Consider the following 144,179-nt stretch of genomic DNA (forward strand, 5'->3'; position numbering starts at 1 on the left):
TGTGGCAAAAGGTCGCAAAGTTCAAGGGGGCCGAATACTTTCGCAAGGCACTGTATGTATCAAGCGTCTCAGAATAGTCGCGCTGATATAGGATCCCGGTTCCTCTGTCCTGTAATCCTATTCGTTCTGATCTAAAAGGGAAAACTGGTCCTAAATCAGCCTACTCTGAGACGCTTGATTAAAACGACTCCAGTAGTGCCCCAGACTTCCATACGGCTCCAGTAGTGTTGACTTCCATACGGCTCCAGTAGTGTTGACTTCCATACTGCTCCAGTAGTGTTGACTTCCATACGGCTCCAGTAGTGTTGACTTCCATACGGCTCCAGTAGTGTTGACTTCCATACGGCTCTAGTAGTGTTGACTTCCATACTGCTCCAGTAGTGTTTACTTCCATAAGACTCCAGTAGTGTTGACTTCCATACTGCTCCAGTAGTGTTGACTTCCATAAGACTCCAGTAGTGTTGACTTCCATACTGCTCCAGTAGTGTTGACTTCCATACTGCTCCAGTAGTGTTGACTTCCATACGGATCCAGTAGTGTTGACTTCCATAAGACTCCAGTAGTGTTGACTTCCATACGGCTCCAGTAGTGTTGACTTCCATACGGCTCCAGTAGTGTTGACTTTCATACGGCTCCAGTAGTATTGACTTCCATTCGGCTCCAGTAGTGTTGACTTCCATACTGCTCCAGTAGTGTTGACTTCCATACGGCTCCAGTAGTGTTGACTTCCATACTTCTCCAGTAGTGTTGACTTCCATACGGCTCCAGTAGTGTTGACTTCCATTCGGCTCCAGTAGTGTTGACTTCAATATGGCTCCAGTAGTGTTGACTTCCATAAGATTCCAGTAGTGTTGACTTCCATACGGCTCCAGTAGTGTTGACTTCCATAAGACTCCAGTAGTGTTGACTTCCATACTGCTCCAGTAGTGTTGAATGTGTTTCCTGAGTTGAGTTGTGTTAGTGTGAGCTTGCATCCCCTCTGTTAGGATCCTTACCTTGTCTGATTGTCGGACGGTGTACAGGATGTGGGTGTGTGGTGTGGTGTGTGTCTTCACCTCATCTGACTGTCAGATGGTGTACAGGCAGATGTCAAATCAATCAAATCAAAATCAAATTGTATTTGAGAGATGCTTCGTAAACAGGTGTAGACTAACAGTGAAATGCTTAGTTACGGGCCCCATTCCAACGATGCAGAGAGAAACAACAGGTGTAGACTAACAGTGAAATGCTTAGTTACGGGCCCATTCCAACGATGCAGAGAGAAACAACAGATAAATAATAGAAAAGATAACATGAAGAATAAATACACAATGAGTAACGGTAACTTGGGGTACACGGGGTACCAGAGTCTATGAGTCAATGCAAATAGTGAAATAGTTACCCGAACTAATTACTTAGCAGGCTTATGGCTTGAGGGTAGACGCTGTTCACGGTCCTGTTGGTTCCAGGTGCATCGGTACCGCTTGCCGTGTGGTAGCAGAGAGAACAGTCTATGACTTCCAGGTGCATCGGTACCGCTTGCCGTGTGGTAGCAGAGAGAACAGTCTATGACTTCCAGGTGCATCGGTACCGCTTGCCGTGTGGTAGCAGAGAGAACAGTCTATGACTTCCAGGTGCATCGGTACCGCTTGCCGTGTGGTAGCAGAGAGAACAGTCTATGACTTCCAGGTGCATCGGTACCGCTTGCCGTGTGGTAGCAGAGAGAACAGTCTATGACTTCCAGGTGCATCGGTACCGCTTGCCGTGTGGTAGCAGAGAGAACAGTCTATGACTTCCAGGTGCATCGGTACCGCTGCCGTGTGGTAGCAGAGAGAACAGTCTATGACTTGGGTGGCACCGCCTGGTATAGAGGTCCTTGATGGCAGGGAGCTCGGGCCCCAGTGATGTACTGGGCCTTCCTCTGACACCGCCTGGTATAGAGGTCCCGGATGGCAGGGAGCTCGGGCCCCAGTTATGTACTGGGCCTTCCTCTGACACCGCCTGGTATAGAGGTCCTGGATGGCAGGGAGCTCGGGCCCCAGTGATGTACTGGGCCTTCCTCTGACACCGCCTGGTATAGAGGTCCTGGATGGCAGGGAGCTCGGGCCCCAGTTATGTACTGATGAGTACGCACTGCCCTCTGTAGTGCCTTGCGTTTGGAAGCCAAGCAGTTGCCATACCAAGCGGTGATGGAACCAGTCAAGATGTTCTCAATGGTGCAGCTGTAGACATTTTTGAGGATCTGAGGGCACATTCATCTTTTCAGCCTCCTGTGGGGGAAGAGGCATTGTCCCGTGTTCCTCATGACTGTGTTGGTGTGTATGGACCATGATAATTCCTCTGTGACGTCTCTTCCTCTTTTGAGTCCCAGGTATTAGGGCTGTCTGGAATGAGAAGTACACCCACAGCTACCAACTCATTGAAGTAGAAATCTCTGCCGTTCTGATGTCCAGAACCTATTTTCGGTCATAAGAAATTATGGCGGAAATATTATGTACAAAAAAAAGTTAAGATCAGTGTAAAACAAACATACAAAATAGCAGAATTGGTCAGGAACCCATAAGTCAACAGCTACAGCACCATCTTCACCGTTTGTGTTCGTGTGTGTGTGTGTGTGTGTGTGTGTGTGTGTGTGTGTGTGTCCTCACCTCATCTGACTGTCTGATGGTGTCAAGGGGTATCCAGGAGGTTCCTATCATGGTGTCCCAGATCAGGCCTTTATTCCACAGCTCTACCACCAGGCCTGACTCCAGATGACTGATCTCACTGAAACACAACCCAACAGGACGTCAGGCAAGAACGCAGCCAAGAGGATGTCGAGCAAAGGATAACATTTAGTAAGTTTGCCACCACATCAGACACTCACTACACCATTTTTATTTTGACAAAAGTCTGTTTCTCTCAAACCTTCCTTACTTCTAAAAACACAGTGTTCCATTTTGCACATTTCACAAGAAGGTCACAGAGACCGTGTAAGTGCGAAATGGGCCAAGCCTCAGATAAGCATCATATCCAAATCTCAGCTGACACTTTCACTAAGCTTTCAGCACTCAGACATGGGTTGTAGACATTTTCTATCTAGAAGATGTACCGTCTCAGATATCAGGGATTAGACCAGCCAGTACAGCAGCAGGACTGTTCCTGTCAAAAATAATAGCAATAAGTTCTACATTCAGCTTCTCATTCAGCCACCAGTCAGACAGACAACCAGCCAGTTAGCCAGCCGCCCAATAAGCCAGTCAGTCAGCTGGCCACTCAGCTAGCCAGTCAGCCGTCCAGTCAGCCAGCTGCCCAGCCCCCCAGGCTGTAGACATTTTCTATCTAGTCAAGTCCCATCTTAGATATTAGGTATCAGGCCAGCCAGTACAACACCAGTGCTGTCCCTGTCAAAACGCTCTGCCTGAAATCTGCATCCTTAAACAGGACAGAAAATAACATCAATAAGTTCTACATTCAGCCTCCCAGTCAGCCAGCCTGTCAGCCAGTAAGCTATCCGCCCAGTCAGCCGGTCAGTCCGCCATCCGCCCAGTCAGCCAGCCAGCCAGTCAGTCCGCCATCCGCCCAGTCAGCCAGCCAGCCAGTCAGTCCGCCATCCGCCCAGTCAGCCAGCCTGACGCCCAGTCAGCCAGCCAATCAGCCAGCCAGTCAGCCAGCCTGACGCCCAGTCAGCCGCCCAGTCAGCCAGCCAGTCAGCCAGCCTGATGCCCAGTCAGCCAGCCAATCAACCAGCCAGTCAGCCAGCCTGACGCCCAGTCAGCCAGCCAATCAACCAGCCAGTCAGCCAGCCTGACGCCCAGTCAGCCGCCCAGTCAGCCGCCCAGTCAGCCAGCCACCCAGTCAGTCAGTCACCCAGTCAGTCAGCCACCCAGTCAGTCAGCCACCCAGTCAGCCAGTCAGTCAGCCACCCAGTCAGTCAGCCACCCAGTCAGTCAGCCACCCAGTCAGTCAGCCACCCAGTCAGCCAGTCAGTCAGCCACTGTGTTATTAGTATGAAACTAAAGACAGGAGCCTCATCTGCATATTTAGATTTGAGATTTATTAGGATCCCCATGATGACAGCTAGTCTTACTGGAGTCTGACACAATGAAAAAGACATTACAGACAAAATACTTCACAATTTACATACATTTAAAAACATGAACGTGTGTGTGTGTGTGTGTGTGTGTGTGTGTGTGTGTGTGTGTGTGTGTGTGTGTGCGTATCTATCTATCTATCAGTTACACATACATGTCAGTACATACACACCACCAGTAGGTCACCTGTCAGTACAGACACACCACAAGTAGGTCACATGTCAGTACATTAACACCACAAGTAGGTCACATGTCAGTACATACACACAACCAGTAGGTCACATGTCAGTACATACACACAACAAGTAGGTCACATGTCAGTACATACACACAACCAGTAGGTCACCTGTCAGTACATACACACAACCAGTAGGTCACATGTCAGTACATACACACAACCAGTAGGTCACCTGTCAGTACATACACACAACCAGTAGGTCACATGTCAGTACATACACACAACCAGTAGGTCACATGTCAGTACATACACAGAACCAGTAGGTCACATGTCAGTACAGACACACAACCAGTAGGTCACCTGTCAGTACATACACACAACCAGTAGGTCACCTGTCAGTACACACACACAACCAGTAGGTCACATGTCAGTACATACACACAACCAGTAGGTCACCTGTCAGTACATACACACAACCAGTAGGTCACATGTCAGTACATACACACAACCAGTAGGTCACATGTCAGTACATACACACAACCAGTAGGTCACATGTCAGTACATGCACACAACCAGTAGGTCACATGTCAGTACACACACACAACCATCTCTTTATTACGGACAGACCTCTCCCCATCTCTTTATTACGGACAGACCTCTCCCCATCTCTTTATTACGGACAGACCTCTCCCCATCTCTTTATTACGGACAGACCTCTCCCCATCTCTTTATTACGTACAGACCTCTCCTCATCTCTTTATTACGGACAGACCTGTCCCCGTCTCTTTATTACGGACAGACATCTCCCCATCTCTTTATTACAGACAGACCTCTCCCCATCTCTTTATTACGGACAGACCTGTCCCCGTCTCTTTATTACGGACAGACCTCTCCCCGTCTCTTTATTACAGACAGACCTCTCCCCATCTCTTTAATACGGACAGACCTCTCCCCATCTCTTTATTACAGACAGACCTCTCCCCGTCTCTTTATTACAGACAGACCTCTCCCCATCTCTTTATTACAGACAGACCTCTCCCCATCTCTTTATTACAGACAGACCTCTCCCCATCTCTTTATTACAGACAGACCTCTCCCCATCTCTTTATTACAGACAGACCTCTCCCCATCTCTTTATTACAGACAGACCTCTCCCCATCTCTTTATTACGGACAGACCTCTCCCCATCTCTTTATTACGTACAGACCTCTCCCCATCTTTACAACCATTAAATCTATATGTTTTGACCAGGACAGTTTACAATCTAAGGTAACACCAAGTAATTTAGTCTCCTCATTGTGTTCAACAGTCACACCATTCATTAGCGGATTCAGCTGAGGTCTAGAACTTAGGGAATGATTTGTACTAAATACAATGCTCTTAGTTTCAGAGATGTTCAGGACCAGTTCATTATCCAAACAGACTGCAACTGTTTGTTAAGGGTTTTCGCGACTCCATTAGCTGTGGTTGCTGCAGGGCACCAGGAAGAGGAGATCTATGGCACCATGAACCCTACACCTCACCAAGTGCTGCTGGACACACGCTATGAGCTGCCATTCGGTACGGCCCATGCGCACGCACGTATCCACACACACACACACACACACACACACACACAAACTCAGGGCACCAGAACAAGGACGGGGGCCGTTGATTTCCACGTTTGTTCATGGGACCTCCTATGTGTGCACACTTGTGCCAGTTCACTTTTTTTAAATGTTATGGGGTGTTATAGTTATACCATAGACACCTCCTGAGTTTCAAGTTTAGTGAAGCTTACAATTTATCCTACCATTTCTACCTATCTATGTGCCAATTAAGATTTATATGCGCATTTTCGTGGAATAGTTTAATTTCAATAATAACATTTTAGTTTGTCAATCATTGTCACGTGGTTAATCATAAAAAATCTTTAGTAAAATTATAAAAATCTAACTAAGGTGAGAGCACCAGCCTCTGCCATATGGACATACTGATACACCGTGATCCGTTGGCGAATTATACAAATCTAAAAGTTAATATTCGACTATGCGGAGAGCACTAGGTTCTGCCATATGGACACACTGATACACCATGATCCGTTGGCGAATTATACAAATCTAAAAGTTAATATTCGACTATGCGGAGAGCACTAGGTTCTGCCATATGGACACACTGATACACCATGATCCGTTGGCGACTAAAGACATGAGAGCCCAGAACTCAGAGATGCAGCAGTAAAAGCCTATAACTTCCATCGTCAGCTAAGTCAAATGCAGTATATAGGCCTCAAGCCAACAAATGAAAACACTAGAAAATGTTCTAATGAAAAAACTCCTCTAGCTCCACAATGAAATAGGGTGCAGGCCAGGCAGCAGGCTGTTAGCCAGCCTGCCAGCTTAGTGGAGTCTGCCACTAGCACAGTCAGTGTAGTCAGCTCAGCTATCCCCATTGAGACCGTGTGTGTGCCTCAACCTAGGTTGGGCCAAACTAAACATGGCGGTGTTCGCCTTAGCAATCTCACTAGGATAAAGACCTCCTCCATTCCTGTCATTATTGAAAGAGATCATGATACCTCACATCTCAAAATAGGGCTACTTAATGTTAGATCCCTTACTTCAAAGGCAATTATAGTCAATGAACTAACCACTGATCATAATCTTGATGTGATTGGCCTGAATGAAACATGGCTTAAGCCTGATGAATTTACTGTGTTAAATGAGGCCTCACCTCCTGGCTACCACTAGTGACCATATCCCCTGTGCATCCCGCAAAGGCGGAGGTGTTGCTGACATTTACGATAGCACATTTGAATTTACAAAAAAAAAAGACGTTTTCGTCTTTTGAGCTTCTAGTCATGAAATCTATGCAGCCTCTCAATCACTTTTTATAGCTACTGTTTACAGGCCTCCTGGACCATATACAGCGTTCCTCATTGAGTTCCCTGAATTCCTATCGGACCTTGTAGTCATAGCAGATAATATTCTAATCTTTGGAGACTTTAATATTCACATGGAAAAGTCCACAGACCCACTCAAAAAGGCTTTCGGAGCCATCATCGACTCAGTGGGTTTTGTCCAACATGTCTCTGGACCCACTCACTTTCACAGTCATACTCTGGACCTAGTTTTGTCCCATGGAATAAATGTTGTGGATCTTAATGTTTTTCCTCATAATCATGGACTATCGGACCACCATTTTATTACGTTTGCAATTGCAACAAATAATCTGCTCAGACCCCAAACAAGGAACATCAAAAATTGTGCTAAAAAATTCACAGACAACACAAAGATTCCTTGATGTCCTTCCAGATTCCCTCTGTCTACCCAAGGTCGCCAGAGGACAAAAATCAGTTAACCACCGAACTGAGGAACTCAATTTAAACTTGCGCAATACCCTAGATGCAGTTGCACCCCTAAAAACTAAAAACACTTCTCATAAGAAACTAGCTCCCTGGTACACAGAAAATACCCGAGCTCTGAAGCAAGCTTCAAGAAAATTGGAACGGAAATGGTGCCACACCAAACTGGAAGTCTTCCGACTAGCTTGGAAAGACAGTACCATGCAGTATCGAAGAGCCCTTACTGTTGCTCGATCATCCTATTTTTCCAACTTAATTGAGGAAAATAAGAACAATCCGAAATTCCTTTTTGATACTGCCCCCAAGAGGATGGCTTTCACTTCAGCAGTGATAAATTCATTAACTTCTTTGAGGAAAAGATCATGATTGTTAGAAAGCAAATTACGGACTCCTCTTTAAATCTGCATATTCCTTCAAAGCTCAGTTGTCCTGAGTCTGCACAACTCTGCCAGGACCTAGGATCAAGTGTTTTAGTACTATATCTCTTGACACAATGATGAAAATAATCATGGCCTCTAAACCTTCAAGCTGCATACTGGACCCTATTCCAACTAAACTACTGAAAGAGCTGCTTCCTGTGCTTGGCCCTCCTATGTTGGACATAATAAACATCCACCGGATGTGTACCAAACTCAATAAAAGTGGCAGTAACAAAGACTCTCTTGAAAAAGCCAAACCTTGACCCAGAAAATATAAAAAACTATCGGCCTATATCGAATCTTCCATTCCTCTCAAAAAATGTTTTAAAGGTTATTGCGCAGCAACTCACTGCCTTATCGAAGACAAACAATGTATACGAAATGCTTCAGTCTGGTTTTAGACCCCATCATAGCACTGAGACTGCACTTGTGAAGGTGGTAAATGACCTTTTAATGGCATCAGACCGAGGCTCTGCATCTGTCCTCGTGCTCCTAGACCTTAGTGCTGCTTTTGATACCATCGATCACCACATTCTTTTAGAGAGATTGGAAACCCAAATTGGTCTACACGGACAAGTTCTGGCCTGGTTTAGATCTTATCTGTTGGAAAGATATCAGTTTCTCTCTGTGAATGGTTTGTCCTTTGACAAATCAACTGTAAATTTCTGTGTTCCTCAAGGTTCCGTTTTAGGACCACTATTGTTTTCACTATATATTTTACCTCTTGGGGATGTCATTCGAAAACATAATGTTAACTTTCCCTGCTACGCGGATGACACACAGCTGTACATTTCAATGAAACATGGTGAAGCCCCAAAATTGTTTCAGAGATAAGGAAGTGGATGGCTGCAAACGTTCTACTTTTAAACTCGGACAAAACAGAGATGCTTGTTCTAGGTCCCAAGAAACAAAGATATCTTCTGTTGAATCTGACAATCTGTTGAATCTGACAGGTTGTACAGTCGTCTCAAATAAAACTGTAAAGGACCTTGGCGTTACTCTGGACCCTGATCTCTCTTTTGAAGAACATATCAAGACTGTTTCAAGGACAGCTTTTTTCCATCTACGTAACATTGCAAAAATCTGAAACTTTCTGTCCAAAAATGATGCAGAAAAATTATTCCATTCTTTTGTCATTTCTAGGTTAGACCACTGCAACGCTCTACTTTCTGGCTACCCGGATAAAGCACTAAATAAACTTCAGTTCGTGCTAAATACGGCTGCTAGAATCCTGACTAGAACCCCCCCAAAAAAATGATCATATACTCATAAGATGAGAGCACCCCTCCAGTACTAGCATACTCCAATGCAAGCCTCCCTACACTGGCTTCCTGTCAAGACAAGGGCTGATTTCAAGGTTTTACTGCTAACCTACAAAGCATTACATGGGCTTGCTCCTACCTATCTCTCTGATTTGGTCCTGCCGTACATACCTACACGTACGCTACGGTCACAAGTCGCAGGTCTCCTAATTGTCCCTAGACTTTCTAAGCAAACAGCTGGAGGCAGGGCTTTCTCCTATAGAGCTCAATTTTTATGGAATGGTCTGCCATGTGAGAGACGCAAACCTGGTCTCAACCTTTAACTCTTTACTGAAGACTCATCTCTTCAGTGGGTCATATGATTGAGTGTAGTCTGCCCCAGGAGTGGGAAGGTGAACGGAAAGGCTCTGGAGCAACGAACCGCCCTTGCTGTCTCTGCCTGGCCGGTTCCCCTCTTTCCACTGGGATTCTCTCCCTCTATTACAGGGGCTGAGTCACTGGCTTACTAGGGTCGCTTTCATACCGTCCCTAGGAGGGGTGCGTCACTTGAGTGGGTTGAGTCACTGATGTGATCTTCTTGTCTGGGTTGGCGCCCCCCCTTGGGTTGTGCCGTAGCGGAGATCTTTGTGGGCTATACTCGGCCTTGTCTCAGGATGGTAAGTTGGTGGTTGAAGTCTAGTGGTGTGGGGGCTGTGCTTTGGCAAAGTGGGTGGGGTTATATCCTTCCTGTTTGGCCCTGTCCGGGGGTGTCCTCGGATGGGGCCACAGTGTCTCCTGACCCCTCCTGTCTCAGCCTCCAGTATTTATGCTGCAGTAGAATATGTGTCGGGGGGCTCGGGTCAGTTTGTTATATCTGGAGTACTTCTCCTGTCCTATCCGGTGTCCTGTGTGAATTTAAGTATGCTCTCTCTAATTCTTTCTTTCTCTCTTTCTTTCTCTCTCTCGGGGGACCTGAGCCCTAGGACCATGCCTCAGGACTACCTGACATGATGACTCCTTGCTGTCCCCAGTCCACCTGGCCATGCTGCTGCTCCAGTTTCAACTGTTCTGCTTGTGATTATTATTATCTGGCCATGCTGGTCATTTATCAACATTTGAACATCTTGGCCATGTTCTGTTATAATCTCCACCCTGCACAGCCAGAAGAGGACTGGCCACCCCACATAGCCTGGTTCCTCTCTAGGTTTCTTCCTAGGTTTTCGCCTTTCTTGGGAGTTTTTCCTAACCACCATGCTTCTACACCTGCATTGCTTGCTGTTTGGGGTTTTAGGCTGGGTTTCTGTACAGCACTTTGAGATATCAGCTGATATGCGAAGGGCTATATAAATAAATTTGATTTGATTTGATTTAATAATAATTTCTTCTTCATCTACTCTGTTTATAATAATAATAATATCTTTTACTCTGTTTATAATAATAATAATATATTCTTCTTCTACTCTGTTTATAATAATAATAATATCTTCTTATTCTACTCTGTTTATAATAATATCCTCTTCTTCTTATGCTATTGTGTTTATAATAATAATATCTTCTTCTACTCTGTTTATAATTATAATATCTTCTTCATCTACTCTGTTTATAATAATAATAATATCTTCTTCTTCTACTCTGTTTATAATAATAATAATATCTTCTTCTTCTACTCTGTTTATAATAATAATAATATATTCTTCTTCTACTCTGTTTATAATAATATCCTCTTCTTATGCTATTGTGTTTATAATAATAATATCCTCTTCTACTCTGTTTATAATAATAATATCTTCTTCTTCTACTCTGTTTTTAAGAAAAATATCTTCTTCTTCTACTCTGTTTATAATAATAATAATATATTCTTCTTCTACTCTGTTTATAATAATATCCTCTTCTTCTTATGCTATTGTGTTTATAATAATAATATCTTCTTCTACTCTGTTTATAATAATAATAATATATTCTTCTTCTACTCTGTTTATAATAATATCTTCTTCTTCTTATGCTATTGTGTTTATAATAATAATATCTTCTTCTACTCTGTTTATAATAATAATATCTTCTTCTTCTACTCTGTTTATAATAATAATAATATCTTCCTCTTTTTGTCTCAACATTTTAAATTACACTCCAGACACATGATCTTCTCATATTTCAGATGCTTTTCCCTGACAGCCAATCAGCTAGACCTGTTGTCACAAGCCTGGGGACAATCCGCGGTGACAGCCACAAGGGCTAACCGCGTCGCCCTAGCCTAGCTGCTACACCAAGCAGCTCCTCAGACCCGTGGTTGCCAGGATACCTCGACAGAAGGCAGCAGTCCCAGCAACTGATGCCAAACGCGTCAGATCCAAACGTTCAAAGGTAGCTCGCTAGTAACCAAACTTGTTCAATAGAACACTTTTTCAGATACTTTCAAAACAACAAACATAGCTCTCCCTCGTCCCATGTTCAACCGGAAGTGAAGTGATGTTTATAAATGAGAGGAAGCAAACCGCTCAGAGGTCTGACTTTAGTCTGGCTGGGGGGACACAGTGACACTCTGGGACTCTGGGAGAGGTACAGGGCAGAGAGACCAGCATGGTAATTAACACACAACATAGCACAATCATTCAGATCACCAGATCACTTGTTTGGTTTAGAATAATCTCTTCCTGTTGATGACTTCAGTAGAACTGGCAGCAATAATAATCCAGAATAATAATCCAGATGGTTATTTTATACACGCAAGGAACAGTTTATCTGCTTTGGTACAGTATCAACAATCCCAGAACTATAGAAAGCATCTCCTCTTCCTCTGCCCATCTCTCTCCCCTTACCCCCTCTCTCAATCTCTCATTTCCTCCATCCATCCCTCCTCTTTACTTTCTCCCTCTTTCTCTCCTTTTCTTCATCTCTGTCTGTCTGATGTCTAAAAGAAGGGGAAAAGGTACCAGGATATAAATACACTCCATTCACAAACAGCACAAAACAACCTTGATCTAAAATGTTTGTGAGAGAGAGAGGGAAAGAGAGAGAGAGAGAGGGAGAGAGCGAAAGGGAGAGAGAGAGAGGGAGAGGGAGAGAGAGAGAGAGAGAGAGAGAGAGAAAGCGAAAGGGAGAGAGAGAGAGAGAGAGAGAGAGGGAAAGGGAGAGAGAGGGAGAGAGAGTGAGAGCGAAAGGGAGAGGGAGGGAGAGAGAGAGTGAGCGCGGGAGAGAGAGAGTGAGAGCGAAAGGGAGAGAGAGAGAGAGAACAAAAGGGAAAGAGAGAGAGGGAAAGAGAGAGAGAGCGAAAGGGAGAGAGAGAGGGAGAGAGAGTGAAAGGGAGAGAGAGAGAGAGTGAGCGCGAGAGGGAGAGAAAGAGTGAGGGAGAGAGTGAGTTAGAGAGTGGAGAGGGTGAGAGAAAGAGAGCGAAAGGGAGGGAGAGAGTGGAGAGGGTGAAAGGGAGAGACAAAGAAAGAGTGAGAGTGAAAGGGAGAGCGAGAGGGAGAGAGCGAGAGGGAGAGAGCGAGAGGGAGAGAGGGAGAGCATCCCAGGCATGTGTGTGAAGAGGTCAGCCTGTCACGTGCAGCCATTTAACCCAGAGTGCAACAGGATAACACAACGCTTATCCCTTTATCCCGCCAACGACACACACACACACACACACACACACACACACACACACACAGGGCCAGCTGGCTTCAGAGTAGGTAGGCCATCCCACTCAGACACAGCAGAATCAGGTGGGTTTAAAAACTAAACTGAGTCAGAGACAGGTAGATAGGTAGAGGGTAGGCTACAGGGCAGCAGCGAGACAGGTTAACTAAAGTCTCGTCTACACAGCAGGACAGGTATTTAAATGATGCAGGAAAGACGAAGGCAGTTTTCGCAATAAAATAGCTGGCTGGAGTTGGTCTGTCTGATAATGTTTACATTTAACATCCTGTTGGACAACTGTAACTCAAGAGCATTGACAGGAGGGTTGTGTGTTTGATACATATTTGCGCGTGTGTCCATATGTGTGTCCTCCCTGCCCGTCATCCCCAGTCGTCTAGCTAGTTGCCTGGTCTCAGCATGGTCTCAGCATGGTCTCAGCCTGGTCTCAGCATGGTCTCAGCATGGTCTCAGCATGGTCTCAGCATGTTCTCAGCATGGTCTCAGCATGGTCTCAGCCTGGTCTCAGCCTGGTCTCAGCATGGTCTCAGCCTGGTCTCAGCCTGGTCTCAGCATGGTCTCAGCCTGGTCTCAGCATGGTCTCAGCCTGGTCTCAGCCTGGTCTCAGCATGGTCTCAGCATGTTCTCAGCCTGGTCTCAGCATGGTCTCAGCCTGGTCTCAGCCTGGTCTCAGCATGGTCTCAGCATGGTCTCAGCATGTTCTCAGCCTGGTCTCAGCATGGTCTCAGCCTGGTCTCAGCATGGTCTCAGCATGGTCTCAGCATGTTCTCAGCCTGGTCTCAGCATGGTCTCAGCCTGGTCTCAGCCTGGTCTCAGCCTGGTCTCAGCATGGTCTCAGCCTGGTCTCAGCATGGTCTCAGCATGTTCTCAGCCTGGTCTCAGCCTGGTCTCAGCATGGTCTCAGTCTGGTCTCAGCGTGGTCTCAGCATGGTCTCAGCCTGGTCTCAGCCTGGTCTCAGCCTGGTCTCAGCATGGTCTCAGCCTGGTCTCAGCATGGTCTCAGCATGGTCTCAGCATGTTCTCAGCCTGGTCTCAGCATGGTCTCAGCCTGGTCTCAGCATGGTCTCAGCATGGTCTCAGCGTGGTCTCAGCATGGTCTCAGTCTGGTCTCAGCATGTTCTCAGCCTGGTCTCAGCCTGGTCTCAGCATGGTCTCAGTCTGGTCTCAGCGTGGTCTCAGCATGGTCTCAGCCTGGTCTCAGCCTGGTCTCAGCATGGTCTCAGCATGGTCTCAGCATGGTCTCAGCTTGGTCTCAGTCTGGTCTCAGCATGGTCTCAGCCTGGTCTCAGCATGGTCTCAGCCTTAATGATGAATTGATTTCTGGGCTCTGGCTTATTCACATCAGGACTGTATTCTGATCCTAACTAACAGGTGGGAGGCAGGCTGCTGTCAACACATCACACATCACTTTCCAAGTGAAATGTGTTGTTTTTCAGTGGTGTATTAACCTGCCTGACAGAAACACATACAGTTACACATGTTTTATGATGTTCAGTGCTATTGTTATCTAATTGTGTTTTATGAGGTTTAGTGCTATTGTAATCTAATTGTGTTTTATGATGTTTAGTGCTACTGTAATCTAATTGTGTTTTATGATGTTTAGTGCTATTGTAATCTAATTGTGTTTTATGAGGTTTAGTGCTATTGTAATCTAATTGTGTTTTATGAGGTTTAGTGCTATTGTAATCTTATTGTGTTTTATGATGTTTAGTGCTATTGTAATCTAATTGTGTTTTATGAGGTTTTGTGCTATTGTAATCTTATAGTGTTTTATGATGTTTAGTGCTATTGTAATCTAATTGTGTTTTATGATGTTTAGTGCTATTGTAATCTAATTGTGTTTTATGAGGTTTAGTGCTATTGTAATCTAATTGTGTTTTATGATGTTTAGTGCTATTGTAATCTAATTGTGTTTTATGAGGTTTAGTGCTATTGTAATCTAATTGTGTTTTATGAGGTTTAGTGCAATTGTCATCTAATCTAATCTCCCTCTCTCCATGTCCAAATGTACCCTGTATAATACAATATAAATATACACATTATACACAAGATACATATGTATACAGTACAGCACACACACACACAGAGCATTCGGCTACTATTCAGACTCCTTGACTTAAAATATATATATATATATATATGTTACACACAGGGGATATTTTAGTCTATTGCATCTCTGCATTTACAGGTATATATTTCCAGTGGTGGAAAAATGACCCAATTGTCATACTTGAGTAAAAGTATAGATACCTTAATAGAAAGTTACTCAAGAAAAAGTGGAAGTCACACAGTAAAATACTACTTGAGTAAAAGTCTAAAATAGTTTGGTTCTAAATTGACTTAAGTATCAAATGTTAAAGTATACACATATTCAAATTCCTGTTAAGCAAAGCAGAAGGCATCATTTTCTTGTTTTAAAGATTTACGGATAGCCAGGGGCACACTCCAACACTCTTTATAAAAGATGCATTTGTGTTTAGTGAGTCCTCCAGATCAGAAGCAGTTGGGATGACCAGGGATGTTCTCTTGATAAGTGCATGAATTGGACCATTTTCCTGTCCTGCTAATCATTCAAATTGTAAGTACTTTTGGGTGTCAGAGAAAATGTAGGGAGTAAAATGTACATTCTCTTCTTTCGGAATGTAGTGCAGTAAAAGTAAAAGTTGCCCAAAATATAAATAGTAAAGTGAAGTACAGATACCACAAAAAACTACTTTAGTACTTTAAAGTATTTTTACTTAAGTATTTTACACCACTGTATATTTCCAATATATATATATATATATATATATATTTAATTACTTAACCTTTGACAAGAAAGACATATTGAGACCTAGGTCTCTTTTCCAAATGTACCCTGTATAATACAATATAAATATACACAAGATACATATCTATACAGTACAGTTTTTTAGAAATTTTCGCAAATGTATTAACGTAAATATCACATTTACATAAGTATTCAGACCCTTTACTCAGTACTTTGTTGAAGCACCTTTGGCAGCGATTACATACTCAAGTCTTCTTGGGTGTGACGCTACAAGCTTCACACACCTGTATTTGGGGAGTTTCTCCCCATTCTTCTCTGCAGATCTTCTCAAACTCTGTCAGGTTGGATGAGGAGAGTCGCTGCACAGCTATTCTCAGGTCTCTCCAGAGATGTTCGATCGGGTTCAAGTCCAGGCTCTGGCTGGGCCACTCAAGGACATTCAAAGACATGTCCCGAAGCCTCTCCTGCGTTCTCTTGGATGTGTGATTAGGGTCGTTGTCCTGTTAGAAGGTGAACCTTCGCCCCAGTCTGAGGTCCTGAACTCTCGTGATCAGGATTTCATCAAGGATCTCTCTGTACTTTTTTCCGTTCATCTTTCCCTCGATCCCGACTGTTTAGAGGAAAAGGGGGAGGCTTGCAAGCCGAAGAACACCATCCCAACCGTGAAGCACGGGGATGGCAGCATCATGTTGTAGCGGTGCTTTGATGCAGCAGGGACTTGTGCACTTCACAAAATAGTTGGCATCATGAGGATGGAAAATTATGTGGATATATTGAAGCAACATCAGTTAAAGCTTGGTCGCAAATTCAAGGTATTGGAGTGGCCATCACAAGGCCCAGACCTCAATCCTATTGAAAATTTGTGGGCAGAACTGAAAAAGCGTGTGCGAGCAAGAAGGCCTACAAACCTGATTTGTAGGAAGAAGCAAAGAAGCAGGGTGTTCCATGATGTCATATCCTGTGTTTAATCGATTGGTTGCTTACTGTGTAATCTGCATTGCCATTGGCTAGTTATGACTGGTTAATCAATTTGTTTTTGTCATGATTTGTATTTGTCATTTGTCATTCAGTTACACCAGCTCTGTTAGGAGGAAATGGCCAAAATTCACCCAACTTATTGTGGGAAGCTTGTGGAACCCGAAACGTTTTATCCAAGTTTAACCATTTAAAGGCAATGCTATCAAATACTAATTGAGTGTATGTAAACTTCTGACCCACTGGGAATGTGATGAAAGAAATAAAAGCTGAAATAAATCATTCTCTCTATTATTATTATTCTGACATTTCACATTCTTAAAATAAAGTGGTGATCCTAACTGACCTAAAACAGGGAATTTTTACTCAGATTAAATGTCAGGAATGTAAACTGAGTTTAAATGGATTTGGCTAAGGTGTATGCAAACTGACTTCAACTGTGATACATACATACACATACACACACATACACACACACACACACACACACACACACACACACACACACACACACACACACACACACATACATACATACATACATACATACATACATACATACATACATACATACATACATACATACATACATACAGGTGCTCAAATTTGTTGGTGCTCAACAACAAAAACGAAGAATGCACAATTTTCTCTGAAATAACTTGAAACTGACTAAAGTAATTAGCATCCACCATTGTTCATTCCATATTTAATAGAAATCAGACTTTGCTTCTGATTTTTTATTAAATATAATATTGTAAATAATAAAACAAATGCAAATGGAATGGACAAAAATGACGGGACCCTTAACCTAATATTTTGTTGCACAACATTTATAGGCAAAATCACTGCAATCAAACGTTGTCTGTAGCTCTCAATGAGACTTCTGCACCTGTTAACAGGTAGTTTGGCCCACTCCTCCTGAGCAACCTGCTCCAGCTGTCTCAGGTTTGATGGATGCCTTCTCCGGACTGCAAGTTTCAGCTCTTTCCATAGATGTTCAATAGGATTCAGATCAGGACTCATAGAAGGCCACTTCAGAATAGTCCAATGTTTTGTTCTTATCGATTCTTGGTTGCTTTTAGCTGTGTGTCTTGACTCATTATCCTGTTGGAGGACCCATGACCTGCGACTGAGACAGAGCTTTCTGACACTGGGCAGTACGTTTCGCTCCAGAATGCCTTGATTGCCTTGAGATTTCATTGTGCCCTGCACAGATTCAAGGCACCCTGGTCCAGGCGCAGCAAAGCAGCCCCAGAACAGAACCGAGCCTCCTCCATGTTTCACTGTAAGTATGGTGTTCTTTTCTTTGAAAGCTTCATTTTTTTCATCTGTGAACAAAGAGCTGACGTGACTTATTAAAAATCTGTCCAAAGGACATTCTCCCAGAAGGATTGCGGCTTGTCAATATGCATTTTTAGCAAATTCCAGCCTGGCTTTTTTAATGTTTTTCTATGAATAGTGGAGTCCTCCTGGGCCTTCTTCCATGGAGCCCACTTTCGCTCTCAAAAAAACGACAGATGGTGCGATCAGAAACTGAGGCCCCTTCACCTCGGAGTTCAGCTTGTATCTCTGGCAGTTATCCTTGGTTCTTTATCTACCATTCACACTATCCTTCTGTTCAATCTGGGGTTGATTTTCCTCTTGCGGCCGCGCCCCCCTGGAGGCTGGCTACAGTTTCATGGACCTTAAACTTTATAATAATATTCGCAACTATTGTCACAGGAACATCAAGCTGCTTGGAGATGGTATTGTAGCCTTTATCTTTACCATGCTTGTCTATTATTGTCTTTCTGATCTCCTCAGACAAATCTCTCCTTGGATTTCTCTGGTCCATGTTCAGTGTGGTGAACACAATGATACCAAACAGCTCAGTGACTACTTTACTCTGGTCCATGGTCAGTGTGGTGAACACAATGATACCAAACAGCACAGTGACTACTTTACTCTGGTCCATGTTCAGTGTGGTGACCACAATGATACCAAACAGCACAGTGACTACTTTACTCTGGTCCATGTTCAGTGTGGTGCACAATGATACCAAACAGCTCAGTGACTACTTTACTCTGGTCCATGTTCAGTGTGGTGAACACAATGATACCAAACAGCACAGTGACTACTTTACTCTGGTCCATGTTCAGTGTGGCACACAATGATACCAAACAGCACAGTGACTACTTTACTCTGGTCCATGTTCAGTGTGGTGAACACAATGATACCAAACAGCACAGTGACTACTTTACTCTGGTCCATGTTCAGTGTGGTGAACACAATGATACCAAACAGCACAGTGACTACTTTACTCTGGTCCATGGTCAGTGTGGTGAACACAATGATACCAAACAGCACAGTGACTACTTTACTCTGGTCCATGTTCAGTGTGGTGAACACAATGATACCAAACAGCTCAGTGACTACTTTACTCTGGTCCATGTTCAGTGTGGTGAACACAATGATACCAAACAGCACAGTGACTACTTTACTCTGGTCCATGTTCAGTGTGGTGCAACACAATGATACCAAACAGCACAGTGACTACTTTACTCTGGTCCATGGTCAGTGTGGTGCAACACAATGATACCAAACAGCACAGTGACTACTTTACTCTGGTCCATGTTCAGTGTGGTGCAACACAATGATACCAAACAGCACAGTGACTACTTTACTCTGGTCCATGTTCAGTGTGGTGCAACACAATGATACCAAACAGCACAGTGACTACTTTACTCTGGTCCATGTTCAGTGTGGTGAACACAATGATACCAAACAGCACAGTGACTACTTTACTCTGGTCCATGTTCAGTGTGGTGAACACAATGATACCAAACAGCACAGTGACTACTTTACTCTGGTCCATGTTCAGTGTGGTGAACACAATGATACCAAACAGCACAGTGACTACTTTACTCTGGTCCATGTTCAGTGTGGTGAACACAATGATACCAAACAGCACAGTGACTACTTTACTCTGGTCCATGTCCACTTTTCTCCATTTAATAGGCTAAACCACTGATTAGATTGGAGACATGTAAGTAAACTAATATGTTTGAAATATCATTATAATCCAATTATTTATTATATTTTATAAAGGGTACCAACAAATGTGTTCAGGCCATTTTGCAGAATAAGCAACAATATTTCATCTCTTTTCACAGCTTCTTTGCTTTACTCTATGACATACCAAAGGGATGAAACTAGACATGATAAAATAGCTTTTCATTTAATCACTTTTCAGGAGGAATGAAGCATTATTTCAATGAGCTGTAAAAGGGTACCAACAAATTTGAGCAAGTCTGTGTGTGTATATATATACAGTGGGGCAAAAAAGTATTTAGTCAGCCATCAATTGTGAAAGTTCTCCAACTTAAAAAGATGAGAGAGGCCTGTACTTTTCATCATAGGTACACCTCAACTATGACTGACAAAATGAGAGAAAAAAATCCAGAAAATCACATTGTAGGATTTTTAATGAATTTATTTGCAAATTATGGTGGAAAATATTTAAGCGGACCAGGATCCAATTGTTTGGCCCCTGTGGATTTATCGTTGTTGTCTATTTCTAGCAAAGCATCCAGTACTTCTTTTTCTGTAAACAGCCAAAAAGAAAAGCTTTGACTATCATTTCTCTGATCATTCAGCAAGTTTCTCCTACCAGCAACCAGCCAATATCATTGTGAATAGGCTTCGTAGTCATTTCAAAGAGACATAGCCCAATAAAATGGTGATTAAAAGCATCAATGCCATTTAAAAAAAATAATGAGGCCAGTATCTGAATTGATTTGTTGTGGCAGAGAAGAGGAAGTAGAGCCCTTCAGGGATTTGACAGTTTCCAGCCGGGTTACAATCTGAACGAGAGGTTACATAATAATCAGATTTAGCCTTTCTGATTTGTTTTACACAATGATTCCTCAGTTGCTTAAAAGCTTGCCAATCCGGGTCTAATCCTGTGTTCCTGGCCTTGACTCAAGCATCATCTCTGTTATGAATGACTTCTGATAATTCCCAAAGTGTACCTTTCAACCCTTAATTTATTAATCAGCAATAGTGTTGAAGACACCTGCAAAAAGGCTCAAAGCTAAATCAGGTTCAGGGATAGCTGAGTACAATCAAGATCACATCATAATGCTGTTTATTTGTAGATGTAGTGCAGACAAATTACTATTTCTATTCCAAATTTGACCAATATCAGAACAATATTGGGTTACTTTACTTCCCCACCCCCCCAGCCAGGCATTATTCAGCATGTTTTGAGGTTAAGGGGGGGGTCACAATATCTATCACTTTAGCAGTAAAATAAATGGTTTGATGTTAGAGAAGTGGAACAACATGGTTGTGTCTTGTTCTTCCTCGTTTTTTTTAAATATTTATTTATTTATTTTACCTTTATTTAACTAGGCAAGTCAGTTAAGAACAAATTCTTATTTACAATGACGGCCTAGGAACAGTGGGTTAACTGCCTGTTCAGGGGCAGAACGACAGATTTGTACCTTGTCAGCTCGGGGGTTTGAACTTGCAACCTTCCGGTTACTAGTCCAACCACTAGGCTACCCTGCCGGTTAGGGGTATTGCAAAAACCATAGCCCTTTTTGATTGGCCACAAGCCTAGCTGGGAATTACACATCACACAAAAACCAATCGAGACCAGGAGGGAAAAAGGCAGTAGGAGATACTCTCCCTACCAGACACCATGTAAAATGGAGTAGAATCTAAAATAGTGGCCTAATTAATTTGTCCATTTGCCCATCCCACCCCCCCCCCCCCTCCCCCCAGAGAAACACACAGCACAACACACATTTTGGAAGGTGCACACGGTCAGTCAGTCAGTGCCACTAAACTACAGCTATTTTAACACATAATCCTCTACTATCCTGTTTTAATCCCTCGTCTCTTTGCCAGGGAAGTAGTACCCCAAATAAAGTCAACTGGGCTATCCCTATCTGCACGTCTCTTTCCCACCCTCCACCTCTCTAATCCTGCACAGTGTGTGTCAAAATCAAATATTACTGGTCACGTGCACACAGTACAGTGAAAATGCTTACTTGCTAAACGCTCTTCAACAATGCAGTACAATATCAATCACGAATCAAATGGCAATTAAAAAAACGGGTTGTTTGGATCCTGGATGCTGATTGGTTGCTAGCAAGGAGCTATTGAACACAATCTCCGCATTCCACACAGGTAATTCAATTTAACAATATGCATCCATTGTCCCACAGCCCAGCCAGTCAATTTATAAACTTAATCTCCCATGGGAAAAAGTGTCTAGACAATGTTCCCCCGTGTTACTAGCCTGGATAAGAGCATCTGCTAAATGACTAAAACGTGAAGAATGATCCTGATGGATTCATTTGGATCAGAGAAGCAGTCAGTTTCCTCATGTTCATATGCACGGTTGAGATTGCAATTTTTATTTTAGTTTTGATAATAATTCTCTGCAACATATTTCAAAGGCACACAGTGAGGATTATATTAACCCCCCGCTGTACCAAAACCAAACGTATCAGTGCTGTTTGATACAGCAGGGGGTTAATATAATCCTCACTGTCTTTGCAACTCTGCATGTTATTGTTTGCGATCTTCACCCTGCATATGAATGTGACGAGACTAACAGCTTCTCTGATCCAGGCGACATTTATTTATCATTTAATTTTTAGTCATTTTACAGATGTTCTTTTCCAGAGCAATTTACATGAGCAATTAGGGTTAAATGCCTTGCTCAAGGGCACAGACAGATTTTTCACCTAGTCGACTCAGGGATTTGAACCAGCAGCTTTTCGGTTACTTGCCCAACGCTCCACTAGGCTACCTGCCAGATATAATGGATACATCCAATGAATTGACAATATAAACAAAGGTAAAACGAAACGAAAATGCACATAGTTTACTGTCGGTTTCACCTCAGGCCTAAAAACAGCCCTTAGTCGGGAGTTATCACACGATAATCCCTGGGTTCTCAGGCCTCAGAACAGCCCTTAGTCGGGAGTTATCACACGATAATCCCTGGGTTCTCAGGCCTCAGAACAGCCCTTAGTCGGGAGTTATCACACGATAATCCCTGGGTTCTCAGGCCTCAGAACAGCCCTTAGTCGGGAGTTATCACACGATAATCCCTGGGTTCTCAGGCCTCAGAACAGCCCTTAGTCGGGAGTTATCACACGATAATCCCTGGGTTCTCAGGCCTCAGAACAGCCCTTAGTCGGGAGTTATCACACGATAATCCCTGGGTTCTCAGGCCTCAGAACAGCCCTTAGTCGGGAGTTATCACATGATAATCCCTGGGTTCTCAGGCCTCAGAACAGCCCTTAGTCGGGAGTTATCACACGATAATCCCTGGGTTTTTAGGCCTAAAATATATATATTTTTAAAAGTAGTAATAAAAAGCATAAAGAAAAGAAGAGTAATAAAATCAAACCTACACAGCCAGAGGCCCTATTCAGGATTTCAGGATACACAAGTGTGTGTGTGTGTGTGTGTGTGTGTGTGTGTGTGTGTGTGTGTGTGTGTGTGTGTGTGTGTGTGTGTGTGTGTGTGTGTGTGTGTGTGTGTGTGTGTGTGTGTGTGTGTGTGTGTGTGTGTGTGTGTGTGTGTGTGTGTGTGTGAGTGAGTGTGTGTCTGAGTGTGTGTCTGAGCTGGGCGATATGGATCAAAATCCACATCACGATAAATTCACTGAATTAGCACGATAGCGATACATTGAACAATACCTTTATAACATTAAATGTACACCACAGTTATGACCCTTACAGCTACTACTAACCTCTTTCAATGTTGTACCCATTAACAACCACTCGTATCAGCAGACTTATTTCTTTGCAAAACTTCACATTTCTCTATTAGGAGCCTAATAGGTCATTTATCGTAATGAACAATATCAGCAAAATGTCCACGATAAGTGGTCGGTTTGTTCGGTGTCGATAACGTCCGGTTTACCGTCCCAGCTATTGTGTGTCTGTGTGTGTGTATATGAGTGTGTGGCTACACTCCTTCGCCCTTCTACACAGTGAGTGCTGCATTGGTTTACCTTCTACACAGTGAGTGCTACATTGGTTTACCTTCTACACAGTGAGTGCGACATTGGTTTACCTTCTACACAGTGAGTGCGACATTGGTTTACCTTCTACACAGTGAGTGCTACATTGGTTTACCTTCTACACAGTGAGTGCTGCATTGGTTTACCTTCTACACAGTGAGTGCTGCATTGGTTTACCTTCTACACAGTGAGTGCTGCATTGGTTTACCTTCTACACAGTGAGTGCTGCATTGGTTTACCTTCTACACAGTGAGTGCTACATTGGTTTACCTTCTACACAGTGAGTGCTGCATTGGTTTACCTTCTACACAGTGAGTGCTGCATTGGTTTACCTTCTACACAGTGAGTGCTGCATTGGTTTACCTTCTACACAGTGAGTGCTGCATTGGTTTACCTTCTACACAGTGAGTGCTACATTGGTTTACCTTCTACACAGTGAGTGCTACATTGTGGTCAAATGCCATTTCAGAGGCCTCAGAGGTTGTAGAATAAAGAACCTCTCCTCCCGTCTTCAACCCTCCTCTTTCTATTCTTCCTCTTGAACCAGACAATCTGTGTAAACGGAGGGTTGCCATTAACCCCGATGCCACCCTCTGCTACCTTCCATCCTTTTAAACACAAACTAGCCTCCTGGAACTGGCATTCAGTTCAGTCAAGAGGAGTCAGAGGTCTGCACGCACACGTACACCCAACCAGAAAACACACCCTAGAAAACATAACATCTTCAAGACATTTCCAATCTTCACAATAAAGACCTAGGCCCCTACTGTGTAAACACATTCATCTACCAGAATCCACAGGGAGAAGAACAATGACAAAAAGGGTGAAGGGAATTAAAAGAAGTTACAACAAACCAGAAAAACAGACTAAACATGTGATAGTCGGTTAGACCCATGTGATGAGCCATGGATGTACACATCCCAGACAATTACTCCCCTCTCCTACAACTCTACACTCTGCTCATTCAATTTACATCTGCCTGTTCATTTATCAGTGGTCTCCGATGCAATTTCCCTTCACATCACTCCCACCAGCTACATGCTAAATTCCCACTAAGCAGCGTCCGTCTCTCAGCTAGGCTGGAGTCCCAACCAGTGTCGGGGAAGCTACTCGGAAAATATAGTTTTGTCGTTGCATTTAACTCAGGACGAGTTTCCCACTAGTAATTACCAATTGGAGGGCTGTTCCAAGTGGATTTTTCCCAGTCAAATGTGGTAACTTGCCACTGGGTTACGAATGCAGCATGAAGCTAGCCTTGTAGTGTCTTTAAAAAAGGGACAATCTGCAGTTGCTACATCCATTTTTGGACTTGTGATTTAATGATACGTACCCATTGATTGTTGAAGAATATAACTTATACATGCCTTGTGTGAATAGTTCAACTGTCATACCCTGTCAGAACCCTAAGCTTGTTTTACTCAAATGTTTGTAAACAAAGTAAATATAAACAAACACTATATAGCATCAAAACATGGTTAAAACTACTCTTTTGACATCATGGCTGGTCAGTCCTTGCATCCATAGCGCTGTCTATGAATTTGAGATGGGTTACATTTCTCCAGCATCATCCCTCAACGTTTTACCAAAACAGGGGCAGGGAAAATGCTTTTTATTGCTTTAACTGCTGATTGCCCCTTTAACTAAAGTCATTTTGAAAAAGTAATTGACGACATCTAAACTACTGCAAGATTCATGATCATATCGACAACTGAAATGCCATAGACTACAGATCACCATGGAGTCAGAAGTTAATAATGGAATTTAGCCTTTTAAACAAAAACATCTTCAAGTAAGAATTAGGCAGTTCTGATGCAGATTAAGGACATTCTTTTCAACTAACATGCTGACCAGACCGGACACGTCTCGTGCGCGTCGCAAAATAAATTTAGAAATCCATGTTATTCAATTATTGCACCCACACTGCTCGCGTGCGCCAACGAGCGTCTGCGATGCCAAGGGCTAAAATAGAAGTCATTCCTATTTCTGACGCAGATCGCGCTGAAAGTCCTGCCTCTCCTATCTCCTCATTGGTTTATAGAAGCATGTACCCACGTGCCATCTCCTCATTGGTTATACCCACGTGGGTGATTGAAAGATGAACTTTGATGCCGGTTGTCGTGGTAATACATTGAAAGTTTCGATGGGATCACCATATAAATTCAAAGATTAAAAAGCCTGGAAGGAGATGACAAGAAATGATTCGGTTGGCCGTTTTATGTGTGGATTAATTGTCGGAGTAGAGGTCCTTGTGCATTTCAGTTAAAATAACAACTCAATGTTTATATCCCAGGACAAATTAGCTAGCAACAGCAAGCTAGCTAAATAGGACAAATTAACATTAGCTAACAAATGCAAGCTAACTAGCTAAATTGCCATAAGTGCTTAATGCTTTTCGACCTGTCCCAAAATTAATGTCATTGGTTCAGAGTTGGTTTTGATATTTTAACCTGCGTGTCGTGATCGCGTTTAGTGTGTGGAGGGCAAAATAATTTTATGCACGATAGAGCACGATGGCGCACGCGCCCCTAGGTTTGGGTTCCGTGTAAACCACTATTTTGTTTTCTTTTAACAAAAGAATAGTTTGTAGTTCCAGTAGTTAGCTACACCACTACATGTCAAAAAGGTTATTAACTACCAAAAACACTACCAAGATTTGAATTTAGTTAAACGACCACCAAGCTACTGCAAAATGTCGTTAAACTACTAGTTGAAATATATTTAGTTCACTACTCCCCAACACTGGTCCTAACGGCCAGGGTCTCATTCCCTCTCACTCATTCCATTACAACAGAACCAGTGATGTATATACGAACCCTGGATTGCTGATGCTATGTATTGGCCAAGCAGAGGCTTTGAAGCCACCATATTGGCACACCTCAGAAGTCCTCCATAAGAATTCATTGAATTCTACAGTATTTCAATTTAAATGTTACAAGGACAAAATTATATATTTTTATGTTTTTTGTTGAAATTGTACTGGTGACAGTAACATTAAAATGAATGTAAAAAAAATATACTTAGGACATCGCTCTCAGAGACAGCGCCAACGCTCTCAGAGACAGCGCCAACGCTCTCAGAGACAGCGCCAACACTCTCAGAGACAGAGACAGCGCCAACGCTCTCAGAGACAGAGACAGCGCCAACACTCTCAGAGACAGAGACAGAGGCAACGCTCACAGAGACAGCGCCAACTCTAGGCCTGGGGGATGAACAGCATGTCATGGCTGACACTGTACTTACAACATGAAGTCCTGTTCCCAGCATGGCTGGTCCCCGCGCACCGTGATGGTCGTGCTTTTGACATTCTGCACCTTCAGTGTCACATAGGCATTGAACTTATCTGGAAGAGAAGAAGAGGGACAATTAACACTGTGCAAGTGATCCTTGCACTCGGACCACTGCATTATTGACTAAGAATGCGTTAGTAAATAAATACATATTATCTATGGACAACCTGCTCACAGGAGAACTACTGGATGGAAACAGTATCTATGGACAACCTGCTCACAGGAGAACTACTGGATGGAAACAGTATCTATGGACAACCTGCTCACAGGAGACCTACTGGATGGAAACAGTATCTATGGACAACCTGCTCACAGGAGACCTACTGGATGGAAACAGTATCTATGGACAACCTGCTCACAGGAGACCTACTGGATGGAAACAGTATCTATGGACAACCTGCTCACAGGAGACCTACTGGATGGAAACAGTATCTATGGACAACCTGCTCACAGGAGACCTACTGGATGGAAACAGTATCTATGGACAACCTGCTCACAGGAGACCTACTGGATGGAAACAGTATCTATGGACAACCTCCTCACAGGAACACCTGGTAGGCCTAACAATAGGTCTGCACGACAATGTTTTGGTGAACCCCATGGGAATGAATTACTTGTAACAAAACTCTGCTGACAAATACCCTTCTCCCACCCGTGTGGGGGCTGGGCCTACAGAAAGCACTGATAACCACAACAATCTGGTCTGTAAGACTACAGCTCCTTCAAGTTCCATACTACAGAGAAAGTAGGAGTGACACTCCATTGCCAATGTACCGGCAACATGGTGACGAAAAGAGCTACAATATTTTAGGGAGGCATTGCATGGGAGGGCAGAGATGGGCATTCAGAGAGGATTGGACGGTGGTGTGTGTGTGTGTGTGGGGAGGTACAGAGATGGGCTTTATTATTCTCCTGCCAGGGGCCAGGCTGTAGAGGCTGAAGGTAGATAATTGGGGAGCAGATTGTAAATGCCAGCAGCATGAGAAGCCCGTCTCCCCGGGGAAGAAGCGGGAGGACTGGGGGGGAGAGAGGAGAGGAGGACAAGATAAAGGAGAAGAGGGGAGAGGAGAGAGGAAGCCTTGGGGGGAGAAGAGGGAGGCCTCGGGGGCCTCATTTACCAACAGATTTCAATTTCCATTCCGCCGACCCCTCGACAGTCTACAGCAGCCAGCAGACCCCTCCACAGTCTATAGCAGCCGTCAGACCCCTCCACAGTCTACAGCAGCCAGCAGACCCCTCCAGTCTACAGCAGCCAGCAGACCCCTCCAGTCTACAGCAGCCAGCAGACCCCTCCAGTCTACAGCAGCCGTCAGACCCCTCCACAGTCTACAGCAGCCAGCAGACCCCTCCACAGTCTACAGCAGCCAGCAGACCCCTCCACAGTCTACAGCAGCCAGCAGACCCCTCCAGTCTATAGCAGCCGTCAGACCCCTCCACAGTCTACAGCAGCCGTCAGACCCCTCCACAGTCTACAGCAGCCAGCAGACCCCTCCACAGTCTACAGCAGCCAGCAGACCCCTCCAGTCTATAGCAGCCGTCAGACCCCTCCACAGTCTACAGCAGCCAGCAGACCCCTCCGCAGTCTACAGCAGCCGTCAGACCCCTCCAGTCTACAGCAGCCAGCAGACCCCTCCAGTCTACAGCAGCCAGCAGACCCCTCCACAGTCTACAGCAGCCAGCAGACCCCTCCAGTCTATAGCAGCCGTCAGACGCCTCCACAGTCTACAGCAGCCGTCAGACCTCTCCACAGTCTACAGCAGCCAGCAGACCCCTCCAGTCTATAGCAGCCGTCAGACCCCTCCACAGTCTACAGCAGCCAGCAGACCCCTCCAGTCTATAGCAGCCGTCAGACCCCTCCACAGTCTACAGCAGCCAGCAGACCCCTCCAGTCTATAGCAGCCGTCAGACCCCTCCACAGTCTACAGCAGCCAGCAGACCCCTCCGCAGTCTACAGCAGCCGTCAGACCCCTCCAGTCTACAGCAGCCAGCAGACCCCTCCAGTCTACAGCAGCCAGCAGACCCCTCCAGTCTACAGCAGCCGTCAGACCCCTCCAGTCTACAGCAGCCAGCAGACCCCTCCAGTCTACAGCAGCCAGCAGACCCCTCCACAGTCTACGGCAGCCAGCAGACCCCTCCAGTCTATAGCAGCCGTCAGACCCCTCCACAGTCTACAGCAGCCAGCAGACCCCTCCACAGTCTACAGCAGCCGTCAGACCCCTCCAGTCTACAGCAGCCGTCAGACCCCTCCACAGTCTACAGCAGCCGTCAGACCCCTCCACAGTCTACAGCAGCCAGCAGACCCCTCCACAGTCTACAGCAGCCAGCAGACCCCTCCAGTCTATAGCAGCCGTCAGACCCCTCCACAGTCTGCAGCAGCCAGCAGACCCCTCCACAGTCTACAGCAGCCAGCAGACCCCTCCAGTCTACAGCAGCCGTCAGACCCCTCCAGTCTATAGCAGCCGTCAGACCCCTCCACAGTCTACAGCAGCCAGCAGACCCCTCCACAGTCTACAGCAGCCAGCAGACCCCTCCAGTCTTTAGCAGCCGTCAGACCCCTCCACAGTCTACAGCAGCCAGCAGACCCCTCCAGTCTATAGCCGCCGTCAGACCCCTCCACAGTCTACAGCAGCCGTCAGACCCCTCCAGTCTACAGCAGCCGTCAGACCCCTCCAGTCTACAGCAGCCGTCAGACCCCTCCAGTCTACAGCAGCCGTCAGACCCCTCCACAGTCTACAGCAGCCAGCAGACCCCTCCACAGTCTACAGCAGCCAGCAGACCCCTCCAGTCTACAGCAGCCGTCAGACCCCTCCAGTCTACAGCAGCCGTCAGACCCCTCCAGTCTACAGCAGCCGTCAGACCCCTCCACAGTCTACAGCAGCCGTCAGACCCCTCCAGTCTACAGCAGCCGTCAGACCCCTCCAGTCTACAGCAGCCGTCAGACCCCTCCAGTCTACAGCAGCCGTCAGACCCCTCCACAGTCTACAGCAGCCAGCAGACCCCTCCACAGTCTACAGCAGCCAGCAGACCCCTCCAGTCTACAGCAGCCGTCAGACCCCTCCAGTCTACAGCAGCCGTCAGACCCCTCCAGTCTACAGCAGCCGTCAGACCCCTCCACAGTCTACAGCAGCCAGCAGACCCCTCCACAGTCTACAGCAGCCTGGGCACATCCCTATACAGAACCCTACGGCCATTTGAAACACATCCAACTCTCTGGTTCCTTACCATGCCACTACACTGTTCAGACTGAGAAATGGCCACATTAGCCTTGCCCTGATCTCCTTCTACATGGTACAGTTCAGTCTATGATGACAAACAGGGCATATTATCTAATTATCTAAACAATTATTCACAATCCATACGACCTCCGTTTCTATTGAAATATCTTCAGATTAACTTCACTCAAGGACCGATGAATATGCTCTCCCCATTACGAAGATGTACCCCATTGTTCTCTTGTAAAGGGTTAAATCCCAAATGGCACCCTATTCCCTACATAGTGCACTACTTTTGACCACAGCCCGCACTATATTGGGTGTTATTTTGGATGTAACCAGAGACTAATATCATCTATACAGCTCGTTAGACATGATATGAAGGGAAACTCAATCACGGTGGATTTCTGAGAGCAGACTGCAGAGAAATAGAAACAGAAGAAGAAGAAAACTGAGTGCAGACTGCAGAGAAATAGAAACAGAAGAAGAAGAAGAAAACAGAGCAGACTGCAGAGAAATAGAAACAGAAGAAGAAAACAGAGCAGACTGCAGAGAAATAGAAACAGAAGAAGAAGAAAACAGAGCAGACTGCAGAGTAATAGAAACAGAAGAAGAAGAAAACAGAGCAGACTGCAGAGAAATAGAAACAGAAGAAGAAAACAGCAGACTGCAGAGAAATAGAAACAGAAGAAGAAGAAGAAAACAGAGCAGACTGCAGAGAAATAGAAACAGAAGAAGAAGAAGAAAACAGAGCAGACTGCAGAGAAATAGAAACAGAAGAAGAAGAAGAAAACAGAGCAGACTGCAGAGAAATAGAAACAGAAGAAGAAGAAAACAGCAGACTGCAGAGAAATAGAAACAGAAGAAGAAGAAAACAGAGCAGACTGCAGAGAAATAGAAACAGAAGAAGAAGAAAACAGCAGACTGCAGAGAAATAGAAACAGAAGAAGAAGAAAACAGCAGACTGCAGAGAAATAGAAACAGAAGAAGAAGAAAACAGCAGACTGCAGAGAAATAGAAACAGAAGAAGAAGAAGAAAACAGAGCAGACTGCAGAGAAATAGAAACAGAAGAAGAAAACAGAGCAGACTGCAGAGGAATAGAAACAGAAGAAGAAAACAGAGCAGACTGCAGAGAAATAGAAACAGAAGAAGAAGAAGAAAACAGAGCAGACTGCAGAGAAATAGAAACAGAAGAAGAAGAAGAAAACAGAGCAGACTGCAGAGTAATAGAAACAGAAGAAGAAGAAGAAAACAGAGCAGACTGCAGAGAAATAGAAACAGAAGAAGAAGAAGAAAACAGAGCAGACTGCAGAGAAATAGAAACAGAAGAAGAAGAAAAAAGCAGACTGCAGAGAAATAGAAACAGAAGAAGAAGAAGAAAACAGAGCAGACTGCAAAGAAATAGAAACAGAAGAAGAAGAAGAAAACAGAGCAGACTGCAGAGAAATAGAAACAGAAGAAGAAGAAAACAGCAGACTGCAGAGAAATAGAAACAGACGAAGAAGAAGAAAACAGAGCAGACTGCAGAGAAATAGAAACAGAAGAAGAAGAAGAAAACAGCAGACTGCAGAGAAATAGAAACAGAAGAAGAAGAAGAAAACAGCAGACTGCAGAGAAATAGAAACAGAAGAAGAAGAAAACAGCAGACTGCAGAGAAATAGAAACAGAAGAAGAAGAAAACAGCAGACTGCAGAGAAATAGAAACAGAAGAAGAAGAAAACAGCAGACTGCAGAGAAATAGAAACAGAAGAAGAAAACAGCAGACTGCAGAGAAATAGAAACAGAAGAAGAAGAAAACAGCAGACTGCAGAGAAATAGAAACAGAAGAAGAAGAAGAAAACTGAGAGCAGACTGCAGAGAAATAGAAACAGAAGAAGAAAACAGAGCAGACTGCAGAGAAATAGAAACAGAATAAGAAGAAAACAGAGCAGACTGCAGAGAAATAGAAACAGAAGAAGAAGAAAAAAGCAGACTGCAGAGAAATAGAAACAGAAGAAGAAGAAAACAGAGCAGACTGCAGAGTAATAGAAACAGAAGAAGAAGAAGAAAACAGAGCAGACTGCAGAGAAATAGAAACAGAAGAAGAAAACAGAGCAGACTGCAGAGAAATAGAAACAGAAGAAGAAGAAGACAGAGCAGACTGCAGAGAAATAGAAACAGAAGAAGAAGAAGAAAACTATTCACTGGTAGATAGTCATTTTGTTGGTCGATTCATATTATTACACATCATTTCGCCAAAACTCACAAAACATGGCCTTGTGTACATACAGTGCCTTGCAAAAGTATTCGGCCCCCTTGAACTTTGCGACCTTTTGCCACATTTCAGGCTTCAAACATAAAGATATAAAACTGTAACGCCCAATTTTTCAGTTTTTGATTTGTTAAAAAAGTTTGAAATATCCAAAAAATGTCGTTCCACTTCATGATTGTGTCCCACTTGTTGTTGATTCTTCACAAAAAAATACAGTTTTATATCTTTATGTTTGAAGCCTGAAATGTGGCAAAAGTTCGCAAAGTTCAAGGGGGCCAAATACTTTCGCAAGGCACTGTAGCTCATTTTAGATCTCATAAAATGTATTCTTTATCCAAAACTTCTTTGCAGTGGGTGAAAGATGTCTATTATTAAAGCTACTGTTTCATTAGTGCATTATTATTATTATTATGGTAGTTTATCACACAGGACCAAACCAAAAGTATTTTTTTATTTTTTATTTAAAAAGACAAATTAACAGAAATGTATATCAATTAGAAATGTTTGATTGGTTTAAACATGCCACTCAACATACAGTTGAGAGAGTTGTGCTGTAGGCTAATCCAAGGTTTTTGAAGACCGGTAGACAGCGTGCCATAACACTATGGTTGTGATGGAGTGCTGCTGGTATAATGGTGTCATACACCTCTAACATATTAAAATATAGTACTACAAATCCCCAAAAACATGAAAGTCCACAAAAAGGACACCTTCCACACAGACGAGAGTTAACACACACAAACACATTACTCCAAGCTACAAAAAAAACAACACAATTGTAGTCCGATGCAACTGTAACCCCAGATCTGTCCTCGTGCACCATTTAGATATGAACATCTGAATTAAGTGCTAAGAAAGTCATTATGCAGAGACCATTTAGCGTAATAAAAAAAATGCAAGTAGGAGACAGACAGATACACAGAGAGAGAGAGAATTAGAGAGCTAAGCAGTGGAGCTTTTGAGAAATAAACAATGTCCCAATCTTTTTCAAAATCTCTCTCTCCCCCCCTCTGTCCCTCATATTTTTCTCCATCTTCAATTTGTCATCATTTTTTTCCTCCATCTCCTGTTCTCAGATTCTCTATCCTTATGCCTCTTCCTCTTGTTCTTCCCTCCATCCAGCCCAGGGTTGGGTCTCATCATGCAGGGAAAGTGACTATCGACCGGGGTCACACCTGTGTTACCGATCCTGTCTGGGCCCCCTAGGCACTGGGACAGTGGTGTTAATGATAGATCCTGTCTGGGCCCCTTAGGCACTGGGACAGTGGTGTTAATGATAGATCCTGTCTGGACCCCCTAGGCACTGGGACAGTGGTGTTAATGATAGATCCTGTCTGGGCCCCCTAGGCACTGGGACAGTGGTGTTAATGATAGATCCTGTCTGGGCCCCCTAGGCACTGGGACAGTAGTGTTAATGATAGATCCTGTCTGGGCCCCCTAGGCACTGGGACAGTGGTGTTAATGATAGATCCTGTCTGGGCCCCCTAGGCACTGGGACAGTGGTGTTAATGATAGATCCTGTCTGGGCCCCCTGGGCACTGGGACAGTGGTGTTAATGATAGATCCTGTCTGGGCCCCCTAGGCACTGGGACAGTGGTGTTAATGATAGATCCTGTCTGGGCCCCCTAGGCACTGGGACAGTGGTGTTAATGATAGATCCTGTCTGGGCCCCCTAGGCACTGGGACAGTGGTGTTAATGATAGATCCTGTCTGGGCCCCCTAGGCACTGGGACAGTGGTGTTAATGATAGATCCTGTCTGGGCCCCCTAGGCACTGGGACAGTGGTGTTAATGATAGATCCTGTCTGGGCCCCCTAGGCACTGGGACAGTGGTGTTAATGATAGATCCTGTCTGGGCCCCCTAGGCACTGGGACAGTGGTGTTAATGATAGATCCTGGCTGGGCCCCCTGGGCACTGGGACAGTAGTGTTAATGATAGATCCTGTCTGGGCCCCCTGGGCACTAAGACAGTAGTGTTAATGATAGATTCTGTCTGGGCCCCCTAGGCACTGGGACAGTGGTGTTAATGATAGATCCTGTCTGGGCCCCCTAGGCACTGGGACAGTGGTGTTAATGATAGATCCTGTCTGGGCCCCCTAGGCACTGGGACAGTGGTGTTAATGATAGATCCTGTCTGGGCCCCCTAGGCACTGGGACAGTGGTGTTAATGATAGATCCTGTCTGGGCCCCCTAGGCACTGGGACAGTGGTGTTAATGATAGATCCTGTCTGGGCCCCCTAGGCACTGGGACAGTGGTGTTAATGATAGATCCTGTCTGGGAAAGTGGTGTTAAATATAGGAACCACCTGAGTAAGTCTATCCAGCTCACTCCCCTCCATCACCTCATTTCATCCCTGCCTCTATAAAGAGCCTCTTTGATTTCCTGTCAATGAGTCAGAGAGTATTTACAATATAGGTCGATGTGTGTATGAGCGTGACGTAATGTGTGTGTGTGTGTAACTATCCAATCTCCTACACAGCCAGAGGCCCTATTCAGGATACACAGGTGTGTGTGTGTGTGTGTGTGTGTGTGTGTGTGTGTGTGTGTGTGTGTGTGTGTGTGTGTGTGTGTGTGTGTGTGTGTGTGTGTGTGTGTGTGTGTGTGTGTGTGTGTGTGTGTGTGTGTGTGTGTGTGTGTGTGTGTGTGTGTGTGTGTGTGTGTGTGTGTGTGTGTGTGTGTGTGTGTGTGTGTGTGTGTGTGTGTGTGTGTGTGTGTGTGTGTGTGTGTGTGTGTGTGTGTGTGTGTGTGTGTGTGTGTGTGTGTGTGTGTGTGTGTGTGTGTGTGTGTGTCTGTGTGTGTGTGTGTGTCTGTGTGTGTGTGTGTGTGTGTGTGTGTGTGTGTGGTGTGTGTGTGTGTGTGTGTGTGTGTGTGTGTGTGTGTGTGTGTGTGTGTGTGTGTGTGTGTGTGTGTGTGTGTGTGTGTGTGTGTGTGTGTGTGTGTGTGTGTGTGTGTGTGTGTGTGTGTGTTCAGCCTAATCTCCCCTCCGGAGGAGTAACCTCTGGACAGGAGCCTCTTGTTCCACTAACAAAACAAACAAAGAAAATGGACAGAGTAATGAACTAATAAAGGGGCTGAAACAGACAGATGAAGACTGAGAAAGGGGAGAGATGGATGATTCAGTCAAAGACAGCAGGGGACCTTATCAGATGCTGATATCCTTCCCTCTACAAGGCTTTAAGCTCTATCCATACCTTCATTATCTCTCTCTCTATACCTTCATTATCTCTCTCTATATACCTTCATTATCTCTCTATCCATACCTTCATTATCTATTTCTCTATCCATATCTTCATTATCTATATCTCTATCCATACCTTCATTATCTATCTCTCTATCCATACCTTCATTATCTCTCTCTCTATACCTTCATTATCTCTCTATCCATACCTTCATTATCTATCTCTATATCCATACATTCATTATCTCTCTCTCTGTACCTTCATTATCTCTCTATCATACCTTCATTATCTTTCTCTATACCTTCATTATCTCTCTATCCATACCTTCATTATCTATCTCTCTATCCATACCTTCATTATCTATCTCTCTATCCATACCTTCATTATATCTCTCTCTATACCTTCATTATATCTCTCCATACATTCATTATCTCTCTCCATAGCATTATCTCTATCCATACCTTCATTGTCTCTCTCTCCATACCTTCATCATCTCTCTCTCCATACTTTCATTATCTCTCTCCATACCTTCATTATCTATCTCCATACCATCATTATCTCTCTCCATATGTTCATTATCTCTCTCCATACCTTCATTCTCTCTCTCCATACCTTCATTACCATACCTTTGTCTGTACATTATACCTTGATGCTATTTTATCGCCCCCAGAAACCTCCTTTTACTCTCTGTTCCAGACGTTCTAGACGACCAATTCGTATTGGTTAAATAAAGGTGGAAAAAAATATATATATATATCTCCCTCCATTACTTCATTATTTCTCTCTCCATACCATTATCTCTCTCTCCATACCTTCATTATCTCTCTCTCCATACCTTCATTATCTCCGTTTACATACCTTCATTATCCCTCTCTTCATCCCTTCATTATATCCCTCTCTCCATCCCTTCATTATATCCCTCTCTCCATACCTTCATTATCCCTCTCCTCATCCCTTCATTATATCCCTCTCTCCATACCTTCATTATCCCTCTCTTCATCCCTTCATTATGTCCATCTCTCCATACCTTCATTATCTCTCTCTCCATACCTTCATTATCTCTCTCTCCAAACCTTCATTATCTCTCTCTCCATACCTTCATTATCTCTCTCTCCAAACCATCATTATCCCTCTCTTCATCCCTTCATTATATCCCTCTCTTCATTATCTCTCTCCATTTCTTCATCATCTCTCTCTCTCTCCATATCTTCATTATCTCTCTCCGTACCTTCATTATCTCTCTCCATACCTTCATTATCTCTCTATCCATACCTTCATTATCTCTCTCTCCATACATTCATTCTCTCTCTCCATACCTTCATTACCATACCTTTGTCTGTACATTATACCTTGATGCTATTTTATCGCCCCCAGAAACCTCCTTTTACTCTCTGTTCCAGACGTTCTAGACGACCAATTCGTATTGGTTAAATAAAGGTGGAAAATATATATATATATATATCTCTCCATTACTTCATTATCTCTCTCCATACCATTATCTCTCTCTCCATACCTTCATTATCTCTCTCTCCATATCTTCATTATCTCTCTTTCCATACCTTCATTATCCCTCTCTTCATCCCTTCATTATATCCCTCTCTCCATCCCTTCATTATATCCCTCTCTTCATCCCTTCATTATATCCCTCTCTCCATCCCTTCATAATATATCCCTCTCTCCATACCTTCATTATCCCTCTCTTCATCCCTTCATTATATCCCTCTCTCCATACCTTCATTATCCCTCTCTTCATCCCTTCATTATATCCCTCTCTTCATCCCTCTCCAGTCCCTTCATTATATCCCTCTCTTCATCTTTCTGGACCCCCGAGTGGTGCAGCGGTCTAAGGCACTGCATGTCAGTGCAAGAGGCGTCACTACCGACCCTGTTTCGATTCCAGGCTGTATCACAAATCGTCCGTGATTCTCGAGTCCCATAGGGGGCGACGCACAATTGGCCCAGTGTCATCCGGGTCTGGCCGGGGTAGGCCAGTCATTGTACTTAAAAATGTTGTTCTAAACCAACTTGCCTAGTTAAATAACAATAAAATATAAAAGTGAACACATAAAATATGACCCAAAACAGGCGCCACTTTTCATGCAAAACTTGAAATTTATAAAACCTGAACTTGACGCGAGAGAGTTCTTATCCTGCCACAAACTTCAGACCATGAGTACACACACAGTTTCTTTTGCATTGAAAGAACGCAAAAGTAGCCTTGTAGCCTAGCAGGGAAAGGGAAAGTGGGATACCTAGTCAGTTGTCAACTGAATGCCTTCAACTGAAATGTGTCTCCCGCATTTAACCCAACCCCTCTGATTCAGAGAGGTGCAGGGGGCTGCCATAATCAACATCCACCTCTTCGGCGCCCAGGTAACAGTGGGTTCAACTGCCTTGCTCAGGCCTTCTAGTGCAAACGGAGAATATATTGTATGCTTACACTCATTCATAACAAAACACTGGTAGCCTAGCTGAACATAATGGTGTTAATGATAGATCCTGGCTGGGCCCCTAAGGCACTGGGACAGTGGTGTCAATGATTATATCAGTAGTGACAGGTAGCCTAGTAGTTAGCGCGTTGGACCAGTAACCGGAAGGTTGCTAGAACGAATCGCCCGAGCTGACAAGGTCAAAATCTGTCGTTCTGCCCCTGAACAAGGCAGATAACCCATAGGCTGTCATTGAAAATAAGAAGTTCTTAACTGACTTGCCTAGTTAAATAAATGTTCAAATAAAAATAAGAATTATAACGAGATGAATATACTGAATGATGACACTCATTCACAACAAAAAACACTGGTAGCCTCGCTAAATATAATAACAAGACGCAATAAATTTCCATTAGAGAGAAGAGCAAAAATCGAATTATTTATCTTTGCAATCTAAAATGAATTAGAAGTAGGAAATATATAAACCTATCATTTACTCTATTTCTTATGATCATTGCAGAATAAATTCCTCACCTTTTCTGACTGATGGTTTCAGACTGGCCAAATGGCCTATATGCCTGCAACAAGTTAGGCTTGAGCACCATCCATCCCATCTCTTCATCTGGACCCACTGTACAGTAGTAAATAGATACGTTATTTCAAGTATTTTGCTCAATGCGATCCGAAGCTTCTAGTTTAACCGTAGAGCCAGGTCACCTTTACCATGGTCTAGTTTAACCGTAGAGCCGGTTCACCTTTACCATGGTCTAGTTTAACCGTAGAGCAGACGGTTCACCTTTACCATGGTCTAGTCTAACCGTAGAGCAGACGGGTCACCTTTACCATGGTCTAGTTTAACCGTAGAGCCGGTTCACCTTTACCATGGTCTAGTTTAACCGTAGAGCAGATGGGTCACCTTTACCATGGTCTAGTTTAACCGTAGAGCCGGTTCACCTTTACCATGGTCTAGTTTAACCGTAGAGCCGGTTCACCTTTACCATGGTCTAGTTTAACCGTAGAGCCGGTTCACCTTTACCATGGTCTAGTTTAACCGTAGAGCAGACAGGTCACCTTTACAATGGTCTAGTTTAACCGTAGAGCCGGTTCACCTTTACCTTTACCATTGTCGTTCTTTTAACGTAACGTAACGCAATCAACACTGCTAGCTAGCCAGCTAGCCCCCGAATAGCAGCACTGTAGAAACTATTACAGTACAACGGTTTGATTTGTTTGATCGTAGCTAGCTAGCTACATAGCCGTCTTTGTATCTAAGACAATTGTGTAGTCTAGAGCGATTTTCTAGGTTAGCTTGCCAGCTATTGTCGTTCTCTTAACGTAACGTAACGCAATCAACACTGCTAGCTAGCCAGCTAGCCCCGAATAGCAGCACTGTAGAAACTATTACACTCGACGGAACGACTTGATTAGTGTAGTGTCAACATCGCAGCCACTGCCAGCTAGCCTACAAAGTCAACAACGCAGCCACTGCCAGCTAGCCTACTCCAGCAGTACTGTATCATTTCAATCATTTTAGTCAATAAGATCCTTGCTACGTAAGCTTAACTTTCTGAACATTCGAGACGTGTAGTCCACTTGTCATTCCAATCTCCTTTGCATTAGCGTAGCCTCTTCTGTAGCCTGTCAACTATGTGTCTATCTATCCCTGTTCTCTCCTCTCTGCACAGACCATACAAACGCTCCACACCGTGTGGCCGCGGCCACCCTAATCTGGTGGTCCCAGCGCGCACGACCCACGTGGAGTTCCAGGTCTCCGGTAGCCTCTGGAACTGCCGATCTGCGGCCAACAAGGCAGAGTTCATCTCAGCCTATGCCTCCCTCCAGTCCCTCGACTTCTTGGCACTGACGGAAACATGGATCACCACAGATAACACTGCTACTCCTACTGCTCTCTCTTCGTCCGCCCACGTGTTCTCGCACACCCCGAGAGCTTCTGGTCAGCGGGGTGGTGGCACCGGGATCCTCATCTCTCCCAAGTGGTCATTCTCTCTTTCTCCCCTTACCCATCTGTCTATCGCCTCCTTTGAATTCCATGCTGTCACAGTTACCAGCCCTTTCAAGCTTAACATCCTTATCATTTATCGCCCTCCAGGTTCCCTCGGAGAGTTCATCAATGAGCTTGATGCCTTGATAAGCTCCTTTCCTGAGGACGGCTCACCTCTCACAGTCCTGGGCGACTTTAACCTCCCCACGTCTACCTTTGACTCATTCCTCTCTGCCTCCTTCTTTCCACTCCTCTCCTCTTTTGACCTCACCCTCTCACCTTCCCCCCCTACTCACAAGGCAGGCAGTACGCTCGACCTCATCTTTACTAGATGCTGTTCTTCCACTAACCTCATTGCAACTCCCCTCCAAGTCTCCGACCACTACCTTGTATCCTTTTCCCTCTCGCTCTCATCCAACACTTCCCACACTGCCCCTACTCGGATGGTATCGCGCCGTCCCAACCTTCGCTCTCTCTCCCCCGCTACTCTCTCCTCTTCCATCCTATCATCTCTTCCCTCTGCTCATACCTTCTCCAACCTATCTCCTGATTCTGCCTCCTCAACCCTCCTCTCTTCCCTTTCTGCATCCTTTGACTCTCTATGTCCCCTATCCTCCAGGCCGGCTCGGTCCACCCCTCCCGCTCCGTGGCTCGACGACTCATTGCGAGCTCACAGAACAGAGCTCCGGGCAGCCGAGCGGAAATGGAGGAAAACTCGCCTCCCTGCGGACCTGGCATCCTTTCACTCCCTCCTCTCTACATTTTCCTCCTCTGTCTCTGCTGCTAAAGCCACTTTCTACCACTCTAAATTCCAAGCATCTGCCTCTAACCCTAGGAAGCTCTTTGCCACATTCTCCTCCCTCCTGAATCCTCCTCCCCCTCCCCCTCCTCCCTCTCTGCAGATGACTTCGTCAACCATTTTGAAAAGAAGGTCGACGACATCCGATCCTCGTTTGCTAAGTCAAACGACACCGCTGGTTCTGCTCACACTGCCCTACCCTGTGCTCTGACCTCTTTCTCCCCTCTCTCTCCAGATGAAATCTCGCTTCTTGTGACGGCCGGCCGCCCAACAACCTGCCCGCTTGACCCTATCCCCTCCTCTCTTCTCCAGACCATTTCAGGAGACCTTCTCCCTTACCTCACCTCGCTCATCAACTCATCCCTGACCGCTGGCTACGTCCCTTCCGTCTTCAAGAGAGCGAGAGTTGCACCCCTTCTGAAAAAACCTACACTCGATACCTCCGATGTCAACAACTACAGACCAGTATCCCTTCTTTCTTTTCTCTCCAAAACTCTTGAACGTGCCGTCCTTGGCCAGCTCTCCCGCTATCTCTCTCAGAATGACCTTCTTGATCCAAATCAGTCAGGTTTCAAGACTAGTCACTCAACTGAGACTGCTCTTCTCTGTATCACGGAGGCGCTCCGCACTGCTAAAGCTAACTCTCTCTCCTCTGCTCTCATCCTTCTAGACCTATCGGCTGCCTTCGATACTGTGAACCATCAGATCCTCCTCTCCACCCTCTCCGAGTTGGGCATCTCCGGTGCGGCCCACGCTTGGATTTCGTCCTACCTGACAGGTCGCTCCTACCAGGTGGCGTGGCGAGAATCTGTCTCCTCGCCACGCGCTCTCACCACTGGTGTCCCCCAGGGCTCTGTTCTAGGCCCTCTCCTATTCTCGCTATACACCAAGTCACTTGGCTCTGTCATAACCTCACATGGTCTCTCCTATCATTGCTATGCAGACGACACACAATTAATCTTCTCCTTTCCCCCTTCTGATGACCAGGTGGCGAATCGCATCTCTGCATGTCTGGCAGACATATCAGTGTGGATGACGGATCACCACCTCAAGCTGAACCTCGGCAAGACGGAGCTGCTCTTCCTCCCGGGGAAGGACTGCCCGTTCCATGATCTCGCCATCACGGTTGACAACTCCATTGTGTCCTCCTCCCAGAGCGCTAAGAACCTTGGCGTGATCCTGGACAACACCCTGTCGATCTCAACCAACATCATGGCGGTGGCCCGTTCCTGTAGGTTCATGCTCTACAACATCCGCAGAGTACGACCCTGCCTCACACAGGAAGCGGCGCAGGTCCTAATCCAGGCACTTGTCATCTCCCGTCTGGACTACTGCAACTCGCTGTTGGCTGGGCTCCCTGCCTGTGCCATTAAACCCCTACAACTCATCCAGAACGCCGCAGCCCGTCTGGTGTTCAACCTTCCCAAGTTCTCTCACGTCACCCCGCTCCTCCGCTCTCTCCACTGGCTTCCAGTTGAAGCTCGCATCCGCTACAAGACCATGGTGCTTGCCTACGGAGCTGTGAGGGGAACGGCACCGCAGTACCTCCAGGCTCTGATCAGGCCCTACACCCAAACAAGGGCACTGCGTTCATCCACCTCTGGCCTGCTCGCCTCCCTACAACTGAGGAAGTACAGTTCCCGCTCAGCCCAGTCAAAACTGTTCGCTGGTCTGGCCCCCAATGGTGGAACAAACTCCCTCACGACGCCAGGACAGCGGAGTCAATCACCACCTTCCGGAGACACCTGAAACCCCACCTCTTCAAGGAATACCTAGGATAGGATAAGTAATCCTTCTCACCCCCCCCCTTAAATGATTTAGATGCACTATTGTAAAGTGGCTGTTCCACTGGATGTCAGAAGGTGAATTCACCAATTTGTAAGTCGCTCTGGATAAGAGCGTCTGCTAAATGACTTAAATGTAATGTAAATGTCTAGTTTAACCGTAGAGCAGATGGGTCACCTTTACCATGGTCTAGTTTAACCGTAGAGCAGATGGGTCACCTTTACCATGGTCTAGTTTAACCGTAGAGCCGGTTCACCTTTACCATGGTCTAGTTTAACCGTAGAGCCGGTTCACCTTTACCATGGTCTAGTTTAACCGTAGAGCAGGTCACCTTTACCATGGTCTAGTTTAACCGTAGAGCAGACAGGTCACCTTTCCATTGGGTTTGTAGGCTTCGTCTGAATACTGTCATGTCAAATGTCTCCAGTAGACAATATTGCATTTATAAAAGTAATACATAACCACTGCAGAATAAAACGTTTCTGTCCATGATGAGTTCATATTCCCACAACAACAACCATGCATATCTCTCAGTTAAATGTGGCCTATTAAAATAGGCTATTATCACTTCTAACAGGTGAACAGACAGCTCATCGTTGAAGTGTGTAGGCTACCACTGTAAGTAGGCCTAGGATACTATAGTTTTCATTATTTTCTAGGTAGACAATGTTTCAGAATTCATGAGCAGTGAAGCATATTTCGGTTCGATAGAACATAAATGCAAAACATTTCAATTCAAACGATCTGTTTACATGTTCACAACGATTGGAAATAGTTTTTGTCTTTCAGAAACAGCCAGATGAAGAAAACGTCACAAGAAAACCTTCTGCCAATACCTCCAAAAGAGATTTGATAAAGTTCACAATTGCTATTTCCCTAAGACAGCCTACGGTCTTGGCCTCATTCCAATACTTCCAACGTATACAGCAACAAAAAAGGGCGTTAATTTCACCGTAAAAAGTAAATAACGGCCGTTGTTCAGGCAGAATTATAATGCTTGTTCACGAGGGCACAGTTTTAGGTCAGGTCTGATTTATAATGGGGAAACATGAGTATGTATGGCGTGACAAGTTTGTAAATGTCTATATTTATGTGAGTGTTCACTCTTTTCAGAAATGTTGCCAGCAGATATTACGTTTAAAATGTACACCACATGTTTAAAAGAGGCTCCAGACCTTCATCTTTACTATATCCATCTCTTCATCCCCCTCTCCAGATCTTTACTATATCCCTTTCTTCATCCCCCTCTCTAGACCTTTATTAAATCCCCTTCATCCCCCTCTCCAGACCTTTATTAAATCCCTCTCTTCATCCCCCTCTCCAGACCTTTATTAAATCCCTCTTCATCCCCCTCTCCAGACCTTTATTAAATCCCTCTCTTCACCCCCTCTCTTCATCCCCCTCTCCAGACCTTTATTAAATCCCTCTCTTTATCCCCCTCTCTTCATCCCCCTCTCCAGACCTTTATTAAATCCCTGTCTTCATCCACCTCTACAGACCTTTATTAAATCCCTCTCTTCATCCCCTTCTCTTCATCCCCCTCTCCAGACCTTTATTAAATCCCTCTCTTCACCCCCCTCTCTTCATCCCCCTCTCCAGACCTTTATTAAATCCCTCTCTTCATCCCCTTCTCTTCATCCCCCTCTCCAGACCTTTATTAAATCCCTCTCTTCATCCCCTCTCCAGACCTTTATTAAATCCCTCTCTTTATCCCCCTCTCTTCATCCCCCTCTCCAGACCTTTATTAAATCCCTCTCTTTATCCCCCTCTCTTCATCCCCCTCTCCAGACCTTTATTAAATCCCTGTCTTCATCCACCTCTACAGACCTTTATTAAATCCCTCTCTTCATCCCCTTCTCTTCATCCCCCTCTCCAGACCTTTATTAAATCCCTCTCTTCATCCCCTCTCCAGACCTTTATTAAATCCCTCTCTTTATCCCCCTCTCTTCATCCCCCTCTCCAGACCTTTATTAAATCCCTCTCTTTATCCCCCTCTCTTCATCCCCCTCTCCAGACCTTTATTAAATCCCTGTCTTCATCCACCTCTACAGACCTTTATTAAATCCCTCTCTTCATCCCCTTCTCTTCATCCCCCTCTCCAGACCTTTATTAAATCCCTCTCTTCATCCCCCTCTCTTCATCCACCTCTACAGACCTTTATTAAATCCCTCTCTTCATCCCCTTCTCTTCATCCCCCTCTCCAGACCTTTATTAAATCCCTCTCTTCACCCCCCTCTCTTCATCCCCCTCTCCAGACCTTTATTAAATCCCTCTCTTCATCCCCTTCTCTTCATCCCCCTCTCCAGACCTTTATTAAATCCCTCTCTTCATCCCCTCTCCAGACCTTTATTAAATCCCTCTCTTTATCCCCCTCTCTTCATCCCCCTCTCCAGACCTTTATTAAATCCCTCTCTTTATCCCCCTCTCTTCATCCCCCTCTCCAGACCTTTATTAAATCCCTGTCTTCATCCACCTCTACAGACCTTTATTAAATCCCTCTCTTCATCCCCTTCTCTTCATCCCCCTCTCCAGACCTTTATTAAATCCCTCTCTTCATCCCCTCTCCAGACCTTTATTAAATCCCTCTCTTTATCCCCCTCTCTTCATCCCCCTCTCCAGACCTTTATTAAATCCCTCTCTTTATCCCCCTCTCTTCATCCCCCTCTCCAGACCTTTATTAAATCCCTGTCTTCATCCACCTCTACAGACCTTTATTAAATCCCTCTCTTCATCCCCTTCTCTTCATCCCCCTCTCCAGACCTTTATTAAATCCCTCTCTTCATCCCCCTCTCCAGACCTTTATTAAATCCCTCTTCATCCCCCTCTCCAGACCTTTATTAAATCCCTCTCTTCATCCCCCTCTCCAGACCTTTATTAAATCCCTCTTCATCCCCCTCTCCAGACCTTTATTAAATCCCTCTCTTCATCCCCCTCTCCAGACCTTTATTAAATCCCTCTCTTCATCCCCCCCTCCAGACCTTTATTAAATCCCTCTCTTCATCCCCCTCTCCAGAGCTGCTTGCATCACACTGGACTGATTTGGGGACGGCGGTTTAAAAAAAAAACACTAATCTTGTGACAGGTGGATAAGAGAGGCGAGTGGATATGAGAAGAGTATCTGATCAAAAAGGGAATTACAAGACAATAACAGCAAGAAGTGCAATCCGTTCTCTGTTTCAGGACAGACCTAACAGAACACCACTACTGTATGAAATGGCTTTTGTCTCTGCAGATGATTTGATTTTTGAGGGTTTGGGCTGTCGGTCATTGTGGATTGGTATCAGCAGGTTTTGAGGGTTTGTGCTATCGGCCATTGTGTATTGGTATCAGCAGGTTTTGAGGGTTTGGGCTGTCGGCCATTGTGGATTGGTATCAGCAGGTTTTGAGGGTTTGTGCTATCGGCCATTGCGTATTGGTATCAGCAGGTTTTGAGGGTTTGGGCTGTCGGCCATTGTGTATTGGTATCAGCAGGTTTTGAGGGTTTGGGCTGTCGGCCATTGTGGATTGGTATCAGCAGGTTTTGAGGGTTTGTGCTATCGGCCATTGTGTATTGGTATCAGCAGGTTTTGAGGGTTTGGGCTGTCGGCCATTGTGGATTGGTATCAGCAGGTTTTGAGGGTTTGTGCTATCGGCCATTGCGTATTGGTATCAGCAGGTTTTGAGGGTTTGGGCTGTCGGCCATTGTGGATTGGTATCAGCAGGTTTTGAGGGTTTGTGCTATCGGCCATTGCGTATTGGTATCAGCAGGTTTTGAGGGTTTGGGCTGTCGGCCATTGTGTATTGGTATCAGCAGGTTTTGAGGGTTTGGGCTGTCGGCCATTGTGGATTGGTATCAGCAGGTTTTGAGGGTTTGTGCTATCGGCCATTGTGGATTGGTATCAGCAGGTTTTGAGGGTTTGGGCTATCGGCCATTGTGGATTGGTATCAGCAGGTTTTGAGGGTTTGGGCTATCGGCCATTGTGGATTGGTATCAGCAGGTTTTGAGGGTTTGGGCTATCGGCCATTGTGGATTGGTATCAGCAGGTTTTGAGGGTTTCGGCTATCGGCCATTGTGGATTGGTATCAGCAGGTTTTGAGGGTTTGTGCTATCGGCCATTGTGGATTGGAATCAGCAGGTTTTGAGGGTTTCGGCTATCGGCCATTGTGGATTGGTATCAGCAGGTTTTGCGAATATGGGACAAAGTTCATATAAAAGTTATGCTAGTGCTGGTATCAGGGAGAAATATATATTGGGCTGACAATAGTACAAAAGATTCATTCAGGATATTCAGCTGGTGTGTCATCAGGTAGATATAGGAGGTAAATGGATCATAGCACTGGCAGAAGGAGCTTTAAATGGGAGGACGGCTCATAGTAATGTCTGGAACGGAGTCAATGGAATGGCATCAAACATCAACACATGGACATGTTTTCCTTTTATCCACTACCATTCTAGTCATTTCTATGAGCCGTCCTCCCCTCAGCAGCCTCCTCTGGATCATTGATTCTGTGTACAGCTAGCAGGGCTGAATGGGGAGGCTAGCAGGACTTTCATCCATCACTCTGAGCTCGGCGATAATGGCTTGGCTAAAGGTGAGGGGGTTAATCAGAGAATAATCCATCATTCTGTTAAGCGAGTGCCAGCTCTGTCTGGGAATAAAGGACATTGAGTGGTCTGTCTGTGTGTGTGTGTGTGTGTTTCCATCCATGTGCGTAGTGCTTTTTGACATCTCCTCCAACACAGCATGATAGCTGATGGTTTCTAGCATCCCTGCTGATTTTCTGTGTCCCTTAGAACATCAATTTACCTTTATTTAACCAGGTAGGCCAGATCACCTTTATTTAACCAGGTAGGCCAGATCACCTTTATTCAACCAGGTAGGCCAGATAACCTTTATTCAACCAGGTAGGCCAGATAACCTTTATTCAACCAGGTAGGCCAGATCACCTTTATTTAACCAGGTAGGCAGTTGAGAACAAGTTCTCATTTACAACTGTGACCTGGCCAAGATAAAGCAAAGCAGTGCAACAAAAACAACAACACAGAGTTACACAAAAACAAACGCACAGTCAATAAACACAATAGAACAAGTCTATACACAGTGTGTGCAAATGGTGTGAGGTGGTAAGGCAATAAATAGACCATAGTAGCGTAGTAATTACAATGTAGCAAATTAACATTGGAGTGATAGATGTGCAGATGATGATGTGCAAGTAGAAATATTGGTGTGCAAAATAGCAAAAAAGTAAAAAACAATATGGGGGTGGTAGATTGGATGGGCTATTTACAGCTGCATCGATCGTAAGCTACTCTGACAGCTAATGCTTAAAGTTAGTGAGGGAGATAAGTCTCCAACTTCAGTGATTTTTGCAATTCGTTCCATTCATTGGCAGCAGAGAACTGGAAGGAAAGGTGGCCAAACGAGGTGTTGGCTTTGGGGATGACCAGTGAAATATACCTGCTCGAGCGTGTGCTACAGGTGGATGTTGTTATGGTGACCAGTGAGCTGAGATAAGGCGGAGCTTTACCTAGCAAAGACTTATAGATGACCTGGAGCCAGTGGGTCTGGCGAGGAATATGCAGCGAGGGCCAGCCGACGAGGGCATATAGGTCGCAGTGGTTGATGGTATATGGGGCTTTGGTGACAAAACGGATGGCACTGTGATAGACTGCATTCAATTTGCTGAGTGTTGGAGGCCATTTTGTAAATTACATCACCAAAGTCGAAGATTGGTAGGATAGCCAGTTTTACGAGGGTATGTTTGGTAGCGTGAATGAAGGAGGCTTTGTTGCGAAATAGGAAGCCGATTCTAGAATTAATTTTGGATTGGAGATTTTTAATATGAGTCTGGAAGGAGAGTTTACAGTCTAACCAGACATCTAGGTATTTGTAGTTGTCAGAACCGTCCAGAGTAGTGATGCTAGTCGGGCGGGCAGGTGTGGGCAACGATAGGATGAAAAGCATGCATTTAGTTTTACTAGCGTTTAAGAGCAGTTGGAGGCCACGGAAGGAGTGTTGTATGGCTTTGAAGCTCATTTGGAGGTTAACAGAGTCAAAAGAAGGGCCAGATGTATACAGAATGGTGTCGTCTGCGTAGAGGTGGATCAGGGAATCATCCACAGCAAGAGCAACACCGTTAATACAGTTGAAGTCAGAAATGTATACATACACCTAGTCAAATACATTTCAACTCAGTTTTTCACATTCCTGACATTTAATCCTAGTAAAAATTCCCTGTCTTAGATCACCACTTTATTTTAAGAATGTGAAATGTCAGAATAATAGTAGAGAGAATGATTTATTTCAGCTTTTATTTCTTTCATCACATTCCCAGTGGGTCAGAAGTTTACATACACTCAATTAGTATTTGGTAGCATTGCCTTTCAATTGTTTAACTTGGGTCAAACAGTTTGGCTAGCCTTCCACAAGCTTCCCAAAATAAATTGGGTGAATTTTGGCCCATTCCTCCTGACAGAGCTGGTGTAACAATCCGGTTTGTAGGCTTCCTTGCTTCCTTGCTTGCTCACGCTTTTTCAGTTCTGTCTACAACTTTTCTATAGGGTCAGGGCTTTGATGAGGTCAGGGCTTTGAGGTCAGGGCTTTGATGGCTACTCCAATGCCTTGACTTTTTTGTCCTTAACTTCTTAGGGCTGATATCCTGTTAACGGGATCGATATGACCACAGCCAGTGAAAGTGCAGGGCGCCAAATTCAAAACAGCAGAAATCTCAAAATTACAATTCCTCAAACATACAAGTATCTTATACCATTTTAAAGGTAATCTTGTTGTTAATCACACCAGTGTCCGATTTCAAATAGGCTTTACAGCGAAAGCCCCACAAACGATTATGTTAGGTCAGAGCCAAGCCACAGAAAAACACAGCCATTTTTCCAGCCAAAGAGAATAGTCACAAAAAGCACAAATAGAGATTAAATGAATTCTAACCTTTTATAATCTTCATCAGATGACACTCATAGGACTTCATGTTATACAATACATATATGTTTTGTTCGGTAAAGTTCATATTTATATAAAAAAAATCCCAGTATACATTGGGCACGTTATGTTCAGTAGTTCCAAAAACATCCAGGCATTTTGCAGAGAGCCACATCAATTTACAGAAATACTCATCAAAAATGTTGATGAAAATACAATGTTACACATGGAATTAAAGATATACTTCTCCTTAATGCAACCGCGGTGTCAGATTTTTAAAAAGCTTTACGAAAAAATCAAACCATGCTATAATCTGAGAACAAATACATATATCCGCCATGTTGGAGTCAACATAAGTCAGAAATAACATTATAAATATTCACTTACCTTTGATGATCTTCAACAGAATACACTCCCAGGAATTTCAATCCCAGGTCCACAATAAATGTTTGATTTGTTCAATAATGAAGCGTGTTCACTAGGTGCAGAGGAAATGTCAAAAAGTTCCGTTACAGACCGTAAAAACTTGTCAAACGATGTATGGAATCAATCTTTAGGATGTTTTTAACATAAATCAGGTTTTTGCCTGCCATATGAGAGTGTTTTCTATCCAATGCTAATAATACTATGCATATATTAGCAACTGAGACTGAGGAGCAGGCAGTTTACTCTGGGCACCTTTTCATCCAAGCTACTCAATACTGCCCCTGCAGCCATTTAAGCCATTTTGCCACAACTTTGGAAGTATGCTTGTAGTCATTGTCCATTTGGAAGAACCATTTGCGACCAAGCTTTAACTTCCTGACGGATGTCTTGAGATGCTGCTTCAAAATATCCACCAAATTTTCCATCCTCTTGATGCCATCTATTTTGTGAGGTGCACCAGTCCCTCCTGCAGCAAAGCACCCCCACAACATGATGCTGCCACCCCCGTGCTTCACAGTTGGGATGGTGTTCTTCGGCATGAAAGCCTCCCCCTTTTTCCTCCAAACATAATGATGGTCATGGCCAAACAGTTCTATTTTTGATTCATCAGACCAGAGGATATTGTGCAGTTGCAAACTGTAGTCTGTCTTTTTTATGGTGGTTTTGGAGAAGTTTCTTCCTTTCAGGTTATGTCGATATAGGACTTGTTTGGATATAGATACTTTTGTACGTGCTTCCTACAGCATTATCACAAGGTCCTTTGCTGTTGTTCTGGGATTGATTTGCACTTTTCGCACAAAAGAAAGTTCATCTCTACGAGACAGAACGAGTCTCCTTCCTGAGCGGTATGACGGCTGCGTGGTCCCATGGTGTTTATACGTGCGTACTATTGTTTGTACAGATGAACGTGGTACCTTCAGGTGTTTGGAAATTGCTCCCAAGGATGAACCGGACTTAAATAATCTGTCTGTAAACAATTGTTGGGAAAATTACTTGTGTCATGCACAAAGTAGATGTCCTAACCGACTTGCCAAAACTATAGTTTGTTAATTAACAAGAAATGAATGAAGTGGTTGAAAAATTTGATTTAATGACTCCAACCTAAGTGTATGTAAACTTCCGACTTCAACTGTATATACAGAGAAAAGAGTCGGCCCATAGAAGCTACTTGGTTAATATGGCCAGAAGACGGAGTTGCAGTGGGATTTTTTTCCAAATCTATATATTATCAGAATGATCTGAAAGTCATTGAACGAGATACAAATGTAAGTGAATGTGTGTCCACACAAATTTGGATCCCGACTGCGAGACAATCCCAAATGGCACCCTATTCCCTATAGCCCTATGGGACCTGGTCAAAACTAGTGCACTATATAGGGAATAGGGCTCTGGTCAACAGTAGTGCACTATATAGGGAATGGGGTTCTGGTCTAAAGTAGTGCACTATATAGGGAATAGGGCTCTGGTCAACAGTAGTGTACTATATAGTGAATAGGGCTCTGGTCTATAGTAGCGCACTATATAGGGAATAGGGCTCTGGTCAACAGTAGTGCAATATAGGGAATGGGGTTCTGGTCTAAAGTAGTGCACTATATAGGGAATAGGGCTCTGGTCAACAGTAGTGTACTATATAGTGAATAGGGCTCTGGTCTATAGTAGCGCACTATATAGGGAATAGGGCTCTGGTCAACAGTAGTGCACTATATAGGGAATGGGGTTCTGGTCTAAAGTAGTGCACTATATAGGGAATAGGGCTCTGGTCAACAGTAGTGCACTATATAGGGAATAGGGTGCTATTTAGGATGCAATCTCTGGTTACAATATACAGCCCATAACACCCCTGTAGTGGAGCCCCCCCTGTACAGCCCATGACACCCCTGTACAGCCCATGACACCCCTGTACAGGCCATAACACCCCTGTACAGGCCATAACACCCCTGTACAGGCCATAACACCCCTGTACAGGCCATAACACCCCTGTACAGGCCATAACACCCCTGTACAGGCCATAACACCCCTGTACAGGCCATAACACCCCTGTACAGGCCATAACACCCCTGTACAGGCCATAACACCCCCGTACAGGCCATAACACCCCCGTACAGGCCATAACACCCCCGTACAGGCCATAACACCCCTGTACAGGCCATAACACCCCTGTACAGGCCATAACACCCCCTGTACAGGCCATAACACCCCTGTACAGGCCATAACACCCCCTGTACAGGCCATAACACCCCTGTACAGGCCATAACACCCCTGTACAGGCCATAACACCCCTGTACAGGCCATAACACCCCCGTACAGGCCATAACACCCCTGTAGTGGACCCCCACAGACGGCTTCATCCATAATTGAGAGAAGAGGAGTTATGGAAGTAAATAAGTAATATTCTGTCACACTCAAGATGGAGAGCGCCCAGGCAGCCTGACATTTACTGGGCCCGTCTTCTCTAATGAATACTGTAGTCCTCTAGGGCTGCTGACTGGGGGAGGGCGTGCATGTGTGTGTGTCTGTGTGTGTGAGAGAGAGAGTGAAAGAGAACTTGGATGAAGCGTGTTGAGAATCAAATTGGGCCCTTGGGGTCCGTAACAGAGAGACTCTAAAACAGTCAGCTTGACTCTGAATCAGTCAGCTTGACTCTGAATCAGTCAGCTTGACTCTGAATCAGTCAGCTTGACTCTGAATCAGTCAGCTTGACTCTGAATCATGTGCTGTGTGACCACTGATATTTAAGACATCTCAATCTGACTCCTAAGATAAATAGACAGTGAATCAATGATTGTGTCTGAAGAGAATCAACATCAGTCAGTCTGGTCAGAGACAGACTGAATCAATGGGAGGAGAGAAGGAGAGGTGGATGGTGAGAGAGAGTTGTGTGGGTGATAAGTTCATTAAAGACATGCTCCAGAACGTATGTTTGATACCATTATATTCACTCCATTCTAGTCATTTCTATGAGCCGTCCTCCCCTCAGCAGCCTCCTCTGGATCATTGATTCTGTGTACAGCTTGCAGGTCTGAATGGGGAGGCTGCAGGACTTTCATCCATCACTCTGAGCTCCGTTGCAATGGCTTGGCTAGAGCTGAGGGGGTTAATCAGAGAATAATCCATCATTCTGTTAGCAACTGTCAGGTCTGTCTGGGAATAAAGGACATGGAGTGGTCTGTGTGTGTGTGTGTGTGTGTGTGTGTGTGTGTGTGTGTGTGTGTGTGTGTGTGTGTGTGTGTGTGTGTGTGTGTGTGTGTGTGTGTGTGTCTCTATCCATGCATGTGGATGGCTTCTCATCTGAACTATATATATATATTTTTAAATCAAAATCAATATTACTTTTGCTTCACTACATTCCTAAAGAAAATAATGTAATTTTTACTCCATACATTTTCCCTGACACCCTAAAGTACTGGTTACGTTCTGACAGGAAAATGGTCCCATTCACACACTTATCAAGAGAACATCCCTGGTCATCCCTACTGCCTATGATCTGGTGGACTCACTAAACAGAGAACATCCCTGGTCATCCCTACTGCCTCTGATCTGGTGGACTCACTAAACAGAGAACATCCCTGGTCATCCCTACTGCCTCTGATCTGGTGGACTCACTAAACAGAGAACATCCCTGGTCATCCCTACTGCCTCTGATCTGGAGGACTCACTAAACAGAGAACATCCCTGGTCATCCCTACTGCCTCTGATCTGGTGGACTCACTAAACAGAGAACATCCCTGGTCATCCCTACTGCCTCTGATCTGGTGGACTCACTAAACAGAGAACATCCCTGGTCATCCCTACTGCCTCTGATCTGGTGGACTCACTAAACAGAGAACATCCCTGGTCATCCCTACTGCCTCTGATCTGGAGGACTCACTAAACAGAGAACATCCCTGGTCATCCCTACTGCCTCTGATCTGGTGGACTCACTAAACACAAAAGCTTCATTTGTAAATTATGTCTGAGTGTTGGAGTGTTCCCCTGGCTGTCTGTAAATTATGTCAAATAATTAACATCCAATCACATTAACCGTTACTCTCTTGTGGGAATTCCACTTTATTTTTCCTTTATTTAACTAGGCAAGTCAGTTAAGAACAAATTCTTATTTTCAATGACAGTCTCGGAACAGTGGGTTAACTGCCTTGTTCGGGGATTTGAACTTGCAACCTTTCAGTTATTAGTCCAATGCTCTAACCACTAGGATACCCTGCCACCCCACTAACAGTCTGTATGTAGCCAAACGTAGCTGCTGCTCATGTTGGTATCTGTACTGATGGCACAAAAGCCATGACAGGGAGACATAGTGGAGTGGTAATGCGCGTGCAAGCAGGGTAGACTGCAGCATCCACAGAGAGGCTCTTGGGTACACTGCAGCATCCACCGAGAGGCTCTTGGGTACACTGCAGCATCCACCGAGAGGCTCTTGGGTCCACTGCAGCATCCACCGAGAGGCTCTTGGGTCCACTGCAGCATCCACCTAGAGGCTCTTGGGTACACTGCAGCATCCACCGAGAGGCTCTTGGGTACACTGCAGCATCCACCGAGAGGCTCTTGGGTACACTGCAGCATCCACCGAGAGGCTATTGGGTCCACTGCAACATCCACCTAGAGGCTCTTGGGTACACTGCAGCATCCACCGAGAGGCTCTTGGGTACACTGCAGCATCCACCGAGAGGCTCTTGGGTACACTGCAGCATCCACCGAGAGGCTCTTGTGTACACTGCAGCATCTACCGAGAGGCTCTTGGGTCCACTGCAGCATCCACCGAGAGGCTCTTGGGTCCACTGCAACATCCACCTAGAGGCTCTTGGGTCCACTGCAGCATCCACCGAGAGGCTCTTGGGTACACTGCAGCAACCACCGAGAGGCTCTTGAGTACACTGCAGCATCCACCGAGAGGCTCTTGGGTACACTGCAGCATCCACTGAGAGGCTCTTGGGTCCACTGCAGCATCCACCAAGAGGCTCTTGGGTACACTGCAGCATCCACCGAGAGGCTCTTGGGTACACTGCAGCATCCACCGAGAGGCTCTTGGGTACACTGCAGCATCCACCAAGAGGCTCTTGGGTACACTGCAGCATCCACCAAGAGGCTCTTGCTGCCAAGGGAATGCCTGACAGCTTGAAAGACAAAAAAGAAACGTCCCTTTTTCAGGACCCTGTCTTTCGAAGATAATTCGTAAAAATCCAAATAACTTCACAGATCTTCATTGTAAAGGGTTTAAAACACTGTTTCCCGTGCTTGTTCAATGAACCATAAACAATTAATGAACATGCACCTGTGGAACGGTCGTTAAGACACTAACAGCTTACAGATGGTAGGCAATTAAGGTCACAGTTATGAAAAATTAGGACACTAAAGAGGCCTTTCTACTGACTCTGAAAAACACCAAAAGAAAGATGCCCAGGGTCCCTGCTCATCTCTGTGAACGTGCCTTAGGCATGCTGCAAGGAGGCATGAGGACTGCAGATGTGGCCAGGGTAATAAATTGCAATGTCTGTACTGTGAGACGCCTAATACAGCGCTACAGGGAGACAGGACGGACAGCTGATCGTCGTCGCAGTGGCAGACCACGTGTAACAACACCTGCACAGGATCGGTACATCCGAACATCACACCTGTGGGACAGGTACAGGATGGCAACAAAAACTGCCCGAGTTACAGCAGGAATGCACAATTCCTCCATCAGTGCTCAGACTGTCCGCAATAGGCTGAGAGAGGCTGGACTGAGGGCTTGTATGCCTGTTGTTTTTATTTTATTTATTTTTTATTTCACCTTTATTTAACCAGGTAGGCTAGTTGAGAACAAGTTCTCATTTGCAACTGCGACCTGGCCAAGATAAAGCATAGCAGTGTGAACAGACAACAGAGTTACACATGGAGTAAACAATTAACAAGTCAATAACACAGTAGAAAAAAAAGGGGAGTCTATATACATTGTGTGCAAAAGGCATGAGGAGGTAGGCGAACAATTACAATTTTGCAGATTAACACTGGGGTGATAAATGATCAGATGGTCATATACAGGTAGAGATATTGGTGTGCAAAAGAGCAGAAAAGTAAATAAATAAAAACAGTATGGGGATGAGGTAGGTGAAAATGGGTGGGCTATTTACCGATAAGACTATGTACAGCTGCAGCGATCGGTTAGCTGCTCAGATAGCAGATGTTTGAAGTTGTTGAGGGAGATAAAAGTCTCCAACTTCAGGGATTTTTGCAATTCGTTCCAGTCACAGGCAGCAGAGTATTGGAACGAAAGGCGGCCAAATGAGGTGTTGGCTTTAGGGATGAAAGGCAGGTCCTCACCAGACATCACCGGCAACAACGTCGCCTATGGGCACAGACCCACCGTCGATGGACCAGACAGTACTGGCAAAAAGTGCTCTTCACTGACGATTCACGGTTTTGTCTCACTAGGGGTGATGGACGGATTTGCGTTTATCGTCAAAGGAATGAGCGTTACACCGAGGCCTGTGGGATCGATTTGGGGGTGGAGGGTCCGTCATGATCTGGGTGTGTCACAGCATCATCGGACAGAGCTTGTTGTCATTGCAGGCAATCTCAATGCTGTGCCTTACAGGGAAGACATCCTCCTCCCTCATGTGGTCCCCTTCCTGCAGGCTCATCCTGACATGACCCTCCAGCATGACAATGCCACCAGCCATACAGTGCGTGATTTCCTGCAAGGCAGGAATGTTAGTGTTCTGCCATGGCCAGCGAAGAGCCCGGATCTCAATCCTATTGAGCACGTCTGGGACATGTTGGATCGGAGGGTGAGGGCTAGGGCCATTCCCCCCAGAAATGTCCTGGAACTTGCAGGTGCCTTGGTGGAAGAGTGGGGTAACATCTCCCAGCAAGAACTGGTAAATCTGGTGCAGTCCATGACGAGGAGATGCACTGCAGTACTTAATGCAGCTGGTGGCCACACTAGATACTGACTGTTACTTCTGATTTTGTTCAGGGACACATTATTCCATTTCTGTTAGTCACACGTCTGTGGAACTTGCTCAGTTTATGTCTCAGTTGTTGAATCTTTTTATGTTCATACAACTACTTACACATGTTAAGTTTTCTGAAAATAAACGTAGTTGACAGTAAGAGGACGTTTCTTTTTTTGCTGAGTTTATATTCAATGCGCAGGACAAAATTGAGGCTATGATTAAGAAGTTGGAGCTCTTCTCTGTCTGCATTAACAAGGAAACACACAGGTCATTCCATCATTGTATGTTTTTTTTGCATGAAAATGAACTCATGCTTACGGACAATGTCAAATGTGATATAGCGCAGCACCTGAGTGAGCTAGGTGTGTAATTACGCAGGTACTTTCCCAAAACGGATGACAGAATCAACTGGATTCGTTATCCCTTTCATGCCCTGCCTGCAGTCCACTCACCGATATATGAACAAGAGAGCCTCATCGAAATTGCAACAAGTGGCTCTGTGAAAATTTTAATTTAAATCAGAAGCCACTGCCAGATTTCTGGATAGACCATGGTGCTTGCCTACGGAGCTGTGAGGGGAACGGCACCGCAGTACCTCCAGGCTCTGATCAGGCCCTACACCCAAACAAGGGCACTGCGTTCATCCACCTCTGGCCTGCTCGCCTCCCTACCACTGAGGAAGTACAGTTCCCGCTCAGCCCAGTCAAAACTGTTCGCTGCTCTGGCCCCCCAATGGTGGAACAAACTCCCTCACGACGCCAGGACAGCGGAGTCAATCACCACCTTCCGGAGACACCTGAAACCCCACCTCTTCAAGGAATACCTAGGATAGGATAAGTAATCCTTCTCACCCCCCCTCCCCTTAATGATTTAGATGCACTATTGTAAAGTGGCTGTTCCACTGGATGTCAGAAGGTGAATTCACCAATTTGTAAGTTGCTCTGGATAAGAGCGTCTGCTAAATGACTTAAATGTTAAATGTAAAAATGTGGATAGGGCTGCGCTCAGAGTATCCTTCCTTGGCAAATCGCGCTGTTAAGACCGATGCCCTTTGCAACCACGTACCTATGTGAGAGTGGATTCTCAGCCCTCGCGAGCATGAAAACTAAATACAGGCACAGACTGTGTGCGGAAAATGATTTGAGACAGACTCTCTCCAATAGAACCCAACATTGCAGAGTTATATGCATCATTTCAAGCACACCCTTCTCATTAACGATTTTTACTTTCATTTTCCCAACCCATTCCCTTTGAGTGACAGCTAGCAAGATGCACACACAGCAGAGCGAGAACAATGATGTGGTGCACATATGGGATGTAGCGCGCAATTCTCAGAGACCACTTTTGGCTCATGACTTACTTTCAGATCTACTGGCTAAAAAAAAAGTAAACAAAAAGTACCAGAGAATCTCTTTAACCTGTTGAAACTCTAGGGGCGCAATTTCATTTTTGGATGAAAAACGTTCCCGTTTTAAACAAGATATTTTGTCACAAAAAGATGCTCGACTATGCATATAATTGGTAGCTTTGGAAAGAAAACACTGACGTTTCCAGAACTGCAAAGATATTTTCTGTGCGTGCCCTAGAACGTGAGCTTCAGGCAAAACCAAGATGAGACGGCATCCAGGAAATGAGCAGGATTTTTGAGGCTCTGTTTTCCATTGTCTCCTTATATGGCTGTGAATGCGAGAGGAGTAAGTCTGCCCTTTCTGTCGTTTCCCCAAGGTGTCTGCAGCATTGTGACGTATTTGTAGGCATATCATTGGAAGATTGACCATAAGAGACCACATTTACCAGGTGTCCGCCCGGTGTCCTGCGCCGAAATTGGTGCGCAAAAGTCAGCTGCAAGTATTTTTCCACAGAATTCAGAGAAGAATGCAGGCTTCCACGAACGATATATCAATGAAGAGATATGTGAAAAAACACCTTGAGGATTGATTCCAAACAACGTTTACCATGTTTCGGTCGATATTATGGAGTTAATTCGGAAAAAGTTTGACGTTGTAGGTGACTGAATTTTCGGTTCGTTTCGGTAGCCAAATGTGATGTACAAAACGGAGCGATTTCTCCTACACACAGACGCTTTCAGGAAAAACTGCGCATTTGGTATGTAACTGAGAGTCTCCTCATTGAAAACATCCGAAGCTCTTCAAAGGTAAATGATTTTATTTATTTGGTTATCTGGTTTTTGTGAAAATGTTGCGTGCTAAATGCTACTCAAAATGCTAAGCAAGCTTAGCATACTCTTACACAAATTAGTCAATTGCTATGGTTCAAAAGCATATTTTGAAAATCTGAGATGACAGTGTTGTTAAGAAAAGGCTAAGCTTGAGAGCAGGCGCATTATTTTCATTTTATTTGCAATTTTCAGAAATCGTTAACGTTGCGTTATGCTAATGAGCCTGAGGCTTTAGTCACGATCCCGGATCCGGGATGGGGAGTTTCAAGGGGTTTTAACAATCTCCATTCACATTAGAAATACTGAGACAGCTGACAAGGATGGAGGGGGGAGAAAGAGCGGGATGGAGGAGAGAGGAGGGAGATAGGGAGACAAAGGGAGACGAGGGAGGAGAGAGATAGGGAGACAAAGGGAGACGAGGGAGGAGAGAGATAGGGAGACAAAGGGAGATGAGGGAGGAGAGAGATAGGGAGACAAAGGGAGAGGAGAGAGGCAGAGAGATAGGGAGACAAAGCCAAAGGGAGAGGAGATAGGGAGACAAAGAGAGAGGGAGGAGGAGAGAGATAGGGAGACAAAGAGAGAGGGGGGAGGAGAGAGATAGGGAGACAAAGGGAGAGGAGAGAGATAGGGAGACAAAGGGAGAGGAGGGAGGAATTTGATTTGCTATATATTGATACTGTGCTCAAACCCCCCAAAAAACGAGTTTAACTAAATGACACAAAAACATGGAAACTTGGGAGCCGTGCCATGTCCCCAAAGAGAGGCTCCTTTGGGACAGCAGACAGACAGGACTGCTGAGGGACAAGACAGAGCCTGCCTCCTGGCATCTTACTGAACTAGATCATTATAAAGGATGTTCCCAAATTGGGCCATAACAGGGGACATGAGGGGTCCTCAGTGTTGTTGCATTTGATACGAGATGAAAAATGACTTCACACCACTGGTTACCATTATAATGATAGAATATTATCCTGTGCCGTTACATCTCTTGGAAGATCTTACTTCCTTGTTAGTGAGATAAATGACTGATGAAAATGCACTTCTTTGCTTCCATTAACACAGGACCAATCAAATCGCAAGGCTATCAGTGATGCACCACCAAATCAAGGGCTGAGGACAGCTCTGCTGAGGAACAATCTGTGTGTGTGGGCTTTCCTCCCCCTATTCACATACTGGGCTGATAGTCCATTTCCCTAACATCCCGCTACAGGTGACCAGTTGTATCGTCTCCATCCCGCTACAGGTGACCAGTTGTGTCGTCTCCATGTCGCTACAGGTGACCAAGTTGTGTCGTCTCCATCTCGCTACAGGTAACCAGTTGTGTCGTCTCCATCTCGCTACAGGTGACCAGTTGTGTCATCTCCATCCCGCTACAGGTGACCAGTTGTATCGTCTCCATCTCGCTACAGGTGACCAGTTGTGTCGTCTCCATCTCGCTACAGGTGACCAGTTGTGTCGTCTCCATCTCGCTACAGGTGACCAGTTGTATCGTCTTCATCTCGCTACAGGTGACCAGTTGTATCGTCTCCATCCCGCTACAGGTGACCAGTTGTGTCGTCTCCATGTCGTTACAGGTGACCAGTTGTGTCGTCTTCATCTCGCTACAGGTGACCAGTTGTGTCGTCTCCATCTCGCTACAGGTGACCAGTTGTATCGTCTCCATCCCGCTACAGGTGACCAGTTGTATCGTCTTCATCTCGCTACAGGTGACCAGTTGTATCGTCTTCATCTCGCTACAGGTGACCAGTTGTGTCGTCTCCATCTCGCTACAGGTGACCAGTTGTGTCGTCTCCATCTCGCTACAGGTGACCAGTTGTGTCGTCTCCATCTCGCTACAGGTGACCAGTTGTATCGTCTCCGTCTCGCTACAGGTGACCAGTTGTATCGTCTTCATCTCGCTACAGGTGACCAGTTGTGTCGTCTTCATCTCGCTACAGGTGACCAGTTGTGTCGTCTCCATCTCGCTACAGGTGACCAGTTGTATCGTCTCCATCCCGCTACAGGTGACCAGTTGTATCGTCTTCATCTCGCTACAGGTGACCAGTTGTATCGTCTTCATCTCGCTACAGGTGACCAGTTGTGTCGTCTCCATCTCGCTACAGGTGACCAGTTGTGTCGTCTCCATCTCGCTACAGGTGACCAGTTGTGTCGTCTCCATCTCGCTACAGGTGACCAGTTGTATCGTCTCCGTCTCGCTACAGGTGACCAGTTGTATCGTCTTCATCTCGCTACAGGTGACCAGTTGTGTCGTCTCCATCTCGCTACAGGTGACCAGTTGTGTCGTCTCCATCTCGCTACAGGTGACCAGTTGTATCGTCTCCATCTCGCTACAGGTGACCAGTTGTATCGTCTCCATGTCGCTACAGGTGACCAGTTATATCGTCTCCATCTCGCTACAGGTGACCAGTTGTATCGTCTCCATCTCGCTACAGGTGACCAGTTGTATCGTCTCCATCTCGCTACAGGTGACCAGTTGTATCGTCTCCGTCTCGCTACAGGTGACCAGTTGTGTCGTCTCCGTCTCGCTACAGGTGACCAGCTGTATCGTCTCCGTCTCGCTACAGGTGACCAGCTATATCGTCTCCGTCTCGCTACAGGTGACCAGTTGTATCGTCTCCATGTCGCTACAGGTGACCAGTTGTGTCGTCTCCGTCTCGCTACAGGTGACCAGTTGTGTCGTCTCCATGTCGCTACAGGTGACCAGTTGTGTCGTCTCCATGTCGCTACAGGTGACCAGTTGTGTCGTCTCCATGTCGCTACAAGTGACCAGTTGTGTCGTCTCCATGTCGCTACAGGTGACCAGTTGTGTCGTCTTCATGTCGCTACAGGTGACCAGTTGTGTCGTCTCCATGTCGCTACAGGTGACCAGTTGTGTCGTCTCCATGTCGCTACAGGTGACCAGTTGTGTCGTCTCCATGTCGCTACAGGTGACCAGTTGTGTCGTCTCCATGTCGCTACAGGTGACCAGTTGTGTCGTCTCCATCTCGCTACAGGTGACCAGTTGTGTCGTCTCCATCTCGCTACAGGTGACCAGTTGTGTCGTCTCCGTCTCGCTACAGGTGACCAGTTGTATCGTCTCCATCTCGCTACAGGTGACCAGTTGTGTCGTCTCCGTCTCGCTACAGGTGACCAGTTGTGTCGTCTCCATGTCGCTACAGGTGACCAGTTATGTCGTCTCCATCTCGCTACAGGTGACCAGTTGTATCGTCTTCATCTCGCTACAGGTGACCAGTTGTGTCGTCTCCATCTCGCTACAGGTGACCAGTTGTGCTGATTTCACATTCTATTTCTCAGTTCTCTTATCTATCTATCCCCAGATGAAATGATGGCACGGACAGCTGTACCCGGTGTGGAGGAGAGGAAGAGGAAGAGAGGTAAGGAGCTCAAAGCCAGTTGAGGGTAAAGACTGGCGAGGAGGTCATAAAACGTAGCCAGAGAGTGTAGTTAGAACCGACACGAGCCTGTCAAGAATATCCTCTAATCCAGCACCACGACGACAAGCAGGGAAACCTGTTCTCAACTGATCACGTACAGCGCATTCAGAAAGGATCCATAACCCCTGACTTATTACACATGTTGTTGTTGTTACAGCCTCAATTCAAAATGAATTAAATAGATTTCTCACCCATCTACACACAATACTCCATAATGACAAAGTGAAAATATGTTTTTTTTAGAAAAATTTTGCAAAAGTATTGAAAACGAAATACAGAAATATCACATTTACATAACTATTCCCACCTCTTTGCTATGACGCTCCAAATTGAGCTCAGGTTTGATCATCCTCACTACAACTTGAATGTAGTCCACCTGTGGCCAATTCAATTTTTTGGATAAACACGCCTGTCCACACGGAGTGTGTCAAGAACTGCAATGCTGCTGGGTTTTTCACGCTCAACAGTTTCCCATGTGTATCAAAAAATGGTCCATCACCCAAAGGATATCCAGCCAACTTGACACAACTATGGGGAAAAAATTGGAGTTAACATGGGCCAGCATTCCTGTACCTTGTAGAGGGCATGTGCCGACGAATTGAGGCACTTCCGAGGGCAGTAGGGGTGCTACTGCATATTTGGAAGGAGTTGCTAATGTTTTGTACACTCAGTGTATGTCTGGGGTAAGGTATAAAACCATTTCTAAAGTGTTGAAAGTTTCTTACAGCACAGTGTTCTCCATCTTTGAGAAATAAAACAAAAGATATGGAACTACCCAGCCTAGAGCTGGCCGTCCTACCAAAGTGAGCAACTGGGCAAGAAGGACCTTGGTCAGGGAGGTGACCAAAAAAAAGACCACTCTGACAGAACTACAAAGTTCCTTGGCTGAGATGGGAGAATCTGCCAGAAGGACAACAGTCTCTACAGCATTTCACCAATCTGGGCTTTATGGTAGAGTGGCCAGATGGAAGCCAATCTGGAGGAAAGGGACCATGATAGCATGCATGGAGTTTGCAAAAAGGCACATGAAAGACAGAGCATAAGGCAAACGCTTCTGTTGTCTGATGGGACAAAAACATCTTTGGCCTGTATGCAAAGCGCTATGTCTGGAGAAAGCCAGGCACAGCTCATCACCCATCTAAAACAATCCCTACAGTGAAGCATGGTAGTGGCAGCATCATGCTATGGGGATGATTTTCAACAGCAGGGCCTGGGAGACTGGTAAAGATAGAGGGAACAATGAATGGAACCAAATACAGGCAAATCCTTGAGAACCTGCTTCAGAGTGCAAATGACTTTAGACTGGCGTGAAGATTTACATTCCTACAGGACAATGACCCCAAGCACACAGCCAAAGCAACACTGGAATGGCTTCAGAACAAGAATGTGAAAGTCCTTGAGTGGCCCAGCCAAAGCCCAGACTTGAATCCAATTGAACATCTTTGGAAAGACTTGAAGATTGCTGTTCAATGCCGCTCCTCATCTAACTTAACAGAGCTTAAGAAAATCTGCATGAAAGAATGGGGAAAAAATGACTAACTCCAAAACTGCTACAGACATACCCAAGACAACTCAAAGCTGTCATTGTCGTCAAGGGTGCCAGACTCGGGTGTCAATACTTTTGTATTTCAATAAATTTGTAACAATTTTAAAAAATATATATGTTTTCACTGTCATTATGGGATATTTGTGTGTAGATGGATGAGAAAAAAAATATTGAATCCATTTTGAATACTTTCTGAAGGCACTGTCGGTAAATGTGCACAGAAAACCACATCTTGTTTGTGCGTTGGTCTTTTTTTTTACCTGGAGGCCCATGCAGCTTGGCTTTCTTTACTGAAAAAGAGAGAGAGAGAGAGAGAGAGAGAGAGAGAGAGAGAGAGAGAGAGAGAGAGAGAGAGAGAGAGAGAAGAGAAGAGAAAGGTTAGTCCTGTAATCAACAGGGACATCAAATTTAAAAAACACAGTGACAGTGGTTTGTAGAGTGTAGAGAGAAAGCGAGACAGAGCAGGCGAAACAGACAGTAATATATGAGATTATTTATAGACTGCCACACACACACACTGGGGTGTTAAACAGGTGATTTGTCTGAAGCCGTTGCTCGGCACAGCTTGCCATGGTTCACGTCAGGTTGGCAGACTGACACTAAGGAAAGGCCCAGTGTCCTAGTGGGAACATCGCCAGCCAGTCCACCTGTAATAGCCTTCATCCCTGGAGACAGATACATTTCCCAGCTCAACCGGAGTTCTGAGTTCACTACAGCAGTATCACCGTCCTCTTCTGGGGCCAGAGAGTAATGCCACAACGTAATGTACTTTCTATGCCTGTGTGATATGTGGTTGTCCCACCACTAACTAAGTCGCTCTGGACAAAAGCGTCCACTGAAATGACTCAAATGTAGAACTTAAGAGGGACAGATGGCAGCGTTGGCAGATGTTGGGCTGTTTGTATCGAGCGTCTTAAGTGCTGATCTAGGACACTGTCTGTCCAAAACCATCGTGTTCATGCGTGTCTCACTTGGTAGAGCGCGGCACTTGCAATGCCAGTGTTGTGGGTTCGATTCCCATGGCGGACCAGTACGAACGGAAAAAAATGTATGTGCTCACTACTGCAAGTTGCTCTGGATAAGAGAGTCCACTAAATTACGAAAATGTAAATATCAGATCACCTGCTGTCAGTGTGTGTGATTCCATGTGAGTGTGTGTGGGGGAGCAGGGGTGTTCTGGTGGGGTAATCCCTAGCCTAATGCTTTAAGCAGGGTTAGACTAGGTCTCTCCTGTGTGTTTATAGGATCAGAATAGAACACAGGGAACCCTCATTGATGCAGTAAGGTAACAGACCAGGTAAACCTCCCTTGACCCTAAGAAACACTACAGAACTCTGAAAGACTTGCAGGGAATGACAAATCCTTTGCTTTCATTCACTCTTTATTGAACGATGATGTGAAAGTCATCTGACTTCGGGCCATATTGTTTTAGTCACACAGTGATGACTTCGTTAGAGACCATCTGCAGTAGCAATGACTTTGGCACCTGTGTGTGTGTGTGTGTGCGTGCGTGCGTGCGTGTGTGCGTGTGTGCAAGGTGTGTGTGTGCAAGGTGTGTGTGTGCAAGGTGTGTGTGTGCAAGGTGTGTGTGTGCAAGGTGTGTGTGTGCAAGGTGTGTGTGTGTACATGGTGTGTGTGTGCAAGATGTGTGTGTGTACATGGTGTGTGTGTGTACATGGTGTGTGTGTGTGTGTGTTTTTGGCTTTACTATCCTTGTGAGAACCAGAAGTCCTCAGGATAGTAAAACAAGGAAAATTCAGACAAGTGGGGACATTTAGGTTTACAATAATGGTTAGGGTTAGAATTAGGGTTAAGGTTAGGGGTGAGAGAAAAATGGGATTTTGAATGGGAATCAATTGTTTGGTCCTCACAAGTATAGTAAAACAAACGTGTGTGTGTGTGTGTGTGTGTGTGTGTGTGTGTGTGTGTGTGTGTGTGTGTGTGTGTGTGTGAGAGTGTGTGTGTGTATGTGGTGAGGTCTGCATGGACGCAGGATCCTTTGAAGCACAGGTAGTTAATGAACTGTCATCTGAATCAAAGACAGCTTTTAGCAGCCCTCTGAAGCCCGCTCATACACACACACGAATAGAATCTGCTCAGCGTATCTATCACCCACTCTTCATTCAGCACGACTGGACTGATCTGGACCGGAACAAAAGGGGTGTACACACACACACACTCACTGTAAGGGATCCACAAGGAGAGACGTGGTGAAGCTTAAAACAGTAGTAGCAGCCTTCAGAAAGTGCTTTTTATACAGACAGACATATACAGAAATACACCTCGGGTCTAGTCAGATGAACAGTTATACTGGTAGACACCTCGGGTCTAGTCTGATGAACAGTTATACTGGTAGACACCCCAGGTCTAGTCTGATGAACAGTTATACTGGTAGACACCCCAGGTCTAGTCTGATGAACAGTTATACTGGTAGACACCTCGGGTCTAGTCAGATGAACAGTTATACTGGTAGACACCTCGGGTCTAGTCTGATGAACAGTTATACTGGTAGACACCTCAGGTCTAGTCTGATGAACAGTTATACTGGTAGACACCTCAGGTCTAGTCTGATGAACAGTTATACTGGTAGACACCCCAGGTCTAGTCTGATGAACAGTTATACTGGTAGACACCTCAGGTCTAGTCAGATGAACAGTTATACTGGTAGACACCTCGGGTCTAGTCTGATGAACAGTTATACTGGTAGACACCCCAGGTCTAGTCTGATGAACAGTTATACTGGTAGACACCTCAGGTCTAGTCAGATGGACAGTTATACTGGTAGACACCCCAGGTCTAGTCTGATGAACAGTTATACTGGTAGACACCCCAGGTCTAGTCTGATGAACAGTTATACTGGTAGACACCCCAGGTCTAGTCTGATGAACAGTTATACTGGTAGACACCTCAGGTCTAGTCAGATGAACAGTTATACTGGTAGACACCTCGGGTCTAGTCTGATGAACAGTTATACTGGTAGACACCTCGGGTCTAGTCTGATGAACAGTTATACTGGTAGACACCTCGGGTCTAGTCAGATGAACAGTTATACTGGTAGACACCCCAGGTCTAGTCTGATGAACAGTTATACTGGTAGACACCTCGGGTCTAGTCTGATGAACAGTTATACTGGTAGACACCTCGGGTCTAGTCAGATGAACAGTTATACTGGTAGACACCCCAGGTCTAGTCTGATGAACAGTTATACTGGTAGACACCCCAGGTCTAGTCTGATGAACAGTTATACTGGTAGACACCTCAGGTCTAGTCTGATGAACAGTTATACTGGTAGACACCCCAGGTCTAGTCTGATGAACAGTTATACTGGTAGACACCTCGGGTCTAGTCAGATGAACAGTTATACTGGTAGACACCCCAGGTCTAGTCTGATGAACAGTTATACTGGTAGACACCTCAGGTCTAGTCAGATGAACAGTTATACTGGTAGACACCTCAGGTCTAGTCAGATGAACAGTTATACTGGTAGACACCTCGGGTCTAGTCTGATGAACAGTTATACTGGTAGACACCTCAGGTCTAGTCAGATGAACAGTTATACTGGTAGACACCTCGGGTCTAGTCAGATGAACAGTTATACTGGTAGACACCTCGGGTCTAGTCTGATGAACAGTTATACTGGTAGACACCTCAGGTCTAGTCAGATGAACAGTTATACTGGTAGACACCTCGGGTCTAGTCAGATGAACAGTTATACTGGTAGACACCTCGGGTCTAGTCTGATGAACAGTTATACTGGTAGACACCCCAGGTCTAGTCTGATGAACAGTTATACTGGTAGACACCTCGGGTCTAGTCAGATGAACAGTTATACTGGTAGACACCTCGGGTCTAGTCTGATGAACAGTTATACTGGTAGACACCTCAGGTCTAGTCTGATGAACAGTTATACTGGTAGACACCTCGGGTCTAGTCAGATGAACAGTTATACTGGTAGACACCTCAGGTCTAGTCTGATGAACAGTTATACTGGTAGACACCTCGGGTCTAGTCAGATGAACAGTTATACTGGTAGACACCTCGGGTCTAGTCTGATGAACAGTTATACTGGTAGACACCTCAGGTCTAGTCAGATGAACAGTTATACTGGTAGACACCTCGGGTCTAGTCTGATGAACAGTTATACTGGTAGACACCTCAGGTCTAGTCTGATGAACAGTTATACTGGTAGACACCCCAGGTCTAGTCTGATGAACAGTTATACTGGTAGACACCTCAGGTCTAGTCTGATGAACAGTTATACTGGTAGACACCCCAGGTCTAGTCTGATGAACAGTTATACTGGTAGACACCTCGGGTCTAGTCAGATGAACAGTTATACTGGTAGACACCTCGGGTCTAGTCTGATGAACAGTTATACTGGTAGACACCTCGGGTCTAGTCTGATGAACAGTTATACTGGTAGACACCCCAGGTCTAGTCTGATGAACAGTTATACTGGTAGACACCTCGGGTCTAGTCTGATGAACAGTTATACTGGTAGACACCCCAGGTCTAGTCTGATGAACAGTTATACTGGTAGACACCTCGGGTCTAGTCTGATGAACAGTTATACTGGTAGACACCCCAGGTCTAGTCTGATGAACAGTTATACTGGTAGACACCTCGGGTCTAGTCAGATGAACAGTTATACTGGTAGACACCTCGGGTCTAGTCTGATGAACAGTTATACTGGTAGACACCTCAGGTCTAGTCTGATGAACAGTTATACTGGTAGACACCTCGGGTCTAGTCAGATGAACAGTTATACTGGTAGACACCTCGGGTCTAGTCTGATGAACAGTTATACTGGTAGACACCTCAGGTCTAGTCTGATGAACAGTTATACTGGTAGACACCTCGGGTCTAGTCAGATGAACAGTTATACTGGTAGACACCTCAGGTCTAGTCAGATGAACAGTTATACAGAAATACACCTCAGGTCTAGTCTGATGAACAGTTATACTGGTAGACACCTCGGGTCTAGTCTGATGAACAGTTATACTGGTAGACACCTCAGGTCTAGTCTGATGAACAGTTATACTGGTAGACACCTCGGGTCTAGTCTGATGAACAGTTATACTGGTAGACACCTCAGGTCTAGTCTGATGAACAGTTATACTGGTAGACACCTCAGGTCTAGTCTGATGACCAGTTATACTGGTAGACACCTCAGGTCTAGTCAGATGAACAGTTATACTGAAATACACCTCGGGTCTAGTCTGATGAACAGTTATACAGGTAGACACCTCGGGTCTGTATATAGCTGCTGTATGTCTCACGGAGTGACTGGACGTGAACGCCCAGGCGGCTGTATCGTTACTGACCTGTTACAGCCACTTAATACTGGCAGCTGGGGCCCTTCCCTCATCTACACACACACACCTCTGTTTTTAGAAAGGTGAAATATGGTCTGTGTGTGTGTGTGTGTGTGTGTGTGTGTGTGTGTGTGTGTGTGTGTGTGTGTGTGTGTGTGTGTGTGTGTGTGTGTGTGTGTGTGTGTGTGAGAGAGAGAGAGAGAGCCATAGACAAACCATCCTCCTGTCATACTGTGTACTAGGATCATATGTTCATCTCTCCCTCTTTAGTCTGACACGCCCAGCCTCTCAGTCTACCAGTCAGATACAGATGCAGGATCTTAATTTGATCATCCTGTTACAGGAGAACTTTCCTGCAGGACATTTTTAACTTGTAGTGTACTTGAGTTTACTAGCTTCTGAAGCTAGTAATTTCCACTTTGATGTTTTCCTTACAATAAATGTATCACCCCTACACAAATCTCCATTAATGATAATCTACATAATAATTCACATTTCCTGTTGTTTCAGGATTATTTTCCTGCTGTAGAAAACTGGCTCAAATTAAGATCCTATATTTGTAGGACACTAAAAGTTATCATAATCTCCAAACTTAATGCCTGTTCTACCCCATCATACTTAATGCCTGTTCTACCACATCATACTTAATGCCTGTTCTACCCCATCATACTTAATGCCTGTTCTACCACATCATACTTAATGCCTGTTCTACCAAATCATACTTAATGCCTGTTCTACCAAATCATACTTAATGCTTGTTCTACCAAATCATACTTAATGCCTGTTCTACCTCATCATACTTAATGCCTGTTCTACCAAATCATACTTAATGCCTGTTCTACCACACCATACTTAATGCCTGTTCTACCACATCATACTTAATGCCTGTTCTACCACATCATACTTAATGCCTGTTCTACCAAATCATACTTAATGCCTGTTCTACCACATCATACTTAATGCCTGTTCTACCACATCATACTTAATGCCTGTTCTACCACATCATACTTAATGCCTGTTCTACCCCATCATACTTAATGCCTGTTCTACCACACCATACTTAATGCCTGTTCTACCACACCATACTTAATGCCTGTTCTACCACATCATACTTAATGCCTGTTCTACCACATCATACTTAATGCCTGTTCTACCCCATCATACTTAATGCCTGTTCTACCACATCATACTTAATGCCTGTTCTACCCCATCATACTTAATGCCTGTTCTACCCCATCATACTTAATGCCTGTTCTACCACATCATACTTAATGCCTGTTCTACCACACCATACTTAATGCCTGTTCTACCACATCATACTTAATGCCTGTTCTACCACACCATACTTAATGCCTGTTCTACCACACCATACTTAATGCCTGTTCTACCACATCATACTTAATGCCTGTTCTACCAAATCATACTTAATGCCTGTTCTACCCCATCATACTTAATGCCTGTTCTACCCCATCATGCTTAATGCCTGTTCTACCAAATCATACTTAATGCCTGTTCTACCATACCATACTTAATGCCTGTTCTACCACATCATACTTAATGCCTGTTCTACCACACCATACTTAATGCCTGTTCTACCACATCATACTTAATGCCTGTTCTACCAAATCATACTTAATGCCTGTTCTACCCCATCATACTTAATGCCTGTTCTACCACATCATACTTAATGCCTGTTCTACCAAATCATACTTAATGCCTGTTCTACCCCATCATACTTAATGCCTGTTCTACCCCATCATACTTAATGCCTGTTCTACCACATCATACTTAATGCCTGTTCTACCACATCATACTTAATGCCTGTTCTACCAAATCATACTTAATGCCTGTTCTACCAAATCATACTTAATGCCTGTTCTACCACATCATACTTAATGCCTGTTCTACCCCATCATACTTAATGCCTGTTCTACCACACCATACTTAATGCCTGTTCTACCCCATCATACTTAATGCCTGTTCTACCACATCATACTTAATGCCTGTCCTACCACATCATACTTAATGCCTGTTCTACCAAATCATACTTAATGCCTGTTCTACCCCATCATACTTAATGCCTGTTCTACCCCATCATACTTAATGCCTGTTCTACCACATCATACTTAATGCCTGTTCTACCACATCATACTTAATGCCTGTTCTACCAAATCATACTTAATGCCTGTTCTACCAAATCATACTTAATGCCTGTTCTACCACATCATACTTAATGCCTGTTCTACCCCATCATACTTAATGCCTGTTCTACCACATCATACTTAATGCCTGTTCTACCACATCATACTTAATGCCTGTTCTACCACATCATACTTAATGCCTGTTCTACCACATCATACTTAATGCCTGTTCTACCACATCATACTTAATGCCTGTTCTACCACATCATACTTAATGCCTGTTCTACCACATCATACTTAATGCCTGTTCTACCCCATCATACTTAATGCCTGTTCTACCACATCATACTTAATGCCTGTTCTACCACATCATACTTAATGCCTGTTCTACCCCATCATACTTAATGCCTGTTCTACCCCATCATACTTAATGCCTGTCCTACCACATCATACTTAATGCCTGTTCTACCACATCATACTTAATGCCTGTTCTACCACACCATACTTAATGCCTGTTCTACCACATCATACTTAATGCCTGTTCTACCACACCATACTTAATGCCTGTTCTACCACACCATACTTAATGCCTGTTCTACCACATCATACTTAATGCCTGTCCTACCACATCATACTTAATGCCTGTTCTACCACATCATACTTAATGCCTGTTTTACCACACCATACTTAATGCCTGTTCTACCACATCATACTTAATGCCTGTTCTACCACATCATACTTAATGCCTGTTCTACCACACCATACTTAATGCCTGTTCTACCACATCATACTTAATGCCTGTTCTACCACATCATACTTAATGCCTGTTCTACCCCATCATACTTAATGCCTGTTCTACCCCATCATACTTAATGCCTGTTCTACCACACCATACTTAATGCCTGTTCTACCCCATCATACTTAATGCCTGTTCTACCACATCATACTTAATGCCTGTTCTACCACATCATACTTAATGCCTGTTCTACCACATCATACTTAATGCCTGTTCTACCACATCATACTTAATGCCTGTTCTACCACATCATACTTAATGCCTGTTCTACCACATCATACTTAATGCCTGTTCTACCACATCATACTTAATGCCTGTTCTACCCCATCATACTTAATGCCTGTTCTACCACATCATACTTAATGCCTGTTCTACCACATCATACTTAATGCCTGTTCTACCACATCATACTTAATGCCTGTTCTACCCCATCATACTTATTGCCTGTCCTACCACATCATACTTAATGCCTGTTCTACCACATCATACTTAATGCCTGTTCTACCACATCATACTTAATGCCTGTTCTACCACCTCATACTTAATGCCTGTTCTACCACACCATACTTAATGCCTGTTCTACCACATCATACTTAATGCCTGTTCTACCACACCATACTTAATGCATGTTCTACCACATCATACTTAATGCCTGTTCTACCACATCATACTTAATGCCTGTTCTACCACATCATACTTAATGCCTGTTCTACCCTACCATACTTAATGCCTGTTCTACCACATCATACTTAATGCCTGTTCTACCACATCATACTTAATGCCTGTTCTACCACACCATACTTAATGCCTGTTCTACCACATCATACTTAATGCCTGTTCTACCACATCATAATTAATGCCTGTTCTACCACACCATACTTAATGCCTGTTCTACCACATCATACTTAATGCCTGTTCTACCACATCATACTTAATGCCTGTTCTACCACACCATACTTAATGCCTGTTCTACCACACCATACTTAATGCCTGTTCTACCACATCATACTTAATGCCTGTTCTACCACATCATACTTAATGCCTGTTCTACCACACCATACTTAATGCCTGTTCTACCACACCATACTTAATGCCTGTTCTACCACACCATACTTAATGCCTGTTCTACCACACCATACTTAATGCCTGTTCTACCACATCATACTTAATGCCTGTTCTACCACATCATACTTAATGCCTGTTCTACCACACCATACTTAATGCCTGTTCTACCACATCATACTTAATGCCTGTTCTACCACACTACTGGTACAATCAATAGTACACAAGTATAAACACCACAGGACCATGCAGCCGTCATACCACTCAGGAAGGAGACGCATTCTGTCTCCTAGAGGTGAACGTACTTTGGTGCGAAAAGTGCAAATTAATCCCAGAACAACAGCAAATGACATTGTGAAGATGCTGGAGGAAACAAGTACAAAAGTATGCATATCCACAGTAAAACGAGTCCTATATCGATATAACCTGAAAGGCCACTCAGCAAGGAAGAAGCCACTGCTCCAAAACCGCCATGAAAGAGCCAGACTATGGTTTACAACTGCACATGGGGACAAAGACCATACTTTTTAGAGAATTGTCCTGATGAAACAACAATAACAACTGTTTGGCCATAATGACCATCATTATGTTTGGAGGAAAAGGGGGAGGCTTGCAAGCCGAAGAACACCATCCCAACTGTGAAGCACGGGGGTGGAGGCATCATGTTGTGGGGCTGCTTTGCTGCAGGAAGGACTGGTGCACCTCACAAAATAGATGGCATCATGAGGACAGAAAATGATGTGGATATATTGAAGCAACATCTCAAGACATCAGTCAGGAAGTTAAAGCTTGGTCGCAAATGGGTCTTCCAAATGGACAGTGACCCCAAGCATACTTCCAAAGTTGTTGCAAAATGGCTTAAGGACAACACAGTCAAGGTATTGGAGTGGCCATCACAAAGCCCTGACCTAAATCACATACACAATTTGTGGGCATAACTGAAAAAGCTTGTACGAGCAAGGAGGCCTACAAACCTGACTCAGTTACACCAGCTCTGTCAGGAGGAATGGGCCAAAATTCACCCAACTTATTGTGGGGAGCCTATGGAAGGCTACCCGAAACATTTGACCCAACTTAAACAATTTAAAAGCAATGCTACCAAATACTAATTGAGTGTACGTCTGACCCACTGGGAATGTGATGAAAGAAATAAAAGCTGAAATAAATCGTTCTCTCAACTATTATTGTGACATTTCACATCCTTAAAATAAAGTGGTGATCCTAACTGACCTAAAACAGGGAATTCTTTACTAGGATTAAATGTCAGGAATTGTGAAAGACTGAGTTTAAATGTATTTGGCTAAGGTGTATGTAAACATCCGACTTCAACTGTACTTACTGACTGCATCGTTAGACAGGCTGAACTCCAAGCCGTGTCCCTGGTAACCCGTGGCAACAGCCCAATTAAGACGCAGTCAGACCACCTGAGGGAGGAACCTCAGAGGGAGCCAGGGGGAGAGGGGGGGGATATAGACAGTGACACGGAGTCACTCTTCTTACTCTCAAAGTGTGCACTTCATCACTTCCCTTCATGGATTTGACAGAAAATAACTGGTATAGGAAATGTGGTGGGAACGCCCTCTCGGTAGCATATTGCACCAACAGCAATTTAATAGTTTTACATTTATAGGGAGAGGTGAACATCGACACTTCAGGAGAAAGTAGAGATTATTGGGACACAGGAGAGAGGCCGACCGTGTGCCATCATAATGCCGTTTGGCCTGCTGGACAATGGCTGCTCTAATAATGACAGACTTTTGAGAGGATATAATGATGTAACATTTAATCCCACATACGACCACTGTGTGTGTACGTAGCAATACTCTGCTCTGTGACAACTTACTGTGGGTCAAATCCATCTGCGTGTGGAGCAAGGCAAACTCCACGACCCATCATTCCCTCTCTATCAAAACACTGTGTATTCCAAATCCAATCCTTGGCAGGGTTGGTCTCTATTTAAAGCCCTCCAACAGACAAAGAGAAGAGAGCGCGAGGACAACAGGGGGCGGAGAGAGAGCGAGGAGACAACAGGGGGCGGAGAGAGAGAGAGAAAGGACAACAGGGGGCAGAGAGAGAGCGAGGAGACAACAGGGGCAGAGAGAGAGCGAGGTGAGGACAACAGGGGCAGAGAGAGAGAGGACAACAGGGGCAGAGAGAGAGAGAGGACAACAGGGGCAGAGAGAGAGAGGACAACAGGGGCAGAGAGAGAGAGAGGACAACAGGGGCAGAGAGAGAGAGAGAGGACAACAGGGGGCAGAGAGAGAGAGGATAACAGGGGCAGAGAGAGAGGATAACAGGGGGCAGAGAGAGAGTGGAAAACAGGGGGCAGAGAGAGAGAGCGAGGTGAGAACAGGGGGCAGAGAGAGAGAACGAGGACAACAAGGGGCAGAGAGAGAGCGAGGACAACAAGGGGCAGAGAGAGAGTGAGGACAACAAGGGGCAGAGAGAGCGAGGAGAGAACAGGGGGGCGGAGAGAGAGCGAGGAGAGAACAGGGGGGCGGAGAGAGAGAGAGAGGACAACAAGGGGCAGAGAGAGAGCGAGGACAACAAGGGGCAGAGAGAGCGAGGAGAGAACAGGGGGGCGGAGAGAGAGCGAGGAGAGAACAGGGGGGCGGAGAGAGAGAAAGGACAACAAGGGGCAGAGAGAGAGCGAGAAGAGAACAGGGGGGCGGAGAGAGAGAAAGGACAACAAGGGGCGGAGAGAGAGCGAGAAGAGAACAGGGGGGCGGAGAGAGAGAGAGGACAACAGGGGCCTGAGAGAGAGAGGACAACAAGGGGCAGAGAGAGCGAGGAGAGAACAGGGGGGCGGAGAGAGAGAGAGGACAACAGGGGCCTGAGAGAGAGAGGACAACAAGGGGCAGAGAGAGCGAGGAGAGAACAGGGGGGCGGAGAGAGCGAGGAGAGAACAGGGGCCGGAGAGAGAGAGAGGACAACAGGGGCCGGAGAGAGAGAGAGGACAACAGGGGCCAGAGAGAGAGAGGACAACAGGGGCCGGAGAGAGAGAGAGGACAACAGGGGCCGGAGAGAGAGAGAGGACAACAGGGGCCGGAGAGAGAGAGAGGACAACAGGGGCCGGAGAGAGAGAGAGGACAACAGGGGCCGGAGAGAGAGAGAGGACAACAGGGGCCGGAGAGAGAGAGAGGACAACAGGGGCCAGAGAGAGAGAGAGGACAACAGGGGCCAGAGAGAGAGAGAGGACAACAGGGGCCAGAGAGAGAGAGAGGACAACAGGGGGCAGAGAGAGAGAGGACAACAGGGGCAGAGAGAGAGAGAGAGGACAACAAGGGGCAGAGAGAGCGAGGAGAGAACAGGGGGGCAGAGAGAGTGAGGAGAACAGGGGGGCAGAGAGAGCGAGGAGAACAGGGGGCCGGAGAGAGCGAGGAGAACAGGGGGCCGGAGAGAGCGAAGAGAACAGGAGGCAGAGAGAGAAGAGAACAGGGGGCAGAGAGAGAAGAGAACAGGGGGCAGAGAGAGAAGAGAACAGGGGGCAGAGAGAGAAGAGAACAGGGGGCAGAGAGAGAAGAGAACAGGGGGCAGAGAGAGAAGAGAACAGGGGGCAGAGAGAGAAGAGAACAGGGGGCAGAGAGAGAAGAGAACAGGGGGCAGAGAGAGAGAGAGGAGAGCAAGGAGAGCGGGAAGCAGAGCCAGGCAGTGGTCACCAGAGTTCAGAGAGAATACCCTGTCAGATTATCATGACGTCACAATCCTCTTTAATATCCTGAATTTCCCATCATCAGGCTCCTGCCCACCTCCTTAGTGTCACTCTGTCATTTGTATGTAATGTCATGTCAATCTCCTACAAATGGGTTGGGGGACTATTACACGTGTTGCATGGACGTTTCCAAAGCAGGCTTTAGCTCAGTGGGCTAATAACACAGCTGTGATGCGCGGACAATCCCAGTTTAAAACCTAGACAGTTAAAGGGGAATTCAGCACTTTGCAGCAATTGGAAGGGACGTCAGCTCCATGGACAGCTCTGTAGATATCGGAAGGGGCGTCAGCACCATGGACAGCTCTGTAGATATCGGAAGGGGCGTCAGCACCATGGACAGCTCTGTAGATATCGGAAGGGGCGTCAGCACCATGGACAGCTGTGTCGATATCGGAAGGGGCGTCAGCTCCATGGACAGCTCTGTAGATATCGGAAGGGGCGTCAGCACCATGGACAGCTCTGTAGATATCAGAAGGGGCGTCAGCACCATGGACAGCTCTGTAGATATCGGAAGGGGCGTCAGCACCATGGACAGCTGTGTCGATATCGGAAGGGGCGTCAGCTCCATGGACAGCTCTGTAGATATCAGAAGGGGCGTCAGCACCATGGACAGCTCTGTAGATATCGGAAGGGGCGTCAGCACCATGGACAGCTGTGTCGATATCGGAAGGGGCGTCAGCTCCATGGACAGCTCTGTAGATATCGGAAGGGGCGTCAGCACCATGGACAGCTGTGTTGATATTGGAAGGGACGTCAGCACCGTGGACAGCTCTGTAGATATTGGAAGGGACGTCAGCACCATGGACAGCTCTGTAGATATTGGAAGGGGCGTCAGCACCATGGACAGCTCTGTAGATATTGGAAGGGACGTCAGCACCATGGACAGCTCTGTAGATATTGAACTGTTGGGACTCGTGTTGTTACGATACCAGAATTTTGACTTCGACACCAATACCAGGTTAAAAATCTCAACACTTGATCCAGAAACGATATACCACAGTAAAAAAAAAAACATTAACCAAAGTCCCAGAACATAATCCAGTCAGATCAGAGCAGTAGCTGGCTTTGTGAGGAGCTAACATGATACAGTCCAGACTAAGTGAGGAGCTAACATGATACAGTCCAGACTAAGTGAGGAGCTAACATGATACAGTCCAGACTCCCAGTGAGGAGCTAACATGATACAGTCCAGATTCCCAGTGAGGAGCAAACATGACACAGTCCAGACTCCTAGTGAGGAGCTAACATGATACAGTCCAGACGAAGTGAGGAGCTAACATGATACAGTCCAGACTAAGTGAGGAGCTAACATGATACAGTCCAGACTCCCAGTGAGGAGCTAACATGATACAGTCCAGACTAAGTGAGGAGCTAACATGATACAGTCCAGACTCCCAGTGAGGAGCTAACATGATACAGTCCAGATTCCCAGTGAGGAGCTAACATGATACAGTCCAGACTCCCAGTGAGGAGCTGACATGATACAGTCCAAACTCCCAGTGCAACCTAAGTGAGGAGCTAGCATGATACAGTCCAGACTCCCAGTGAGGAGCTAACATGATACAGTCCAGACGAAGTGAGGAGCTAACATGATACAGTCCAGACTAAGTGAGGAGCTAACATGATACAGTCCAGACTCCCAGTGAGGAGCTAACATGATACAGTCCAGATTCCCAGTGAGGAGCTAACATGATACAGTCCAGATTCCCAGTGAGGAGCTGACATGATACAGTCCAAACTCCCAGTGCAACCTAAGTGAGGAGCTAGCATGATACAGTCCAGATTCCCAGTGAGGAGCTAACATGATACAGTCCAGATTCCCAGTGAGGAGCTAACATGATACAGTCCAGATTCCCAGTGAGGAGCTAACATGATACAGTCCAGACTCCCAGTGAGGAGCTGACATGATACAGTCCAGACTCCCAGTGAGGAGCTGACATGATACAGTCCAGACTCCCAGTGAGGAGCTAACATGATACAGTCCAGACTCCCAGTGAGGAGCTGACATGATACAGTCCAGACTCCCAGTGAGGAGCAAACATGACACAGTCCAGACCCCCAGTGAGGGGCTAGCATGATACAGTCCAGACTCCGAGTGAGGAGCTAACATGATACAGTCCAGACTCCCAGTGAGGAGCTAACATGATACAGTCCAGACTAAGTGAGGAGCTAACATGATACAGTCCAGACTCCCAGTGAGGAGCTGACATGATACAGTCCAGACTCCCAGTGAGGAGCTAACATGATACAGTCCAGACTAAGTGAGGAGCTAACATGATACAGTCCAGACTAAGAGGGGAGCTAACATGATACAGTCCAGACTAAGTGGGGATCTAACATGATACAGTCCAGACTAAGTGGGGATCTAACATGATACAGTCCAGGCTAAGTGGGGAGCTAACATGATACAGTCCAGACTAAGTGAGGAGCTAACATGATACAGTCCAGGCTAAATGAGGAGCTAACATGATACAGTCCAGAGTAAATGAGGAGCTAACATGATACAGTCCAGACTAAGTGAGGAGCTAACATGACACAGTCCAGACTAAGTGAGGAGCTAACATGACACAGTCCAGGCTAAATGAGGAGCTAACATGATACAGTCCAGAGTAAATGAGGAGCTAACATGATACAGTCCAGACTCCTAGTGAGGAGCTAACATGACACAGTCCAGACTAAGTGAGGAGCTAACATGATACAGTCCAGACTAAGTGAGGAGCTAACATGATACAGTCCAGACTAAGTGAGGAGCTAACATGACACAGTCCAGACTCCCAGTGCAGACTAAGTGAGGAGCTAACATGATACAGTCCAGACTAAGTGAGGAGCTAACATGACACAGTCCAGACTAAGTGAGGAGCTAACATGACACAGTCCAGACTAAGTGAGGAGCTAACATGATACAGTCCAGACTCCCAGTGCAGGCTAAGTGAGGAGCTAACATGACACAGTCCAGACTAAGTGAGGAGCTGACATGATACAGTCCAGACTAAGTGAGGAGCTAACATGACACAGTCCAGACTAAGTGAGGAGCTAACATGACACAGTCCAGACTAAGTGAGGAGCTAACATGACACAGTCCAGACTAAGTGAGGAGCTAACATGACACAGTCCAGACTAAGTGAGGAGCTAACATGACACAGTCCAGACTAAGTGAGGAGCTAACATGATACAGTCCAGACTAAGTGAGGAGCTAACATGATACAGTCCAGACTAAGTGAGGAGCTAACATGACACAGTCCAGACTAAGTGAGGAGCTAACATGACACAGTCCAGACTAAGTGAGGAGCTAACATGACACAGTCCAGACTAAGTGAGGAGCTAACATGACACAGTCCAGACTAAATGAGGAGCTAACATGATACAGTCCAGACTAAGTGGGGATCTAACATGATACAGTCCAGACTAAGTGGGGATCTAACATGATACAGTCCAGGCTAAGTGGGGAGCTAACATGATACAGTCCAGACTAAGTGAGGAGCTAACATGATACAGTCCAGGCTAAATGAGGAGCTAACATGATACAGTCCAGAGTAAATGAGGAGCTAACATGATACAGTCCAGACTCCTAGTGAGGAGCTAACATGACACAGTCCAGACTAAGTGAAGAGCTAACATGACACAGTCCAGACTAAGTGAGGAGTTAACATGACACAGTCCAGACTAAGTGAGGAGCTAACATGACACAGTCCAGGCTAAATGAGGAGCTAACATGATACAGTCCAGAGTAAATGAGGAGCTAACATGATACAGTCCAGACTCCTAGTGAGGAGCTAACATGACACAGTCCAGACTAAGTGAGGAGCTAACATGATACAGTCCAGACTAAGTGAGGAGCTAACATGATACAGTCCAGACTAAGTGAGGAGCTAACATGATACAGTCCAGACTAAGTGAGGAGCTAACATGACACAGTCCAGACTAAGTGAGGAGCTAACATGACACAGTCCAGACTAAGTGAGGAGCTAACATGATACAGTCCAGACTCCCAGTGCAGGCTAAGTGAGGAGCTAACATGACACAGTCCAGACTAAGTGAGGAGCTGACATGATACAGTCCAGACTAAGTGAGGAGCTAACATGACACAGTCCAGACTAAGTGAGGAGCTAACATGACACAGTCCAGACTAAGTGAGGAGCTAACATGACACAGTCCAGACTAAGTGAGGAGCTAACATGACACAGTCCAGACTAAGTGAGGAGCTAACATGATACAGTCCAGACTAAGTGAGGAGCTAACATGATACAGTCCAGACTAAGTGAGGAGCTAACATGACACAGTCCAGACTAAGTGAGGAGCTAACATGACACAGTCCAGACTAAGTGAGGAGCTAACATGATACAGTCCAGACTAAGTGAGGAGCTAACATGACACAGTCCAGACTAAATGAGGAGCTAACATGATACAGTCCAGACTCCCTGTGCAGGCTAAGTATAGCAGGCACAGCGCTCTAGTGCTATAAGGGGGACATCGACTGCAACGATAGAATTAATCAGTGAAAGACACATTTGACAGAAGTAAAGTCCCAAAAATTATGGTAACAAACTGTTTTTCATGCTTCGTATCAAAAAAGTAACAACGTTTTGGTATACCGTGCAAAACTAGTTGGGACTGGTGATCTGAGGTCAGTAATGGTTAAGGTTCGGGTAGAGATGGGAAAGCTGATCCTAGATCTGTACCAAGGAGTTTTGGAACTGGTAGAGGGTGGGGCTTGTCTGAGCTAACAGGAACATTTGGAGAGAGAAAAATGTATCTCCTTCCCATGGCAAAATAAGTAGAATTGCAGGAAATGTACTTTAAAACTCAAAAATGTTCGGCCATCAACAGGAGGGCTACTAAAACGTTTTGCCTGCAAGGTGGGGAGGTCCCACTTCTAAATCTTGCCTAAGGTCACCAAATAGCTAGGCGCAGCCCCAAGAGTCAGTCAGGAAGACAAAAGGTGACAGGGGAAGACAGGAAGTACACCAGGACCCTGTCCCACGTAATGACTGACACACACACACACACACACACCAGATGGCCAGAGGATTATTCCCTGTAGCTCCTCCCCTCAGTCCGGCCTCTGATTCTGTACTCGTATCAGTCCAATGCTCTCACTCTAGTCTACACACTATCCCTTACATCTGAGACTCCCAGCCCGCCCTCCATGAAATATACATACACCCCTCCCTAACCAGAACTCCACTATCCCCCTCCACTATCCCCCTCTAACCAGGCCTCCACTATCCCCCTCCACTATCCCCCTCCACTATCCCCCTCCACTATCCCCCTCTAACCAGGCCTCCACTATCCCCCTCTACTATCCCCCTCTAACCAGGCCTCCACTATCCCCCTCCACTATCCCCCTCTAACCAGACCTCCACTATCCCCCTCTAACCAGACCTCCATTATCCCCCTCTAACCAGACCTCCACTATCCCCCTCTAACCAGACCTCCACTATCCCCCTCCATTACATCTCTCTAACCAGACCTCCACTATCCCCCTCTAACCAGGCCTCCACTATCCCCCTCTAACCAGGCCTCCACTATCCCCCTCTAACTAGGCCTCCACTATCCCCCTCTAACCAGGCCTCCACTATCCCCCTCTAACCAGGCCTCCACTATCCCCCTCTAACCAGGCCTCCACTATCCCCCTCTAACCAGGCCTCCACTATCCCCCTCCACTATCCCCCTCCACTATCCCCCTCTAACCAGGCCTCCACTATCCCCCTCTAACCAGGCCTCCACTATCCCCCTCCACTATCCCCCTCTAACCAGGCCTCCACTATCCCCCTCTAACCAGACCTCCACTATCCCCCTCCATTACATCTCTCTAACCAGACCTCCACTATCCCCCTCTAACCAGGCCTCCACTATCCCCCTCTAACCAGGCCTCCACTATCCCCCTCTAACCAGGCCTCCACTATCCCCCTCCACTATCCCCCTCTAACCAGGCCTCCACTATCCCCCTCTAACCAGGCCTCCACTATCCCCCTCCATTACATCTCTCTAACCAAAACTCCACTATCCCCCTCCACTATCCCCCTCTAACCAGAACTCCACTATCCCCCTCCAATATCCCCCTCTAACCAGACCTCCACTATCCCCCTCCACTATCCCCCTCCATTACATCTCTCTAACCAAAACTCCACTATCCCCCTCCACTATCCCCCTCTAACCAGACCTCCACTATCCCCCTCCACTATCCCCCTCCATTATATCTCTCTAACCAGACCTCCACCATCCCCCTCCATTATATCTCTCTAACCAGACCTCCACTATATCCCTCTAACCAGACTTCCACAATCTCCCTCCACTAGATCTCTCTAACCAGACCTCCACTATCCCCCTCCATTATATCTCTCTAACCAGATCTCCACTATCCCCCTTCATTATATCTCTCTTACCAGACCTCCACTATCCTCCTCTAACCAGACCTCCACTATATCTCTCTAACCAGACCTCCACTATATTTCTCTAACCAGACCTCCACTATATTTCTCTAACCAGACCTCCACTATCCCCCTCCATTATATCTCTCTAACCAGACCTCCACTATCCCCCTCCATTATATCTCTCTAACCAGACCTCCACTATCCCCCTCCATTATATCCCTCTAACCAGACCTCCACTATCCCCCTCCATTATATCCCTCTAACCAGACCTCCACTATCCCCCTCCATTATATCTCTCTTACCAGACCTCCACTATCCCCCACCATTATATCTCTCTAACCAGACCTCCACTATCCCCCTCTATTATATCCCTCTAACCAGACCTCCACAATCCCCCTCCATTATATCACTCTTACCAGACCTCCACTATCCCCTCCATTATATCTCTCTTACCAGACCTCCACTATCCCCCTCCATTATATCTCTCTAACCAGACCTCCACTATCCCCCTCTAACCAGACCTCCACTATCCCCCTCCATTATATCTCTCTAACCAGACCTCCACAATCCCCCTCCATTATATCACTCTAACCAGACCTCCACTATCCCCCTCTATTATATCCCTCTAACCAGACCTCCACTATCCCCCTCCATTATATCACTCTAACCAGACCTCCACCATCCCCTTCCACTATCCCCCTCTAACCAGACCTCCACTATCCCCCTCCATTATATCTCTAACCAGACCTCCACCATCCCCTTCCACTATCCCCCTCTAACCAGACCTCCACTATCCCCCTCCATTATATCTCTCTAACCAGACCTCCACTATATCCCTCTAAACAGACCTCCACAATCCCCCTCCATTATATATCTCTATCCAGACCTCCACTATCCCCCTCCATTATATCACTCTAACCAGACCTCCACCATCCCCTTCCACTATCCTCCTCTAACCAGACCTCCACTATCCCCCTCTAACCAGACCTCCACTATCCCCCTCCATTATATCTCTCTAACCAGACCTCCACTATCCCCCTCCATTATATCCCTCTAACCAGACCTCCACTATCCCCCTCCATTATATCTCTCTAACCAGACCTCCACTATCCCCCTCCATTATATCCCTCTAACCAGACCTCCACTATCCCCCTCTAACCAGACCTCCACTATCCCCCTCTAACCAGACCTCCACTATCCCCCTCCACTATCCCCCTCTATCCAGACCTCCACTATCCCCTTCCACTATCCCCCTCTAACCAGACCTCCACTATCCCCCTCTAACCAGACCTCCACCATCCCCCTCCATTATATCCCTCTAACCAGACCTCCACTATCCCCCTCTAACCAGACCTCCACTATCCCCCTCCATTATCTCTCTCTAACCAGACCTCCACTATCCCCCTCCATTATCTCTCTCTAACCAGACCTCCACTATCCCCCTCCATTATCTCTCTCTAACCAGACCTCCACTATCCACCTCTGAACTTCACGTGAAACAAACAGCACCAAACCTATTAACTGTTTGACCAATATTTTTCCATCACTTTCAATCATACAACAGCTCTCTAAATGTAAAATCTAAAACATTATTTTCACTTGGTAACTTTTCAAGAAGAGGATTTGTACTGTAACTGTTAGAGTCTGTCCATCACCCCCAGTCCCACCCGAGAGGCAGGAGCATTAGTTATACAGCCCTGTTCTAATTATCATCCTAAAACAGCAGTGTTTTGACTGAGCTGTCATCAGAGCCCTCTCCTCCTCTCTTGCCTTGGCCTCCTGATAGACAAGTTGACAGGCAGGCCTTGAAGGGCACCCTTTACAGGAACACGAACACACACACATTCACACACACTTCCCATCAACAGAACTATAACAGGTTCTGGTGCCATTTCTCACTGAGAAATATCAAGGCTCAGGAAAGGAGAGGTCCAGGTTCAGACTGCTGCCTCCTCCAGACTGCTGCCTCCTCCAGACTGGGGAGGGTTAGACTGCCGCCTCCTCCAGACTGCTGCCTCCTCCAGACAGGTGAGGGTTAGACTGCCGCCTCCTCCAGACAGGTGAGGGTTAGACTGCCGCCTCCTCCAGACAGGTGAGGGTTAGACTGCCGCCTCCTCCAGACAGGTGAGGGTTAGACTGCCGCCTCCTCCAGACAGGTGAGGGTTAGACTGCCGCCTCCTCCAGACAGGTGAGGGTTAGACTGCCGCCTCCTCCAGACAGGTGAGGGTTAGACTGCCGCCTCCTCCAGACAGGTGAGGGTTAGACTGCCGCCTCCTCCAGACAGGTGAGGGTTAGACTGCCGCCTCCTCCAGACAGCGGAGGGTTAGACTGCTGCCTCCTCCAGACAGGAGAGGGTTCGACTGCTGCCTCCTCCAGACTGCTGCCTCCTCCAGACTGCTGCCTCCTCCAGACTGCTGCCTCCTCCAGACAGGAGAGGGTTCGACTGCTGCCTCCTCCAGACAGGAGAGGGTTCGACTGCTGCCGCCTCCTCCAGACAGGAGAGGGTTCGACTGCTGCCGCCTCCTCCAGACAGGAGAGGGTTCGACTGCTGCCGCCTCCTCCAGACAAGAGAGGGTTCGACTGCTGCCGCCTCCTCCAGACAAGAGAGGGTTCGACTGCTGCCGCCTCCTCCAGACAAGAGAGGGTTCGACTGCTGCCGCCTCCTCCAGACAAGAGAGGGTTCGACTGCTGCCGCCTCCTCCAGACAAGAGAGGGTTCGACTGCTGCCGCCTCCTCCAGACAAGAGAGGGTTCGACTGCTGCCGCCTCCTCCAGACAAGAGAGGGTTCGACTGCTGCCGCCTCCTCCAGACAAGAGAGGGTTCGACTGCTGCCGCCTCCTCCAGACAAGAGAGGGTTCGACTGCTGCCGCCTCCTCCAGACAAGAGAGGGTTCGACTGCTGCCGCCTCCTCCAGACAAGAGAGGGTTCGACTGCTGCCGCCTCCTCCAGACAAGAGAGGGTTCGACTGCTGCCTCCTCCTCCAGACAAGAGAGGGTTCGACTGCTGCCTCCCCCAGACAAGAGAGGGTTCGACTGCTGCCTCCTCCTCCAGACAAGAGAGGGTTCGACTGCTGCCTCCTCCTCCAGACAAGAGAGGGTTCGACTGCTGCCTCCCCCAGACAAGAGAGGGTTCGACTGCTGCCGCCTCCTCCAGACAAGAGAGGGTTCGACTGCTGCCGCCTCCTCCAGACAAGAGAGGGTTCGACTGCTGCCTCCCCCAGACAAGAGAGGGTTCGACTGCTGCCTCCCCCAGACAAGAGAGGGTTAGACTGCTGCCTCCCCCAGACAAGAGAGGGTTAGACTGCTGCCTCCCCCAGACAAGAGAGGGTTAGACTGCTGCCTCCCCCAGACAAGAGAGGGTTAGACTGCTGCCTCCCCCAGACAAGAGAGGGTTGGACTGCTGCCTCCCCCAGACAAGAGAGGGTTAGACTGCTGCCTCCCCCAGACAAGAGAGGGTTAGACTGCTGCCTCCCCCAGACAAGAGAGGGTTAGACTGCTGCCTCCTCCAGACAAGAGAGGGTTAGACTGCTGCCTCCTCCAGACAAGAGAGGGTTAGACTGCTGCCTCCCCCAGACAAGAGAGGGTTAGACTGCTGCCTCCCCCAGACAAGAAAGGGTTAGACTGCTGCCTCCTCCAGACAAGAGAGGGTTAGACTGCTGCCTCCCCCAGACAAGAGAGGGTTAGACTGCTGCCTCCCCCAGACTGCTGCCTCCCCCAGACAAGAGAGGGTTAGACTGCTGCCTCCCCCAGACAACAGGGGGTTAGACTGCTGCCTCCTCCAGACTGCTGCCTCCTCCAGACTGCTGCCTCCTCCAGACTGCTGCCTCCTCCAGATAGGAGAGGGTTAGACTGCTGCCTCCTCCAGACTGCTGCCTCCTCCAGATAGGAGAGGGTTAGACTGCTGCCTCCTCCAGACTGCTGCCTCCTCCTCCTCCAGACTGCTGCCTCCTCCTCCTCCAGACTGCTGCCTCCTCCTCCTCCAGACAGAGTGTGTGTGTTGTACTTGACAGAGCCCAGACGAGACCCAGCTGTCCTGACTCTCTGTGTTACATTGCTCAGTAATAGAATGGTCTGGTTGGTTGCTACTGGCCTCCACAGCTTCAGGCTGAATCACACCCATTGATAAGAGTAGGTATCCAGGACACACAGGGTGAATCAAGCAACATGATTGTCATTCGTCCCAAATGGGACCCTATTCCTTACATAGAGCAATACTTTTGACCAGAGCGTTATGGGCCCTGGTCAAAAGTAGTGGACTAGGGTATAGTGTGCCCTTTTGGATGTAGTCATGGATTATAGTAGTGGACGAGGGTATAGTGTGCCCTGTTGGATGTAGTCATGGAGTATAGTAGTGGACGAGGGTATAGTGTGCCCTGTTGGATGTAGTCATGGATTATAGTAGTGGACGAGGGTATAGTGTGCCCTGTTGGATGTAGTCATGGAGTATAGTAGTGGACGAGGGTATAGTGTGCCCTTTTGGATGTAGTCATGGAGTATAGTAGTGGACGAGGGTATAGTGTGCCCTGTTGGATGTAGTCATGGATTATAGTAGTGGACGAGGGTATAGTGTGCCCTGTTGGATGTAGTCATGGATTATAGTAGTGGACGAGGGTATAGTGTGCCCTGTTGGATGTAGTCATGGATTATAGTAGTGGACGAGGGTATAGTGTGCCCTGTTGGATGTAGTCATGGAGTATAGTAGTGGACGAGGGTATAGTGTGCCCTGTTGGATGTAGTCATGGAGTATAGTAGTGGACGAGGGTATAGTGTGCCCTGTTGGATGTAGTCATGGAGTATAGTAGTGGACGAGGGTATAGTGTGCCCTGTTGGATGTAGTCATGGATTATAGTAGTGGACGAGGGTATAGTGTGCCCTGTTGGATGTAGTCATGGAGTATAGTAGTGGACGAGGGTATAGTGTGCCCTTTTGGATGTAGTCATGGAGTATAGTAGTGGACGAGGGTATAGTGTGCCCTGTTGGATGTAGTCATGGATTATAGTAGTGGACGAGGGTATAGTGTGCCCTGTTGGATGTAGTCATGGAGTATAGTAGTGGACGAGGGTATAGTGTGCCCTGTTGGATGTAGTCATGGAGTATAGTAGTGGACGAGGGTATAGTGTGCCCTGTTGGATGTAGTCATGGATTATAGTAGTGGACGAGGGTATAGTGTGCCCTGTTGGATGTAGTCATGGAGTATAGTAGTGGACGAGGGTATAGTGTGCCCTTTTGGATGTAGTCATGGAGTATAGTAGTGGACGAGGGTATAGTGTGCCCTGTTGGATGTAGTCATGGATTATAGTAGTGGACGAGGGTATAGTGTGCCCTTTTGGATGTAGTCATGGAGTATAGTAGTGGACGAGGGTATAGTGTGCCCTGTTGGATGTAGTCATGGATTATAGTAGTGGACGAGGGTATAGTGTGCCCTGTTGGATGTAGTCATGGAGTATAGTAGTGGACGAGGGTATAGTGTGCCCTTTTGGATGTAGTCATGGAGTATAGTAGTGGACGAGGGTATAGTGTGCCCTGTTGGATGTAGTCATGGATTATAGTAGTGGACGAGGGTATAGTGTGCCCTGTTGGATGTAGTCATGGAGTATAGTAGTGGACGAGGGTATAGTGTGCCCTGTTGGATGTAGTCATGGAGTATAGTAGTGGACGAGGGTATAGTGTGCCCTTTTGGATGTAGTCATGGAGTATAGTAGTGGACGAGGGTATAGTGTGCCCTGTTGGATGTAGTCATGGATTATAGTAGTGGACGAGGGTATAGTGTGCCCTGTTGGATGTAGTCATGGAGTATAGTAGTGGACGAGGGTATAGTGTGCCCTGTTGGATGTAGTCATGGATTATAGTAGTGGACGAGGGTATAGTGTGCCCTGTTGGATGTAGTCATGGAGTATAGTAGTGGACGAGGGTATAGTGTGCCCTGTTGGATGTAGTCATGGAGTATAGTAGTGGACGAGGGTATAGTGTGCCCTGTTGGATGTAGTCATGGAGTATAGTAGTGGACGAGGGTATAGTGTGCCCTGTTGAATGTAGTCATGGAGTATAGTAGTGGACGAGGGTATAGTGTGCCCTGTTGGATGTAGTCATGGATTATAGTAGTGGACGAGGGTATAGTGTGCCCTGTTGGATGTAGTCATGGAGTATAGTAGTGGACGAGGGTATAGTGTGCCCTGTTGGATGTAGTCATGGAGTATAGTAGTGGACGAGGGTATAGTGTGCCCTGTTGGATGTAGTCATGGATTATAGTAGTGGACGAGGGTATAGTGTGCCCTGTTGGATGTAGTCATGGAGTATAGTAGTGGACGAGGGTATAGTGTGCCCTGTTGGATGTAGTCATGGATTATAGTAGTGGACGAGGGTATAGTGTGCCCTGTTGAATGTAGTCATGGAGTATAGTAGTGGACGAGGGTATAGTGTGCCCTGTTGGATGTAGTCATGGAGTATAGTAGTGGACGAGGGTATAGTGTGCCCTGTTGGATGTAGTCATGGAGTATAGTAGTGGACGAGGGCATAGTGTGCCCTGTTGGATGTAGTCATGGATTATAGTAGTGGACGAGGGTATAGTGTGCCCTGTTGGATGTAGTCATGGATTATAGTAGTGGACGAGGGTATAGTGTGCCCTGTTGGATGTAGTCATGGATTATAGTAGTGGACGAGGGTAGTGTGCCCTGTTGGATGTAGTCATGGAGTATAGTAGTGGACGAGGGTATAGTGTGCCCTGTTGGATGTAGTCATGGATTATAGTAGTGGACGAGGGTATAGTGTGCCCTGTTGGATGTAGTCATGGAGTATAGTAGTGGACGAGGGTATAGTGTGCCCTGTTGGATGTAGCCATGGAGTATAGTAGTGGACGAGGGTATAGTGTGCCCTGTTGGATGTAGTCATGGAGTATAGTAGTGGACGAGGGTATAGTGTGCCCTGTTGGATGTAGTCATGGAGTATAGTAGTGGACGAGGGTATAGTGTGCCCTGTTGGATGTAGTCATGGATTATAGTAGTGGACGAGGGTATAGTGTGCCCTGTTGGATGTAGTCATGGAGTATAGTAGTGGACGAGGTTATAGTGTGCCCTGTTGGATGTAGTCATGGATTATAGTAGTGGACTAGGGTATAGTGTGCCCTGTTGGATGTAGTCATGGAGTATAGTAGTGGACGAGGGTATAGTGTGCCCTGTTGGATGTAGCCATGGATTATAGTAGTGGACTAGGGTATAGTGTGCCCTGTTGGATGTAGTCATGGAGTATAGTAGTGGACGAGGGTATAGTGTGCCCTGTTGGATGTAGTCATGGATTATAGTAGTGGACTAGGGTATAGTGTGCCCTGTTGGATGTAGCCATGGATTATAGTAGTGGACTAGGGTATAGTGTGCCCTGTTGGATGTAGTCATGGAGTATAGTAGTGGACGAGGGTATAGTGTGCCCTGTTGGATGTAGTCATGGAGTATAGTAGTGGACGAGGGTATAGTGTGCCCTGTTGGATGTAGTCATGGAGTATAGTAGTGGACGAGGGTATAGTGTGCCCTGTTGGATGTAGTCATGGAGTATAGTAGTGGACGAGGGTATAGTGTGCCCTGTTGGATGTAGTCATGGATTATAGTAGTGGACGAGGGTATAGTGTGCCCTGTTGGATGTAGTCATGGATTATAGTAGTGGACGAGGGTATAGTGTGCCCTGTTGGATGTAGTCATGGAGTATAGTAGTGGACGAGGGTATAGTGTGCCCTGTTGGATGTAGTCATGGAGTATAGTAGTGGACGAGGTTATAGTGTGCCCTGTTGGATGTAGTCATGGATTATAGTAGTGGACTAGGGTATAGTGTGCCCTGTTGGATGTAGTCATGGAGTATAGTAGTGGACTAGGGTATAGTGTGCCCTGTTGGATGTAGTCATGGATTATAGTAGTGGACTAGGGTATAGTGTGCCCTGTTGGATGTAGCCATGGATTATAGTAGTGGACGAGGGTATAGTGTGCCCTGTTGGATGTAGTCATGGAGTATAGTAGTGGACTAGGGTATAGTGTGCCCTGTTGGATGTAGTCATGGAGTATAGTAGTGGACGAGGGTATAGTGTGCCCTGTTGGATGTAGTCATGGAGTATAGTAGTGGACGAGGGTATAGTGTGCCCTGTTGGATGTAGTCATGGAGTATAGTAGTGGACGAGGGTATAGTGTGCCCTGTTGGATGTAGTCATGGATTATAGTAGTGGACTAGACTGGAAAGGATCGGGAGCCTCAACTCACATTCAGATAATGTTCGGCCCAGGTAACTGGCCAGGTAAGACATGTCAATATAATAATGTTCGGCCCAGGTAACTGGCCAGGTAAGACATGTCAATATAATAATGTTCGGCCCAGGTAACTGGCCAGGTAAGACATGTCAATATAATAATGTTCGGCCCAGGTAACTGGCCAGGTAAGACATGTCAATATAATAATGTTCGGCCCAGGTAACTGGCCAGGTAAGACATGTCAATATAATAATGTTCGGCCCAGGTAACTGGCCAGGTAAGACATGTCAATATAATAATGTTCGGCCCAGGTAACTGGCCAGGTAAGACATGTCAATATAATAATGTTCGGCCCAGGTAACTGGCCAGGTAAGACATGTCAATATAATAATGTTCGGCCCAGGTAACTGGCCAGGTAAGACATGCCAATATAATAATGTTCGGCCCAGGTAACTGGCCAGGTAAGACATGACGTGTCATGGCCACATTCCCCATAGTGTTCCTAAAACAGTGCTTAAGGGTTAAGGGTTTGGTTGAGGATAGGATGATGGTGAGGGTCAGTGGTAGGTTTTGGTTAGTCGTGCTGTCAATTGGATGCTGGTCAGAAAAATCTCTTAAGTCTTTCCTTTCTCAAGCCCGTCCTCCTCCGAGCCGAGCCCGTCCTCCTCCGAGCCGAGCCCGTCCTCCTCCGAGCCGAGCCCGTCCTCCTCCGAGCCTGCCTGGCAACCCAAACTCATTTCCCAACCAAACACGACGCCCACAGATGTTAGTTTCTTCTCCGCAATGTCTGGATATGAGTACCTCCCTGACGGTTTCTGGAAAAAACATTCTAACTGTTGGGATTAGTCTCAGAAACCAATCAGTTGGGCCATGTGGATAAAGCGTTGGTTTGAAAACGTGTCATTGGCTTTGATACTCTGAATGGTTAGAGATCAACCAATCGCTGATGACTTTGTTTTGTACATTACCCCTCATTTGGAAATCACCACGGATGACATCAATGTTGTCAGTCTCAGACTGAAGTACGTAGAGAACATAGAGCAGAGGAAGCATTCCGTTTTGAGTCGTCAGACAAGCCCCGAGCCAGTTCCTCTGCGGAGGCTGCTGAGGGGAACAGCGCATAATAAATGACTGCAAAGGAGTGGAATCAACTACATGGAAACCATCTCTCTGATGTGTTTGATACCATTCCATTGACTCCATTACAGCCATTATTATGAGCCGTCCTCCCCTCGGCAGCCTCCATTGCAGTTCATATGTATCGTCCACCAGTGGCACACCAGATTCGCAAAATCGGAGGTTCTGATGATTCGTTGACCAGTTGTACAAAGTGGGATAGAAATGTAAATGAATTATATAGTGTCTTCCAGGGACAGTACAGACAGAGAAGCACTGTGTAGCTAAATAACACTGTAGTTTACTCAACTCATTCGAACCTGCACTGAAGCGCATAATTGAACGATATGGCAAGAGAAGACCGTGCAACAAGGTAGCCAAAGTGGAATAACTTCGTCAGTGGCCAATTGGTTAACTGACTGACCGTTAACTATAGCGGAAAAATAGTGGGTGAATCAAAAGTCATACGCCTAAATCGTCAAATCAAAAGTTAAATATAAAGCACAAATGGAATGAACATGCGTGCCAGAGATTAAAGGGTGTTATAGAATAGCTCACTATCAGTACAGGTCATGTTTGGACTGTAACGTGACAACTCGATATGCGCATCTACCCAATACCTACAGACAACTTTCCTGTGCGCAAACATTGATTTGAGACGATCAAATAGGCCGAGATACGTCAGTAATATGACAGATATTTACAGTTTAATAAAAGGTTAGTGAAAGGAAAAATAACCCACCTCTGACGCACAGCAGGGACATCGCTTCTGAGATTTTTTTCCTGGCGCAACAGTCTGCCAAGAATTTCAAAACAACCTATTCCGTTTCGATGGATGTAGCCTACTCCACAAACGCTTGTTGCATCGCAAAACTACCCTCCCAGTCCCTTCCGAGTTCAGGACATGGATGATGAGCCGCTGCCATTCACTTCGATGAGGAATTAGTTAGACGAAAGCTGCTCCAGATCGAGACGCGCCATTATGGGGAACTACAGCGGAGAGATTAGACACGCCAGTGCATCACACTCAACAGGCAGGCGGCGAGGAGGATGACTGTCACGGGGAAAAACCAATAAGAGATTATAATTCATTGGAATAGGCGGGTCTCAAACTAACTGTGACCAACTGAAAACGGATCAGATGGATTCAGGTGGCTCCGGGAACAGGTGAAGACCAGCAGTTGGTGAGGGTGATGTCAGTTCCAGCGAGTCAATATGTTTTATGGGAAAAGGGTGTCTCCATAATGACCAATCTAAATAGCCTACCTACAACTGGTAAAAAGTTGTCACGACGTAGAGGCGCGCTGCTCTGTCTCCGTTACTCAGCCGCAGCACTCTCTCATTCAATTATGTCAATGAACACACAACCCTCCACCATTCATTCATTCACTCACTCACTCACAGCCTGTTCACTGATAGTGAGCAGCAGCAGGTCAAAGTGATAGATAGATATATATATATATATGCAAGTCAAAGAGATAGATAGATAGATAGATAGATAGATAGATAGATAGATAGATAGATAGATAGATAGATAGATAGATAGATAGATAGATAGATAGATAGATAGATAGATAGATAGATAGATAGATAGATAGATAGATAGATAGATAGATAGATAGATAGATAGATAGATAGATAACCTACATGCAGGGCTGGATTACGGAACGGGCACGGAAGGGAACTTGCTCCGGGGCCCCGACCTCCAGAGGGCCCCCAACGGGACAGTTGGATAGCATATGATAGCAAAATATGTAGAATTGCTGGAAATTTGCTTTAAAACAGCTAAATCTTCTCTGTCACATGGCAAAATGTGTAGAATAACATTACAGAACTGAAAATGTTTCTCTCTGCACCATGGCAAAATGTGTTAATGTAGGAAGTTTGCTGATTTCCCAAATATATATATATATATATTTAAATCCCCTAAAAAAGAGGTCAGTGGTCCGGGGCCCCAAATTCGGTAGTTCAACCCTGCCTACATGTATATTTGTGTTTGTAGGCGAAGGTTGTTGGTTGTATTTCATTGAACGCAAGGCCTTGACTACAGATGAGGACACATCGTTTTTAAATTGTATAGAAATGCAGTAAACAAACTTCAACTTAAAAAAAAAAAGTGTTTTGGTAAATATGCTGTCTGTGTACTGTCTAGCATACAGAAAGGCTCTTTCCCATAGGCTCATATTCCAAAAAGTCTCATAGTGTGCTGATCAAGGATCAGTTCTGTCTATTAGATCTAAATAAAAAATGTATGGACATGAGGCTTAATCCTAGATCCTAGATCAGCACTCCGAGCCTGAAGGATTTGGTGTACACAATCCAGGTCTCCTGAGGTTATGAAGTTGTGATGAGATATCATATGAGTTGGACTGATGCGGAATGGGGTGTAGACGAGAGCGGGAGTCCTGTCGGAGGCTGTGCTATTTCTGAATTCACTAGCCACGTGTGAGTCAATGTTGTGTACACTAGCGCCATCTAGTGACAGACATACAGAAACGCATGTTGTTGCTGAATGAATGCGTCTCTTCATTGACAGAAAGAACATGAGTTGAGTGAACAACACCTGAGTGGAATTATGGAGAAAAGGTGAGTTCTATATAATTGTGTTTACATAAATCAATGTCGAACAGAATGTTGTGACACTACTCTTTAGTTTGCCATTTTTTTCAATTCAATCTCAGCAGTTAAAGGGGAAATCTGCAATTGATACATCTATTTTGGGACTTTAGAATTAATAATATATATATAGCCATTGATTCTTATAATTGCCTCATGAGCTTAGTACAACTGTCACCCTGTCTAATCCCCCCCCCCATGTGTCCTTGCACATTACTCTAGCCCCCCCCCCATCCCTAAACTGTGTACCCAAAAAAGGTGACAGGGGAGCAGCTTTATGGTTTGAACTGCCGATTGCCCCTTTAACACATTTAGTTGTGATCTCCATTCACTCAGTGTTGATTGGTGACAGAGAGATTAGGCTGCTACCTGTAGTTCCTCTGAAGAGATGGACACCTCTTCTTCTTCTGGACCATCTCCTTCTCCTACTGGGACTGTCTTTTTTACCCCCGTCCTATCATGTGGAACAGTCTGCAAGTAACTTATCACATTGCCTATCTCTAGTCCAGTGTGTTACGTGCGGCTTGCTGAAGGAAGACTCAACATCAGCAAGACATACGTAACGCCCTGGACCAGAGCTACACATGACCCACTTCATTCACGTACTGAAACTCACAGTTGTGTATTTAATACTAGTTATAATCAAATAGATGTTGAATTAGTGTTTTAATATTGTAATAAAAAACATGAAAACATAGCCTGAGTTCATTTCCAAAATAATGTGTAGATTTTTCTTTGCTTACCAGCAGGCAGAGAAGAGCTGTATAGAGAAGGAAGCCCACATGCTTAAGCTGATAGGTAAGGATCAGAACTAACTGAAATCAGAAGAAGGAGATACAGACTTCAGTGTGCCTCTGGGAGGAGGAGGAGAAGAAGAATGGAGGAATGGAGAAGAACAAGATAATAGAACAATTACAGTCTGAGACAGCCAATCCCAGAACCTTTTTAAAAGAAGATAGGAGTATAATGTATAATGGAAGAGATCCTAAGTGAAAGAGCCAGAGACTGAGGGAGGCAGAGAGACAGAGACTGAGGGAGGCAGAGAGACAGAGACTGAGGGAGGTAGAGAGACAGAGACTGAGAGAGACAGAGACTGAGGGAGGCAGAGAGACAGAGACTGAGGGAGACAGAGACTGAGGGAGGCAGAGAGACAGAGACTGAGGGAGACAGAGACTGAGGGAGGCCGAAAGAGACCCTGAAGCGTAGGAGAACAGACTCCAATAACTGCTGGAGCTACTGATAGAGGGCAACTGGCCCAGGTACAGTAAAACATGTCAACTACTGATAGAGGGCAACTGGCCCAGGTACAGTAAAACATGTCAACTACTGATAGAGGGCAACTGGCCCAGGTACAGTAAGACATGTCAACTACTGATAGAGGGCAACTGGCCCAGGTACAGTAAGACATGTCAACTACTGATAGAGGGCAACTGGCCCAGGTACAGTAAAACATGTCAACTACTGATAGAGGGCAACTGGCCCAGGTACAGTAAGACATGTCAACTACTGATAGAGGGCAACTGGCCCAGGTACAGTAAGACATGTCAACTACTGATAGAGGGCAACTGGCCCAGGTACAGTAAGACATGTCAACTACTGATAGAGGGCCTATAACTGGCCCAGGTAAGACATGTCAACTACTGATAGAGGGTCTACAACTGGCCCAGGTAAGACATGTCATTGTCATTATTATTATCGTAAGGCAGTGTATGTTTCACCAGTTGAAAATGATTGGCGGTGGACAGTGCTATGCCAACCCAGTGTTGACTTCATGCCTTTCCCGAACCTTAACCTTACTTTAACCTCACTGAAACTATATCTACCCTTAACCAAACCCTAGGTCCTGAACCGAACCATAACCCTAACCTTAATTTACCTCAACCTCTATGCCTAAACTTGACCTTAACACAACCCTAGGTCCTAAACCTTACCATAACCCTAACCTTAATTTACCTCTATGCCTAAACTTAACCTTAACCCAACCCTAGGTCCTAAACCTTACCATAACCCTAACCTTAATTTACCTCTATGCCTAAACTTAACCTTAACCAAACCCTAGGTCCTGAACCGAACCATAACCCTAACCTTAATTTACCTCAACCTCTATGCCTAAACTTGACCTTAACACAACCCTAGGTCCTAAACCTTACCATAACCCTAACCTTAATTTACCTCTATGCCTAAACTTAACCTTAACCCAACCCTAGGTCCTAAACCTTACCATAACCCTAACCTTAATTTACCTCTATGCCTAAACTTAACCTTAACCCAACCCTAGGTCCTAAACCTTACCATAACCCTAACCTTAATTTACCTCTATGCCTAAACTTAACCTTAACCCAACCCTAGGTCCTAAACCTTACCATAACCCTAACCTAAATGTACCTCTATGCCTAAACTTAACCTTAACCCAACCCTAGATCCTAAACCTTACCATAACCCTAACCTTAATTTACCTCTATGCCTAAACTTAACCTTAACCCAACCCTAGGTCCTAAACCTTACCATAACCCTAACCTTAATTTACCTCGACCCCTATGCCTAAACCTAACCTTAACCCAACCCTAGGTCCTAAACCTTACCATAACCCTAACCTAAATGTACCTCAACCCCTATGCCTAAACCTAACCTTAACCCAACCCTAGGTCCTAAACCTTACCATAACCCTAACCTTAATTTACCTCGACCCCTATGCCTAAACCTAACCTTAACCCAACCCTAGGTCCTAAACCTTACCATAACCCTAACCTAAATTTACCTCTATGCCTAAACTTAACCTTAACCCAACCCTAGGTCCTAAACCTTACCATAACCCTAACCTAAATTTACCTCTATGCCTAAACTTAACCTTAACCCAACCCTAGGTCCTAAACCTTACCATAACCCTAACCTTAATTTACCTCGACCCCTATGCCTAAACTTTTCTTCTGCCTTCCTTATTATTGTGATTACTGTTGTTGTTGTTTATAACTGTATGTGTCCAGATTGTAAATAATTGCAAGTGAAACATAATTTTTAGTAATGTCTACATGCATAAACATCAGTGTTAACATGGTTGCAACATCACTAATTGTAATGGGCATTTTGCAAACCCTTAACTGAACGGGCAGACTAGCTGTGTGATTGTATTTGTACAGATTTTCAATGTAATTGATTACCAAAAAATGTATCATTATTTTCTCAAACTATTTAAATGAATTGACCAGATGAATTGGTCCTAACTCCCCTGTTACTGATGTTTTCCAGTGTTTGGCTCAAGGTTGTATTTCTATGTATCGTTCTCTGTAAATCCTTTTAAAAGTATATCTTGGTCATAGATTATCACTAATTGAACATTTTAATTCATCAAGACATAGAGAGATTGAGGCTGTGGCAGGAAGTCATGGAGGGTCAGACACCAAGACGGGCCTGGGACGACAGTCAACAGATTGAGACGGATAGAGAAAAGGGAAAGGAGAGAAAAGCAGGAATGGAGTGACAAGAAATGAACGAGAAAGTGAAACAGGAAAAGGAAGAGATAAAAACATTAGAACGAGACAGATTAGAGATTAAAAGAGGATGACCAGGAAAGATCATTTGAGGCATGCGTATCATAGAGAGTGAGGAAGTCAAACTGGTTCACAGAAAAGTAAAAGAGGTCGAGAAGTACGTTGAGAGATTGAATGAAGACATGACAACAAAAGAGATTGAATATAAAAGATTCGAAAGAGAAGAAGAACAAAGAAGAAACGTGATCTCATATGTCTACGTTTATACTGTACTCTATATCATCTACTGCTTCTTTATGTAATACATGTATCACTAGCCACTTTAACTATGCCACTTTGTTTACATACTCATCTCATATGTATATACTGTACTCGATACCATCTACTGCATCTTGCCTATGCCGCTCTGTACCATCACTCATTCATATATCTTTATGTACATATTCTTTATCCCTTTACACTTGTGTGTATAAGGTAGTAGTTTTGGAATTGTTAGTTAGATTACTCGTTGGTTATTACTGCATTGTCGGAACTAGAAGCACAAGCATTTCGCTACACTCGCATTAACATCTGCTAACCATGTGTATGTGACAAATAAAATTTGATTTGATTTGATTTTGCAAATTCAATCAGTTTTCCTTGGTTTGATTCAACATCATCACATGGATTTTTGGGGTAAAATGACGTGGAAACAACATTGATTCAACCAGCTTTTACCCAGTGGGAGGTTAACCAAAATGTATTAGTGTTAGACAGAGAGATTGCAAGGAGGAAAGAAGAGACTAGATTGAAAGACGAGACTGGACCAGAGAGAAAAATTGACAGAGAGAGAGAGAAAATGATTGGAGACGAAGAGAAGACGAGGTGAAAATTTTAAGTGGAAAGAGGGATGGATGGAGGTAGAGAATAAGTGGAAAGAGGGATGGATGGAGGTAGAGAATAAGTGGAAAGAGGGATGGATAGAGGTAGAGAATAAGTGAAAAGAGGGATGGATGGAGGTAGAGAATAAGTGGAAAGAGGGATGGATGGAGGTAGAGAATAAGTGGAAAGAGGGATGGATAGAGGTAGAGAATAAGTGGAAAGAGGGATGGATGGAGGTAGAGAATAAGTGGAAAGAGGGATGGATAGAGGTAGAGAATAAGTGGAAAGAGGGATGGATAGAGGTAGAGAATAAGTGGAAAGAGGGATGGATGGAGGTAGAGAATAAGTGGAAAGAGGGATGGATGGAGGTAGAGAATAAGTGGAAAGAGGGATGGATGGAGGTAGAGAATAAGTGGAAAGAGTGATGGATGGAGGTAGAGAATAAGTGGAAAGAGGGATGGATGGAGGTAGAGAATAAGCTCATAAATGACACAAATATGTCAGAATTGGAAGAACCTGAAACTTTTGCCTTCCTTTGTTATTGCCACAATGTTATGGTCACTAAAGCCAATAGGAACCGATATTGCTTTGCAGTAATAGTAAAGATATGATCAATACAAGTGGATTTCACAAATCCAACACTATTGGTAAACACTCTAGTTGGTTGAGAGATATCCTGGGTCATATTGAGAGATAACCTGGGTCATATTGAGAGATATCCTGGGTCATTGAGAGATAACCTGGGTCCTATTGAGAGATAACCTGGGTCATATTGAGAGATAACCTGGGTCATATTGAGAGATATCCTGGGTCATATTGAGGGATATCCTGGGTCATATTGAGAGATATCCTGGGTCATATTGAGAGAAACTGGGTCCTATTGAGAGATATCCTGGGTCATATTGAGAGATAAACGGGGTCATATTACAGTCATTAGATCCAAGATGGCGTAGCAGTCAGACATGTGTGTTTGTCTTTGTCTTATCCCGTGTAAATAGCCGGTCTTTTTCGTAAATATCTTTATCTCACTTTCTATCTACTAACTAAATATACTTTCCTGCCACCCGCCTCACCCAATGTGTTACGGATCTGCTATTTGTATTCCTTATAACTGGAACTTCCATCAGGGGCTAACCAGCTAACTAGCTACCAGTCTTTGTTAGCCATGGCTAGCGGTCTTCACCTTTAGCTCAGACAACACCAGCCAGCCTTAGCTCAGACAAGACCAGCCAGCCTTAGCTCAGACAACACCAGCTAGCCTTAGCTCAGACAACACCAGCTAGCTTAGCTCAGACAACACCGGCCAGCTTTAGCTCAGACAACACCGGCCAGCTTTAGCTCAGACAACACCAGCCAGCTTTGCTCAGACAACACCAGCCAGCTTAGCTCAGACAACACCAGCTAGCTTTAGCTCAGACAACACCAGCCAGCATTAGCTCAGACAACACCAGCCAGCCTTAGCTCAGACAACACCAGCTAGCTTAGCTCAGACAACACCAGCTAGCTTTAGCTCAGACAACACCAGCTAGCTTTAGCTCAGACAACACCAGCTAGCTTCAGCTCAGACAACACCAGCCAGCATTAGCTCAGACAACACCAGCCAGCCTTAGCTCAGACAACACCAGCTAGCTTAGCTCAGACAACACCAGCTAGCTTTAGCTCAGACAACACCAGCTAGCTTTAGCTCAGACAACACCAGCCAGCCTTAGCTCAGACAACACCAGCTAGCTTAGCTCAGACAACACCAGCTAGCTTTAGCTCAGACAACACCAGCTAGCTTTAGCTCAGACAACACCGGCCAGCTTTAGCTCAGACAACACCAGCCAGCTTCGCTCAGACAACACCAGCCAGCTTAGCTCAGACAACACCAGCTAGCTTTAGCTCAGACAACACCAGCTAGCTTAGCTCAGACAACACCAGCTAGCTTTAGCTCAGACAACACCAGCTAGCTTAGCTCAGACAACACCAGCTAGCTTAGCTCAGACAACACCTGCCAGTCTGCACAACGCGATATCAACCCAGAGCATATCGGACAGCTTCTCTCCACCACATCACCAGATTCCCACCGCACTGGATCGTTACACCGGATCATCGCAGCTAGCTAGCTGCAAACGAGTGGCTACTGTTAGCTGACGTCTCTGTCCCGAAGCAAGCACGAACTAGCCTTGAGCTAGGCCCATATACCAGCTAATTCTAGGGCTACAATACCTCCTTTGCCATTTGGCTTAGACCCTTTATTGTCCCTCCGATCCATCACAACTGGATAGCCGATGTGATCCCCCGTTGTGGTCTCAACACTCTATTCTGTTATGGCCGAAGAACCATTTACTAGCCCCGGCCCGCTAGCTTTTCTGAACGCTGTGTTCCCCGCTCGCCTAGCGTAGTAGTGACTACCGAATGGCACCCTTTCTCACCTATTGCTGCTCTTTTGACCCTATGATCACTCGGCTACACAACTGATGCCCCCTGGACTGTTTCAATAACATTTTGTTTACCTTTCGGCCCCAGCCTCAAACTCAGGTCCTGTATGTAACTAACTGACCCGCTCTGCCCATTCATCGCTATTTACCCAATGTTGTCTTAGCTCTCCTGATCAACACGTGTGATTGCTTTATGCCTCTCTCTCATGTCAATATGTCTTGTCTACAGCTGTCTTGGCTAGTTCTTATTGTTTTATTTCACTGTAGAGCCCTCAGTCCCGCTCAACATGCATTAGATAGCTCTTTTGTCCCACCGCACACACATGCAGAGACCTCACCTGGCTTAACTGGTGCCTTTAGAGACGAAATCCTCTCTCATCGTCACTCAACACCTAGGTTTACCTCCACTGTACTCACATCCTACCATACCATTGTCTGTACATTATGCCCTGAATCTATTCTACCACGCCCAGAAATCTGCTCCTTTTATTCTCTGTTCCCCACGCACTAGACAACCAGTTCTTATAGCCATTAGCCGTACCCTCATCCTACTCCTCCTCTGTTCCTCTAGTGATGTAGAGGTTAACCCAGGCCCTGTACTAGCTCCTGTATTCTAATGGTTCCTGGATCCTCCTAGCTCCTGTATTCTAATGGTTCCTGGATCCTCCTAGCTCCTGTATTCTAATGGTTCCTGGATCCTCCTAGCTCCTGTATTCTAATGGTTCCTGGATCCTCCTAGCTCCTGTATTCTAATGGTTCCTGGATCCTCCTAGCTCCTGTATTCTAATGGTTCCTGGATCCTCCTAGTTCCTGTATTCTAATGGTTCCTGGATCCTCCTAGCTCCTGTATTCTAATGGTTCCTGGATCCTCCTCGCTCCTGTATTCTAATGGTTCCTGGATCCTCCTAGCTCCTGTATTCTAATGGTTCCTGGATCCTCCTAGTTCCTGTATTCTAATGGTTCCTGGATCCTCCTAGCTCCTGTATTCTAATGGTTCCTGGATCCTCCTAGCTCCTGTATTCTAATGGTTCCTGGATCCTCCTAGCTCCTGTATTCTAATGGTTCCTGGATCCTCCTCGCTCCTGTATTCTAATGGTTCCTGGATCCTCCTAGCTCCTGTATTCTACTAAAGGGCTGTTCCCTATTTAACTACAGATAATAAATAATGCTCAACTGGGACCACTGGCTGGGGGGATTTCTTAGAACAAAACACAACACAAGCATAGTATGATTAACTTATGTTACACTGGTGCCGAGACTCGTCTTCTTGTCTTCGCAGGACACCACGTGGAGGTATCCGCGAGCCGGCTTCAAGAAGTACGGCGGTTGCTAATGCACACCCGGAGGCGTGTTGTGCATATGAACTGTTTTGCATTCTGCACAAGCGGATATCTCAGGAGGCTCCTGGTAGCAAAATACACTTTTTGCCACAAGGTGGCGACATAGATATTTATGAGGCTGTTTCTTTTGTTACTTTTCTGTGTTGATTCTTGTTAGAGGTGGGTGCAACTACTACTGAACTTTTATTTTGAGTGCCTTATATTCAAGCTGATTTTATAAGTGTGTTGATATTGAATGTGATTTGTATTTACTTTTGTTTCCACCAACAACAACAACAAAAAATATAATAAATGAATGGAGGGTTTTGGGAGAGGTACAGTAGGGGAGTTCTCATGTTTAACCCTTCACCGCCAGTGGGTAGGGGGGCAGCTATTTCTTCACTTACTTCCACACCTCTGTGCACCTTCCACATGATTTAGAGCTACCTCAACTCAGTACATTCGAGCCAGTTTCACCTAGTCCTAGGAATGGGGATGTGTCTATGGATTTCCTGGCGGGCATTTCCTGTCTCCTGTTGCAAACTGCCCGGACCCCTTGCCGCAGCCCACGAGGTATTGGATCGTGTGATTGCCATGCTTGAACGGGTCTTTGGAGCAGAGGTCACAGCAACCTGTAGGTGGCTATGATCACCGTTTTCAGAGGAGGCCCAGGAGAAGGGAGAACCCATCTTTGCAATGCAAAGTGTGTGGGGATGCAAATCACAGCATCATAGATCATTGTTATTCACACCATCTCTGCTTCCTCTGTTATGCAGCTGGGCACACGAACGTCAAGGATGTCCACCCGCTTCATTGGTGACTCCCATCGCTCATTCAAACAGCAACCGGCTCAGCGGCAGGAAAACTAGCAGGTCCGCACGGGGTGGGGGGAAGTGGTGTGGGGGGAGTGCTGGGGGGGAAGTGCTGGGGGGGGGGAGTGGTGGGGGGAAGTGCTGGGCCTTGTGAGGTGCCCCAATCAGATAGTGGTGTAGATTTAAAGTCAATATATTCAAGTGTTTGTGATGAAATTAAGTCGAACTAAAAAGTAATTATACAGAGAGTGCTCCACAACATTGAACTTCTCTATACTAATGTGTTACTGGGGGATGTTGTAGAGGTGAGCACTATGATTGACAGCAGTTCTATGGTATGCACATTGAGCTCAACAGTGGTGCCACGCCTTGAGAAACCAGGTGTGCTTTAAGAGTGGCTCCCTCAGTCCAACTGAAGTGGTGTTGGTTGGCTGCAGGGGGGGGGGGTTGAAGACCAAGCCTGTAGGTGTGTGTGAATTGAATCTGTCTGTGTATGGCAGCAGTGTCTCTGTCCCTGTTCTAGTAGTGGATGGCCAAGATGATGAGCTCATCCTAGGCAGCAACGTGATAAAACACCTCACCAGGGAGCTGAAGACGACCGGTGACTTTGGGGAGAAGATGTCATCATCTGAACACAACGGAGATGACAAACTGTTCTGTATGCTGGCTAATGTAGATAGATGGAAAGGGACCGAAGTGCCAGAAAGAGTGGGCACGGTAAGGCTGAAGCGGGCGGTCACATTGGAGCCTATGCAGGAACATTTAGTCTGGGGCCGGCTGTGTACCCTCAAAATGTATCCGCTCACCCTGTCGTTATTGAGCCTACGAGGGCACGCTCAAGACCGAAAAACATTCTAGTGCGAAGAACAGTAGTGACATTGTGGAGCGATGGCTGGGTCACTGTCAGAGTTATCAATCCCTCACCAAAGCCAGTGACAGTGAGACGCAACGCCAACATAGCGGGCCTTTTTCCTTGCATGCTATTAGAAGACTTTGACACTGACTATAGAGATGGGCCCACTGTCCCACCAATCCCAGCAGGTACACAACATAGATGACAATCCAGACTTTGACACTGACTATAGAGATGGGCCCACTGTCCCACCAATCCCAGCAGGTACACAACATAGATGACAATCCAGACTTTGACACTGACTATAGAGATGGGCCCACTGTCCCACCAATCCCAGCAGGTACACAACATAGATGACAATCCAGACTTTGACACTGACTATAGAGATGGGCCCACTGTCCCACCAATCCCAGCAGGTACACAACATAGATGACAATCCAAACTTTGACAATTGTAGTGCAGATAGCTTGACCATTGACGTCAAACCACACAGAGTGACAAGTGAGATGTTGCACGAGTTAGGGCTCGGTGACATTGACATTGAGTCCACTCAGTTGTCGCAACAGTGTAAGGCCAAGCTAGTTCAGCTTATAGCCCGCTATGAGTCTATCTTCTCCCGGCACAAACTAGATTGCGGGAAGGCTACTGGATATGTCCATCGCATCAGACTCAGTGACACCAATCCTTTGAGGCTCTCTTACCGAAGGCTCTCCCCTAACCATTATGACAAGCTCAGACAGGCCTTGGATGAGATGAAAGAGATGAGAGATAATCAGGAAATCCAGCAGTGGTATGCCTCCCCGCTCAGTGGTATGCCTCACCACTCAGTGTATGCCTCCCCACTCAGTGTATGCCTCCCCACTCAGTGGTATGCCTCCCCACTCAGTGGTATGCCTCACCACACAGTGGTATGCCTCCCCACTCAGTGTATGCCTCCCCACTCAGTGGTATGCCTCCCCACTCAGTGTATGCCTCCCCACTCAGTGGTATGCCTCACCACTCAGTGGTATGCCTCCCCGCTCAGTGGTATGCCTCACCACTCAGTGGTATGCCTCCCCACTCAGTGTATGCCTCACCACTCAGTGTATGCCTCCCCACTCAGTGTATGCCTCCCCACTCAGAGTATGCCTCACCACTCAGAGTATGCCTCACCACTCAGTGGTATGCCTCCCCGCTCAGTGGTATGCCTCCCCGCTCAGTGGTATGCCTCCCCGCTCAGTGGTATGCCTCCCCTCTCAGTGGTATGCCTCCCCGCTCAGTGGTATGCCTCACCGCTCAGTGGTATGCCTCACCGCTCAGTGGTATGCCTCACCGCTCAGTGGTATGCCTCACCGCTCAGTGGTATGCCTCACCGCTCAGTGGTATGCCTCCCCGCTCAGTGGTATGCCTCACCACTCAGTGGTATGCCTCACCACTCAGTGGTATGCCTCCCCACTCAGTGGTATGCCTCACCGCTCAGTGGTATGCCTCACCGCTCAGTGTATGCCTCCCCGCTCAGTGGTATGCCTCACCACTCAGTGGTATGCCTCCCCACTCAGTTGTATGCCTCCCCACTCAGTTGTATGCCTCCCCACTCAGTGGTATGCCTCACAACTCAGTGGTATGCCTCCCCACTCAGTGGTATGCCTCCCCGCTCAGTGGTATGCCTCACCACTCAGTGTATGCCTCCCCATTCAGTGGTATGCCTCCCCACTCAGTGTATGCCTCCCCGCTCAGTGGTATGCCTCACCACTCAGTGTATGCCTCCCCGCTCAGTGGTATGCCTCCCCACTCAGTGGTATGCCTCCCCGCTCAGTGGTATGCCTCACCGCTCAGTGGTATGCCTCACCACTCAGTGTATGCCTCCCCATTCAGTGGTATGCCTCCCCACTCAGTGTATGCCTCCCCGCTCAGTGGTATGCCTCCCCGCTCAGTGGTATGCCTCACCGCTCAGTGGTATGCCTCACCACTCAGTGTATGCCTCCCCATTCAGTGGTATGCCTCCCCACTCAGTGTATGCCTCCCCATTCAGTGGTATGCCTCCCCACTCAGTGTATGCCTCCCCGCTCAGTGGTATGCCTCACCACTCAGTGTATGCCTCCCCATTCAGTGGTATGCCTCCCCACTCAGTGTATGCCTCCCCATTCAGTGGTATGCCTCCCCACTCAGTGTATGCCTCCCCGCTCAGTGTATGCCTCACCACTCAGTGTATGCCTCCCCGCTCAGTGGTATGCCTCCCCACTCAGTGTATGCCTCCCCGCTCAGTGGTATGCCTCACCACTCAGTGTATGCCTCCCCGCTCAGTGGTATGCCTCCCCACTCAGTGGTATGCCTCCCCGCTCAGTGGTATGCCTCACCGCTCAGTGTATGCCTCCCCACTCAGTGTATGCCTCCGCACTCAGTGTATGCCTCCGCACTCAGTGTATGCCTCCCCGCTCAGTGGTATGCCTCACCGCTCAGTGTATGCCTCCGCACTCAGTGTATGCCTCCGCACTCAGTGTATGCCTCCCCACTCAGTGTATGCCTCACCACTCAGTGTATGCCTCCCCGCTCAGTGGTATGCCTCCCCGCTCAGTGGTATGCCTCCCCACTCAGTGTATGCCTCACCACTCAGTGGTATGCCTCCCCACTCAGTGGTATGCCTCCCCACTCAGTGGTATGCCTCCCCACTCAGTGTATGCCTCACCACTCAGTGGTATGCCTCCCCACTCAGTGGTATGCCTCCCCACTCAGTGGTATGCCTCACCACTCAGTGTATGCCTCCCCACTCAGTGGTATGCCTCACCACTCAGTGTATGCCTCCCCTCTCAGTGGTATGCCTCCCCGCTCAGTGGTATGCCTCCCCACTCAGTGGTATGCCTCCCCGCTCAGTGGTATGCCTCACCACTCAGTGGTATGCCTCCCCGCTCAGTGCTGGTCTGGAAGAAGTCTGCCGATCTGAGACTGTGTACAGACTTCCGATGGCTCAATTCTTGCACCGTAATGGGTGCTCACCCTCTACCTCCCCAAGCTGACGTTCTGGCGGCCCTGGGTTGCAATGCCTTCTTTTCTGCGATGGATATTATCTCAGGCTACTACAATATAGAGGTGAATATAACCGTCTTCCACAAGGACTATGCAACAGCCCAGCTACATTCATGAGGATGATGTTGAGCATTTTTTGGGGATCAACATTTTTCTAGTCTTCTCTGTTACCTGGACGATTTGCTGTTTTTTTACCCCGACTGAAGAACTTGGATTGCAAAGCTTGGAGTCAGTTTTTGAGCATCTCAAAGCCCGTAATCTGAAATTGGCTCCAAAGAAATGTCATATCATGAAGAGATCAGTGTGGTTCTTGGGGCATGTCATCAGTGAAGGAGGTGTGGCCACAGACCCAGAAAAGGTGAAGGCTATTGCAGGGATGACAGAGAAGGATCTCATGGAGGATAACACGCACGTGCCCTCCCAGGGGAAGTTTGGGTCCTTTCTTGGAATGATAGTCTATTTCCAGCAGTTCATTGAGTGGTGCTCCACCATCGCTAAGCTGCTGCATGGGCTGACAACTGGGATGAAGGCACCACACCATGGAAAAGGCAAGAAGAAATTAGGAATGCATAGGAAACTCACAGCAGCAGACTGGACTGGTGAGTGCAAACAGGCCATCATTCAGATGAAACAAGCTATCCTCGATCCGGTCATGCTAGCCCCTCCTGCTTTTAGTAGACCTCTCTTGCTGTCTGTAGATGTATCTAGTAATGGCTTAGTTGCTGTCCTCTCCCAGGTGCCAGAGGATTGGTCCACGGCCAGTCCCGTAGCATTCGCTAGCAAATCCCTTACTTATGCACAGTCAAAGTATTCTGCCCATAGGTTACAGTTTTTTGCTTTCTGATGGGCCGTCTGTGAGAAGTTTAGTCATTGTATTAGGGGCAAGCCTTTTACTGTATAGACAGACAACAACCCATTGTTGTACATCCTGTCCAAGTCCAAATTGGAAGCCTGTGAACAGAGATTGGTTGCCTAGCTCGCTCCATTCAAGTTTGACATCAAGTACGTCCCGGGTCCAATAATGTCATTGCTGATGCACTCAGTAGACAGCCATTTGAACAGCCGAGAGAGCTCCACCACATCTCAAGGGTTCCATACAAGGCCTTACTGGAAGAAGCTGCGGGAGTACATGCTGAGAACCACCCATTCGACCTCGAGAGCTGCTCACCGGCAATTGAGGCAGATGCCTGTGAAATTGTCATGAACCGACAAACTACCTCATATCCCTCTCCTGGTTCTCTATCAAAGGAAGCGGTGTCAGCAGTCCTGAAGTCGCAAGGGGAGGCGGGTCTACAGAACTGTGCGCTGCTACTGCCTCAGCTCACTCAGTCACTGGTGCCATCTGAGATGTCAGATGTGAGAGTGCTATCCCGTGACGACCTGATATCAAAACAGCGTCAGGCAGGTCTTCTACGTGGACAGGGGTCGGAGATCTTCTAGGAGGGAACGTGACCATGAACCAATCGAGGCTCTGCTGATTCTGAAGGCCTGGGAGAAGCTCATTTTGGAAATGGGTGTACTATATCATGTTACCGAAAGTTTGCTGTCAAAGAAGAAGACGTACCAGTATGTAGTACCCACCTGAGGGCGACAGTCTTGAAGGGTGTCCACGATGAAGCCGGTCATCAGGGGCAACAGCGGATGTTGTACCTGATGAGACAGAGGTTCTTCTGGCATGGTCTGGAGTCTGATATGAGAGAATACTTCCAGATCTGCAAGAGGTGTGTGTTCAGTAAGGCCCCAGAGCCAGAGTCCAGGGCTTCATTGGAGAACATCATCCCGACTAAGCCCCTCGAGTTGGTGTGTGTGGACTTCTGGTCTGCTGAAGACTCCAACAACAAGACTTTGGATGTTCTGGTTGTGACAGACCATTTTACTTAGATGGCCCATGCCTCCTTGTGTCTGAACCAATCAGCTAAAGCAGTGGCCCTTCAGCTTGTGGAACAACATCTTCTGTGTGTATGGTTTTCCTCAACGTATCCACTCCGACCAAGGGGCCAACTTTGAAAGTCAATTGATTGATTGCTGAGTTTTGCTGCAGGAGTCCAGAAGTCGCACATAACTCCCTACCATCCGAGGGGTAACGGGGAGTCGGAAGGTTCAACAGAACGTTGGGAAACATGATCATGGCCCTACCTACGAGAGCGAAGCACAGGTGGCCCCAGAAGCTGAAGTCGTTGACCTTCACCTACAACTGTACAGTCCGTGAAACCACAGACCACGCCCATTTCAGAGCTAACCTTTGGAGAAGAAATGTCCGAACCCTCTGAAGAAGAAAGGCATTCTGAAGATGCCGCTGGTAGCACAGTGAAGGACATTTCCGATGACAATAAGGTGTGTTGTGATTGGCCCAGCTTGCAGATAGGGGGAGATGGCGAATGTCAGGTCTCCCCAGTGTGGAAATGTGATACAAGGGGTTGGTCACATTCTGAATACTGAATTCTATTTTTAGATTTTACAATGTGTTCAAGTTTTCTGTACATTTCTGATTCATACATGTGTGGGTATAAGGTACCTGTTGGGGATGGAGGGGCTTTCTAGGATGTGCTTTAGTATATGATTGCTGTACAGTATATACATGTGTTAACTATTATTCACCGATGTAATGGTCATATAAGCTCACTGTTAACAGAGTTGTTTTCATGCTACAGATTTTACTATTGACAGCCATCAACAACCTTAAACCCTGCACAACTAACATGCTGTTTCCCATTTAACTACAGATAATACATAATGCTCAACTGGGACCACTGGCTGGGGCGATTTCTTAGAACAAAACACAACACAAGGAGAGTACGATTAACTTCCGTTACATAGCTTAAATTCTTGTTCATCTAACTGCACTGTCTAATTTACAATAGCTATTACAGTGAAATAATATAATGCTATTGTTTCAGGAGAGTGCACAGTTACGAACTTAAAAATGTATTGATGAACCAATTAGGCACATATAGGCAGACTTGATACAACATTTTTAACAAAAATGCAATGGTTCATTGGATTAGTCGTATACTTTGCACATGCTCTGCTGCCATCTAGTGGCCAAGATCAATATTGTGCCTAAACTGAAATAATACATTGTGTCCTTGCGTTTCAAAAATGATAAAAAAGCATGTTTTTTTCTTTGTATTATCATCTACCAGATCTAATGTGTTATATTCTCCTACATTAATTATACATTCACTCAAAGTTCAAAGTGTTTCCATTCTTTCAAATGGTATCAAGAATATGCATATCCTTGCTTCAGGTCCTGAGCTACAGGCAGGTAGATTTGGGTATGTCATTTTAAAATGGAACAAAAAATGAGTCCGATCCTTAATGAGGAAGATAAATTGAAGAAATGGGTGGGAGGGATTGTGACGTTGTGGCAGTGGTAACTAATGACGACCTTCTTGAACATTTAACATTTAAGTCATTTAGCAGACGCTCTTATCCAGAGCGACTTACAAATTGGTGAATTCACCTTCTGACATCCAGTGGAACAGCCACTTTACAATAGTGCATCTAAATCATTTAAGGGGGGGGGTGAGAAGGATTACTTATCCTATCCTAGGTATTGAACACTCCTAGCTTGTGTATTTTTATGGTTCACGAACCCTCCTAGCTCCTGTATTCTAGCTGAATGAGAACATGGCTGTGTAGAAATCGCTGTTGAAAAGAGTCCGGATTAAAGCTTATAGTGCAGTTGCAGTAGAACTATGTCCTCATCAGCTTTCTGTCTAGTCATTGACAGCTTCAGTAACCATTAGAAGGCTATCATAAATGTCAAATCTAGAATGCTCAGTTGTTTCATGAGCATTATGTTCAAGGATTTGTGAGATTTAAAGTTGCTTTTTTGAAGGGTTTGGATTGATGTGGGCCTCTAATTGTAGAGGCTTCAGCTCCCTTCCTCTCTTGTTTGCGTTCTGCAACCTGGGCTGTGTTCAGTAAGTTTTTATGTTCTGGAACAATCAGTTGAATGTAAACGGTACTGTATTGAACGAGCAGTTGAAAAACGGGGGAAGGGTTGGTTTGTGGGTTGGCTAACCCACTGCCCTTTAAACACGTCACGCATTCCTTCAAGCCACACTTCGCCACACCGACCAAACGGGAGCAAACGTACCTCAAAGTCTATACTGATCTGTTCAAGAACATAGAAGAAAGTTTTTGGGAAACGTGTCGTTCAGTACAAACCGTTCCGCAACATAGCAAACGTTCAAGCGAACTGAACGCACCTCTGGAGGAGACGCGGGGGACAAATAACACGTGTACTGGGCGTGTCTTAGCAAAACGTCACAAACGCCTAAACGAATGATCTTGAGAGATATTTGAATATATTTGTTAAATCAAAAATGTGCGAACTCTGGTTGGTTCGTGGAAATCCAACTGACCAATCGCTTAAATGACAGGTGCCCAGCTGGCCGTAAACTCCACCCCTATTTATTTTTCAGCAAACCCCGGAAATATCGTTGTTTAAAGGGTTTTCAATAGTTACCACAGCCCCAAAAGTCAAAATTGGCAATATTGTGAAAATTCATGGGGGAAAAAAACAATTTGCGTTTTGGTATTAATTTAAGGTTATGGGTCAGTAGTGCGGTTAAGGTTAGGGTTGAGGTTAGGGTTTAAAATCAGATTTTAAGAAGATAAATTATATAAATAGGCGGGGTTTAGACTTTGTGGCTGTGGTAGCTAGTGACGACCTGTTTAAAGGGACACTGCGCTATTTCATGGGCGAGGGCGAAAACAGCTAAAGCGCAGAAAAGCAGATAAATGCAAAATAGCCAGCAAGCTATGTGGTCAGAGAGGAGAGGAGAGACGACAAGACGAGACGGAAAAATTCCATGATCAACGATGCAATCAACTTCTCTTCGAAGATAGCTAACGTTGGTTTTGATGGCAATCCGATTGATCTTTACATGTGAAAAGAGACACTTCATGTGAAATCGGACAGGGCTGTCCTGAAGCAAAGATAAAAAGTTAAACTCCGCTACTGAGATGAAGGAATTGTCTCGTTAATGAACCCTTTTACGTGTGAAGCCTGGCTTCACCTTCATGTAGCTGGTAGTTACGGCTCTGGTGAGTAACAAAGCTTTTTCATGGACACTGAATTATGTTCTGTAAACTAGCTAACGGCTGATTAACTGCTTACATTTTGGATTTCTCTTGTAAAAACACGGTGTCAATACTATTGTACGATTGTAAGGACGTTATAACAACTAAATGTGAATTTCAGGGTTTTAAATGTGGACAGTGGTCTTTGTGGAAAAACATACAAACAAATGATGCAAGACCTCAATCTTATTTAGGCAGCTGGCTACATGGTAGTTTAGAGTGTTGCCGTATTGAATGATTTTCTTCGGCATTTGAAATTCAGCCGAGCCCAGATGACATAGTCATCACACACACACATAAGTAAACTACTGTGTCTTCGCAGGGGGCGTTCCTCTGCTTTGTTTGCCATCCTCATTCTTCACAAGAAAAAAAATGTATGTGCGCGCCGGGGGTGCGTGCGTGTGCAGAATAAGGACAAGGAGATGAAGTCTCCTGACTTGCCATTATAAACGGGCGTGTGTGTTTAATACACACAGTCTGCAGTTCATGCGTGCCTTCGCTTAACTGCATACAGATGCACTGCATTACGCTTGGTACTGTACTGTACTGTGCTGTCTGTAGGTCGTAGCCTAATCCTATATGAGCGAGGGATCACCCCACCACCACACACATGCTATAAATCTGAGTTGATGACGATATCATGGCGGTTGAACAACCGTGAATAATATCGCTGTAACTAATCGTTTCAGAGAGGTAAGGGAACCCCGCCATCCAAAGCACTAGCCAGGTTTCATTGTTCTGTAAGTGGAGCTGCTGCTGTTAGATAGATGGGATTGCATTGGAGAGAGGCTATCATCTGCAACAGGAGATAGACAGCAGCTGTGGACCAATACTGACCTAAACCTGCAATGTTGGGGTTATTGCTGCTGCTATGTTGCACACATTCATGCAGCAAGCGAGTAACCTTTGTTACTGTGATAAGAAGTGCAGTGATGTAAGGTGTGTGTGTGTGTGGATCAGCTCATGCATTGATACGTAATGTCTGGTTTGATTGTGCAGTGCTGCAGGGATATTCCCTTTGTCTTCACAGGCAGGGCAAGATAACATTGCATTTGCAAACATATTACATACATACAAACCCCCTACAGACAGACCTACAGGCGGTTCTGAACATGCTTGTCCACAGTCTGCCCTGGACATCCTCAGTGTGAAGGCTTATGGGATATGCAGTCTTCTCTACTAGTGACCTGATGGGACCCCACAGAGGACAAATTATGATTATTTAAGGGTGTATGTAGCAGAAGTGACTGCACTATTCAATGCATTGATTCATGTGTGACAGAGTGAAATCAATGTTTCACAGACAGTCAATCCTCTGCCTCTCTCGGTGTGTGTGTGTGTGTGTGTGTGTGTGTGTGTGTGTGTATAAACTAAATACGTCAAATTAAGCACTTTGCTGCTCTACAACACGTGTAGCCTGGATCGGGATCGTTGAGAGAATTAAACCACATTTACAATCTCTTCGCGGACAGACTACATAAACATCAACAGCGTTGTGCCTAAGAACAGACCTTTTTTTAAATTTTATTAAAGGCATCAGTAGCCTACATATCAATGCATACACACCAACTATCTAGGTCAAACTACTATGAGCAATGATCAGCAGTCACGTTTTAAAGAGAGTGGACTTTCAAGTTGTCATCGGCCACATCATCATAATGATGGCGTTTGCAAACATCCAGATCTAATCATCAACAACGAACATTATGTTCTCTCTGACTTTAGGTGTGTGTGTGTGTGTGTGTTCAATCAGTCACAAACATAGATAAACTCTCCGCAGGCTGGTTCAGAAACGCTGTTTGCTTTGACTCAACAACACATCAGCTGAGAGGACACACACACACACACACACACACACACACTCCTCAGTCCTCTCTGTGTTCTGTGTTCATTAACATACCAAGGCCTCTGCCAAACCAAACCCTTCAAATGTCAGAGAATCAGATCCTAACAAAATACCTGTGTAGAGCCTGTGTATGAATAGAGCCCGTATAGAGCCTGTGTACAAATAGAGCCCGTATAGAGCCTGTGTACAAATAGGGCCCGTATAGAGCCTGTGTACAAATAGGGCCCGTATAGAGCCTGTGTACAAATAGGGCCCGTATAGAGCCTGTGTACAAATAGGGCCCGTATAGAGCCTGTGTACAAATAGGGCCCGTATAGAGCCTGTGTACAAATAGGGCCCGTATAGAGCCTGTGTACAAATAGGGCCCGTATAGAGCCTGTGTACAAATAGGGCCCGTATAGAGCCTGTGTACAAATAGGGCCCGTATAGAGCCTGTGTACAAATAGGGCCCGTATAGAGCCTGTGTACAAATAGGGCCCGTGTACAAATAGGGCCCGTATAGGGCCCGTGTACAAATAGGGCCCGTGTACAAATAGGGCCCGTATAGAGCCCGTGTACAAATAGGGCCCGTATAGAGCCCGTGTACGAATGGAGCCCGTATAGAGCCTGTGTACAAATAGGGCCCGTATAGAGCCCGTGTACAAATAGGGCCCGTATAGAGCCCGTGTACGAATGGAGCCCGTATAGAGCCTGTGTACAAATAGGGCCCTATAGAGCCTGTGTACAAATAGGGCCCGTATAGAGCCTGTGTACGAATGGAGCCCGTATAGAGCCTGTGTACAAATAGGGCCCGTATAGAGCCTGTGTACGAATGGAGCCCGTATAGAGCCTGTGTACGAATGGAGCCCGTATAGAGCCTGTGTAGAGCCTGTGTACGAATGGAGCCCGTATAGAGCCTGTGTACAAATAGGGCCCGTATAGAGCCTGTGTACAAATAGGGCCCGTATAGAGCCCGTGAACAAATAGGGCCCGTATAGAGCCTGTGTACAAATGGAGCCCGTATAGAGCCTGTATAGAGCCTGTGTAGAGCCTGTGTACGAATGGAGCCCGTATAGAGCCTGTGTACAAATAGAGCCTGTGTACAAATAGGGCCCGTATAGAGCCTGTGTACAAATAGGGCCCGTATAGAGCCTGTGTAGAAATGGAGCCCGTATAGAGCCCGTATAGAGCCTGTGTAGAGCCCGTGTACGAATGGAGCCCGTATAGAGCCTGTGTACAAATAGGGCCCGTATAGAGCCTGTGTACAAATGGAGCCCGTATAGAGCCTGTGTAGAGCCCGTGTACGAATGGAGCCCGTATAGAGCCTGTGTACAAATAGAGCCCTATAGAGCCCGTGTACAAATAGGGCCCGTATAGAGCCCGTGTACAAATAGGGCCCGTATAGAGCCTGTGTACAAATGGAGCCCGTATAGAGCCTGTATAGAGCCTGTGTACAAATGGAGCCCGTATAGAGCCTGTATAGAGCCTGTGTAGAGCCTGTGTACGAATGGAGCCCGTATAGAGCCTGTGTACAAATAGAGCCTGTGTACAAATGGAGCCCGTATAGAGCCTGTGTAGAGCCCGTGTACGAATGGAGCCCGTATAGAGCCTGTGTACAAATAGAGCCCTATAGAGCCCGTGTACAAATAGGGCCCGTATAGAGCCCGTGTACAAATAGGGCCCGTATAGAGCCCGTGTACGAATGGAGCCCGTATAGAGCCTGTGTACAAATAGAGCCTGTGTACAAATAGGGCCCGTATAGAGCCTGTGTACAAATAGGGCCCGTATAGAGCCTGTGTACAAATAGAGCCCGTATAGGGCCCGTATAGAGCCCGTGTACAAATAGGGCCCGTATAGAGCCCGTGTACGAATGGAGCCCGTATAGAGCCTGTGTACGAATGGAGCCCGTATAGAGCCTGTGTACAAATAGAGCCTGTGTACAAATAGGGCCCGTATAGAGCCTGTGTACAAATAGGGCCTGTATAGAGCCTGTGTAGAAATGGAGCCCGTATAGAGCCTGTATAGAGCCCGTATAGAGCCTGTGTAGAGCCCGTGTACGAATGGAGCCCGTATAGAGCCTGTGTACAAATAGGGCCCGTATAGAGCCTGTGTACAAATGGAGCCCGTATAGAGCCTGTATAGAGCCTGTGTAGGGCCCGTATAGAGCCTGTGTACGAATAGAGCCCGTATAGAGTCTGTGTGTGAATAAAACCCGTATAGAGCTTGTGTATGAGTAGAGCCCATGAATGAATAGAGCCTGTGTATGAATAGAGCCCGTGTAGAGCCCATGAATGAATAGAGCCTGTGTATGAGTAGAGCCCATGAATGAATAGAGCCTGTGTAGAGCCCATGTGGAGCCTGGATAGAGCCTGTGTATGAATAGAGCCCGTGGGGAGCCCGTGTACAAATAGAGCCCATGTACGAATGGAGCCCGAATAGAGCCCATATGGAGCCTGTGTATGAATAGAGACCGTATAGAGCCTGTATAGTATGTTTTTACTCTGTGTGTACTTATCCCACAGCGCTAGGCTTAGTTTATAAGCCAGTCGTTAGCAAAGCACTCTCTCTCTCTCTCTCCATCCCTCAGGCTTGGACCATGACACACACACACACCATACATGCATGCACACACACACACACCACCCACCAACAGATCAAAGAAGAACTAAGGTGAACATAAAGATTTAACCACACACACACTCATCCTGGGGGCTTGTCCATTTTTGCGAGAGGGGGGGGGCTTATTTGCGTCGCTCCATGAATAGGCCACATATTATTTTCCAGGACATTCCATCCTGTGAGCTGGAGGAGCCTGTCACCAAGACTCCATTGCTTAAGACGGCAGTGACACACACATACACATTCACACACACACACATTCACACACACACACATTCACACACAGTTAAAGGCTGTTTTGGGAGTGTATGTGTTTGAGCCAAGAGTGTGTGTCTGTATAGACAAGTGTGTTTTTTTGTGTAATGTGGAGGTGCCAGTGTGTTTTGTGTGTGTGTGTGTGAACAGGATGTTCTATGCTTCGTTCTGTTCAGCTGTACTCAGACACCCTTGAAAAGGGGAGGGCCTTGAGGGTGGAAGCCACCCCCTGTTTTCCTATATTGATGTGAACAAGGGCTCTTAAAGGGGCAGTGCTGTGTGTGTGTGGGGTAAACAGGGGGTGGCCTCCTGCCTTCTCTACTGAGATACAAAAGCTTCTCTTCTATAGTTTGCATCATTGCTCAACTGAGGTGAAATAATTACTATTGAATATATATTTAAAAAAAATGGAGTATAAAATCTCTTTTGCAAGTGAGGCCTGAATCCATGGCCACCATTGTTCCTGTACCCAGGAAGGCAAAGGTAACTGAACTACATGACTATCGTCCCGTAACGCTCACTTCTGTCATCATGAAGTGCTTTGAGAGACGAGTCAAGGACCATATCACCTCCACCTTACCTGCCACCCTAGACCCACTTCAATTTGTATAACGCACCAATGGGTCCACAGATGATGATATCGCAATCACACTGCACACTGCCCTATCCCATCTGGACAAGAGGAATACCTATGTAAGAATGCTGTTCATCGACTACAGCTCAGCATTCAACACCGTAGTACCCTCCAAGCTCATCATTAAGCTTGAGGCTCTGGGTCTCAACCCATCCCCTGTGCAATTGGGTCCTGGACTTTCTGAGAGGCCGCCCCCAGGTGGTGAAGGTAGGAAACAACATCTCCACTTCACTGATTCTCAACACTGGGGCCCCACAAGGGTGCGTGCTCAGCCCCCCCGTACTCCCTGTTCACCCATGACTGCGTGGCCATGCAACTCAATCATCAAGTTTGCAGATGACCCAGCAGTAGTGGGCTTGATTACCAACAACGACGAGACAACCTACAGGGAGGAGGTGATGGCTCGTGTGGCGTCAGGAAAACAACCTCTCACACAACATCAGTAAAACAAAGGAGATGATCGTGGACTTCAGGAAACAGCAGAGGGAGCACCCCCCTATCCACATCAATGGGACAGCAGTGGAGAAGGTGAAAAGTTTTAAGTTCCTCGGTGTACACATCACGGACAAACTGAAATGGTCCACCCACACAGGCAGTGTGCCTCTTCAACCTCTGGAGGCTGAAGAAATTTGTCTTGTCACCTAAAAACCTCACATAATTTTACAGATGCACAATTTAGAGAATCCTGTTGGGCTGTATCACTGCCTGGTACGGCAACTGTACCGCCCACAACCGCAAGACTCTCCAGAGGGTGATGTGGTCTGCACAACACATCACCGGGGGGCAAGCTACCTGCCCTCCAGGATACCTACAGCACCCAATGTCACAGGAATGAAAAAAAGATAATCAAGGACAACAATCACCAGAGCCACTGCCTGTTCACCCTTCTACCATACAGAAGGCGTGGTCAATACAGGTGTATCAAAGCTGGGACCGAGTGACTGAAAAACAGCTTCCATCTCAAGGCCATCAGACTGTTAAACAGCCATCTCTGACACAAAGAGGCTGCCGCCTACATACAGACTCGAAATCATTGGCCACTTTAATAAATGGATCACTAGTCACTTTAATAATGCCACGTTAATAATGTTTACACATCTTACATTACTCATCTCATATGTATATACTGTATTCCATACCATCTAGGTCATCGCTCATTCATATATATATATTCTTGTATATATTCTTATTCCATCCCTTAGATCTGTGTGTAGTAAGTAGTTGTTGTGGAATTGTTAGATTACATGTTAGATATTACTGCACTGTCGGAACTAGAAGCACAAGCATTTCGCGACACTCGCGCTAACACCTGCTAACCATGTGTATGTGACCAATAACACCTGCTAACCATGTGTATGTGACCAATAACACCTGCTAACCATGTGTATGTGACCAATAACACCTGCTAACCATGTGTATGTGACCAATAACACCTGCTAACCATGTGTATGTGACCAATAACACCTGCTAACCATGTGTATGTGACCAATAACATCTGCTAACCATGTGTATGTGACCAATAACACCTGCTAACCATGTGTATGTGACCAATAACATCTGCTAACCATGTGTATGTGACCAATAACATCTGCTAACCATGTGTATGTGACCAATAACATTTGATTTGAGTCCACAAATAAAACCAAACGAATTCCATGTTATTTCAGCCATAACACCCACCATCATTAGAAACTGATAAGATTAGCAACATTATTTAGTTAAAATGTAATTTGATCTCTTAGAAATGAAGCTAGTCGATTGGCACCCAAATAGGCCCTTTTCATTTTTAAGATTTACTCAACATTCAGTAAATATAGTACCCGACATCCGATTTGGACCAAACTTCTTCCTACAGTTGAGTAAGACATGAGGAATCCCCCCCCCCCCACACCAACCCACACCAATCCCAACCTAATGCATCAACCCAACTCTCCTGGAATAGTCCAACAAATGTCAGCTCTCTGCAGAGGGCTATCCCTACCAGCATTTCGCTACACTCGCATGAACATCTGCTAACCATGTGTATGTGACCAATAAAATTGGATTTCATTTGGTACAATTCTCATATGAAGACTTTTCCTACATTCCCAAAACGTAAAAAAAAAGTTATGATATCTCTAATAAAATCATACAATGATAAACCATTGTATGGCAGTCATAAAATGATTAGAAAACATATCTTTATTTAGTGTGATTAGTGAAATGTACTATTAAACCCAACCTAAAACACCACAGTGCCTTCAGTAAGTATTCACACCCCTTGAACTTTTCCACATTTTGTTGTGTTACAGCCTGAGTTTAAAATGGGTTACACTGAGATTTTGTTTCATCGATCTACACACAATACCCCATAATGTCAAAGTGGAATAATGTACAAAATTTAAAAAATAACAAATTCATCAAAAATGAAAAGCGGAAATTGTATGTATTGAGTCAATAAGTGTTCAATCCCTTTGTTATGGCAAGCCTAAACTTCAGGAACATGCATGTACTTAACATGTCAGATACGTTTCATTGGACTCACTCCGTGTGCAATAATAGTGTTTAACAGGATTTTTAACAATGTCTGTGTCACTTCCTGAACGTAGGCCCTTTTTTTATGTCTCTATTTTAGGTTGGTCAGGGCGTGAGTTGGGGTGGGCATTCTATGTGTTTGGCCTGGTATGGTTCCCAATCAGAGGCAGCTGTCAATCGTTGTCTCTGATTTGAGAACCATACTTAGGTAGCCTGTTTTCCCACTATGATTTGTGGATAGTTTTCTGTCTCTGTCCTAGACAGGACTGTTTCGTTTGTTCCGTTTTTGTTCTAGTGTTCAGCGTAATTAAAAGATCATGAACACGTACCACGCTGCACCTTGGTCCTCTCCTTCTTCCACCTACGACGATCGTTACAGACTGCGCCATCTCTCTGCCCCACATATACAAGTATCTGTAAGGCCCCTCAATTGAGCAGTGAATTTCAAGCACAGATTCATACACAAAAAACCAGGGGAGTTTTTCCAATGCCTCGCAAAGAAGGGCACCTATTAGTATAGACATTGGAAATCCCTTTTAACATGGTGAAGTTATTAATGGCTGTCTAGCAATGATCAACGATCAATTTGACAGAGCTTGATGAATTTAAAAAAGAATAGTGGGCAAATCTTGTACTGTACAATCCAGGTTTGCAAAGCTCTTTGAGACTTACCCAGAAAGACTCACAGCTGTAATCGCTGCCAACAGTGATTCTAATATGTATTGAGTCAGGGGGTTGAATACTTATATAATCAAAATATGTGTTTTTTTTCTATTAATAATAATAAAAAAATGTTTTTGCATATTTCCTTCCACTTTGACATTAGTGTATATAGTGTAGATCTTTGAAAAACAAGACAATTAAATCCATTTTAATCACACTTTGTAACACAACAAAATGTGAAAAAGTCAAAGGGTGTGATTACATTCCCGAAGGCTCCATTGGAGACCATAACCTTGAGACGATTTATAACAGCTGTAGGCAAATAGTTTGCTTGTTCACCAGGGATGGTCTAATCCAGACTTTTTTCCCGAAGGGAATAAATCCCAAACACAGGGGCCGTTTCCTGGACAAACTGAAGTGCTTTCATGGAATGGCTTGAATTGTGAGGATGATCACAAAATGTATTTTGTCATGTGCAAAAGCTATTGGTTTTCTACCCAAAGTTGCAAAGAAAATGTGATCCATTTAATAAACACAAGAGACCAGCTAAATGGATTAAAGGGTGTGGCAGTAGCAGGAACAGTGGCATCTAGTGGGCAAAACCTTGTACTTTCACACTTATTTATGGTAAATAATGCATTTGACTTCAGTGGGACATTTCTCAGAACAAGGGGGCAAAGCCCATCGCCAGATTCATAGGGAATACATTACATAGCACGGAGTATTTCTTCTTCATACTATTTGTCAGACATAGAGAACTGATAATGTATAATGGTTGTTGGGGTGGGATTGGTGTGGCTTGTGGGGGTTCCGTGGGTGGCTATTGATCATTTTATTGGATACTTACTCATAGATACTTACTCATAGATGTCTTACTCATAGCTAGGAAGAATTATGGTCCAAATCGGAGGTTGAAGATTATATGAATCCCTTAAATTAAAATGGACAATGTGGGTGCAATCAATTCACTTAATTTCTCAGAGATCAAATTATATTTCAACAAAATAAAGTTTCAGAAATGCTAATCTTCTGTTTCTAACGATATAAATAGTTTCAGAGATGGTGGGTGTTGAAGTCCTCTTTCTGGTGCTTTTTGAGGTGGAACGACCCAAAAGGCAGGAACAGACAAGATGACCCACTTGAACCTCTACTGGAAACAGAAGCCCTTGTTGTTCTCTCTCCTTGCTGTTTGGTATCTGTTTTCTCTTTCTCTCTCTCCCAACTCTCTCTCTCTCTCTCTCTCTCTCTCTCTCTCTCTCTCTCTCACTTTCTCTTTCCTTTCCTACTCTACTATATTTAGAAGAAGCTTCTTTAGTTTTGTAAGACATACACACCATCGCGTCCTTTCTATGTACACATAACAAGCCGTTTCAAGAACTTACAGCCACTGTTTTGCAAGCTACTATTAATTCAGCACGTTCCTTCCTCTACACACATACATACATACAGTTGAAGTCGGAAGTTTACAGACACCTTAGCCAAATACATTTAAACTCAGTTTTTCACAATTTCTGACATTTAATCCTAGTAAAACATTCCTTGTCTTAGGTCAGTTAGGATCACCACTTTATTTTAAGAATGTGAAATGTCACAATAATTGTAGAGAGAATAATTTCTGCTTTTATTTCTTTCATCACATTCCCAGTGGGTCAGACGTTTACATATACACAATTTAGTATTTGGTAGTATTGCCTTTCAATTGTTTAACTTGGGTCAAACCTAGCCTTCCACAAGCTTCCCACCATAAGTTGGGTGAATTTTGGCCCATTCCTCCTGAAAGAGCTGGTGTAACTGAGTCAGGTTTGTAGGCCTCCTTGCTCGCACACGCTTTTTCAGTTCTGCCCAAAAATGTTCTATAGGATTGAGGTCAGGGCTTTGTGATGGCCACTACAATACCTTGAATTTGTTGTCCTTAAGCCATTTGCAACAACTTTGGAAGTATGCTTTGGGTCACTGTCCATTTGGAAGACCCATTTGTAACCATGTTTTAACTTCGTGACTGATGTCTTGAGATGTTGCTTCAATATATCCACATCATTTTCTGTCCTCAAGATGCCATCTATTTTGTGAAGTGCACCAGTCCCTCCTGCATCAAAGCACCTCCACAACATGATGCTGCCACCCCCCTGCTTCACGGTTGGGATGGTGCTCTTCGGCTTGCAAGTCTCCCCCTTTTTCCTACAAAAATAAAGATGGTCATTATGGCCAAACAGTTCTATTTTTGTTTCATCAGACCAGAGGATATTTCTCCAAAAAGTATGATCTTTGTCCCCATGTGCAGTTAGTTGTAAACCGTAGTCTGGCTTTTTTTATGGCGGTTTTGGAGCAGTGGCTTCTTCCTTGCTGAGTGGCCTTTCAGGTTCTGTTGATATAGGACTTGTTTTACTGTGGATATAGATACTTTTGTACTTGTTTTTTTCCAGCATCTTCACAAGGTCCTGTGCTGTTCTGGGATTGATTTGCACTTTTTGAAGCAAAGTACGTTCATCTCTAGGAGACAGAATGCATCTCCTTCCTGAGCGGTATGACAGCTGCGTGGTCCCATGGGGTTTATACTTGTGTACTATATGAACGTGAATGCCACCGTCAGGCATTTGGAAATTGCTCCCAAGGATGAACCAGACTTGTGGAGGGCTATCATTTTTTTTCTGAGGTCTTGGCTGATTTCTTTTGATTTTACCATGATGTCAAGCAAAGAGGCACTGAATTTGAAGGCAGGCTTGAAATGCATCCACAGGTACACCTTCATTTGACTCAAATTATGTAAATTAGCCTCAGAATCTTCTAAAGTCATGACATCATTTTCTGGAATTTTCCAAGTTGTTTAAAGGCACAGTCAACTTAGTGTATGTAAACTTCTGACCCACTGTAATTGTGATACAGTCAATTATAAGTGAAATTATCTGTCTGTAAAAATTCATGAAAAAGTAGATGTCCTAACCGACTTGCCAAAACTATAGTTTGTTAACAAGAGATTTGTGGAGTGGTTGAAAAACGAGTTTTAATGACTATAAGTGTATGTAAACTTCCGACTTCAACTATACATACATACATACATACATACATAAACTCAGCAAAAAAACAAACATCCTCTCACTGTGAACTGTGTTTATTTTCAGCAAACTTAACATGTGTAAATATTTGTATGAACTCACAGACATGTGACTAAAACATGGAATAATGTGTCCCTGAACAAAGGGGGGGGGTTAAAATCTAAAGTAACAGCATTAAGTACTGCAGTGCATCTCCTCCTCATGGACTGCACCAGATTTGCCAGTTCTTGCTGTGAGATGTTACCCCACTCTTCCACCAAGGCACCTGCAAGTTTCCGGACATTTCTGGGGGGAATGGCCCTAGCCCTCACCCTCCGATTCAACAGATCCCAGACGTGCTCAATGGGATCGAGATCCGGGCTGTTTGCTGGCCATGGCAGAACATTGACATTCCTGTCTTGCAGGAAATCACGCACAGAACGAGCAGTATGGCTGGTGGCATTGTCATGCTGGAGGGTCATGTCAGGATGAGCCTGCAGGAAGGGTACCACATGAGGGAGGAGGATGTCTTCCCTGTAAGGCACAGCATTGAGATTGCCTGCAATGACAACAAGCTCAGTCCGATGATGCTGTGACACACTGCCCCATACCCTGATGGACCCTCCACCTCCAAATCGATCCTGCTTCAGAGTTCAGGCCTCAGTGTAACGCTCATTCTTTTGACGATAAACGCAAATCCGACCATCACTCCTCGTGAGACAAAACTGCAACTGTGAAGAGAACTATTCGCTAGTCCTGTCTGGTCCAGTGACGATGGGTTTGTGCCCGTATGCGACGTTGTTGTCGGTGATGTCTGAGGACCTGCCTTACAACAGGCCTACAAACCCTCAGTCCAGCCTCTCTCAGCCTATTGCGGACAGTCTGGGCAATGATGGATGGATTGTGCGTTCCTGGTGTAACTCGGGCAGTTGTTGTTTCGATCCCGCAGGTGTGATGTTCGGATGTACCGATCCTGTGCAGCTGTTGTTACACGTGGTCTGCCACTGTGAGGACGATAACCTGTCCATCTGGTCTCCCTATAGTGCTGTCTTAGGCATCTCACAGTACGAACTGGAAGGCCAGCATCCCGGAGTCGTCTCCATACTGTTGACATTGAAACTGGTGTTTTGCAGATATTATTTAACGAAGCTGCCAGTTGAGGACTTGTGAGGGATCTGTTTCTCAAACTAGACACTCTAATATACTTGTCCTCTTGCTCTGTTGTGCACCGGGGCTTCCCACTCCTCTTGTTCTATTCTGGTTTGGGACAGTTTGCGCTGTTCTGTTAAGGAGAGTAGTATACAGCATTTTACGAGATCTTCAGTTTCTTGGCAATTTCTCGCATTGAATAGCCTTCATTTCTCAGAACAAGAATAGACAGACGAGTTTCAGAACAAAGTTCTTTGTTTCTAGCCATTTTGAGCCTGTAATCGAACCCACAAACGCTGATGCTCCATATGCTCAACTAGTCTAAAGAAGGCCAATTCTGTTGCTTTTTTTAATCAGAGCAACAGTTTTCAGCTGTGCTAACATAATTGCAAAAGGGTTTTCTAATGATCAATTAGCCTTTTTATAATGATAAACCTGGATTAGCTAGCACATTGTGCCATTGGAACACAGGAGTGATGGTTGCTGATAATGGGCCTCTGTACGCCTATGTAGATATTCCATAAAAAATCTGCAGTTTCCAGCTACAATAGTCATTTAAAACATTAAGAACACTGTATTTCTGATCGATATGATGCTATTTTAATGGACAATAAATGTGCCTTTCTTTCAAAAACAAGGACATTTCTAAGTGACCCCAATCATTTGAATGGTAGTGTACATACATGATGGCGCCGGAGGGGAGGGCTGCCGTCTTATCGGCTCTTATCCAAACATGCTATTTTGTTAAGTTACGAACAACGTGAAAAAACTGTTTTGAACATAATGTTGCTGCTACCGTCTCTTACAACCGAATAGAGCTTCTGGGACATCAGAACTGCGATTACTCACCTCAGATTAGACCAAGAGTTTTTCTTCAATGAGTCGGCCGGGAGGGATATACTACTCCAGACACCCGACCAAGCCCAGATCTCTGTGATTCGCTGGAGAAGGAAACTGACATTTAGTGGAAAAAGATCATCTGGAGTCGGCGCTCCTAGTGGCCGGAGACTGTAATGCAGGGAAACTTAAATCCATTTTACCTCATTTCAGCATGTTAAATCGGCAACCAGAGGGACAAAAATTCTAGACCACCTTTACTCCATACACCGAGATGTGTTCAAAGCTCTCCCTCGCCCTCCATTTGGCAAATCTCACCATAGTTCTATCCTCCTGATTCCTTGCTCACAAGCTAAAATTAAAGCAGGAGGAAGCACTAGTGACTCGGTTTATAAAAAGTGGTAAGATGAAGCAGATGCTAAACTACAGGACTGCTTTGCTAGCACAGACTGGAATATGTGCCGGGATTCTTTCGATGGCATTGAGGAGTACACCACATCAGTCACTAGCTTTATCAATAAGTGTATATAGGACGTCGTCCCCACAGTGACTGTACGTACATACCCCAACCAGAAGCCATGGATTACAGGCAACATTTGCACTGAGCTAAATGGTAGAGCCGCCGCTTTCAAGGAGCGGGACTCTAACCCGGAAGCTTGCCCTCCGACAAACCATCAAACAGGCAAAGCGTCAATACAGGACTAAGATCAAATCGTACTACACGGCCCTGACACTCATCGGAAATGGCAGGGCTTGTAAACAAGTACAGACTACAAAGGGAAGCACAGCCGAGTGACACGAGCCTTCTGTGCTCGCTACGAGGCAAGTAACACTGAAACATGCATGAAAGAATCAGCTGTTTCGGATGACTGCGTGATCACACTCTCCGCAGCCGATGTGGGTAAGACTTTTAGACAGGTCAACATTCATAAGGCCGCGGGGCCAGACGGATTACTAGGACGTGTACTCTGAGCATGCGCTGACCAACTGGCAAGTGTCTTCACTGACATTTTCAACCTCTCCCTGTCTGAGTCTGTAATACCTACATATTTCAAGCAGACCACCATAATCCCTGTGCCCAAGAACACTAAGGTAACCTGCCTAAATGACTACCAACCTGTCGCTCTCACGTCTATAGCCATGAAATGCTTTGAAAGGCTGGTCATGGCTCACATCAACACCATTATCCAAGAAACCCTAGACCCACTCCAATTTGCATACCGCCCCAACAGATCCACAGATGAAGTAATCTCTATTCCACTCCACACTGCGCTTTCCCATATGGACAAAAGGAACACCTATGTGAGTGCTATTCATTGACTACAGCTCAGCGTACAACACCATAGTGCCCTCAACACTCATCACTAAGCTAAGGATCCTGGGACTAAACACCTCCCTCTGCAACTGGATCCTGGACTTCGTGATGGGCCGCCCCCAGGTGGTGAGGGTAGGTAACAACACATCCGCCACGCTGATCCTAATATGGGTGCCCCTCAGGGGTGCGTGCTCAGTCCCCTCCTGTACTCCCTGTTCACTCATGACTGCACAGCAAGGCACAACTCCAACACCATCATTACATTTGCTGATGACACAGTGGTAGGCCTGATCACCGACAGCCTATAGGAGGTCAGAGACCTGACCGTGTGGTGCAAGGACAACAACCTCTCTCTCAACGTGATCAAGTCAAAGGAGATGACTGTGGACTACAGGAAAAGGAGGACCGAGCACTCCCCCTGTATATAGCCTCCACATTGACTCTGTACCAGTACCCCCTGTATATAGCCTCCACATTGACTCTGTACCGGTACCCCCTGTATATAGCCTCCACATTGACTCTGTACCGTAATACCCTGTATATAGCCTCCACATTGACTCTGTACCATAACACCCTGTATATAGCCTCCACATTGACTCTGTACCGGTACCCCCTGTATATAGCCTCCACATTGACTCTGTACCGGTACCCCCTGTGTATAGCCTCCACATTGACTCTGTACCGTAATACCCTGTATATAGCCTCCACATTGACTCTGTACCGGTACCCCCTGTATATAACCTCCACATTGACTCTGTACCGTAATACCCTGTATATAGCCTCCACATTGACTCTGTACCGGTACCCCCTGTATATAGCCTCCACATTGACCCAGTACCGGTACCCCCTGTATATAGCCTCCACATTGACTCTGTACCGGTACCCCCTGTATATAGCCTCCACATTGACTCTGTACCGGTACCCCCTGTATATAGCCTCCACATTGACCCAGTACCGGTACCCCCTGTATATAGCCTCCACATTGACCCAGTACCGGTACCCCCTGTATATAGCCTCCACATTGACTCTGTACCGGTACCCCCTGTATATAGCCTCCACATTGACTCTGTACCGGTACCCCTGTATATAGCCTCCACATTGACCCAGTACCGTAATACCCCTGTATATAGCCTCCACATTGACCCAGTACCGGTACCCCCTGTATATAGCCTCCACATTGACTCTGTACCGGTACCCCCTGTATATAGCCTCCACATTGACCCAGTACCGTAATACCCCTGTATATAGCCTCCACATCGACTCTGTACCGGTACCCCCTGTGTATGGCCTCCACATTGACCCAGTACCGGTACCCCTGTATATAGCCTCCACATTGACCCAGTACCGTAATACCCCTGTATATAGCCTCCACATCGACTCTGTACCGATACCCCTGTATAAAGTACCCGCTATTGTTATTTTACTGCTGCTCTTTAATTATTTGTTATTCTTATTTCTTACAACAACAACAACAAGTATTTTTTTTTAAACTGCGTTGATGGTTAAGGGTTTGTAAGCATTTCACTGTAAGGTCTACACCGGGTGTATTTGGCACATGTGACAAATACAATTTGATTTGATCTTCATACACACACTCACACTCTCACACATGCCTTCTTTCAACCTTCCTAAACATGAACTAGCAGGTTACAGCTTCTGGTTTAGAGGAACTGATGATTGACACCGTTGTGGGAAAGCTAAGTGTGTGTGTGTGTGTGTGTGTGTGTGTGTGTGTGTTAACTAACCATTTGTAAATAAACGCTGTCTGGTGCCTAAGAGAATGAAAATGTAAATATACACCCCAGTGTTGCAACCCCCATCCCCCATCCTCTCACACACTGGGGGTTTTCTCCTGCAGCAGAGCAGAGGGCTTATCTTTGGGCACAGAGAACACACTTTATCAGCTGAACTACAGGAGCTTCACTTCCTGTTAGAGAGTGTGTGTGTGTGTGGTAATAGTGAACACCATGTTAACTGGGTGAGAGCTATTTAGTGACAACACATAGTGGAAGAAACAACGTGACGATTGAACACACTCATAAGTAAGCTACATACTCATACATACATACTCACTTCCATTTATGTATACACACACATTACAACCATATACATAAACACTTGTTACACACACACACACACACACACACACACACAGGTTGTTTTCAGAGCGTTCTCTGCTCTCTCTCTGCTTCTGAAAACAGACTGAGCAGGTGGGCGGAGCTTTGGCTTCCCCTGCACTCCACCTAGCCAATCAGATTCTCAACTACTCCAGCTGAGCCCCCCTCCCCCAGCCAATCAGAAGCCCCCCCCCTTCTCTATATGTGTTCAGTGCTGACTGAGCAGAGAACACGCCTGAAACTACCAGCTGGGAGGAACAGAGACGAAAAGCAGAGAGAAGGAGAGAAAGATAGGGGGGCTGAAAGCTAAAGGGAGAGTGGTTGAAAAGAGTTGAGGAGAGTGGGTGGAGGAGAGGGGGAAGCAGAGCGAGAGTGGGTGGAGGAGAGGGGGAAGCAGAGCGAGAGTGGGTGGAGGAGAGGGGGAAGCAGAGCGAGAGTGGGTGGAGGAGAGGGGGAAGCAGAGCGAGAGTGGGTGGAGGAGAGGGGGAAGCAGAGCGAGAGTGGGTGGAGGAGAGGGGGAAGCAGAGCGAGAGTGGGTGGAGGAGAGGGGGAAGCAGAGCGAGAGTGGGTGGAGGAGAGGGGGAAGCAGAGCGAGAGTGGGTGGAGGAGAGGGGGAAGCAGAGCGAGAGTGGGGGAGGAGAGGGGGAAGCAGAGCGAGAGTGGGGGGAGGAGAGGGGGAAGCAGAGCGAGAGTGGGGGGAGGAGAGGGGGAAGCAGAGCGAGAGTGGGGGGAGGAGAGGGGGAAGCAGAGCGAGAGTGGGGGGAGGAGAGGGGGAAGCAGAGCGAGAGTGGGGGAGGAGAGGGGGAAGCAGAGCGAGAGTGGGGGGAGGAGAGGGGGAAGCAGAGCGAGAGTGGGGGGAGGAGGAGAGGGGGAAGCAGAGCGAGAGTGGGGGGAGGAGAGGGGGAAGCAGAGCGAGAGTGGGGGGAGGAGAGGGGGAAGCAGAGCGAGAGAGAGGGGGAGGAGAGGGGGAAGCAGAGCGAGAGAGAGGGGGAGGAGAGGGGGAAGCAGAGCGAGAGAGAGGGGGAGGAGAGGGGGAAGCAGAGCGAGAGAGAGGGGGAGGAGAGGGGGAAGCAGAGCGAGAGAGAGGGGGGAGGAGAGGGGGAAGCAGAGCGAGAGAGAGGGGGGAGGAGAGGGGGAAGCAGAGCGAGAGAGAGGGGGGAGGAGAGGGGGAAGCAGAGCGAGAGAGTGGGTGGAGGAGAGGGGGAAGCAGAGCGAGAGAGTGGGTGGAGGAGAGGGGGAAGCAGAGCGAGAGTGGGGGGAGGAGAGGGGGAAGCAGAGCGAGCGAGAGAGTGGAGGAGAGGGGGAAGCAGAGCGAGCGAGAGAGTGGAGGAGAGGGGGAAGCAGAGAGGGTGGAGGAGAGGGGGAAGCAGAGAGAGGGTGGAGGAGAGGGGGAAGCAGAGAGAGAGTGGAGGAGAGGAGGAAGCAGAGAGAGAGTGGAGGAGAGGAGGAAGCAGAGCGAGAGTGGAGGAGAGGGGAAAGTAGAGTGAGAGAGAGGGGGAAGCAGTGAGAGTGGAGGAGAGGGGGAAGCAGTGAGAGAGAGAGAGGGTGGAGGAGAGGAGGAAGCAGAGAGAGGGTGGAGGAGAGGAGGAAGCAGAGAGAGGGTGGAGGAGAGGGTGGAGGAGAGGGGGAAGCAGAGAGAGGGTGGAGGAGAGGGGGAAGCAGAGAGAGGGTGGAGGAGAGGGGAAAGTAGAGAGAGAGAGGGGGAAGCAGTGAGAGTGGAGGAGAGGGGGAAGCAGTGAGAGAGAGAGAGGGTGGAGGAGAGGAGGAAGCAGAGAGAGGGTGGAGGAGAGGAGGAAGCAGAGAGAGGGTGGAGGAGAGGAGGAAGCAGAGAGAGGGTGGAGGAGAGTGGGAAGCAGAGAGAGGGTGGAGGAGAGGGGGAAGCAGAGAGGGTGGAGGAGAGGGGGAAGCAGAGAGAGGGTGGAGGAGAGGGGGAAGCAGAGAGGGTGGAGGAGAGTGGGAAGCAGAGAGGGTGGAGGAAAGGGGGAAGCAGAGAGAGGGTGGAGGAGAGGGGGAAGCAGAGCGAGAGTGGAGGAGAGGGGGAAGCAGAGCGAGAGTGGAGGAGAGGGGGAAGCAGAGCGAGAGTGGAGGAGAGGGGGAAGCAGTGCGAGAGAGTGGAGGAGAGGGGGAAGCAGAGCGAGAGAGAGAGGGTGGAGGAGAGGGGGAAGCAGAGAGAGAGTGGAGGAGAGGGGGAAGCAGAGCGAGAGAGGGTGGAGGAGAGGGGGAAGCAGAGAGAGGGTGGAGGAGAGGGGGAAGCAGAGAGAGGGTGGAGGAGAGGGGGAAGCAGAGCGAGAGTGGAGGAGAGGGAAGCAGAGCGAGAGTGGAGGAGGGGGAAGCAGAGAGAGTGGAGGAGAGGGGAAAGTAGAGTGAGAGAGAGGGGGAAGCAGTGAGAGTGGAGGAGAGGGGGAAGCAGTGAGAGAGAGAGGGTGGAGGAGAGGAGGAAGCAGAGAGAGGGTGGAGGAGAGAAGGAAGCAGAGAGAGGGTGGAGGAGAGGAGGAAGCAGAGAGGGTGGAGGAGAGGGTGGAGGAGAGGAGGAAGCAGAGAGAGGGTGGAGGAGAGGGGGAAGCAGAGAGAGGGTGGAGGAGAGGGGGAAGCAGAGAGAGGGTGGAGGAGAGGGGGAAGCAGAGCGAGAGCGGAGGAGAGGGGGAAGCAGAGAGAGCGAGAGCGGAGGAGAGGGGGAAGCAGAGAGAGAGAGAGGGTGGAGGAAAGGAGGAAGCAGAGCGAGAGTAGAGGAGAGGGGGAAGCAGAGCGAGAGTGGAGGAGAGGGTGGAGGAGAGGAGGAAGCAGAGAGATGGTGGAGGAGAGGAGGAAGCAGAGAGATGGTGGAGGAGAGGAGGAAGCAGAGAGAGGGTGGAGAAGAGGAGGAAGCAGAGAGAGGGTGGAGGAGAGGGGGAAGCAGAGAGTGGAAGAGAGGGGGAAGCAGAGCGAGAGTGGAGGAGAGGGGGAAGCAGAGCGAGAAAGTGGAGGAGAGGGGAAAGTAGAGAGAGAGAGGGTGGAGGAGAGGGGGAAGCAGAGTGAGAGGGTGGAGGAGAGGGGGAACCAGAGAGAGAGAGAGAGAGAGAGAGAGTGGAGGAGAGGGGTAATCAGAGAGATTTGAGGAGTGTGGGAAGCAGAGCGAGAAAGTGGAGGAGAGTGGGAAGCAGAGAGAAATTGGAGGAGAGGGGGAAGCAGTGAGAGAGAGAGGGTGGAGGAGAGGAGGAAGCACAGCGAGAGCGGAGGAGAGGGGGAAGCAGAGCGAGAGTGGAGGAGAGTGGGAAGCAGAGCGAGAGTGGAGGAGAGTGGGAAGCAGAGCGAGAGTGGAGGAGAGGGGAAAGTAGAGAGCGAGAGGGTGGAGGAGAGGGGGAAGCAGAGCGAGAGCGGAGGAGAGGGGGAAGCAGAGCGAGAGCGGAGGAGAGGGGGAAGCAGAGCGAGTGGAGCAGAGGGGGAAGCAGAGAGAGTGGAGGAGAGGGGGAAGTAGAGAAAGGGAGAGGGGGAAGCAGAGCGAGAGTGGAGGAGAGGGGGAAGCAGAGCGAGAGTGGAGGAGAGGGGGAAGCAGAGCGAGAGTGGAGGAGAGGGAAGCAGAGCGAGAGTGGAGGAGAGGGGGAAGCAGAGCGAGAGAGTGGAGGAGAGGGGGAAGCAGAGCGAGAGAGTGGAGGAGAGGGGGAAGCAGAGCGAGAGAGTGGAGGAGAGGGGGAAGCAGAGCGAGAGAGTGGAGGAGAGGGGGAAGCAGAGCGAGAGAGAGAGGGTGGAGGAGAGGGGGAAGCAGAGAGAGAGAGAGAGAGAGAGAGAGAGAGAGAGAGTGGAGGAGAGGGTTAATCAGAGAGATTTGAGGAGTGTGGGAAGCAGAGCGAGAAAGTGGAGGAGAGTGGGAAGCAGAGAGAGAAATTAGAGGAGAGGGGGAAGCAGTGAGAGAGAGAGTGTGGAGGAGAGGGGGAGTGGAGGAGAGGGGGAAGCAGAGAGAGTGGAGGAGAGGGGGAAGCAGTGAGAGAGAGGGTGGAGGAGAGGAGGAGAGTGGGAAGCAGAGCGACAGTGGAGGAGAGTGGGAAGCAGAGCGAGAGTGGAGGAGAGGGGAAAGTAGAGTGAGAGAGAGGGTGGAGTAGAGGGGGAAGCAGAGCGAGAGGGGGAAGCAGTGAGAGAGTGGAGGAGAGGGGGAAGCAGTGAGAGAGTGGAGGAGAGGGGGAAGCAGAGCGAGAGAGTGGAGGCGAGTGGGAAGCAGAGCGAGAGAGTGGAGGCGAGTGGGAAGCAGAGTGAGAGTGGGAAGCAGAGTGAGAGTGGAGGAGAGTGGGAAGCAGAGTGAGAGTGGAGGAGAGTGGAGGAGAGGGGGAAGCAGAGAGAGAGTGGAGGAGAGTGGGAAGCAGAGCGAGAGTGGAGGAGAGGGGGAAGCAGAGTGAGAGAGGGTGGAGGAGAGGGGGAAGCAGAGCGAGAGGGGGAAGCAGTGAGAGAGTGGAGGAGAGGGGGAAGCAGTGAGAGAGTGGAGGAGAGGGGGAAGCAGAGCGAGAGTGGAGGAGAGGGGGAAGCAGAGCGAGAGAGTGGAGGCGAGTGGGAAGCAGAGCGAGAGAGTGGAGGCGAGTGGGAAGCAGAGCGAGAGAGTGGAGGCGAGTGGGAAGCAGAGCGAGAGAGTGGAGGAGAGTGGGAAGCAGAGCGAGAGATTGGAGGCGAGTGGGAAGCAGAGCGAGAGAGTGGAGGAGAGTGGGAAGCAGAGCGAGAGAGTGGAGGAGAGTGGGAAGCAGAGCGAGAGATTGGAGGCGAGTGGGAAGCAGAGCGAGAGAGTGGAGGAGAGTGGGAAGCAGAGCGAGAGTGGAGGAGAGTGGGAAGCAGAGAGAGAGTGGAGGAGAGGGGGAAGCAGAGAGAGAGTGGAGGAGAGGGGGAAGCAGAGAGTGGAGGAGAGTGGGAAGCAGTGAGAGGGAGGGTGGAGGAGAGGAGGAGAGTGGGAAGCAGAGCGAGAGTGGGAAGCAGAGCGAGAGTGGAGGAGAGTGGGAAGCAGAGCGAGAGTGGAGGAGAGTGGGAAGCAGAGCGAGAGTGGAGGAGAGTGGGAAGCGGAGCGAGAGTGGAGGAGAGGGGGAAGCGGAGTGAGAGTGGAGGAGAGTGGGAAGCAGAGCGAGAGAGAGAGTGGAGGAGAGGGGGAAGCAGAGCGAGAGAGAGAGTGGAGGAGAGGGGGAAGCAGAGCGAGAGAGAGAGTGGAGGATAGTGGGAAGCAGAGCGAGAGAGAGAGTGGAGGAGAGTGGGAAGCGGAGTGAGAGTGTGTGCAAGCAAGAGATGTGGGGATGGGAGGGTTTATGTGTCTGTTACTGAGGGAAAGGGAGGGTTAGGGTTGGTGTTGTTGGGCATACCAGGACGGGAGGGGAGTAGAAAGAGCCACTTAACCACAGCACTAGAACAGCCTGATGAGCACTGGACTTGGGAACAACGTTTCTCTCTTAAAACCCTATTCAGGTTGAGGAGGCCAAGAGAGGAAGAAAGAGCAAAAGAAAGCGAAGAGGGAGAGAGGGAGAGATATAACGAAGGCAAGCTGACCGGCTAGACTCTCTGAAAGGCAGAGAGACACCAGTCACCAGAGGTGCTCGCCCCAAAAACAAAAAGGAGAAGTGGAAAAACAAAGGCAGAGGAAAAGAAAGAGAAGCCTTGGCTGTGTCTCTGTGAGGGTGAGCGCCTTGGCTGTGTCTCTGTGAGGGTGAGTGCCTTGGCTGTGTCTCTGTGAGGGTGAGCGCCTTGGCTGTGTCTCTGTGAGGGTGAGCGCCTTGGCTGTGTCTCTGTGAGGGTGAGCGCCTTGGCTGTGTCTCTGTGAGGGTGAGCGCCTTGGCTGTGTCTCTGTGAGGGTGAGTGCCTTGGCTGTGTCTCTGTGAGGGTGAGTGCCTTGGCTGTGTCTCTGTGAGGGTGAGTGCCTTGGCTGTGTCTCTGTGATGGTGAGTGCCTTGGCTGTGTCTCTGTGAGGGTGAGTGCCTTGTGCCTTGGCTGTGTCTCTGTGAGGGTGAGTGCCTTGGCTGTGTCTCTGTGAGGGTGAGCGCCTTGGCTGTGTCTCTGTGAGGGTGAGCGCCTTGGCTGTGTCTCTGTGAGGGTGAGCGCCTTGGCTGTGTCTCTGTGAGGGTGAGTGCCTTGGCTGTGTCTCTGTGAGGGTGAGTGCCTTGGCTGTGTCTCTGTGAGGGTGAGTGCCTTGGCTGTGTCTCTGTGAGGGTGAGTGCCTTGGCTGTGTCTCTGTGATGGTGAGTGCCTTGGCTGTGTCTCTGTGAGGGTGAGTGCCTTGTGCCTTGGCTGTGTCTCTGTGAGGGTGAGTGCCTTGGCTGTGTCTCTGTGAGGGTGAGCGCCTTGGCTGTGTCTCTGTGAAGGTGAGTGCCTTGTGCCTTGGCTGTGTCTCTGTGAGGGTGAGTGTCACAAGCTGATATCCCCATTTCTGTTGTCTGTCTATGTTGTTGTCAGGAAGCCTGGCACTCAGCAGCTCCAAAAATTGCCTAATTTTTAAGTGCCTAATTTGAAGAATCTCAAATATAAAATATATTTTGATTCGTTTAACACTTTTTTGGTTACTACATGATTGTGTTATTTCATAGTGTTGATGTCTTCACTATTATTCTACAATGTAGAAAATATTACAAATAATGAGTGAGTAGGTGTGTCCAAACTTTTGACTGGTACTGTATACACAAGAACAGAGGGAAACAGATAATGTTTCTCTCTGTCAATTCAATTCAAGGGCCTTTATTAGCATCGGAAACATATTTTTATTTGATCAGGTAAATTGACTGAGAACATGTTCTCATTTATAGCAACAACCTGGGGAATAGTTACAGGGGAGAGGAGGGGGATGAATGAGCCAATTGTCAGCTGGGGATGATTAGGTGACTGCGTTGGTATGAGGGATAGCTTGGGAATTTAGCCAGGACACCAGAGTTAACACCCCTACTCTTACTGTAAGTGCCATGTGATCTTTACGGACCTCAGAGAGTCAGGACACCTGTTTAACATCCCATCCAGAAGACAGCACCCGACACAGGGCAGTGTCCCCAATCACTGCCCTGGGGTATTGGGATATTTTTTTAGACCAGAGGAAAGAGTGCCTCCTACTGGCCCTCCAACACCACTTCCAGCAGCATCCGGTCTCCCATCCAGGGACCAACCCTGGTTAACTTCAGTAGTAAGCTAGAAGTGGGATTCAGGGTTGTATGCTGCTGGCATCTGATAACATTGCCAAAGCTAGTGAAGTAGATAATAAACAAAAGTGAAATAAACAATAAAAATGAACAATAAACATTACACTCACAGAAGTTCCAAAAGAATAAAGACATTACAAATGTCATATTATGTCTGTATATATTGTTGTAATGATGTGCAAATGGTTAAAGTACAAAAGGAAAATTAAATAAACATGAATATTGTTTGTATTTACAATGGTGTTTGTTCTTCACTGGTTGCCCTTTTCTTGTGGTAACAGGTCACATCTTGCTGCTGTGATGCACACTGTGGTATTTCACCCAGTAGATATGGGAGTTGATCAAAATTGGATTTGTTTCCAAATTCTTTGTGGATCTTTGTAATCTGAGGGAAGTATGTGTCTCGAATATGGTCATACATTTGGCAGGAGGTTAGGAAGTGCAGCTTAGTTTCCACCTCATTTTGTGGGTAGTTTGTCTCTCTATCTCTTTCAGTTTTCTCCCACTCCCTCTGTTCGTAGTCTGTCATTACATGACCTTCCTCTGTACACGATGACATCACATTCTAACTCTGTGGATGACACTAACCTAATCCCATCAACAGTTGTGTGTGTGTGTGTGTGTTTATCTGCTGGACCTGTAGATTATGGACCTATAGAGACACACATTCAGCTGTAGTTGAGCCAATGAGAATCTGTGCCCTGGATGAAGACGTTAACGTTTATGTCTGTCACGAGAGATTCTCTAACAAGAGATTGCATCAAGAACATTCCGTGAACATCACCATGGTTACACAACCTGAGAGTGTGACGTTTGTTGCTTTCCAGATGGCACCCTATTCCCTATATAGTGCACTACTTTAGACCAGAGCCCTATTCCCTATATAGTGCACTACTATAGACCAGAGCCCTATTCCCTATATAGTGCACTACTATAGACCAGAGCCCTATTCCCTATATAGTGCACTACTATAGACCAGAGCCCTATTCCCTATATAGTGCACTACTTTAGACCAGAGCCCTATTCCCTATATAGTGCACTACTGTTGACCAGAGCCCTATTCCCTATATAGTGCACTACTATAGACCAGAGCCCTATTCCCTATATAGTGCACTACTATAGACCAGAGCCCTATTCCCTATATAGTGCACTACTGTTGACCAGAGCCCTATTCCCTATATAGTGCACTACTGTTGACCAGAGCCCTATTCCCTATATAGTGCACTACTATAGACCAGAGCCCTATTCCCTATATAGTGCACTACTATAGACCAGAGCCCTATTCCCTATATATTGCACTACTATAGACCAGAGCCCTATTCCCTATATAGTGCACTACTATAGACCAGAGCCCTATTCCCTATATAGTGCACTACTATAGACCAGAGCCCTATTCCCTATATAGTGCACTACTATAGACCAGAGTCCTATTCCCTATATAGTGCACTACTTTAGACCAGAGCCCTATTCCCTATATAGTGCACTACTGTTGACCAGAGCCCTATTCCCTATATAGTGCACTACTATAGACCAGAGCCCTATTCCCTATATAGTGCACTACTATAGACCAGAGCCCTATTCCCTATATAGTGCACTACTGTTGACCAGAGCCCTATTCCCTATATAGTGCACTACTGTTGACCAGAGCCCTATTCCCTATATAGTGCACTACTGTTGACCAGAGCCCTATTCCCTATATAGTGCACTACTGTTGACCAGAGCCCTATTCCCTATATAGTGCACTACTGTTGACCAGAGCCCTATTCCCTATATAGTGCACTACTGTTGACCAGAGCCCTATTCGCTATATAGTGCACTACTGTTGACCAGAGCCCTATTCCCTATATAGTGCACTACTGTTGACCAGAGCCCTATTCCCTATATAGTGCACTACTGTTGACCAGAGCCCTATTCCCTATATAGTGCACTACTGTTGACCAGAGCCCTATTCCCTATATAGTGCACTACCGTTGACCAGAGCCCTATTCCCTATATAGTTCACTACTGTTGACCAGAGCCCTATTCCCTATATAGTTCACTACTGTTGACCAGAGCCCTATTCCCTATATAGTGCACTACTGTTGACCAGAGCCCTATTCCCTATATAGTGCACTACTATAGACCAGAGCCCTATTCCTTATATAGTGCACTACTATAGACCAGAGCCCTATTCCCTATATAGTGCACTACTATAGACCAGAGCCCTATTCCTTATATAGTGCACTACTATAGACCAGAGCCCTATTCCCTATATAGTGCACTACTATAGACCAGAGCCCTATTCCCTATATAGTGCACTACTGTTGAACAGAGCCCTATATTCTGCACTACTATAGACCAGAGCCCTATTCCCTATATAGTGCACTACTATAGACCAGAGCCCTATTCCCTATATAGTGCACTACTATAGACCAGAGCCCTATTCCCTATATAGTGCACTACTATAGACCAGAACCCTATTCCCTATATAGTGCACTACTATAGACCAGAACCCTATTCCCTATATAGTGCACTACTATAGACCAAAGCCCTATATAGTGCACTACTATAGATCAGAGCCCTATTCCCTATATAGTGCACTACTATAGACCAGAGCCCTATTCCTTATATAGTGCACTACGTTTGACCAGAGCCCTATTCCCTATATAGTGCACTACTATAGACCAGAACCCTATTCCCTATATAGTGCACTACTATAGACCAGAGCCCTATTCCCTATATTGTGCACTACTATAGACCAGAGCCCTATTCCCTATATTGTGCACTACTATAGACCAGAGCCCTATTCCCTATATAGTGTTCTACTTTTGACCAGAGCCCTATTCCTTATATAGTGCATTACTTTTGACCAGGCCCCATAGCCATTAGTTAACCTAGAAATATGATATACAGAGGCAGTATCTTAATTTGATCACCCTGTTGCAGATTCTGAAGTTTGTCATTTCCACTTTGAAATTTCAGGCTTGATTTTCCCAATACGAAACATGTATCAACCCCTACAAATATGCCCATTTAATTATAATCCACATAATAATTCACATTTCCTGTTGCTGCAGGATTATTTCCCTGCTGTAGAAAACTGGCTCTAATTAAGATCCTACATATGTATCAACGAGGGCCAAACGCTCAAGTATATCGGCCCCCACCTTTGACCTCTTGACCCCTAACCACCCAACAGGTAAATGGCAGGTTGCTTCTGGGTCAGAAGTGTCGGTGTGGGTGGGAGTGGGTAACACAAGTTTGGTGGCACCTTACTTGGGGAGGACGGGCTGGTGGTAATGACTGGAGCGGAATCTGTGGAATGGTATCAAATACATCCAACAGACGGTTTCCATGTATTTGATACGATTCCATCCGCTCCGTTCCAGCCATTATTATGAGCCTTCAGCAGCTTCCTGTGTTGTGGGTGTGGGTCAGGGTCGTCAGGATGCCCGACAACTTACTGTCTGGGACTGTGTAAGAGGTTGTTGGTGTGAATGTCCACATTGTGGTGTTTGTGTTTTTAAAGCAATGTGTTCATTTAGACTACTTGTGATAGCCAGCCATTAACGACGAAAATTTGGTTTGTGACGGCTCATCAAATACAGACCAAATCTATAGACTTTAAAAATGGACTGTCTCTCTGTCTCTCTGTCTCTCTGTCTCTCTGTCTCTCTGTCTCTCTGTCTCTCTGTGTCTCTGTGTCTCTGTGTCTCTGTCTCTCTCTGTCTCTCTGTCTCTCTCTGTCTCTCTCTCTCTCTCTCTCTCTCTGTCTCTCTCTGTCTCCCTCTGTCTCCCTCTGTCTCCCTCTGTCTCTCTCTGTCTCTCTCTGTGTCTCTCTGTCTCGCTCTGTGTCTCTCTGTCTCTCTCTGTCTCTCTCTGTCTCTCTCTGTCCCTGTCTCTCTCTGTCTCTCTCTGTCCCTGTCTCTCTCTGTCCCTGTCTCTCTCTGTCCCTGTCTCTCTCTGTCCCTGTCTCTCTCTGTCCCTGTCTCTCTCTGTCCCTGTCTCTCTCTGTCCCTGTCTCTCTGTCTCTGTCTCTCTCTGTCCCTGTCTCTCTCTGTCCCTGTCTCTCTCTGTCCCTGTCTCTCTCTGTCCCTGTCTCTCTCTGTCTCTCTCTGTCTCTCTTTCTTTCTGTCTCTCTTTCTTTCTGTTTCTTTCTCTCTCTGTCTCTCTCTGTCTCTCTCTGTCTCTCTCTGTCTCTCTCTGTCTCTCTCTGTCTCTCTTTCTTTCTGTCTCTGTCTCTCTGTGTCTCTCTCTGTCTCTCTCTGTCCCTGTCTCTCTCTGTCCCTGTCTCTCTCTGTCCCTGTCTCTCTCTGTCCCTGTCTCTCTCTGTCCCTGTCTCTCTCTGTCTCTCTCTGTCTCTCTTTCTTTCTGTCTCTCTTTCTTTCTGTTTCTTTCTCTCTCTGTCTCTCTTTCTCTCTGTCTCTCTGTCTCTCTCTGTCTCTCTGTCTCTCACGTAGTCCTTTCCGGCTCCACTGTGTTTGTTTAGCTACTACAGTATTATCCTTTCTCTTCATTTTCTGCATCCCAAAAATAGGGTTCTGAAGACACCCTGTCTGGGTCTCTATTCAAGGCCTGGTCCGTAGAGTGAAGGTTACTTGACACTCACAAAAATAAGAAGGTTGAAAATAAGCATAAGTGATGTTGTACTGCAGGGGTTCCCAGTCGGGGGACAATTTATTTTTATTTTCTTGAGGGGGTGGTCGGGGGCCCGGAACGTAATTAGAAACAGGTCCTTGCTAACAAAGCAGGTCCTTTCTAACCTCCAAACCTGGGAGGGGAACAGACAAAGGCTACGTCCCAAGTGGTTCCCTATTTTCTATGGGCCATATGGTCAAAAGTACAGTAGTCCAAACTTCAGAGAATAGGGGGACATGTTTTATTTGTTTATTGAACCTTTATTTTAACTAGGCAAGTCAATTAAAAACAAATTCTTATTTACAAAGACGGCCAAACCCTCCTCTAATCTGGACGACGCTGGTCCAATTGTGTGCTGCCCTATGGGACTCCCAATCACGGACGGTTGTGATACAGCCCGGGATCAAATCCGGGTCTGTAGTGAAGCCTCTACCACTGGGATGCAGTGCCTTAGACCGCTGCGCCACTCGGGAGCCAATTAGCTGACTGTCCTAGTGGGGGGGGGGCATGCTCTGTCGTAGTTCTCCATGACACTGACAGCATGTATACAGACGACGCTTGTAGCTTGTATTTGGTGGGTATGTTGTGTTTTACATACAAGCCGCGATCACATGTCAGTAGAGGAGAGACTTGGATTGAATGGGCTAATGGAAATGGAAACCGAGTACAGGACAGATTTCACAGGACTCGCATGTAAACGAACGACAGACAAAAAACCCAGTATCCAGTTGGTTGTTTATAACTGTAGGTCCTACCTTCAGAGGGCTGTCAGGGGTAATGGTGTGTGACTTCTGGGAGAACATATGTCACTAGAGAGTCATTACGGAGGTCACATTGGATTGGTTCTCTCTGCCTTGGCTGTCTCTGCCTCAGGAGGTGTGCGTGTGTGCGTTCGTGTGTGTTTATGTCCCTAATATTGAGTTGCACCCCCCCCCCCCCCCCTTTCCCTCAGAATAGCCTCAATTCGTTGAGGCTTGGACTCGACAAGGTTTTGAAGGGTTCCACAGGGATGCAGTCCCATGTTGACTCCAATGATTCCCACAGTTGTATCAAGTTGTCTGGATGTCCTTTGGGTGGTGGGCTATTCTTGATAAACATGGGTGAAAGCGTGACAGCGTGAAAAACCCTGCAGCGTTGCTGTTCATGACACACTCAAACCGGTGAGCCTGGCACCTGCTACCATACCCTGTTCAAAGGCACTTCAATCTGTTTGTCTTGCCCATTCACCCTCTGAATGACACACATACACAATCCATGTCTCAATTGTCTCGAGGCTTAAAAATCCTTCTTTAACCCGTCTCTTCCCCTTCATCTACACTGATTGAAGTGTATTTAACAAGTGACATCAATTTGGGATCATAGCTTTCAACTGGATTCACCTGGTCACTCTGTCAAGGAAATAGCAGGTGTTCTTAATATTTAGTTCACTCCGTGTATGTTACTACGTATGTGAGTGTATATGTGTGTGTTTGTCTCTCAGAGAGACTTCCTGTCCTGTAATGTCTGCAGGCAGAGCAGGGCCCTGATGTTTGTCTCTCAGAGAGACTTCCTGTAATGTCAGCAGGCAGAGCTGGGCCCTGATGTTTGTCTCTCAGAGAGACGTCCTGTAATGTCAGCAGGCAGAGCAGGGCCCTGATGTTTGTCTCTCAGAGAGACTTCCTGTCCTGTAATGTCAGCAGGCAGAGCAGGGCCCTGATGTTTGTCTCTCAGAGAGACGTCCTGTAATGTCAGCAGGCAGAGCAGGGCCCTGATGTTTGTCTCTCAGAGAGACTTCCTGTAATGTCAGCAGGCAGAGCAGGGCCCTGATGTTTGTCTCTCAGAGAGACGTCCTGTCCTGTAATGTCCGCAGGCAGAGCAGGGCCCTGATGTTTGTCTCTCAGAGAGACTTCCTGTAATGTCAGCAGGCAGAGCAGGGCCCTGATGTTTGTCTCTCAGAGAGACGTCCTGTCCTGTAATGTCCGCAGGCAGAGCAGGGCCCTGATGTTTGTCTCTCAGAGAGACGTCCTGTAATGTCAACAGGCAGAGCAGGGCCCTGATGTACTGTAACTCTTCTCTAATGGCACTATATTCCCCATATAGTGCACTCCTTTTGACCAGGGCCCACAGGGCTCCAGTAGGAGTGCATTATACAACGAGTAGGGTGTTATTTGGGACACTATAACCATGATACCTCGAGAACCAAATCATACTCTACAGCCCAGCCATCTGGAAACCAACCTTATTCACTGTGATGTCACACACACTACATGAAGACAACAGACATGC

General features: G+C 46.3%; 2 protein-coding genes across 2 annotated transcripts in view; one reads left to right on the top strand and one right to left on the bottom strand.

Annotated features, from left to right (window-relative positions):
- Positions 1-2,280: 2,280 nt before the first annotated feature.
- On the bottom strand, positions 2,281-93,719 carry LOC135513460 (protein unc-13 homolog B-like). The gene is made up of 5 exons (XM_064936339.1): positions 93,496-93,719; positions 64,275-64,304; positions 26,876-26,975; positions 2,628-2,745; positions 2,281-2,421 (listed from the first exon to the last, which is right to left on the bottom strand). The coding sequence occupies exons 1-5, from the start codon at positions 93,515-93,517 to the stop codon at positions 2,281-2,283; spliced, it is 411 nt and encodes a 136-aa protein (XP_064792411.1). The 5' UTR covers positions 93,518-93,719.
- Positions 93,720-136,216: 42,497 nt separating this feature from the next.
- Positions 136,217-144,179, top strand: part of LOC135513743 (atos homolog protein B-like) — a 32,839-nt gene continuing 24,876 nt past the window's right edge. The window contains 1 exon segment of the mRNA XM_064936634.1: positions 136,217-136,236. The gene's annotated coding sequence lies outside the window, so the exon portion shown is untranslated.

The sequence above is a fragment of the Oncorhynchus masou genome, chromosome 25, assembly GCF_036934945.1.
Source record: "Oncorhynchus masou masou isolate Uvic2021 chromosome 25, UVic_Omas_1.1, whole genome shotgun sequence".
Lineage (NCBI taxonomy): Eukaryota > Metazoa > Chordata > Actinopteri > Salmoniformes > Salmonidae > Oncorhynchus > Oncorhynchus masou.

Coding starts and splice junctions, on each gene's coding strand:
- LOC135513460 (XM_064936339.1), bottom strand. CDS start 93,517: ATGTCCCTGCTGTGCGTCAGAG. Junction 26,976..64,274: donor CAAGCTGCATGGGCCTCCAG/GTAAAAAAAAAG, acceptor CTTCTCTTCCAG/ATAAGTTCAATGCCTATGTG. Junction 2,422..2,627: donor CCATCAGACAGTCAGATGAG/GTGAGGACACAC, acceptor TCTGGACATCAG/AACGGCAGAGATTTCTACTT.